General features: G+C 37.0%; 7 protein-coding genes across 10 annotated transcripts; 5 read left to right on the top strand and 2 right to left on the bottom strand.

The window, feature by feature from the left end:
• Positions 1 to 32,733: 32,733 nt before the first annotated feature.
• LOC121731207 (cyclin-K) lies at positions 32,734 to 39,734 on the bottom strand. Its single transcript, XM_042120564.1, has 4 exons — positions 38,882 to 39,734; positions 37,101 to 37,307; positions 35,295 to 35,486; positions 32,734 to 33,623 (listed from the first exon to the last, which is right to left on the bottom strand). The coding sequence occupies exons 1-4, from the start codon at positions 39,512 to 39,514 to the stop codon at positions 33,120 to 33,122; spliced, it is 1,536 nt and encodes a 511-aa protein (XP_041976498.1). The 5' UTR covers positions 39,515 to 39,734; the 3' UTR covers positions 32,734 to 33,119.
• A 9,494-nt stretch (positions 39,735 to 49,228) lies between these two features.
• Positions 49,229 to 50,897, top strand: LOC121731223 (probable 26S proteasome non-ATPase regulatory subunit 3). Its single transcript, XM_042120581.1, has one exon. The coding sequence runs from the start codon at positions 49,333 to 49,335 to the stop codon at positions 50,815 to 50,817; it is 1,485 nt and encodes a 494-aa protein (XP_041976515.1). The 5' UTR covers positions 49,229 to 49,332; the 3' UTR covers positions 50,818 to 50,897.
• A 1,333-nt stretch (positions 50,898 to 52,230) lies between these two features.
• Positions 52,231 to 54,824, top strand: LOC121731304 (dynein axonemal assembly factor 6). Its single transcript, XM_042120679.1, has 3 exons — positions 52,231 to 52,378; positions 53,166 to 53,368; positions 54,394 to 54,824. Exons 1-3 carry the CDS (start codon positions 52,285 to 52,287, stop codon positions 54,649 to 54,651), a joined length of 555 nt encoding a protein of 184 aa, XP_041976613.1. The 5' UTR covers positions 52,231 to 52,284; the 3' UTR covers positions 54,652 to 54,824.
• Positions 54,825 to 56,131: 1,307 nt separating this feature from the next.
• LOC121731262 (serotriflin-like) lies at positions 56,132 to 65,505 on the top strand. The gene is made up of 6 exons (XM_042120627.1): positions 56,132 to 56,331; positions 58,571 to 58,660; positions 59,330 to 59,463; positions 59,675 to 59,820; positions 62,049 to 62,243; positions 65,174 to 65,505. The coding sequence occupies exons 2-6, from the start codon at positions 58,573 to 58,575 to the stop codon at positions 65,403 to 65,405; spliced, it is 795 nt and encodes a 264-aa protein (XP_041976561.1). The 5' UTR covers positions 56,132 to 56,331; positions 58,571 to 58,572; the 3' UTR covers positions 65,406 to 65,505.
• A 988-nt stretch (positions 65,506 to 66,493) lies between these two features.
• LOC121731128 (protein phosphatase PHLPP-like protein) lies at positions 66,494 to 83,682 on the top strand. 2 transcript variants are annotated; one of them, XM_042120484.1, is made up of 7 exons: positions 66,494 to 67,010; positions 67,852 to 68,042; positions 71,107 to 71,342; positions 75,960 to 76,071; positions 76,880 to 76,993; positions 80,270 to 80,423; positions 81,022 to 83,682. In XM_042120484.1, the coding sequence occupies exons 1-7, from the start codon at positions 66,494 to 66,496 to the stop codon at positions 83,367 to 83,369; spliced, it is 3,672 nt and encodes a 1,223-aa protein (XP_041976418.1). In that variant the 3' UTR covers positions 83,370 to 83,682. The 2 variants fall into 2 exon arrangements, with proteins under 2 accessions (XP_041976418.1, XP_041976425.1); XM_042120491.1 differs by lacking the exons at positions 66,494 to 67,010; positions 67,852 to 68,042 and adding an exon at positions 70,849 to 70,900.
• Positions 83,683 to 84,481: 799 nt separating this feature from the next.
• LOC121731244 (LIM/homeobox protein Lhx3) lies at positions 84,482 to 129,363 on the bottom strand. Of its 3 annotated transcripts, none has more exons than XM_042120600.1 (7): positions 129,163 to 129,363; positions 91,649 to 91,823; positions 91,063 to 91,265; positions 90,471 to 90,654; positions 86,040 to 86,197; positions 85,429 to 85,602; positions 84,482 to 84,822 (listed from the first exon to the last, which is right to left on the bottom strand). In XM_042120600.1, exons 1-7 carry the CDS (start codon positions 129,293 to 129,295, stop codon positions 84,671 to 84,673), a joined length of 1,179 nt encoding a protein of 392 aa, XP_041976534.1. In that variant the 5' UTR covers positions 129,296 to 129,363; the 3' UTR covers positions 84,482 to 84,670. The 3 variants fall into 3 exon arrangements, with proteins under 3 accessions (XP_041976534.1, XP_041976543.1, XP_041976551.1); XM_042120609.1 differs by lacking the exon at positions 129,163 to 129,363 and adding an exon at positions 93,782 to 93,876; XM_042120617.1 differs by lacking the exon at positions 85,429 to 85,602.
• Positions 129,364 to 130,982: 1,619 nt separating this feature from the next.
• Positions 130,983 to 133,450, top strand: LOC121732177 (aromatic-L-amino-acid decarboxylase-like). The gene is made up of 5 exons (XM_042121974.1): positions 130,983 to 131,062; positions 131,160 to 131,280; positions 131,360 to 131,473; positions 132,173 to 132,292; positions 132,386 to 133,450. Exons 1-5 carry the CDS (start codon positions 130,983 to 130,985, stop codon positions 133,448 to 133,450), a joined length of 1,500 nt encoding a protein of 499 aa, XP_041977908.1.
• The last annotated feature ends 987 nt before the right edge of the window (positions 133,451 to 134,437 follow it).

Raw genomic sequence — 134,437 nt, 5'->3', positions numbered from 1 at the left:
AGTAAACATAATGAAGTACATACTTACATCAACTAAGTATTGTTTACAACCCGCTAGTGATATTTCCTGCATTCTCGTGACTAAAAAAATATTTTTGCATTTAAACATTGTCATCATATTAAATTAGTTAAACCTGACATTTTGCTTTTCCTAAAACAAAATAATAGATATAGCTACTCACGTACTTACCTGTTAAAGTATTTATATTATTATGTGCTCTGTAGTCTGTACTTTCAGATCGGACCGTTTTGCTGAAAAAAGACGAATCCTCGAGAGGTTTTTAATAAAGTATGAGGTAAAATTGTTAACGCATGGAACACGAAAATATATTACGTCAAATTTCCGAACTCATTAAAAGTAAATCTGATAATACGGTCTGACGGACGAAAAAATTGCTTGCGCCCCGTGAAATAAAAATATATAAGGCGGGGATAATTTATTTGCACATAATTTTTCTTCCGGTTGATAACACGATGTGGTATCTACTACTGTTATCATAGTTTGTACTAGCAAGTTTACTATACTGTACTCGGCGAAACATGGCGGTAGCGGTCATTGACTCCCTGTCAAAAACTTGTCATTTTCTATATAAGCCGCTATTGACAGTGAAGTGTCAGAGGTTGTCAATCGCCGCTTTGTATTCAAAATGACATTTTTTTTGCAGGGAGTCAATAACCACTACCGCCATGTTTCGCCGAGTACAGTATTGAAATGAGTATAGTACTCCTAATAGTTCTCAGTGCACAGTGTACGCCTAGGTGCTTCTTGTTTAGCATTTTTATAGTTCCCCAGATAAAACCTAATATTTTGTTAGTTAAATTATTTAGTATTTTTAAGGTCAAATCAATTTAAAACAAAAATAAACGAAATATATTTTGAAAATGTTCCTCTAAAAACTCAGCGAGCGATAGTTAGGAACTTCATGAAGTAGGTAAAGAAGCATTTAATATAATTAATTTTGTTTTAGGCAAAGTTTGAAACTATAATTTAAAACTTTCCGAAATAACACATAAATCTGAAATCTTCTACGACACTCGCCGCGCCGCCGCGCCGCGGTCGACGAAAAAACTTTCGATGCAAAACTGTCTAAATAATTTCGAAATAACTTTCCACAATTTAATTAAGAACTGAGTTATACAAAACAAAAATTAAGAATAAATTTTAATCTGAATTTAGGTCCTCATTTTAGTCCTGAAATTCGTCCCTCCACTGAAATTTCGTATAAAATATTGTAATCAAGTTAAACTTTCTATTTTATAGTTGGAAACAAAGTTAATTGTGGTCGTTGAAAGTTTTAGTATCGGTTGGCTGTTGCTAGGCGAGCCAGTCTATATTCAATAGTCAATATTTATCATAAAGTCGGCCGAACTAAATTCGAGTCGCGAACGAGGTAATCTAAGAACAACTTAGGAGCCCGCTATCGAAATACAACTTATTATCTAATGTTCCGTCGCTACAGAAAACAGCTGCTAGCTACTTACTTATAAGTGGTGATAATTTGAACATATTTTGTCAGTATATGAACCTGTGTTTGACGTATTAAATAATATTTGGATATCAAAAGTTAATGTTGACTTGTCAAAATCAAAAGTTGATGAGGAAGGTGTTTAAGTTATCAACGACTATGTAGTTGTTGATAATTATACACCTTTGTCTTCGACTATTTTATATACGTTTTCGACTTCGTGACCTGCAAAAATTACTAATAATATGACTTCATATAGAAATATAACTGAATATTAGACTAACAGCGATTACACCCGCTTCAACTAAGAGTGTAAAAAATAAAAACACAATTTTGTTAGTCTAATATTCAGTTATATTTCTATACAAACTGAATATATTTAAAACATTTAAAATATATTCAGACTCTATAGAAATATAACTGAATATTTTACTAGAAATGTTTAAGCAAAATTAAATTTAATATAACTTCTAGTGCAGGTAATAGGGTTTAATTAGAATGCAGATTCCGCGCAGATGAAGCTCCTAGCTGTTATAAATTATGAGATAATTTATCCGTAACTTTGCTCGATTATTATTTACACAATCATTAATAACTTAAGAATAAAGTGATACAGCGGATATGTCGGAAATATATGTATAAGATATTTCTAAGGTCAAAGGTTGGTGTATGTGTTACCGTTAGAATGCAGAATACGTTAACGTGCACATTACCTAGGTTTCCCTGATACCATCCGTTAAAGTGTGAAATTTAAATAAAAAAGCTAATAGATAGCACTTTACCTAGTTAGTTTGCATTCTCTTCCTTCGTAAAAATCCTAAAAACTTTCACTTAAGCTTGTCAACCTAAGACTGTTGTTGTTTTGATATTTTTTTCTAGTTGATACGATCGGTTATATTTTATTAGTGGAATAAACTTAAAATGTATTAATTTATTCCTTTGTTTAAGTATGTCCAAAGAATTATATTAAATGATTCTCTACAACTAAATAACTTGTTTTATTCAAACAAGAACCTGTTTAATGTATTTAAATGAGAATAGAATAAGCTTTTTGCACTTTAACTGACACACCCAGATAATCTGCAGAATACCTTGTTAATCTGCAGTCTACGCGTTCAAAGCACTCTGAACCGGTTCAAAACGTATAAACGCGATTATAACATCGAAATGCATTTCACCAGTATAAACTGAACGCGTTCACAGCAAATCCGAGTTTTATCTTCTGAACGCCCACAGTCCGAAGTTTAACGTCATAAAACCCGTTCAAGCCCCGTCATGGCGGAAAGAAAAACATAGACAAAAGAATTGTCAAGATGACAGTTTTGATACATGCGTTTGTTAGTCTATGTTTCTTGCTATTTTTTAGTTAAAATAACGTGAAAAGGCTTTAAAATTATGAAAACATGTAAAATTGTGGCGTGACGTCACGTAAACTAAGATTTAATAATCGCGATCAAAAGAAGTTTGTGAAATCCAATCGAAACAAAACGAGATTTACGTCGCAGCATGAACGCATTCAATGGGAACTAAGTTTTATAAAACTAAGTTTTATGTGTGTTTGGTGAAATCCCACCTGGTTTACGCACATTAACGGTAACATATTACTATGGATCGTTTTAAGAAATTTATTTTATTTGATATTTCAGAGAGTTTTTAAAATATCACACTCATTCTTTCACTGATATTTCTATTTTTGAGAGTTCATTTAAATACCAACAAGAAAAAACAGGAAACAAGCCTTAGATTGCATATTAACTAATGAAAATACTACTTCATCAAATACTTACAAAAGAGTTAAATTTATGAAAGATAGTTTAAATTGGATATCGTTTATTATTTATTGTTGGAATTTTTTTTCTTTCTCTTCTTTCACACTTTTTCCGCTCTTGGATCGAATCCGGATTTTTTTATTTATTTATGGACGATTCACACCAATCACGTCAGTCTGGCCCCGTGATAAGTTCCTGAAGTAACAATCAATTAAAATCTATCATTAGGCGATCCGTTTGTCTCCTGTTTTATAAAAAGAAACAAACAATATACTTTATGAAGCTGTACGCTGAAGTTAAAGGCGGAATAATTACAGACTTGAAGAAGGCTTCTTATTATCTACTGTACAGCTGTCACACTGTCTCACGTCGACGTCGACCACCAAACCACATTAGTAATTAAAGCTCGTCAGGGGCGTAGTTACGTGCCAATGACTGGGTGCCCCCTGTACTCAGGTGCGGATTTAAAAACGATATTACCTTCGTGCAGAAGATGCTGCTACCGAGAAACGATTAGGGCGCGTTCAGATGTGTCTTCCCAAACGCTACAGCAGTACACGAGCACGTCTGAACGCGCCCTTAAGGAGTGAGCATACTGAGACGGGCCGTGTTGGGGTTCAGCGTGCCGGGGCTCAAATCAAAAATCCGCCTCCATATAATTTGTATGGAAGCGGATGCGCGTATCGCACACTGTGTCGGGGCGCAGCGGATTACCGCTTCCATACAAATTGTATGGAGGCGGATTTTTGCGATGAGCCCCGGCACGCTGAGGCCCGGCACGGCCCGTCTCAGTGTTCTCACTCCTTTAAGCGTACGCTAGATTTGCTAATATTATTCGAAAGCCGGAGGAAGAATAATGAAAACAATTACTTTTATCTTACAAAAACAATTACGTTCGGAGCCCTTGAGACATAAAATAAATTAATTGCCTAATGCTAGCAGCGACAAACAAGCCATTATTGTAATATTAGATAAAGGTGCGGAGCAAACAATCCAGAGCCACTTATTCTTATTGAGAGGAATAAAATTTCCATGAAACTTATCCCATTGAAGTTTATTTACATACGTATGGAATTACGGAAACACACATGTAGACGATTCTTTTGATAACAGCAAAATGAAAAAATATACTTAAGTATACTTAATGAGTTTTTTTTTTTTTTGCGCAGGGGATACCTTTATGGGTGCTCCGGGTTGGGGGTATGCCTCAGTTAAGCTGAAGCACCCCGGTATATGCGGGACTCCCGACGAGAAGCGCCGGGCTCACCCGCTAAAACCACCTGCGGTTTGCCTTTAGCCGTATACGGATGCCCTGGATCTGTCTAACACAGGAATCCCTCCACGACTGGCTGGTCTACCTCATAAGGGACCGGACTTCAAGTTAGGGAACGCTTCGGCAAACTGAAGCGTTCTCCTCGACGCCGGGACAAGCTAATCTGGGCAGGTTCTCATCTTTGCCCGGAGCCCCGATTAGACAGAAGTTTGAAGGTTCGCAAGTGACGCCTCCGCACTCGAACTCCTGTCCTACGTTGGCGGAGCGGAACGGAGGATGGGTCAACCTCTCTATTCCGCTGCGGGGACTCTTTTTCTTTTTCTCTTTTTCTTTGCACAGAAAGAGACCGCCGCTTGCCAGGCCTCATCACTCTCGAGCATGCAGCAAACCATGCTCGAGAGTGAGTGTGTGCTGGGCTGTGTCCTCCGCAGCGCTACAATCATGGTATGTGGAAGTTTTAAAAATGTTATATATTAAAGCGTAAAGCGTTTTTACTATCTTTTCACCGTTTTTTCTACACTATCTTTCCTTTTATTTCAACTCTTCTATACATTTGTGTGTTTGCGTGTAAAATTCAGTGGTCCCCAACCCTAAGCTGGTGACGTCCGGTGATGGGGTGCATTGCGGGTGGGTGAGCACGCACTGAGGATGTGGGGCAGGCTCACCCCTAATTGATCAATTATGGAAGAGCGTATCTTGAAAAATACTCCCCGGGTGGGTTCTGGTTGTCTAGGTTCTGGTTGTCCGGTGGATGCCAGAGAATCCCACACCTGCCAGGGGTCTGTCGGACGTATACAGGGCCGGCACAAAATGCGCTGAAGGGTGAGGAGGCCGCTGCGGCGGCGAGTGGAAGTAGTGGCGCGATTTCGCGCGAACGTCCGACATCGGCGCACCTAACCGCGCCGGTGGCGGATGTAGTAAAGATTCCTGGGGGCACCCTTGCCCTTCAAAATGACGACTTCAGGTGCACTACACGGATACCGAATGTGCAAATCAAACGGATGGTTGGATTGGAAGGCAGATCGCGGGCGACGACGCCCGTGTCTTCCCGCAGTAGTAAGTTTTTCGGTTTGGAAGGTAGAACTTCTGCTGAGGAAGAGAGCGGCAATGAGACGACCGGCTCTCAGAGGCAAGAGAGGGAGATGGAGCACTCCAGACGTCGCTTCCTTAAGAGGCGCGGAAGTGCAGTCGAAGAAGACTCTGAAAAGGGAAAGGACGTGGTCCCCCAGAGGCATACCAAACGCGGTATGGGCAGGCCATCCACCACTGGCCAGTACGTAGGTCTCCATCAGAGAAGGGAAGAGCGTAAGGCTAAACAGGCTGAGGCCGAACGGCGCGCATCGGAGATGGCACAGGAGCTTCCGCAGCAACAGTCACACCAGCTATCGGATGCTTCCTTTTACACGGACGTGACGATGTCAGAAAAGGAAGAAGAGGAAGAGGTTACCTCGGCTATACTAGGCTCTACTATCACCAAGAGCCTAGAGGTGATTTCCACGGTAGCCACCAAGTCAAAGAACCTCAGCGGTCAATACGTGAAGCATCTGAAGGATGCTACGAAGGCAATTCGAGATGCGACCGAGGAACTCCTGCAGCGTTCTAAAACGGAGGAGACACGAGCGCTGGAACAGGTCCAGGGACGTTGAGGCCAACAAACTTGGTCCAGGGACGAGTACCGCGGCGTTGGAAAACGGGAAAACTGGTGCTCCTGCGGAAAGCCGGGAAGCCGGAAGACCAACCGTCGGCGTACCAACTTATCGTACTTCTTGACGAGATTTTTAAAGTGCTGGAAAGGATCCTGGCGGCGCGTCTCTCCAAACATCTAGAGAATGTCGGGCCCAATCTGAGCGAAAACCAGTATGGTTTTCGCTCAGGTCGATCCACGATGGGGGCGGTCGCACGGTTGCGTGACATTGTCGAGGAAGAGGTTTCCCGGGGTGGGATAGTATTGGCAGTATCACTGGATATCTCCAACGCCTTCAACTCCCTGCCCTGGGAAACCATCAAGGAAGGACTAAGGAGACAAGGTGTTGCGAGGTATATGCGCAAGGTTGTCGGCAATTACCTGTCGGATCGCTCCGTGCAGTTTCCAACCCAAGATGGATGGGAGGAAGAAGAGGTGGACTGCGGCGTTCCACAGGGGTCAGCTATTGGACCACCCCTGTGGAACTTAGGATACGACGAAGTGCTCTCTGGCGCCGATATACCAGGCGTCGAGAAAATTTGTTATGCGGATGACACTCTTGCCATCAGCCGCGGCAAGACATATCATGAGGCAGTGGTTCGCGCGACGGCTGGAGTCGCTCAGATCGTCCGTCAGATCCGCGGACTAGGACTGACAGTGGCCCTGGAAAAGTCCGAGGCTATGTGCTTCCATAGGCCCCGGAACCCTCCACCACACGGACTGGAGATAGTAGTTGGCGGGATCCAGATAAAAGTCACTCCATCTATGACTTACCTGGGTCTCGTCCTGGACGGAAGATGGACTTTTAGGGAGCATTTCAAACAGCTCCAAACGAAGGCGTCAAAATCGGCAGGTGCCCTGGCCTCGCTGCTCCCAAATCTCGGGGGTCCAAGCCTGAGTTGCAGGGGACTTTATTTGGGAGTCGTGCGCTCAATGGCAATGTACGGGGCGCCGATCTGGGCAGACCGATTGCGCAAGGAAAACTGTCTCGCGCTAGGAAGACTACAAAGGGTGATGGCCATCCGGGCAGTCCGCGGCTACCGCACAATCTCCAAAGATGCGGCTTGCCTGCTCTCGGGAGCCATCCCCTGGGATTTGAATGCACGTGCCCTCGCCGATGTATTCTGGCGTTGCGCTGCGGTCCGCGCGGGGGGCAGTCTAAGTACTGGCCATCCGCCCAGTACTCAGACAGTGGCTTGATCGCAAGGATGGGACTCTCTCATTTCGCCTCACACAGGTGCTGACCGGGCACGGGTGCTTCGGTCGGTACCTGTACGAGATCGTCGGAAGGGAAGAGACCCCAAGATGCCACCACTGTGACGAAGACAGGGACACGACCGAGCACACTGTATCGGTCTGTCCCTCTTGGAATGGACAACGTGCGGCCCTCACGGCCGCCATCGGATATGACACCTCGCTCCCAGCTTTGGTTCGCTCGATGTTGGGCAGCAATCAAGGATGGAGGGCGGTTGAAGACTTTGCTGAGCATGTAATGGCCGCCAAAAAGGAGGCCGAGCGCATACGCGAGCGGGAGGCGCTCGACCCTCGAAGACGTAGCCGGCCAAGGCAACGTAGGGTCAATAATGACGACCGAAACGTTCCGCCATAGCCGGGGAGCTCGGGGCATCGGTGTGGGGACGCCGATGTTCATTGTACAGAGCCCCCGAGCGGGTCGCGATGCGCTATGTGTTCCAGTGCATCGCGACGTAAACACAGAGAAATGACCTAAACAAGCCCTAGTAGGGTCTCTGTTAGGCCTGGGGGGTGTCTGAACACCCTCAATCAGACGTGTCTGCCGACGACCAGGCAGACGCCCGCTGATAGAACTGCGGTATCCCCACATTTCCCGTGGTTCTGCGAGTAGCGGTGCAGAAAGGAACACGGTCGGGTTTTAGTGGGTAGAGCTGCGGTCATTCACCATCTCATCGGCCGCAGCGAGTCCCACATACCCCGGTTGTCTTCCCCAGCACTGCCGGGAATGGCATTTCCCGACTAAAAAAAAAAAGGCATTTGAAATATTCAAAAAATACTTAATTGTATCCATACTTTAAAAATTTAATAAAATAAATAATAAAGGGGGAATCCCAATTCCCATTAAAAATATTTTTGCCTTTTTTTTTCTACAAATTACAATGGTAGGTAAACTGTACGGATTTCGATTTATTTAACCTTTTTAGAAATGAACTATTTCATTCAGAGATTCACACCTGCAATTTGAGATGTATAACTCTAAAGAACAAACTTTCAGGTTTTCAATTCCATTTTTTTTCAATTCCTCTTGGTTGTCTTAAAGTTGGTTTTGAATCAGAGGACCGAATTAGAATATTAGAATTAGAATTAAATAATTAATTTTAATTATGATTATATTGCAATTTAACAATTATTTTACTTCTAAATCAACGCAAACTTGCTTCATTGTACAAACTGCCAAATTGAAGCCGCGAGATTTATTTGGTCCTGACAAGACGACTTATGCCAGGATCGATATCCTAATTGATCGTTAGCGAGAATTACCGACAATTTGGGAAGGTACTGTCGACACACATACTCTATTCGTATTTGTTCCTCCATCCAACATGTTTGCGGTGACCTGATATAAAAAATTATTATTATTATTATTATTATCAGCCTACAGTGTCCCACTGCTGGGCAAAGGCCTCCCCTCTCGGCCTGATATAAAAAATAGAAAATAGAAATTATAGAATAAGTTTTCTGAAAAAAAAGTGTGGCACTCGACGGGGACTGCCGCGATAAAGCTATTGTGTAGCATATTTTATCAACTTATGCATTTATAATTGGCATAACTTGTAAGTCTAGTCGCACGCACACAAACGAAGGTGTTAGTTTTTTTCGGAATTTGATGATTCGGTCGCCGCGCCGATAAAAGCTATACGCGCGCCTAAAAAAGTTAAGAGAAGTTATCTAGAGCTGCAAGTACTACTATGAAGGAAACATCATCGAAATAATATATTAGGGTTAAAGAGTAACTGAAACTTAAAGTTGTTAAATAAATATCTTTGTGAAATACGTTTTCCATCAAGTCCACAATACCTACCATCGATTCGGGAACTAGCCCGGCGCGGCTTAAGGAACAGTTAATCTAAGCTTTCAAACTTCGCAACATAGATCTTATTCTACTACTGCTGAATAGGAGTAGCAGATATAACAGCATTCCCGAGCTGCACAGGCTCAGCCCGCTTTTCGGGGATAACTCGAACGTACGTAGAGCCACAGGTACATTAGTACAAGTAGTGCAGCGTGCTGAGAAAGAAAGGTCCGTAATGAATATAAAAGTGTAAAGATAGAGGATTGTCTATGGCTACTTTTACTATCTATTGTCATGTACAAGTAATTTAAAGTCAATAAAAAGATAAAAATTTGAAAGCTTTTGATTTCATACGTTTTTTACTATGTCCCACTTTTGACGGCAGGATCCCACTATTTTCACTCGAAAGGTTCCAAAGTCCCGACTTGGCACAAAAAAATCTGACAAAGCGGAGGTATAAGCACAACATTAAATTAACAAATTAGCAGATAGTACAAAGGGCATACAAAGAAGTAAGTTCAATAATCGCCTTTCGTACTTAAAGTCTGGAAAAATCAATATGCTTGTAACAAGAAAAATTATGTTTTATTTATGGCTCCTACAAATCCGCTTAGTGCCAATGATTGGGTGTTTTCTGAAGTCGGTACACTCACAAAGATTTTCTTGAAATTTAAATTATATTTTGTTATTTTTTCTTTGAAAAGGTAAATTACAAGGGCTATAAGGGTCATTTACACTGAAACGAGGCGAATGTCAATCGGTAAATCTATTTACCATTTAAATTTTTTAAACTTTTGAGTATCGTCTTCTCGCGCCTCCCGTCATATCTGTGACAGACAGACACACTTTCACATAAACTCAGTATTAGGATTTAGGATGTATAGCTAATGAGTAGATACACACTAATTTAATATCAGTTAATTATTGTACAGTCGTTTGTGCTCCACGACTTTAACCGAACGTTTAAGATCTCCAGCAACTAATCAGGCACGTAGTTTGAAACTTCCTAATTTATGAAGGTGTGTTTCGCTGTTCACCGTATACTGCTGAATCAATATAGTTCCTCTACTTAACTTCTGATACATCTTGCGACCTACCAAATTATAACCCGACAAAGAGTAGCTAAATAGTCCTTTTTGTGTTATAATCATAAAGTTATTATACCTCCCTAGCGGAATAGAAAAACAAAGGCCTGAGCAAGAGAGATGTCACTATCAGTAACACTGCGTGGTAAAGAGACGTGTGATACATGACAGCAGCACTCTTTTTTTTACGTCCAGTCGGCACGTGCTTCATGTTCAATCATGCCTGTGTAAGTGTATACGTACACATATTTTTCACACAGATGAAAACCAATTTTGGTTACGTTAGACAGCTCGAGATTGTTGCTCTATTCCGCTAGGTATATTAACTTTATGGTTATAATAATTATAATATTGTGTCTATCAAAATCAATTCAGTAGTTACGTAGCCAAGCAGCTTCTGGCGTAGACGCACAATAGCTGGTAGACGTGAGCGTAGACAGCTACGTAATTATAGGTCTACCAGAATCTGATGGCAAAAAATGAGAAAAGAAATTGACACAAGCAATACTGGGGTAAATGGAATAAAACATTTTGATCCTTTTTTTTCCTAGCGGCTGATTCTTAAGTGAAATGTAAAAATTTATCCAATGATCGAGGATATTTTTTTTTTAAATCTGCCATCAATATTAGCCATCAGATCCTGGTAGACCTACTTATATGTCTTTTTCGAATAAGGTAAATAACTAGTAGATTGGACAGTACCAGTCATAGGAAAAGCACAAAAACACAATATTTATTAATGTTGCTTTAAAAATTTCCTGTTTTTAAAGTAAAAGAATGCCTGTTTTTAAATAAAAACAGTCAGTTTTTAAAGCAACATTAATAAATATGGTGTTTTGTGCTTTTTCCAATGACTAGTACCACAATAGACATAACTACCGTCTACTCTGCTAGTACGGTACTGTCCAATCTACAAGTCATTTACCCTACCGAATTTCAAATATAGAGTGATGTCAAATAATTGGCCAAGTGCGAGTCGGACTCGCGCACGTAGGGTTCCGTACCATAGAGCATAATATTATATAGAGCAAAAAATGATAAAAAATCAAGTTACATGTTATAATATGGGGTAAATATATTTTGATTTTTAGTATTTGTTGTTATCGCGGAACAGAAATACATAATCCGAAAAAAATTCAAGTCTCTAGCTATCATCGTTCTTGAGATATAGCCTGGAGACAGACAGACGGACAGACAGACATCAAAGTCCCGTTTTTACTTTTACCCTTTGAGTACGGAACTCTAAAAAGCGTTTGATGGCTTCTATACATATTTTTATTAATTTGCCATTCAGTAATTTCATAAAATACGATAGCCAAGACAACAAGCGTATTGAACGCTGATGTCACTTTCATACATTTTGATCGGCAATTCTATGAAGAAACGTCTAAGAAGTTATCTTGGCTAAAAGGCCTGTCTACATAAACTTACGCTTGCCCCTCGTAATACGGCCACATTAGTAAATCGTTAGAGGCGACCGTAATGAAACTGCATTGTCGGCGCTAATGTACAAAACCAAACGAAACGTTTTTATTAAACACTTGTGACCGCGCCGGTTTAATTAAATTTTTAATTTATTAGACAGGGCGTATGGCGCTCTTGCATTTTGATATTATCTTTAGGACCTATCTTATTTTAATTTAAGCGTAAAAATGCGAATATTAAATCTGTTTAGCCTGCGAATATTTCATGGTTTTTGTTGCTATAAGAAATTACCTAAAATTAGAAACATATATTGAAGAAAACTAAAGAAGTCGGTACTTAGGTAGTTTGATGATGTGTCTCAAGAATCGCTATAGCTAAACTTCTGAAATTTTCACAGATTTGAGATTGTGTAGTATAAGTTTATCTGTTGCCGCTGTAACAACAAATACTAAAAATAAAATAAAGTTTATATTTAAGGGTATCTCCCATACAAGAAACGTGATTTTTTGGCCTTTTTTGCTCGTAATCAATAATGGTAACAGTTAGGCACTTGAAATTTTCACAAGATCCTTAATTATATATTTTGTACTTTAATAATTAATAATAAAATCAAAATAATATTTAAGAGGAGCTCCCATACAAAAAACACAATTTTTTGCTTTCCTTCACTTCCTCCCTTTCTGCGCGAGTCCGACTCGCACTTGGCCGATTTTTTCGTAGTTGATGCCCGTAACGTTTATCGCGTGGGAACCGTACATTTTTCCTTTGTACTTTTCCGGAACTTAAAAATGTACAAACGAATTTTCATTAAAACGAAATATTTCATTGAAATTTATTCAGTAGTTTAAGTGTGAAGTATCAGACAGACACTTAAATAAAGACTCTTATGCCCGGTTTCTGACGGAAAATAAACTTTAATCAGAAACCAGGCATTAATAGAGTCTAAAAAAGTTCATTTACGTCCCTGAATATTATGTTTGCGTACAAGTAATCACATGTTGATTAATCTCCTAAGCCGTTATCGGGCGTCCCCGAGTCGCGAAGTAAACATTTTATAAGCGTTTCAAAATAAACAGCGACATTATATATGCAGCAAACCCCTCCTCTAAGAATGACAAGATTGATGGCAGTTTGATAAAGCGGAAGGATAACGCGACGCTACAGCGAATGTGAGGAGAAATGGCCTACCTCCGGCACAACCTATACTACAAGCTGAGTGGCGTGTGAATATAAATTATTCGACTATTTTATAAACGATGACAAATAGACGTTTCCAGTGTTCCATTTTTCGATGTTATTACTTATGGTGTTGAGTAAAGAAGCGCTTACACGGGCAACAATTGCGGCAATAATTGCTTGGCGACACGAATAGACCGATGGAGCAATTAGTGGAGCAATATGGAGCAATTTCAATTAAAATTGCGGCAATTATTTCGGCGATATTGCTCCAGATATTTCATACGCTCAATGTCGTCGATACGAATTGACGAATATCCGATGGGCTCGTGTATGACAGTACTGCCTAGTAACTAGTTGATGAATTTGCACCATATCGCTCAACTGTTTTGCGATGTATTGCGCAATATTGCTGCTTGTTGTTGCTTGTTCCCAAAATTTGCTTGATGTAGTCGTGACGTCAAAGTTGACGAGAATTGACTGGAGTTGAGCAATTTTAGTTGCCCGTATAAGCGCACCATTATGGTAATGCACAGGAATATTGTGTTTCGGTTTTCTATTTTCATAGGAACTCTACACACTGTACTGTCTACACCCTGTATTATGTATTTAGCCAAATGTCTTTATACGATGTAAACTCTATATAACGACATTGAAGGAATTACAGCCTCTAATAAGGTTTAGTTAAGTAGACGTAATAATTTAATATAATTAGGGTTTTCTGTTTTACAAAACTGGGTGTGCCCTATTGAAAATACTATCTACTTATTTTATGGGTCACCAAATATCATCCGCCATTGCCCTATTCATAAATTCCGAGATTAAATTTCAGTGAGTTTACAGGGATTTAGTCGGGTAGCTTAGTGGATTTGCGAAATCACGGAACCTGACATCGGCCGTGATTGATCGCAGAACAAAGAGTACGAATGGGATAATCATAAATTTTAATTTTCGAGCCAATTTTTTGTCACTTCCTGTAACGCGACCCCGTGATAAATGATACTTTGCAAATTTTAATTGTCACTGGGCTGATCTATCTCGATGTATCTTTGGCCTAGTTTGAGAATAATGTTCTTGCTTCTGATAATATTATGATACAACTTGATACAACAGATTTCATTAGCTAAATATAGATATGGTAGATACTATTCCAGATTGAGGTTGGTACTTTACCCGTTGAACTAAATAAGTAAGTACATAGGTAGATAAGCACATTACAGGCATAGTAAAATGTTACAGGTAAGAAATACCTGTTGATCTTTACTCGCAAGTCATAACAAAACATGGACGCAATATAATATAATAATCGCATACTGATAAAGGAATCAAAAGTGTAGCTTTACTCAAGAAATATGCCAAGTGCGAGTTAGACTCGCGCACTGAAGGTTACGTACCACCAGAGACCAGCCATACAATATTTTCCTTTGTCTACAGTACCACTATATTTACATAGAGAAAAAAATAGGAAAATATATGTTTTTTTTTTATATTTCATTATTAATTTTATTTAAATTTTGTTATTAATTATTAAAGGATACTTAAATAAAACTAACTATCTTGCGAACATTTCAGGTGGCTACCTGACACCTGTTGTCATCATTGATACCGAGCAAAAAATGATAAAAAATCACATTTCTTGTATGGGAGCCCCCTTAAAATTTAAAGGTGGATGCCCAAAAATGTATGAACCAAAAACCCGTAATCGATTGAAACCTTTTATATGTGGCATAGTAGACTACATAATTATACTGTATCCCAAATACAATGTCCTTTTTGGATTTAACAATCACCGAGTGCTTTAAAAACGATCGTAACCAATTGACTTTTCACAAAGGAATCTATGAAAGTTAGGACGTCGCGATGCTACAAGTACAAACGATAGTGTGGCGATTAGTACGTAGTAAAAACATTTTTATATACATATTTAGATGTCTAGTATTATCATATTCATGGATTTTATATTTAATTATTATTTATCACTTTTATATCTGACAGTATAGAATGTTAGTTTGGTATAGAAAATAATCTGTAAGTAATTATGTACTGTTTTTAGGATTATTAGATAATAATATCGGTTATATGATCATTTTTTTAATAAAATAATGGGTCAAACGAGCAAACGGGTCACCTGATGGAAAGCAACTACTGTCGCCCTTGGATACTCGCAACATCGGAAGAGTTGCAAGTGCGTTGCCGGCCTTTGAAGGTTTGCAGGTCGTATTAAAAATACTGTTGGTGACAGTTTGTTTCAGAGTTTTACAGTGCGCAGCATCAAGGTGATGACTGATGAGGATGGTACATAATTATAATATGTTTCACGTGAAACGATAGCGAAAAGTTGCAGGAGGTATGATTCTGAACAATTTCTTAGAGCACTCCACGTGATACAAGCGATAGAGGATGTAGAGTGAAGCCATTTAGTTTATTCTTAAAGTATATAATATTTGACATAGTCTTTTTTTCTCTAAATTGTAAATTATTAGCTATCTACATCGCCTTCACGAGAAAGAACACAAAAACAAAGGAAGTAGGTAACTATATTGTAGTTGACTGTATCGCGTACTGGGTATCTCAAAATTATTTTTAAATTATTCAAATTCAAATTCAAATTTTTATTTGCAACCAAGTACATATATAAATCAACATACATTGACGAAATATACAACTTATGCCTTGTTCGGGCGTTTGCAAAACAATTACAAAATTATAATTTTAGTGCTTATTATTCAAGTAAATATATAATCTTATTTTTATGGTATTCTTTTAAATTATCTTGTTCATTAGTATTATCACAGCGGTATTATATTATCATAAAGTATTATTAATACCTACTTAATATATTTTATGAACTTAACTTAGATACTCAAATCAATACTAAAATATTCTTCTAATGAGTAGAAGCAGTGTTTTATTAGATATGTGTTTAGTTTTCTTTTAAACGAGGGTAATTTATTTTCTTTTTTTAGGAAATCTGGTAATTTATTGTAAATTTTGACGGACATATAATAGGGACTTTCGTTAAGCATTTTTATTCTAGAGTAGGGTAGGTGTAATTTGTTTTTGTGTCTAGTATTGATGTTGTGAGTCTCTTCTATTTTTGTGAAATGATCTTTATTTTTAAAAACAAATAAACAAATATCCTGGATGTATATTGAAGGGAGTGTTAAAAGGTTATATTTTATAAAATATGGTCTGCAACTGTCTCGATTTTTTATTTGGGCTATTATTCGGATGCATTTTTTTTTGTAATATAAATAGTTCGTTGCTATTGACACTATTGCCCCACAAAATAACTCCGTATCTCAACCAAGAATATGCGTATGCATAATATGCTGAAAGAGCTGTTTTTGTATCCGTATTGTGTTTTAGATGATATAGTGCGTAGGTAAATTTTGATAGTTTTATTTTAGTTTTTTCTATGTGGGATTTCCAGTTTATGTGTGTATCAATGTTTATTTCGAGTAAATTAAATGTTTCTACTGTTTCTAGGTTTGTATTTTGGAAGGTGGTATTTATATTGAGAGGGGGTTTTTTGTATGATCTAAATTGAATAGTTTTAGTTTTGCTATAGTTTATTTCTAAGTTGTGATCCTGAAGCCAATCATTAATTTTTTTTAGCGTATCTTGAAGTATAGTTCTCAATTTACTATTATTTTCGTATGTTATAAGTATGGATATGTCGTCTGCAAATAAAATTGGTAAAGCTATCTTTCTGTTCAAAATTTTAGGTAGGTCATTTATATATAGTAGAAATAATATGCATCCTAGCACACTGCCCTGTGGGATGGAACATTTTATTTTCTGTTTTCGCGATCTTATTATTGTGATTTCGTTAGTTTTATCGTTGTAATGCTCTATTTGTACTATTTGAACTCTATTTTCGAGGTATGATTTAAACCAGGAGTATGCCGGTCCCCTTATTCCAGAGCCTTGTAATTTTTTAAGGAGAATATCATATTGGACTTTATCGTAAGCTTTTGTCATGTCCAATAGGACACCTATGACATGTTTTTGGTCATTAACATGTTGGAGTGCCATTTGTACATATTTATATACAGCTAAAGTCGTGGACCTAGCTTTCCTGAAACCATTTTGACTGTCATCCAATATGTTATTTTTCTCTAAGAATTTATATAATCTATTGCACATAGCTTTTTCAAAGATTTTTGAGAAGGTCGGTAAAATTGCTATAGGTCTGTAGTTACTTGGAGTGTGGGTGTCGCCTTTTTTATGGATGGGTTTTATTAAAGATATTTTTAATGGATCGGGGAATTTAGCTTCTAGGAAGCTTTGGTTAATAAGGTAAGTTAATGGTATCGAGAGATTTTCAGCACAGTGTTTCAGCAGGATGGGAGGTATGTCATCCACACCGCAACTATTTTTGTTCTTAATAGAGCGAATTATGTTTGTAACTTCTTTGTAGTTTACAGGATTCAAGTACATTGAACACATCGGAGAGTCAACTACTGGTCGGCCTTCCGCAATATTTTTGTTGTTCTTGTTTAAACCGACTGTTGCGAAATAATCATTAAAAGTGTTTGCGATATTTAATGGGCAGTCTATAGTTACATCCTTGATTTTGAGTGCTATATTTTTATGTATGTTTGTTTTTGTTTTAGTTTTACCAGTTTTTTGGTTTATAATACGCCACATTGTTTTCGTTTTATTGTCGGATTTTTCCATTTGTTTTATATAGTTTAGTTTTTTTGATGTTTTTATACTTCGTTGGAGTACTTTAGTGTATTTCTTGTAATATTTCTGAATCACATCATTTTTTGACTCATTGACCATTTTCTTTAGTATTCTTTTTTGTGTGCAGGACTTTTTTAGACCTGTTTGTTAGCCAAGTTTTAGCTGTTACATTATTAACTTTTATTTTTTGTATTGGTATACATTTATCGAGGGTTACGTTTATGATAGAGCTGAAAGAATTGTAATTTTGATTTAAATCTAATGTTTCTTTAATCACTTCACTCCATTCTATTTTACTTAGTGCATTTTTAAATTCGTTCATTTTCTTTATCGTAAATATTCTTTTTTTTATATGTATTGGCTTTTTTTATTATCGATTTCGGTTATGGTTTTGAATAAAATGAATTGCATATTTACAATTTACTATTTATGATCTACTTTGCTGTACATAAATTATCTATTTTAATCGACTACGGGTTTTTTTTGGGCATACCGCATAGTCCTTTATTTTGCTTTTAGTATTTGTTGTTACAGCGGCAACCGAAATACATAATCTGTGAAAATTTCAACTCTCTATAGCTATCACCGTTCTTGAGATACAGCCTGGAGATAGACAGACGGACAGACAGACATCGAAGTCTTAGTAATAGGGTCCCGTTTTTACCCTTTGGGTACGGAACCCTAAAAAGTAAACACTTCGCTCGCGCTAGTTACTAGAGCTATTATAGTGTTTACCTTTTTAGTAAAGACTAAGAAAAGCGTAAAGACAACAACTACTAGAGTCAAGAGTCTAGTAGTTCTTGTATTTACGGTTTTCTTAGTCTTTACGGGATAAAACCGTGTAGGTAATGTTTTTTAGATTAAACTAAGCACTTATGGGTAGACACAGATACTTAAAAAGTCCCGACTCAAGTTAAACTAAGCACTTATGGGTATTGTCTTTACGGTTTTCTTAGTCTTTACGGGATAAAACCATGTAGGTAATGTTTTTTAGATTAAACTAAGCACTTATGGGTAGACACAGATACTTAAAAAGTCCCGACTCAAGTTATAACGAATACTTTTCGTACTAAGAACATGAAATACTCGCGAAATGAATATAAACGACACGACTTTTCATAACAAGCGACCATTTTCCGTTCCCCCGTACCAAATACTTAGAACAAATAAGGAACTCGATTCGAAGGTTTTCTACAACTCGGACGAAACTTCCCCGTGAAGTTAGTCACTATCTGTTGACGTTACAAGTCCCAGAAACATTTAGAATCGACCGTAATGGCGAGAGTGGAAATTTTACTCCAGTTAACTTCGTCGCAAGTTTTGTAATCTCTGATTCCGGGGCAAATGGATACTGTGGGGGACAATATTAATGACATCTAAAATAAACGGAATTTGCAGGTGTTTTTGTGATGGTAGATAATATGATCGTCGTCAGTGTTTTTCAAACTATGGGTCGTCACCTCCTGTGCGCCTAGCATGCGTCTAATGAGATATCTCACTCTCGAATGTAGTTAAAAACTACTCTTCTCATAATGTCAAAATCTCGACAAAACTCGCAAAAAATATTGTGTTTAGGGTTCGCTAATTTTGACGAAAGATCTACAAGAAAAAATGTATACAGTCATGTTAGGTCAATAGAGATGAAGAGACAAACCATCAAACATCGAGAAAACATGTACTTACTTAGACAAAATTTTCTAGTTGGCGCATGCTAGGCGCACAGGGGGTCACGACATAAAAATGTTGAAAAACACTGATCCAAGTACTTAGTTTCAATATAATTATAGGTAAGTTTTATAGAGTTACGTTATTATTAGATAGTTACTTAAGGGTACTTAAACGTGTTGACTGTTGGATAATTATGGTGTTCCACCATAGACGTAATATCTCTCTATTTTGGCCGAGTTCGTTTCTTATGGCCATATTATGCTTATGACTATTTTCACTTCATTTTCAGATGCAGCTCTTTTCTATTACCTGTTATACTCCTATGGGCTATGACAAACTCTTCCACGCGCCATTACAATGCTAAAAGTCATTTAATGACTCTACTATCTGGATATAATTAATAGTATTGGATCCGACCGTAAAATCCTGCAGGAATCATTTTTTTAGATCAAATTTGTTTTAAAATAATCTTTAGAACGTATAGAATGGATTAATGTTGGGTTGCCTTGTCAAAAGTAGCCGCAAGTACCTCTAATTAAGTTTAATGTTCATGAGATAAATGCATAATTTGTTTGTTTTTTTTTTCAGTAAATTTTACATCATTTGAAAGAAAATGACGAGACAAAATAAGGTATAAATGGCCAAATGCAAATGCCAGCCCGTAAACAGACATAGTTCATCATCAAAATTGAAGCATCGATTTTTTTAATAATTTTGATACAAAATTAAAGTTTTATGCATTTTGTGCATGAATATCCGTGGTTGCCAGTTGCACGATAGCCGCAAATTGGGGTTGCCATCACTTTTGTTTAAGACAAATATTCAGGCCTACAATGATTATGCCTGGGAGAATTTGAGGACGTCGAGAACCCGCAAGATTGCAAGTTTTATTTAACAGGCGTTTTTATTTTTATGCGTAGTGTCCTGTCATTCCTTCTTAGTTCTTATTTTTCCATTGAATACACGCAAATTTGTATTACGGGCTTTCATTTTACACAATTAGAGGTACTTGCGGCTACTTTGACCAAGGCAACCCAACATTCATTCATTCTATACGTTCTAAAGATTATTTTAAAATATATTTGATCGAAAAAAACGGTTCATGCAGGATTTTACGGTCGGATCTTAGGATATAAGGACGTCGCGTGGTAATGTGTAAAACAATGGAATATTTGTGTCACATCTTCAGTCCATTAATATAGATTGGTACCGTTATAGTTAACTACCCTATAAACGCTATTCTCAATAAACACCAAACCCGATTGTTGGCCCCGCGCCAGGAGTTAGAGGTCGTTTCTTTTAATTGGCTTTCATTTGAGGTGTATTTGCTCAAAACTGCTACGCATTGCACCAACGCTTCCGATCGTCAATCAGATCTAGTGCTCCACTGAGTCTAATAGGTTTCATTAACGGTTCTATTTTATTGGAAAACCATTAAAGTCATAGTGGTTTCTTAAAATAATGATAATATTTTCTTTTAATGCCCGGGCCGCACCTGCGTAGTACTTCGTGCTTAAAACGATACCATTGGACGATCTGCGTGTATCGTCCAATAGACGCATGTGCGGCCGAGGCATAAGTAATAAGTAAGTATACTTACCCAATGTACTAAGTATTTAATATAATAATAATTATTATTGGTTGTCTATGAACTTATAAATATGAAAAAAATATTAAGTAATTAAGTAAGTATCTTCGTAGGAAAAGTGACGACCTTAAACTCTACCATGGGGAAAAATGACACTAGGTATTAGCTTTAACCAAAAGTTTGTAAAGTAGGTACCGGCTACGGTATACCTAAAGTAAAACGTAATAAGTAAGTATAATATTTTTACCTAATACTTACGTGGTACCAGCTGGTATCAATAAACAAATTAATAACTATTGTGGTATCCTATTTATAAATCCGGGGCTGGGTGCTGGTACCTGATTGCTGGTTGTTACTTTCTCATGTGATTTGTGACTGAGGTGCCACGTATTTAGGAACAGCTAAGCATATTCACACATAATGTAACTTGCAAGCGCTTCAAAAGTTTGTTCAATATTTTTTTATATTTGATCCAACAAGCTGGCTATCTGCCAGTCGGGTGTAGTTCTCGCCACTCCGCCCGCCCCGCGACTGCTGTTTTCATAACATTATCTTTTTTGTCTAAATATCAAAATTGTTGTCTGTTTTTGATGCAGTCTCTACATTTGTACTATGTGTGAGTCACTGTGAGCGTTTGTGGCCTAACAGGTAGACCTTTGGTCGCACTCTTAGAGAGTGCAGGTTCGAACCCGGGTGGAGGCGTATAGCTATGAGATATTTTCTGATCTCAAGTGCATAATACGGACGCTCGTACGGTGAAGGAAAACATCGTGAGGAAACCCGCACATAGTTGGTCCCAGCCGTATTGACTAGTTCTTTTCTCTGGACTAGGCCGACTATGATGCGAGAATGCCGTATGCGCTTGGGCAACCATACGGACATTTAAAAATCTTGTCTCAGGTACTACAGTATTTGAGGAGTGGTTACTTCGCTCTGAAAAATACTGTATAAACATCCACAATGCAAAGGCCTAGTTTTGTCTGTAAATGCAAAGGATGCAAAGGATTTTGATAAATTCAAACCCCAAGGGGTTAAAATAGGGGATGAAAGTTTGTATATAATAATACTTCTTAACGCGAGCGACGCCGCGGGCGAAAGCTCGTTACTAATATAATAGTATAGAGGGCGAAATTCAGATGCCCAAGGTAGATTCTATAGGTAGGTACCTACTGACATAAGATCTTTTAATTAAAGAAAGACCTCTAACCTCTAAGTAACTAAAAAAATATGGAAGTTTTCGAAGTAGGTACACGCATTTTACGAATCATGGCTCTAGCCTCTACAGGTCTATTATATCAGACTATAGTCGTCCACTGCTAGACATAGGCCTACACTACAGGTCTATAGGCTAGCATAAAGTAATAGAGGTAATAAATGGAATAGGCATAATTATTTTCATATTTATCCAAGTTGATTTGGCCAAATGGAATGACGTTAATTAAGAAGAGACATTTAATTTAATGCCCGTCAGCGTAACAAGGAAAAGGAAAAGTTTTTGTCGTTCCGAATACTTTTTTCACCATACCGTGTTGGGGCCTGGAGGTCCACCGAGGGATTTCACGCTTCAGTTGCTTGCCCGTAGTCCTTCGCTTTTTAGGTCACGATGTTTCTAGCGCATCTTGTCTTTTATAATTAGAAAAAAGTTGATACATAGGTACCTAACTAAAGATAGATACTAAAGAGTAGATACTATAATTTATCGGAGGGCACTTAATACGCTTACCATGGCCACCATAGAAACGTTTCTTTTTAAGAATGGACAAAACAAGTAAATACTTAACTCAAAGTGAGTTAGGGTGAGGCCAAACAAGCGTAATTTTTGAGTTGTGAGTCGCAGAATTTCGGCTGGCAGAAATTCCGCTGCATTTAGTTTCATACAAAAGTCCTGTTTGATTCACACGAGCGTTATTCTGTGAGTCATGATTTGAATGAAATAATATTTACGCGACCGAAATTCTGTGACTCACAAGTCACAACTCACAAATTGCGCTCGTTTGGCTTCACCCTTAGGGTATGTACCTTTGTGCCCCTTGTATAGAGTTCACCGTTAAAGTAGGAGCGCTGAAAGAGTAAATATTTTCGAAATATAGTAGGTATGGGCCAATTTTTGGCGTTGGAGCATCACTGAGAAATTGTCTCTGGTGCTGGTGCTGATAAAATCTCTGGCTTGAATTTCATTTGGATTTACTATAATCGCGTTTTTGGATAATTCCGCGATGTACTACTATTGTCAGCCAGCTCTAGAGTCATATATTCGCGGCATTAGGTGTTACAATGGTCAATCTCCCAAACTTATGAAAACCGTCCGCATTTTCCAGATCGGGATGCTGGAAAACAAAATGTTTTGATATTTATATGGACCATCTTAAGAGGATTCCACACCGCCATTTTTTCCATACAAACGTTGTCCCCTGTTTCCTCCCTGGATAATGCTAGTAGAGTTATAATTTTTTTCCTGAATATCTACAGCCACTAATACAATGTCCCTATGTTTTCTTTTTTTTCATAATTTAATTATTAAATAAGATATGAACGTTCAAAAACCCAAAAAAATGGCCAGATTTTCCACTGTGTTCAAACGTCCAGAAAACAGATTTGAATAAATTATAAAAAAAAAGCAAAACATAGGAACACAGCTCAAGCCTTTTTTTAATCTTTAATGAAAAAAGTACTTAAATCGGTTAAGTTTTGGAGAAGGAATCAGGGGACAACGAATCGTTGATTTTCTGGATTTTCTGCAGTTGTCTCTATCGCGTTCTGCGGTATAGGCTTGAGGTAAGGGAGACAGCTATAGATATTACACGTACTTTTTTTTCATTTCTCTAGCCGCTGTGGTATCCTCTTAATAGAAACTCCTCTGCACGGTTTGGCCGGTTTCTAGAGACTGGTTGCTCTCCTAGAGCCTTTTTACTGATCGCATCAGCGTAATATTGGGTTGATTTGATCACGTTATTCTGGTTTTGGACTGGTCTACAGGGAGTTCTGACATAAATTCGATCTATTGTTACTAGAACAGGCAACGATAAAAACATTTAAGAGATTTTCTGGTAACTTAGACAACAGAAAAAAATACTTGAAATTACAAAGATCATTGAGCCTCATACCGGAGAAAGACTCAAAAATTGTGTTTTAGGTAAAAATAGTCTATACTAACGATCGATTAGGATACATTATTACCACACTGTAGTCCACACCGTGTAGTCCAGACCACACTGTAGTCTGAAATAAAGATATTTGAATTTGAATTATTAGGTATTAATTTGACTACCAATTGAAAATAAAAATGTAAAAGATTTTTTCTCATTACAATGAAATTTTCAGTTTTATAAAACGAAGTAAAGATTTGTAGCCATACATACAACTTTTCTAATGGCCATTGAAAAGTCAATGATTTTTTCTTAGAGACAAGAAAATCCGGAAAAGTTTCTTATGTTTCATAAGAGACCATAAAATAAGCTATCAATCATTCTATTTACTGTCTTCAAAAATTTTTGATATTTAAGAAAATACAAAATATCCTAAGTTCGTATTGATGTGTGTATTTGAAAATCGACCACTTTTAGAAGCTCATAGGTAGGTAACGATTGGAGATAGATACAAAGTGTAAAGGACAAAGTTGTAGAGAATTTTATTAACTTTTATTATGTAGTACAATAAAATTTCGTACGGAGCACCGTTTTCGAAAAGTCGTTCTTTCCCCTCTCTCCCCTCCGGCTCACCTCGTAGGGGTCAGGACTTTTAGTATGTTTATCTCCTAACTAGTCTTTAGAGTTTCTTCGGTCGTATTAGTCTTAGCGTGATAATATGTAGTCTATAGTCTTACTCGATAAATTAGCTATCTAACACTGAAATAAGTTTTTAAATCGGACCAGTAGTTCCTGAGATACTCTCAAGCAATATTAAGTATAGATTTTTTTCAATTATCGCTTGACAAACTCGAGTCTCGGTCTAAAAGACTATGAAAAGTTACAAGTCATAACCATGGGACGATGTATGGTATAAAATGGTAGTGATGATGATGATGATGATGATGAATGTAATTTGCATAGTAGCATATGCTTTCCGTGCTGAAAACAACGCCGAAACTCCCAAACTTGTATCTATAAAGAATCAGGAGTTCTCTCAGCACCTTCCGAACCACGGTATACCAGGTATACCTCGGTGCAAAATCTTACTTGTTGGTAGCATATGCTTAGAATACTTCTCATGAAACCGAAGTCACCAAATGTTTCCATATAAATTTTGAGGAGTTCCCTCGATTACTTATGCATCCTTCATCAGATCACCACTTTTGTGAATATAATACCAAATTGGGATGATACCCTATAATAAGTACCAAAAGAAAATTTTTGAAAATCGGTTAACAAACGGCGGAGTAATCGTTGAACATAAGAAAAAGAACATATCACCTCCCCCATTTTGAAAGTCGGTTAAAATTGTAGCCTATGTGTTATTCTGATGTATAAGCTATATTATTGTAAAGTTTCATTAAAATCCGTTCAGTAGTTTTTGCGTGAAAGAGTAACAAACATCCATACATCCACACATCCATACATCCAAACAAACTTTCGCCTTTATAATATTAGTAGGATAGTAGGATTAGGTCCGCCATCTGCCTAGAAATCAACTTCTCTGATAGTACAGTGTTTTGTTTACGTAATAGATTTAACTAAATAATGACAGGGCAAATTAAAAACACCAAAGAGATTTTGGTTATTTATTTCCAGGAAGCAAATGTTTCACAGCATTGGTGGGATACAAAGGTCGATTGATACTGGGCCGAAAAAACCGTTTTTATTAATTTTAGCAAATTACACAATTGTAAATTAGAAAAAAACACTAGGACTATTAGAGCGAACATGAGCGAACTATTTCGTTAACGAGTTACTGTATCACTTAAATGTTAACATTTGCTGATTATGTCATAAATTATCACATTATAATTTGTAATAACATCAAAATATACAAAAAGATACAAATAGGAGAAGCTACGTCACGGTATATAGGCAATAGGTCAAATACTAAATGTACCCACTAAAGTCGTAATTTAAAAATTTTAAAAATACAGTCAGATTTTCTCAAGAACAGAGAGGCCAATAAAGAAGCTACGTTGGTAGATGGAGTGTTTAGATATAAAGAAACCATATTCTGTAACCTGTCATTATATTTTATACATCATACATTTAATTCTTGCTAGAGCTAGAGCACCGACGCGCGTAGTCTCTTTGTTCTAGTGCAGCGGTCGGCAACGGCAAAACGCGGCCCGCGAACGTTTTACTTGCGGCCCGTGAAAGAATGTTTTGTGAATAAGTTATAAGTACTTATAAAATGTTTTCTAATATTGCTAGTAGTATTACAACTTAAAAACGTAGCTGTTTTTGTCATTTTGTAATAAAAACTTTCTAGAAAAGCCCTCATTATGCGTAGGTATATAATTGGGCTTCTAGAGTTAATAAGAGTATAAGGCCTGCGGCCCGCCATTAGCTTGTGTTGCCACCTTGTGGCCCTTGCCTGCCGAAAGGTTGCCGACCGCTGAATCTATTGATCTAGCCTCTTGCTCTTAGTTCTAGTCTGAATAACTGACCGTGTAAAGAAACACTAAACCGAAATTATTTATCATCGACATTCGACACAACTAAATTAGTACAAAATCGGTAATGGATTTGGATAGTAGCGCCTAATAGGTAAAGCTAAATTTTCCCTCAGGAAAATAAAAGGACATGTTATGGTTATAAGTATGTTGTAAATGTTTATTTTATTATACTTAATTAATTTTTGCTTTTCATTAAATAAACAATATTTGAGTCACGTTAAACAATTTACAAAAATGTTCTTGGATTAAAGTATTCAACGACTTATTGAATGCTACAATATCATTAAAAAAGGTTGAAATCTCATTTTTCCTTACTTAATTAGGACGAAAATTCAGCCTTACACTACTGCCGGGTATGTGGTAGACGAATCTCTCGTACAATTATTGTGGCTAAATTTAAGTACCTACCTTATACACATTTATGTGCAAAATCCATATAAAAATAAGAAAGGCCAACTCACCATACATATTTTAGACGGGAAAATGTAGATGTTACATACCAGTTCTTACAATTACCTACTTACATTTAGCCTTACTTAGAAACCTAGTATTGATTTTGAAATATCTTTGTATGAAAACATGACAAAATATTCCTATTTCTTACTAGTAAATAGGTTATATCCAATAAATCCTATTTGAGAAAATGAAGAACCGTTCTGAGACTTACAAAATATATTATATATATTGCAATTGTATTATTTTTATAGAAATACTAATTTCCATTGAACTCGTTAGCCGTCAATTGTTTTTATATAATTTTCCAAGTTTCTCGTTTTATTAGCTAAAAGCAATATTCAGAATCTTAAATCGTTACTTACTTAGGCCACATAAGCGGTAATTGTAGGAATGTATGAACTGCACGGCCAGGTGTAGGTAATTAGTACACAAATCGTTATCACTATGTTTAATGCTCAAATAATATGCGGCACCGCGACACTCGCCGTGCCGCGCGGCTTCGGCTCTACAATACTTATACAAATATAAATGTTATGTTTATTCTCTCTATGTTTTACTCCATACACATATTAAGTATTAACGTTAGGATATAAATAACGCAATATTTATATTAAGTGGACATACAACCTTCGTAAGGAGAGACAATTTTAGAATAACGAGCGATCCCTTGCAGGTTCGGTTTAGATTATATTAAAAGAAACGATTTATGATTTTTTAAACACTTCATATTAATAATTAGTCAATTTACAAAATTATATTATGTACACGGTTAAAACGATTTAAATATAAGTTCTAATCACTATCTACAGGCGAGACAATCGAAATACCATAACTAAGACCAAAGTTGCTTATGTGCGAACGAAACACTAAAAAAACTTCTTAAAATTAGATCACTTTTCTATTCTGACGACGGACCCACCCACCACTGCGTGACTGTTGACACGAAACTTGTAATTATGCAAAAGAGGATTACAAAAATTCTTTCAAAACTGATCTCGTTAGAAATGCTTTGTGATTTGTGACAGTGATCTCGATAAACACAAGTTACTATAACTATATGGGACACTCATATTAAAATATATTTTACATATATACTCGATCTACCGTATCCGCTAGTTACAACTGCACTATGTACAAGTCCCGGGGAGGGACGCATTTAACAAATCCTTAATATTTACAATGACTATTTAGACACTAGTATAATTTTAAGAGCATTGCATTATTATGAGCTTGATCAAAGTAATCCATTGTTCAAAACGCGCTAAACGTTCGTTTAGTCAATTTGAGTTACATTTTTGTATATTTATCAACCTTTACACTGTTTTTTTTCAAAATCGATTAGTACATAAGATTCAGTCTTGAGTCAAAGGAAACTATTATAACATTTTAAATTCAGTCGCAATAAAATGTAGGTACACCTTGCTTTAGAAAAATGGGAACAGAAATGTTTTACTTTTCTACTAGATAATGATCAAAGTTTGATGTTATACTTATATCGAACTGGCTTACAAAATTAATACACTTAATTTTATGATAATTAAAATCAGCCACTATTTGTACTTCAGTTTTTTGCTGTTACCACATGGTTTATGAAACTATTCATAACTTACTGAAAAAAGATTTCATTCAGGTTTTTTTTTATTTCGGTTTTTATAGTTTGACACAATATAACATAATGTGACAAAATATAAGGTGTAACAAAACCAGTTACAGTTAAAGTATGCTGGTGCAACCCACCCTAAGTTATAATACTTTAGGGCGTGTATGTGTTCCTTATATAGAGTTCACTGTAAAAAAAGCAGCGCTTCAGCGCGGGGAGGGGCAAAGAAATCTACAAAAAATATGCCTTTTGGGATTTGCATGGGCAAATTCATAACAATCATGACTCGGGCGCTTGCTGGATAAATCACATAAAAAACCGGTCAAGTGCGTATCGGGCCACGCGCAATATAGGGTTCCGTAGTACCGCTAATTTTTGTAAATTTTTGTTTGGTCAATGAATATATATAAGGTGTTTTACACTATTACTATTAACAACATCACCTCAGTTAGTTTCAAAGAAATTTGAACGAAAAGTTCCTTTATACTTCGCCGAATATATTTTTTTTTAGTTGATCGACTATTACTTAATAACTTATGAAGTCTTCTTAGCCGTGATAGATTTCCTTTTAAATTCAGCATATTTCCTACTCCTGCGATTTTTTTCACATTTCCAGAAACAACCGTTTAGCTGGTAGAAGGGGGGACACTGGACTCTAACGATGTTTTTCTCTCTAAAACTTAATACTTTACAATTATTTTTTTTATTTATGGACGCTTCATACCACGTCAGTCCAGCCCCGTGCTAAGTACCTGAAGGACTTGTGTTACAGGTACCAGACAACGGAAATATATTTAATACTTTTAAACTATACATATATTTAAGATTTGTATTATGTGATACACATATTTAATACACATTCATGACCCAGGAACTTTGAAAACTTTTTGTTCCGTCGCGTCGGCGGGATTCAAACCCGCGACTCCCGGCTTGAGCTACCAACAGCCCACCAACTGAGCCACACAGGTCGTCAAATGGATCCCTAAATCGGAAAATAATCTATGAATACTCATAATATTTTTTAAAAACCTATCCAATGACACCCCACAAGATGGGGTGGACGCGAAAAAAAACGTCCCCGCTTGATGTGTAGGATGTACCATAAAAAAATATATTTTTTAAGATTTTATGTAAGTACCATTTTGTCGGCATCCTTTATATGTGCTTGGTATTGTAGGTCCTATTGTTTCTGAGCAAAACCGCGGACAGACAGACAGACGGACGGACAGACAGAAATTATAAGGGTTCCTTGTTGACTACGGAACCCTAAAAAGGATATTTCGGCACTGCTACTTTTCACAGTGAACCCTATTTAAGGAACACATACAAACCCTAAAGTATTATCACTTAGGGTGGGTTGCACCAACATACTTTAACTATAACTGTAACTTTAACTATAACTTTAACTATAATTACAGTGTAAAATGTCAAATCTTTGGTTAAGGACGCCATATTTAACGATAACCATAACAGCTCAAACTTATATCGAAAATTTTTCGTGAAAATTTACAGTTTATCAGTGTTTATATAACAAATATTTTTCCTGTCGATTTGTACGGATAATTCATTTTTTATACTGTAAGGGTTGGTTGCACCAGAGTCGTAGTTATAGTTAAAGTTAAGGTTATCGTCAAATATGGCGTCCATTATGGACTTTCACTTGGGATTTGACAGTTCATTTGACATTTTGTTATGGTTAAAGTTAAAGTTATAGTTAAAGTAGGTTGGTGCAACCCACTCTTACTGTAGCTTTAACAAAAAAACAAACGTAACAGACATAAGCTGTTTTGACAGCTGATGTCTGTTGCGTTTATTTTGCGGAATTTGTTCCGTGGTCAAAGTTAAGCTTAGGCCAAACCTACGCGACCAGGCGACTGCGAAGCGGAGCGCCAAGTTGTCAAATGTGTGTTTTGTATACAAAAATCACATTTGACAACTTGACGCTCCGCTTCGCAGTCGCCTGGTCGCGTAGGTTTGGCCTAAGCTTTAAGATTAAAGTTAAGTTAGCCTTAACTATAACCATAACTTTGACCATAACTGTGACTATAACCACGCCTCTGGTGCAACCCACTCTAAGTTATGTTACACCTGTATATTATTGTGTCATACTGCAAGAGATACTTTTAAATATATTTAACATAAAAAATATCATCATTATTAAATTAATATCATAAAAAGATAAACTAGTAAAATATAATTGGTTCAAGTATACATTTTCCCTCTTTCGAAAAAAAAAACCATTATAATAACTATTATTTCTTACAATACTTTTCAAATACAAAAACATTCTATATTCGAGCCTCAGAACTTATTAATAATCTATGGACGCTTCACACCACGTCAGTCTGGCCCTGAGCTAAATACCTGAAGTACTTTTGTTACAGGTACCAGACAACGGAAATATATGTAATACTTTTATACTATACATATATTTAAGACTTTTATTATACCATACAGAATATATTTAATACACATCCAAGACCCAGGAACATTGAAAACTTTTTGTTCCGTCGGCGGGATTCGAACCCGCGATCCCCGGCTTGCGCTACCAACGCAACGCGCTCACCAACTGAACCACAGAGGTCGTCATTAGTAAGCTTAAGGCTGCGTTTCCACCAGAGACGTGTTGCGAGGAATGTGTTTTTAAGATCCAATAGCATCGCCGCGCTGAGCGATATCATGGCATGCTCACGTCAATGAAGCGATTCTATAGTTAATTATTGGCTCTCAAAAACACATTCCTCGCAATACATCTCTAGTGGAAACCATAAAGTTAATATACCTAGCGTAATAGAGCAACAATCTCGAGCTATCAAACAAACCCAAAATTGGTTTTCATGTGTGTGAAAAAATATGTGTACGTATACACTTACACAAGCATGATTGATCATGAATTTCATTGAGATACTATTTATAGGACAGAGCCTTATATCGGTGTATAAGCGACAAAAGCGTGTAATGTTATATCCTACTTACTAGGACATAACAAAGGAGTCGGTCTGCATATTTCATGTAATAAAAGTGTTAATAAAGGTTTTTAATAAACATTTTATGCTAGATATTGTTGAGTCTTGTGGTTCCGCTAAATAATAAGCCATAAGAATGGCCAAAGAATGCCTCAAAAACGTGGATTTAACATGAAATACGTAAGTTTTGAACAACGTTTTTTGGGCTTTCAATCGGTATTTTTGTAAGCTAAAAATTTAATTTATAAGTTTAATAATCCATAATTCGTGCTATGTAAGGCATTAGTGCTTAAATGTCACATCAATTAACAATTTGGCTACAAACATTGCATAGCTTTTTACGTGTGTTTACGGATTCTCATAACTTGAACTATAGTTTATCGATATCATAAACTAAATGACTTTCTTTTCTGGATTGTAAAGTGCTCCGAAATGATCGACGAATATAAATATTCAAGAAAATAAACGCACACTACTTATATGAAAATAAACACAAAAAGGCTACGCGATGACGGGCTAAGGTTACATCTATACTATAATACTTCATCTATGATGAATTCTATGAGATTAAATTGTCAACGTGCGGCACGTGCCGACTGGACGTCAAAAAAAGAGTGCTGCTGTCATGTATCACACGTCTCTTCTTACCACGCAGTGCTACTGATAGTGACATCTCTCTTGCTCAGGCCTTTGTTTCTCTATTCCGCTAGGTATATTAACTTTATGGTGGAAACGCAGCCTTACAATGTGGAGAAATATTCTCTAAATGATTTTTTCATGAGCACCTTATATGTAATTTTGTTACTTTATGTAAGTTTAAGATTTTGAATTTGTGGAAAAAACGAAGCTAAATTATGGCACTTAAATGTCCTACAAATATATCCGTGTTTAAATAGGAGGTGATGAATTTAATGGTGTACAGAAATATACATTGACATGCACAGAATATTTGCATTTTAAATGTATTATGATTCAGAGGTATCTGCCTCTATATAGGTTCTGCCTCTATATTATTTGAAGCACCACTTCATTTAGTTTTGCTCCAAATAAATATATAATTAGATGCACAGGTGGCACCTTGGGGATTGATGGGTTAATGTTGCTACAAAATTGACAAAGAGAGTAGGAAAAAAGCTGATTATTGTGTGAGAACTGGCAAGAACTTTTGGACTTATAAAATAACGTCATTATTGTGTGCATTTATTATAAGCGATTAAATATTTACTTAGTAAGTATAATAATATTTTTATCTTAATATTTCTATTCCCATTTTACTAATAATTTTGATGTCAGACAATTAATTGCTTCAATTTAAACTTGTTTTCAACTACTCATTGAGGGGGAACACTAGAGAGATCAAAACTAACAGGAAATCTGAAGTGCACATTTAAAATCAGTTAAACCTTTGTAACTTCGATTAGTTTCACAAGCGTACGTAAGCCTAAAAACAGACTAGTACGGCGGCGGACCGTCCGGACCGGCCGCCGAGCGACGCCGGACGCCCCGCGACGGTCGCGCGCCCCTCGGCTTCCGCCCCGAAACCCTTACCGGTGCACGGCGCGTCATCTCAATCCCGGGGCGAAGAAATCTACAAGCGGAGCCCGTCAGTCGACGGCGGCCGCCGCCCTGCCCCCTACTTGTCGGCGGCCTCGGACGGGGGGGCGCCACCGAAGTCGAGCTGGTAGCCGCCGGCCCGGGTCATCTCCTCCATGCTGGGCTCCTTGCACTCGTGGCCCGCGTGGCCGGCGGCGCCGCAGTTCCAGCACGAGAGCTTCGGCGGCGCGTACAGAACGGGCACGAAGCCGGCGTACGGCGCCGCGGCGGGGTACGGTGGGGGCTCGCCGTTGGCGAAGGGCGGCGGCGGGGGGCGGTAGGGCGCGGGCGCGGGGTAGGGGTAGCGCGGGTAGGGCATGTAGGGGACGGGCGGCGCGGGCGGTGCGGGGGGCGCGGGGGGTCGGCGCACGAGCGCGGGCGTGCCGGGCGGGGAGGAGGCGGCGCTGGATCCGCTGTCGGACGACGAGCGCGGCGCGTATGCCCCCGCCCGCCGCCGCACGCCGTTCAACTTCTCCAGCGAGCGGTACTGTTGGTGCACCAAGCTCATCTCGCGGAGCCGCTCCTCTCCTATGTTATGTCGCATCTGTAATATTTACGAGTAGCCGTAAGTTTGTAAGTATTAAAACACTTTCACGGTATTTTCATGTCAAGCTCAGCCAAAGCAATGTCGGCATTAAATATCATGTACTTACATACCTATATATTCACCCCCTTACTAATAAACGCTGTATAAGCTTTGAATAGTTAAAGTGTGGCCGACGCCATATTGCCAAGTACTAAACATGGCGGTCTATAGTGATGGGACACTCGGTTGATAATTGTCGAGGACATTGTTATAAGTGAGCGTCCTCTTATATTATATATTATATTGATATCAAAAATGATTTTTTTTATCGATACTAATATTATAAAGAAGTAAACTTTGTTTAATTGTAACGAATAGGCTCAAAAACTACTGGACCGATTTTAAAAATTCTTTCACTAATCGAAAGCTACATTATTTACGAGTAACATAGGCTACTTTTTATTTTGGAAAATATAGGGTTCCGTAAGATACGGAAACAACCAGAAAATTTACTTATTTTGCGTACGCTGCCTAAACTATAAAAGATAGAGCCATACAATGTTCTAAGTAAATGTGGATCTTATAAATATCTACAAAAATGTCCGCGACACACTATACCTATCTATGTTAAGTGAGGCACAACAACCATTTTTGTATTTAAAAATCTTGATTTTTTTGGACTACATTTAAATGCATTTATTTTACTCATGCTAATAATCCTTATCAAAATATTATTTCATTTATTTCAAATTTTTGAAGACACTAGATTTTAGGTCTGGCTTATGGTCTAATGACCATCTTGAGAGTGCAGCAAGACATAATATTCAACGATTAGACTTAAGGCGTAAATATCTAGATAGTGTGTTTCTTTTCAAAATTCTACATAGTTCCATTAATTCCTCAAATCTCTTAAGCAAAATTTATTTAAAAGTCCCGCGACCATCTTCACGTAGTATAGACACGTTTTATGTCCCGCCCTATCATACAAACTATGCGAGAAATACCTTCTTCAGGCGATCATGTTCCTACTACTATTCTGTTGATATTTTTTCAAATAATTATTAGTTGTATTTTTTTTTGGAATGTTAATTGTATTGATGTTATGGTACTTTAGGTCTAGTTGTAGTTAAAACGTTTATAAATATTTGTTAAAGACTGTTTGTTACCTAAATAAATAAATAAATAAATTTTAATTTTACCATTAATTATTATTATTATTAAAGTATGTATACAACTATACAACTGAGTATTTTGTGAACATTTCAAGTGCCTATTTTTTTCGCGATATATCGAGACCGATATTGATATTTTTTCAAATATCGATGTATCGATATTTTCTTTCAATTTCGACATCCCTATAATACGACACTTTGACAGTTTATGTACCTCGGAGAACCGGAACATAAAATGGCGGACCGGCCACAGCATTTTGATTTGGTAGAGACCATTGTGCCGAGTCCACTTATAAAAGTCAATGAGTTATACAGTGTTTTGTCTTCTACAATCCAATTAAAAATGTCACTTTTGTGACAGGAACAAAACACTGTATTATTCAAAGCTTATACAACGTTTATTGGTAAGGGTATATGTATAATTTAAAACATAAGTTCAGAATTATTCAGATACATCAAGCAACACAAGCTTGCAGTTAAGTCAAAGTATTAATCATGTTTTACATACGCGACATACCTCGGCCACACTCATATTGTCAAAGTTAGCGGTGAGATGTGACATAGGCTGCTCCGGTCCAACTGTAGCTAAAGGGGGTGACCGGTCCCGGGAGAGGCGGCGTCTCGTGCGAGGCGAGGCGGCTCGGCTCTCGCCGGGGGATGACACCAGCGGCGAGGGCGGAGCCCCGGGCGGCGCCGCGTAATTTAGAACCTGAAAATCATTTCAAAAATAATTATTATTATTATATTACTCATTTTGAAGCTAACATTCGCTTTATAAAATTAGGTTTATCCCAATAATTTAAACATTATGTTCAATATTATACAGAATGTAACGAAACATAGTGATAATACTTTAGGGCAGCATTTCCCAAAATGTAGGTCGCGACCCACTGGTGAGTCGCGGGTAGATTTTGGGTGGGCCCTGAAACTATAGGACGATTGTCGTACTTACGTACGGTACGTTTTTTAATTGAAATGGGTGTGGTGAGGAGCTTTAGAAAAGGCCCAAGTCCAGCAGTGAACGTCAGTATGATGATATGGTCAGCGGCAGCAACATACCGCTTTTTGTCTTCATGACACAAGGTAGGCCGCGAACTTTAAACTTTCTTGTTCGTCGTCGTCGTTGTTGTGGGTCGCGGTCCCAACAAGTTTGGGTGTACATATAGTTTACTGTAAAAGTAGCAGCTCCGAAAGAGACATTTTTTTTCACTTTTGTATGGGAATACTCGTGACGCTGGGGTGCTTGCCCATACAAATCACAAATAAATTTTTGGCTTTTCAGCGCTGCTACTTACACCGTAAACTCTCTACAAGAAACACATACTTACTCAGTACACACCCTAAATTATTAACACTTAGTTTTGTTACACCCTGTATAGTTAATGTAAAATACTAGCAATCTATTAAAATATCTGTACAATTTGGCAAGACGTTTTTTACTACTTAGCTATTATTGTTAGTATTACAGCCCTAGTAGACAAGTGGCAAGCGATTATCGTAAACGCTAACAAAATGTATCTAACAAAATGTATGCGATTTGACATAAGCCATCGTTTCGCTAGCGAATACTAATGTCAAAGCCCATACATTTTGTGGTGTTGGCGTTTACGATAATCGCTTGCCGCTTAGGTAGGATAGACAGACAGACAAATTTTTGTAAGCCTTTTTACCATAATATGGACAACCTAGAAAGAAAGAAAATAAAACACCTGTTCAATATAATTGTAAACTATAACTAATAATTGACATACTTTAATAGAAAGTTACATCATACAACTTAAATTTCACCAAGTGATTTATTTGTTTTAAAATACCTTTCAAGTTTTTGATATCAAACATAGTTAAGAACAAGTCAAAACCAAATGGAAGCACAAAGAAATATATTTTATAACAGGGGTTCCCAATCTTTTTCAGCCTGCGGCGCAGTTACACGTCGCAATATTTTGTTACAGTGCCCTACTCCACCTACTCCACCTAGCTATTAGAAAAAGATACATATAAACAAACCTTCAATGATTAAAGTTAGGTTAAGCAGGTAAATGATACTTGACCAATATTTAATCATCTAACTGCTTTACATAATTTATTAAGATTGTAATTTAATTTTGTAATATTTGTGGTTTCGGATAATGATGGAGTATCGACTCATGGCGCCACCATTTGCCTTTGGGAACCCCTAATTTGGCATACTTGCGGAGTTACTTAGTACAAGTAAGGAGAAAATATAATATGGACTTTATAGCAAAATCTACACTAAGTAATATCATAGGTATATTATATCAAATGTATCTAAGTGCAGTACATTCATAATGGCAATACAAACCTCTATAGGTTGATTGAGGGGAGATACAATGACTTGTTGCAGGTTAGCCGGCCAGGTGTGCTGGCCAATATATTCTCCCATGTTGTATTGTGGCATTGGCAGCCCTGGTGGTGGGTGTGGCACATCACCTAACATAGGAACCACATTACCCGCACTACTCAGCACCGGCGGAGAATTTAACTCCGCCACTGAATCTGAACTTGGAGGCTGAAATAAATGCAATTGAAATTAAAAACTAGATTTAATACATTTTCTTGTATAGTGTACTATGTTGATTCTGGTGTACAGGAGTTGCATTGGTGGAAATAAATGGTGGGCCAATGCCCATGAAAAAACATTGGTTAAAACTGCAGTATTTTAGTATTTTTATATTTTAATGGTACAATAACCATATTTAAAACTTTAATCCAGTCTGCATCCTATTAAACATTAAAACACTATCCTCATGTAAATATACATCTAGCAAATTAAGTAAATTTATAGATTTTTGGATTTTTGCCTAATCAAAAATTATTTTGATGTTAGTATTTTTTCAATAATTTGTAGTATCCAAGCTACACCAAAACCATATTAATTCATAAAGCCCCAAGCGGCCACATAACTAGATAACTAGACACGGCCACTATAACTAGACATCGGATTGGCACTTTTTAGGTGATATAGTGCATATTTTGGCAATTTTTCATTGATGATAGCTAGTTTGGAGACTAGTATAAAACTGCCGAAATATGCACTATATTTCGGCAGTTTTATACTAGTCTCCAAACTAGCTATCATGACACACACTAAGGCCACAAAACAGATGTACGATAGATAAAAACACTTAAAGTATGTGGCTCCAACCCCAATTAAAGAATGCAATACACCCGATAGGTACAATATCTTTCTAGAAACAATTTTTTTTTTTGTAGTTTTCAACATTAGTAAAAAATTTGAATAAAGTAGTTACCAATTTATTAAACTTCCATAGGCATTAAGATTGCAATCAGAAATTTTTGGTAGAAAAAAAAAAGCACCAGCTGTATAAAAACGAATAATCCTGGATTTGATGAAATCATAAAAAAAATTGACGCTATTATTAACGGCACCACCGGAAAGTTCTTTAGAAAAATAATAAATTTTAATAAAAAGTGACTTTTGATGGTGCATATTTTGTGCATTTTTTGGCCATTTATCATGCATACTTGCATGCATATTTCGGCACTTTGACCGTGCATATAATCCGATGTCTAGCGATAACAATAGATAAGCTATTGTGTCTCGTTTTTCTGCAATCGAAAGGTTAAAGACATTATTATTTATGTTATTATGGTACAGATAAAATTAGAAGAACCACCAAATAAACAAAAGGATCGAAGTGTGTGTTATTTTAATTCAATTTCAAGCCTCGCTCAGCTGAGATCACAGCTAAAATTGACTTGACATAGCCCAACCATCAGTATAACTAATAACTATAATATAATTATTATAAGTCTGCCTAAATTTGCAGATGCAAATGATAGGCAAATGCCTTAACTTTGAATTAAATGTTTGTAGATACAGTTTAGTAAACTAAGAATTAGAAATTATCAGATGTTTAATAAAGAGTTTGGTAGATTGTTTTTTAAAAATAATAATTAGAACCTAATATAAATAATTATAAGAAAGTATTACAAAAACAAACATAGTTGTTAATAAAGAAATAATTCAAATACAGAACAATTACAAAAATATAAGTGTTAACTTGTGATTTTGATTCATATAAGACACTCATGTAAACTATGCATGTACAAATTACAAACCTGTACGCCTGGTGTTTTGACAAACACTAGTCCTGGGGGAGGGCCCATACCCGGTAAGTTTGGAGGTGGCACTGACATGTTTGGTGTAATAGAAGGTTGTGTGTGACACGCACTGACTGCAACATTTATATGCTCCTGTTGTTCTTGATACTGTATCCTTTGGTCCTCCAGTTTCAATTTCTCTAGTATATCACCAAAATGAGATTTCTGATCGAAGGTAAAAGCCGGATGATGTAATGCCATTGTGTACAACAGCAATATTTCCTCCAACAAATCACCGTAAAGGCCTTTCAGAAGCCCACTCTGTTCCAAATTCACCATCGCATTGTACAATGTAGTGGCACACGCAAAATTACATGAACGCAGTAATGAAACATACAATGCCATTTTCCGTCGTGTTCTGGAGTCTGTGTCTGCTCCTCCGATGTCAGCAGCCAAGTCTGTTGGGTTGTTTGCTCTTAATTCTGCACCACGCAGCTCCTGAAAATCCCGCTTTCCGAGTTCTTCTAAATAGGTGCCTATAAACCGTAGCTCGAATGGCAGGCACATATTTAATAATGTACACATTGCGTCTATGCGTTTATAGCTTTCCAATTCTTTAAACCATGATACCACGTCCTCTTTGCAAACCATTTCCAGAACACATTGAAATTTTATGAAAAGAATCAACCGGTCCCCTGTGGCTGTGGTGCCTCCGTAGCCTATGAAACCTTGCACGCACTATTTTTGTGATGTAATAATTGTAATTCCAAATTTTTTAATTGTAACATTAGTAATTAAAACTTATAAATGCTTCTTTTATCGCACTATTTCACCTGTTCAGTATGGGTTAAGCAACTACGAGCATTGCTAGTAGTTTTGTCTAGTCTATAGTCTATGGATGGTGGAAAAATGGGGAAATACAGACTAAAAACCATGTTTGCAACAATGACATATCTTTGGTTTGCATTTTGCAACGGAAAAATGGTTTTTAGTCAGTAATTTCCATAGACTTATAATAAACTGTCGGTAAATGGTCGGTAATTTCCCCATACGTTACTGCTTCAAAGGCATACAGTCTGTCAAGAAAGTCATGACAGGCGGGAAAAATTTTAAATGAAATAAAAAATAGAGAGAACTTTATTAATTCGAGATAAAAATGTGCAAGATGACAATATTAAAAATGCAATAAGCGTTCACTGTGAAAATACAAAGAAAAAAATACACCATTTATGCGTGATTACGTTTAGAAAATTTTCCCGCCTGTCATGAGCATGACTTTCTTGTCAGGCTATAGATAACGGTATGAAAATTTACCCGATACCTACCAGAAATAACGGTAAAAATCGGAATTAATACCGGTAAATGTTATAACAGTAAATAAGACTTATAACGGTAAATATATATTCTTTGATAACGTTACCTTTTGTAAATTAAGTACTTATTTTAATCAGTCAGTTCAGTATGCACAAAATTAAACTAGACGTGTCTGGTGACCAGTAAGTATATATTATAGGAAAAATGACGTCTAATGAGAATGACATGGTCAGTAGTTCAGTGCTCACTGCTCAGTATCTTTGTTCAAATATTACTAATTTATGGTTTGTATAGTAAATTATTGCATTGCCAGCACGTGCGCCGTGCGCTGGCTGCTGGGCGGACTCTGTTGTTTTGCAGACGACGGGGCAGGGCGGGCTTTTTGTCCAGGAAGGAATAACGACCGCGCCTGCCCATCAATGTCTGCAGCTGCCCTCGCCGCGTAGGTACACAAAGCACATGACGGGTGGAGGCATTCAGTTCAGGACGTTCGTTCTAATGAAGATAGAGAGAATAGAGCTAGCTGCCGCCCCATGCCGCCGCGCCGTCTGCATTACTGCATGTAAACTGGTTTGTGTGATCCGCGGTGGGCAGCCGCGGACATGCCGCTCCGCCAGAACCCGCCGGGAACCTGCGACGCGGTCTTTTTGCCCTTGGTGTGCTTTGGTAATACATACTTATCCCCTTGGTGCTATCGTTAAAGTAGCGTTAAAATATTGCCGTGTGCACTGGCTCTAAACTAAGACATATGTTGAGAATAAACGCATATACTTAATAATTCTTATAAACAACCTAATAACTAAATAAGTTTTGTCTCCTAATTTAAAAAACGTAAAAAAATGCCCGGTGACTCTGCTGGTAAATTGTTGTAGTCACTCCCGCGTAACTGCAGAGATCTCTAGTGGGAACCTACCTAACCTAAACATATATTTAATCATTCTTATTTATTTCAGGTTCAAAACCAATATTGTATTCAGACACGTCGTTTCTCGCAAACTCATGTACTCATTCTGAAATCTCAATGTTTTCACGTACTTTTCTCTAATGGTTTTTCGCCTCACGGTCGCCACTGTAAGTTAGTCTCGTCTTCACTCTAATGCTGCTCTCGTATGTCCATCTTTCCCTGTGTATATCTCTTTCACTATACACATAGGCCAATGTAGTCTATTCGACGTTTCTGTTTGGAGAAGGACCACATCTCCCACCATGGGTTCGACTTTGGTTTCCTTTCCCTTGTTGATCAATAATGATCAAATATTCGTTTCTATATCTAATTCTAAAATCCTCTCTTAGTTTCTGTACATATTTGTATCTTATGTTAAGGTTGGTACTACTAATATATTCTGTGGTTAAGGGTTTTATGGTCAATTTGATCAATATCTTCGGTTGTATTCGAAGACAATCCATGTAGGAACATCATAGGTGTTAGTGGTCTAATATCTCCCATTTCAACACATGTTAGTGGTCTACTGTTTATGAGTGCCTCACAGTCACACAAAATCGTAGACAATTCAATCCAATCAACTGAAGCTCGACCTAATATTCTACGGAGCATATCCTTTACCACTCTTACTAATCTCTCCGTCGCCACTTTATGTTGAGAATAAACACATAATTATAATCAGTGATCGGAGTAGGTAGATTGATTTTTGCTACTTGCATCATAAATGTTCATAGAAAGGATAACGTGGATAAGCCATTATTCGGAAAGTCATTCCAGTATTTCCGGACTCAATCAAAGATGGTTTATGTTGGTAATCCATACTATACTAAGATTATAAATGCGAAAGTGTGTCTGTCTGTCTGTTACCTCTTCACGCCCAAACCGCTGAACCGATTTTGCTGAAATTTGGTATGGAGATACTTTGAGTCCCGAGAAAGGACATAGGATACTTTTTGTCCCAGGAAAATGTACAGTTCCCGCGCGATAAACGAGTTTTGGCGCAGCGGAGTTGCGGGCATCATCTAGTTTACCATAATTTTAATGATTTATGGATGAAATCGACGTAATTAAAAGTCTTATTTTTGAAAATTATACAGCTACTTACTAATTTAAATTTCGGTTTAAAATATTAACGAAGTCCGGGATTTCGAGGGAATGTCCATATTGTTATGTACGTTTCGGATCGTTGACCTCATTTCAATCTACCTACTCCGATCACTGATTATAATACTTAATAATTCTTACTTATTTCAGGTTCAAAACCAATATTGTATTCAGACACGTCGTGATTCTCACAAATTTTTCTTGTCCTTTAACTCATTCTCAGTAATCTTGCTACTAACCTTACTATTTTTCTGTATTTTCCAAAATATAATAGCTTACTACTGAATGTATCTGTGTTACTTTCTACATAAATGGTTATATATCTTTACTTGACTCGCTTGCTATAATTTCTTCTTCCTCAGTTTTCTTTATAAATACTTTAGATCTGGGCCAACACTCATCCTTAAGGTACAACCATTCCGGTCCCGTCCACCAGCAGGGCAATCGCGATAATTTTTTTCAACTGAAGCGCAAATGAAACTCGGACGTTGATAGACTTTTGGTACGATTCGGTATCGCGCTAACGTTTTGACAGCTAGTTGAGACGTTACTGAACCTCAGCTCAAGCGCAAGCGCTGTCAAAACAAAAAGTTGATACAATGCTACTTCTACTCGCACGTTTATGGAACGTTTCTTATTTTGGTGTGTAAAAATGACAAAAATGAATGTAAAAATATAACATAAGCTATAATCAAATTATAATATAAGCTTATATTTTACTTCAAAGCTGTAAAATAACACTACGGACTATTTTAGTTTGTTAGAAAGTGAATCGAATTTTGACATTACTTCTTTACGTAAATGTCACAACTCACAAGTCACTATTGAACACAACTAAGTATGGCGTTTGTAAAATATAGTAAAACAATATTATGAATTCACCTACGTAAATTAAAAACTCCAAGTAACATTCATATTAATTCATAATTAGGCACCAAAACAACTTCACTCGTGTCATGTTCATCCATATGTAAATAACCAATTTGTCAATTGACCAATTAACGCATCGGAAAAAATTTGTTCATATTTAAGCCAATTAAAATTAAATCAGAAGGGCGCTGATTGGTCCGCTGCAATGTCTGTCTAAAGGTCAAACGTTGTGCTTCGTTCGAGTTCCATCTAAGTTTGAGTTACGGTTGGAACGTTAGCACGATACTGAATTTTGTTCAGACACAGCGGAACCGAACCGTAACTGAACCACAACCAAAGCAAATGTGAACCTGAATTGAAACGTTTAAAAATAACGCGATTGCCCTGCAGGACTTCTCTTTCAGTGCCTTCGGATTGCAGCCTCGTGATGGTAAGTCTGATGGGTTATAAATACCCGGTAAGTGATTCCACCACTCTTTCTTAGTATTTTTGCATATCTCTTTTACTCTGGTGGTGACGAAGGCTCCCCATGCCTCTTCTCTTTGGAGCCATGCGTACACCACCGATGAATCAGTCCAGCAATATGTTTTACTAGCTGTTGCCCGCGACTTCGTCCGCGTGGACTTCAGTTTATAGCGCGCGGTGTCAATAAAATTGTGTCAAAAGCATTTTAAAACCCTGGTACCCCTTAAATCAAAATACCCAAAACAGCCGTGTAGTGTGCACATAATATGATTTTTTTTAATTAAACTTTTTTATACCTTTTAAAGCTTATTTAGCGTTACACAACTTAGCTGCATAATGCATTACACAACTTTAGCTTTGCCCAATACCCATAAACTATTTAGTATTTAATATTGGTAGACTGTTGTTTCTGATTTCTATGTTGGTACGATTCGGTATCGCGCTAACGTTTTGACAGCTAGTTGAGACGTTACTGAACCTCAGCTCAAGCGCAAGCGCTGTCAAAACAAAAAGTTGATACAATGCTACTTCTACTCGCACGTTTATGGAACGTTTCTTATTTTGGTGTGTAAAATTGACAAAAATGAATGTAAAAATATAACATAAGCTATAATCAAATTATAATATAAGCTTATATTTTACTTCAAAGCTGTAAAATAACACTACGGACTATTTTAGTTTGTTAGAAAGTGAATCGAATTTTGACATTACTTCTTTACGTAAATGTCACAACTCACAAGTCACTATTGAACACTTAAGTATGGCGTTTGTAAAATATAGTAAAACAATATTATGAATTCACCTACGTAAATTAAAAACTCCAAGTAACATTCATATTAATTCATAATTAGGCACCAAAACAACTTCACTCGTGTCATGTTCATCCATATGTAAATAACCAATTTGTCAATTGACCAATTAACGCATCGGAAAAAATTTGTTTATATTTAAGCCAATTAAAATTAAATCAGAAGGGCGCTGATTGGTCCGCTGCAATGTCTGTCTAAAGGTCAAACGTTGTGCTTCGTTCGAGTTCCATCTAAGTTTGAGTTACGGTTGGAACGTTAGCACGATACTGAATTTTGTTCAGACACAGCGGAACCGAACCGTAACTGAACCACAACCAAAGCAAATGTGAACCTGAATTGAAACGTTTAAAAATAACGCGATTGCCCTGCAGGACTTCTCTTTCAGTGCCTTCGGATTGCAGCCTCGTGATGGTAAGTCTGATGGGTTATAAATACCCGGTAAGTGATTCCACCACTCTTTCTTAGTATTTTTGCATATCTCTTTTACTCTGGTGGTGACGAAGGCTCCCCATGCCTCTTCTCTTTGGAGCCATGCGTACACCACCGATGAATCAGTCCAGCAATATGTTTTACTAGCTGTTGCCCGCGACTTCGTCCGCGTGGACTTCAGTTTATAGCGCGCGGTGTCAATAAAATTGTGTCAAAAGCATTTTAAAACCCTGGTACCCCTTAAATCAAAATACCCAAAACAGCCGTGTAGTCTGCACATAATATGATTTTTTTTAATTAAACTTTTTTATACCTTTTAAAGCTTATTTAGCGTTACACAACTTAGCTGCATAATGCATTACACAACTTTAGCTTTGCCCAATACCCATAAACTATTTAGTATTTAATATTGGTAGACTGTTGTTTCTGATTTCTATGTTGGTACGTGAGTTATTTAATTTAATAACATGTATAACAATCGAAAGAATCGAAATATTAACTCAACATGGTACCACCTCTTATAGAAATACATATAGCAAGCGATAGCGCGATCTAGGCGACTCTTGGCGCCATCTGTTCCAGTTTTTGGAACTAACTTAATTTGAACAAATTTACGCATATACACCCCCTTACAACCCCTTTTTCCAGTAAGAAGTAGCCTATATCCTTTCTCAGGCTTTAGACTATCTGTGTACAAAATTTCATTACAATGGGTTCAGTAGTTTTGGCGCTGTTGTTTTTGAATTTGATATCTAAGTTGGTAGGTGAGTTATTAGTTAATAACGTGTACAACAATCGAAAGAATCGAAAAACCTACCTCAACATGGTACCACCTCTTATAGAAATACGCATGAGCAAGCAATAGCGCGATCTAGGGAACTCTTGGCGCCATCTGTTTTGAGTTTTTGGAACTAACTTAATTTGACCAAATTTACGCATTTTCACCCCCTTGCAACCCCTTTTTCCAGTTAAAAAGTAGCCTATGTCCTTTCTCAGGCTTTAGAATATCTGTGTACAAAATTTTATTACATTCGGTTCAGTAGTTTCGGCCTGAAAGCGAGACAGACAGACAGACGTTGTACACAGATAGTCTAAAGCCTGAGAAAGGACATAGGCTACTTTTTAACTGGAAAAAGGGGTTGTAAGGGGGTGAAAATGCGTAAATTTGGTCAAATTAAGTTAGTTCCAAAAACTCAAAACAGATGGCGCCAAGAGTCCCCTAGATCGCGCTATTGCTTGCTCATGCGTATTTCTATAAGAGGTGGTACCATATTGAGTTAGATTCAAAAACAACAGCGCCAAAACTACTGAACCCATTGTAATGAAATTTTGTACACAGATAGTCTAAAGCCTGAGAAAGGACATAGGCTACTTTTTATTGGAAAAAGGGGTTGTAAGGGGGTGTTTATGCGTAAATTTGTTCAAATTAAGTTAGTTCCAAAAACTGGAACAGATGGCGCCAAGAGTCGCCTAGATCGCGCTATCGCTTGCTCATATGTATTTCTATAAGAGGTGGTACCATGTTGAGTTATTGTTTCGATTCTTTCGATTGTTATACATGTTATGAAATAACTCACGTACCAACATAGATATCAGAAACAACAGTCTACCAATAATAAATACTAAATAGTTTATGGGTATTGGGCAAAGCTAAAGTTGTGTAATACATTATGCAGCTAAGTTGTTTATCGCTAAATAAGCTTGGTATAAAAAAGTTTAATTAAAAAAAAATCATATTATGTGCACACTACACGGCTGTTTTGGGTATTTTGATTTAAGGGGTACCAGGGTTTCGAAAAAGCTTTTGACACCAATTTTATTGACACCGCGTGCTATATTAAACCGAAGTCCACGCGGACGAAGTCGCGGGCAACAGCTAGTGGTGATATATAGTGACTGCTAACATGAACGGGCTACAAGTCACTCCAAATGGAACCCTTGCATGCTGGTAAGTAACTAATTCTCCCTTTTTTTATGAATATCTTTCCACCAAAGTAATTTCAGATACTTTCTGTCTTGTGGAGCGATTGATATCTGTAGGAAAGCTTTCTTTATATCGAAAATCACCCCAAAAACACCTGCTCTAAAGTTTAGCAACAATTTACGTATTTCTTCTATGAGACAAGGCCCCTTTTCAATACAACTATTTAACGACCTTTTATTTTTGTCTTTACAAGACGCATCAAAAACTGGCCTAATTTTTTCTCTTCAGTATTCTTATACTCTTCATAGCAAATATTTGTCGACTTGGTATTATATTTTTGCCTTATTTTTTGACTCATTCTTAGTATTGTAGCTACTAACCTTACTATCTTCATATAGTTGATAAAATATAATACCAAGTCGACAAATATTTGCTATGAAGAGTATAAGAATACTGAAGAGACTATAATAAAGATAGTACAGAAAGAGACTTATACAGAAAAAATAAGAAATAAGGAGTTACTAACAATAGAAATAGACCAGATTATTACAGTAAATACAAGATTAACATATAGTGGAGAAGATAGATATTTTATATATCCAATTTTGATGCCAGGAAGGAGTGAGTTGTTTTTTATGAAGCATATTTTTTGAAATAGGTTTTGATGACGTGATGATGATAGTTAGTTATTATGTTATATTATTATGTTATATTATAGTGTCAATGCACCTGTTGCCTCCCCCGGGAGTGTCTTACGACTTACGTATTGGCACAAAAGATTTTAGTTTTTAAGGTTTATATTATAGTGTCAATTGCCAAAGTTTGAAAAATAGAATGACAAGAAAAAAATGTGAGAAACGACGTGTCTGAATGTAATATTGGTTTTGAACCTGAAATAAATAAGAATAATATTGTTATATGTTGTGTTTATTCTCAACAACATACAAATGATTATCCATATTTTGCCCATCTCCCGCATTCGCCACAATTAAAACAAGTAAATAAATACGGACATAGGTACCTTGCATAATTTTCTGCATTCATTGACTAAACAAATTGCAGCACCATCTTGACTTGTTAAGTCAAATTAGTATCTATATACAGTGTTTTGCTTTTTCCGGCCCATTTTTACTCCAAAACAATAACTATTATTTTTATTATTTCTCTATGTCTTAAACTCCTAAAAGTAAGTAAGCACAATCTCGCAAAAAAAAACTGGTGCTCGAAAGTCGGAAGTTGGGCTGCGAGTGAGATTTGGTGCACGACGTTGCCAGCGTCGAGCTGGCAACGTCGCATACCTGATACCAGAAAATATCGTTATATTTACCCATAGCTGGGCATTAACTCGTTAATCCGTTAATCGTTAATTAACGAAGTTAACATTTTGGTTAACGGATTAACTTTTAAGTTAACTTTTAAAAATATTAACGGAGTCGTTAACTTCCGTTAATATGCAGAAGTCCGTTAATCGTTAATCCAATGCCTACTATTTACCGCATGGCACCGCGGCGCGGTGCGAAAACAGGTTCAGACAGATAGTATGAAACGACAAATTCTAGGCGGGCGGGCAGCGCGGTGACGCGGCACGGCAGCAGCGAGTGAAACAAAAGCAATACCTACTAGATACATTTTCAGGCGCGCGCGAGTGAGAAGAGATATTTTTCATTTTATGATTTCATTACTCAGCGCCGGTGCTTATAGAGAGAGTGATTTGTTTATTGTTATTATAAATCATTTGCATGTTGATAAAGAAGAGTGCAGTATAATTTAGTTAGGTAGAAATTAGAATACAATAATTATAGAAGTAAGTATTTTGTTTTGTTCCTAACATTTTAACTTCCAAAACCTTAAACCAACAGGTTTTGTATGTACACTAACGCAATGATATAAGTTACAACAAGGTCATATTACATATTAACGGATTAACGATTAACGTTAACTTGCGTTAATTCGTCCGAAATGTAACGCTTTAACGTTTGACGAAGCTAACATTTTTATTTTAACGGATTAACGATTAACGAAGTTAACTTTTTGATTAACGGTGTCCAGCTATGTATTTACCGATATTTTTATAACTATATTTTTTCGTTATAATACTAGATATCGTTTACCGTTAATACCGCTATCTGGCTACCAATATGAAAATAATGGTACGTAACGATATTTTTTCTGGTACCTATTCGATAACGTTATGAAGCCCTGCGCATGTGTGGCCACGGCATAATGCCTATTCATAAATTTCTAAAGCTGGGGAACTCAGTCCCCTTTCATGACCGTTAGCCCCGCGGCCCCGTCAAAAAAAAAAAACTTACTGTCAGCGCAGAATAGTCGACACTTTCTTTGACAGCCAGCGATATTTGTTGCATGCGATTGGTCTTTTAAACAGTAACGAGTTCAAGTAGCCAATGATAGTCGTTGATTTTTGCTGAAAACTACTAGCGCGCTACCATTTTAGTAATTTTTGTCTATGGTGTTTTTGTATTGTCATTTGTCACTGTTGGATTGACTCGGCATAATTTTGACATTATTGTTTGAAGAAAATTGGTTTTGAATGATTCAACATAATAGTTGCAGTTAAAGTTTTGGAAATAATCAATTAAAATATCTGAAAATGGCACCTCTAGAAGACGTAGAAATGAAAAGTGTAGAGAGTCCAGCAGCCACTAGCGACGTAGAGATGGCCGATGCAAAAAAGGATGGAGATGTTGTAGCTGTTCAAGACTTACGGGAACATGTAAGACAAATAGACAAGGCAGTAGCATCTAAGGAACCTAGATTTACTATGCGCGTTTTGAGATCTCTTCCAAGCACTCGTAGGAAGCTGAATGGAAATGTACTTCGCGCTATTATAAACCAGTTGTATCCAGCAAGTCCTGAGAAAGAAGCTTTGTTGGTGTTTGTTGAAATTCCATCTCCAGGGTCAATAGAAATCGACGCACCACGCTCTCGAAGTGCTCCTAAGGTACCAGTCACTGAAGTGGACGTCTACTTACATTTGCTTGTGTTATTGCGCCTGTTGGATACAAACAAGCTAGAACAGGCCGCCGAATGTTCTCAACAGCTGATGAACAAGATCGTAGCCCAGAACAGAAGAACTTTAGACCTCATTGCGGCGAAAAGCTACTTTTACCATTCGAGAGTATTTGAACTCAACAACAAGCTTGACCTAATCAGAGGCTTACTTCACGCTCGTCTTCGTACCTCGACACTCCGCAACGACTACGAGGGTCAGGCAGTATTAATCAACTGTCTGCTGCGTAACTATCTTCACTATTCCTTATATGATCAAGCGGATAAATTGGTAAGCAAATCTGTTTTTCCAGAAAATGCCAGTAACAATGAGTGGGCCAGATTCCTATACTATCTCGGTAGAATAAAAGCGGCTCGTCTGGAGTACAGTGATGCTCATAAACATTTGGTCCAAGCTTTGAGGAAAGCTCCACAAACAGCAGCTGTTGGTTTCCGCCAGACTGCTCAAAAACTTGCAATCGTAGTTGAACTGCTGCTGGGAGACATACCAGAGCGAGCAATATTCAGGCAGGCACCTTTGAGAAAAGCCTTGGCTCCATATTTCCAGCTGACCCAAGCTGTCAGACTTGGTAACTTGCAGAGGTTTGGTGAAGTGTTAGAGAACTTTGGCACCCAATTCCGTAATGACCATACTTTCACATTGATATTACGTTTGAGGCAGAATGTCATTAAGACTGCAATCAGGTCCATCGGGTTGTCCTATTCAAGAATTTCTCCGAAAGATATTGCCAGGAAGTTGGGCTTAGACTCTGCTGAAGATGCAGAATTTATTGTGGCTAAGGCGATTCGTGATGGAGTCATAGAAGCCAGCCTGGACCCAGAAAAGGGTTATATGAGCAACAAGGAGAGTTCAGATATTTATTGCACCAGGGAACCACAGTTGGCATTCCATCAGCGTATTTCTTTTTGCCTCGAGTTGCATAATCAAAGTGTGAAAGCGATGAGATATCCGCCCAAGTCTTATGGAAAGGAGCTTGAAAGCGCTGAGGAGAGGAGGGAAAGGGAGCAGCAGGACTTGGAACTCGCTAAGGAAATGGCAGAGGAAGATGATGATGGTTTCCCCTAAACTTTCTATTATACATATTGAAAATCATAAATTCATACTAACATTTTATGTAGAATTTATAATAAACCTTTGAATTAATTTAAATGTTGTTTCAATGTTTCTATAAGAAAATAAATCCTTGGTCATAGATTACAATTCATTCTTGTTTATTTTTTTGAGTAAGTTATAATAATTATCATTCAGATTAATTATTTATTATTATTTAATTATTTATTGGAAATTAATTAATTGAGCAAAATATTTTTTAGTTTTCTTGTAACTTTGAACCAATTAAAATGTACCTATTATGTTAAATATTTTGTATGGTTTCCTGCATCGAAACTGTTTCAATCATCATCAGCTTATTGCCATCCACTGCTAAACGTGGCCTACGTTTAGCAGTGGATGCTAAACGTGCTAAACGTAGGCCTCCCCTAATGAGCACCAACCATGAGCAGCCCTGAATTAATTTGCTCTACGGGCAGCCCTCATCTATCCGCTGTTTCAATAGCAACATGTAAATAAATAAGCAATTGCCTAGCAACTGACAGTTTAATATAGCATGGTGTATTGACATAGGCCGTGTTCGTTGGCGTATTTTTGGACAAAACTTTTATTGCGCATGTCCAAAAGATGTCATGGCAACGCCATAACAAGTTGCTGGTCAAGTCGTAAGCAACGTCTTAATTGTTTATACATGATTAAATTAATAAAACCTAAACATAAATACATAAGCCTAAATTGTCTAACAGCCGCACAAATAATTTATTTAACACTATGATAGTGTTTGATTAGTTTATTTTGGAAAATATGGATATGGATCACTTGGAAAAATTTAAAAATTTAATTGTTTTTTTATGAAATAAAAGGGCAAACGAGCAAACGGGTCACCTGATGGAAAGCAACTTCTGTCACCCATGGACACTCGTAGCATCAGAAGAGATGTAGGTGCGTTGCCGGCCTTTTAAGAGGGAATAGGGTAACAGGGGAGGGTAGGGATGGGAAGGGAAGGGAATAGGGGAAGGTAGGGAAGGGAATAGGGTAGGGGATTGGGCCTCCGGTAAACTCACTCATTCGGTGAAACACAGCGCAAGCGCTGTTTCACGCAGGTTTTCTGTGAGAGCGTGGTATTTCTCCGGTCGAGCCGGCCCATTCGTGCCGAAGCATGGCTCTCCCACTAGGTTTGTTCATTGCAACGCCACCAACAAATTGCAATTGGGTTAAATGTCAAGTCGTAAACAGTTGTCGTTGCCATGGCATGACATGATTTGGACATGCGCAATAACTAGGTTTTGCAGCGAATGCGCTAAAAATTATGCCGACGAACACGGCCATAGTGAATATATTCTCTTTGGTGTATTGAGACTTGAGGACATAAAGCAAAATAACAAAGAGAATATAATCACTACCAAAATAATACATACTTACCTTGAGGAGCTGTCTGTGTATTTATTAATACAAAAATATAATATTTTAATTTAATTAACAATGGAACTTTCGCCAGGCTACTTACATAAATTAGCCGAGCTCCTCACACAACCAGAGCAAGATGTTTTGCAAGGAGAAGATTTTACTCCAACAAGTATGTATAAAATTAAACATAATTATTAATTAATAATTAAAATATTAAAATTATTGCATGAGTAATAATTTATATATCAAAATTATTGCATGAGTAATTTCAATTTACTGCCTGATAGATTAGCACGTAAGGGCCTATTATTAGTTGTTACACTACATCTACCGAGTACAGTGGCAACTGGCGAGACCTTGTATAATGGAGGTCAGTGGGCGAGACAGTGTTCTCACTTCTCAGCCAATCAAATGCCCAAGAGCACTGTCTCGCCACTCTACTCGGTAGGTGTAATCAAGCTCTAAGGCTTCCTTAGACAGCAATCAGGATAATAATATTGTGTACGCGACAGTATTTTGATATCGTTGTACGCGACAGCATGCGATAGAATTCCAATGTAGGGCTGCCATCACCCAAATTGCAGGCAGGACAAAATTCCCGGACATTTGACCGAAATGTGGTAATTTCCCCGGACGCCTCTTTTAAACAGTATAACTACGATAACGTCTTGCCAATTTTTGATTTTCCAACAAGAATTTGTAAAAATCTGACTAACTCAAGTCCGTGCAAGAAATCGTGTGTATGCTTAGCGAGTTTTTATCTTTCGTTTATTGCTGCCTGGCTGAAAAGTGTCCGGATTTCACCCGGACAATTTTCAAAAACCCGGCCGGACCCACCCCGGATGCTCTTCAAGCTAGGACAGATCCGGGGACGGATGGCAGCCCTATTCCAATGTCACTTCGAAATACATATAAGAATCATGGCACAAACTCAAGTGATCATTTGAATTTCGCAGGATACGAAATAACATCAACCAAGGACAATGCCGGTGCTCGAAATACAAAGAAAGTTCCTACCAGTATCGAAGAATATGAACAGCAGGAAGCGGAAGAAATGGACTTACTGAGCAAAAGTGGAGGAGGGGTGGGTGACCGCAAAACTCCGTCTTATACCATGAACTATCAGCAGTCAGTTGGTGCGGAGGATATTTTCTTACAGGTAGGTATTATGTGAAACTGCAACATTAAAAAGTCTACTGAGTAGACCAACTTTAAACTAGGCCGCCCAAATCATGGTTATATACAGCGTGGTTTCTAATAACTGAGAGTAAAATATTGCAGTCGTCGCATGCGCGTAAAAGTCTCTTTTGTTTGGATTCAAGTATAATATGGCAGAGTTAAGTTACTATCTATATTTTAATTTTGCCTGAAGAACGAATAGTTTTCCATGGTTTAATAACCTTAATGAAATTCATGCTTACCTACGTCCTTATTCGTTTTTAGTGGAATAAATAATTATTTCGAGGTAGCAAAACAAAACAAGGTTCAGATTTTTCTCTGATAAATAAAGTTCTCATGCTGATTGCGAGGTCGTGATGCAACTGATAGCAAATTAGTAGGTACCTGCACACGTACCGTGTAATAATAATTGTAATTGTCAAGATATTTTTATTTGTACTTATAATATTAGGTTTTTAAGAAATTAAAGAACGGGCAAACATATCACCAGATGGTAGCCACCGCTGGTAGCCGCCGCTAGGTCTATCGTCACCATACGTTTTCACCACTATCTCCTTAAATAGGTATATACTTAATAGCCGCCGCTAGAGAGATCCCCGGCAGCTCTGATGTGCTGCGGGGTATGTGGGACTCCGGGCAAAATTGGAGCCGCCCGAAGACCTCACGATGTTCCTTCTGCTGCTCTAAACGGAGTTGCGAGGGTTGTTCCATAGACCATGACTTCCGAGTTCCGTGACTCCGCAGGCCAGAGCTTACTTCTACTTCCTAGCTAGGTTGCAAGTGGCGTTCTTGGGTCACGTCGCTTATGGAACAATTCTCTTGCGTTCTTAGATTCTATATAATACTATCTGACCTGGCAAACGTTGTTTTGCCATATAAATATTTTTTAATAATGTGAACAACCCTTATTACTTAGGGGTATGAAAAATAGATGTTGGCCGATTCTCAGACCTTCTCAATATCTACAACTTCTTATCTTGATTCTTAATTATATTTTGCTTTCAGATCGGTCACAAAACCCCATCATCGGCCAGCTGTGAAAACTTAATAGTGAGAATCAAAATGCCGGGAGATAAGATGGAGAACATTGATTTGTCGGTGGAGACGACCAGAGTTACCGTGGATTCCTCTCAGTACCACCTTAAATTTTCACCGCCGCACCCGGTAGACCCTGACAGATCGAAGGCCAACTGGGACGCCGCTGAAGAAACCCTCATTTTGACCTTGAAGCTTGATAGAGAGTTTGATTTTGTTAATTTTTAATAAGTCAGGAGTTCTGGTAAAGTTGGGAGGTCTGGTCTACGATTTTTTTCTTAAACCACAGGAAATACCAACCTATGTCCTATAGTCCGATCGCAGGACAGAGAGACATTCGTTCATTGAAAGAACTATTGCGCCGTCTCCTTCACTTGTGCACGATAACAATTAAAAGCTGTTATAAAATATTTTATTATATTATTGGTTTTCTTTTCGATAATTGTTGTTATTAGATAAGACTGTAGCTTAGTTGCTGCCTATATTATGTGTGTTTGCGTAAAATGAAAATACAGGCCTAAGCACACAATATTTGCTTCGTTTAAATATTTTGAAGATATTGACAGTTTTCCCTAATTATTCAAAACTAAACACGCGTCAGACATAATGATAGTATACAATAATAATTCACTGTTCATATAACACTAACCAATTGAATATAGCATACATTTCGCTACAAATTGATACCTTGGCGCCACTTGGGATGTGATTACTCTCAATTACTACGATGTGTTTCAAATTAATGAGTCGTCACTCGTCACGCTTGTGGCAATTTGATACCTTATGTTTGGTAGTTTATAAAAATCGACCAACCAAGTATTTCGCCTAAGGGTACGCGTAGGGGTGTACGTAGAGTAGGGCTCTACTTGGACTAACATTAGACTTGTCTCGTCTTACTTAATATCCCCAGTACCTAAGTCTTGACAAGTTATAGATGGTGTTAAATAAAGATTTTTGCCAAGACGGGGCTTTAGAAGGCAATATATTCTGAGTATTATAAATAAACAGTGTATACCTTCTGCAGTACAAGTAGATAGCTATTATGTACCTTAAAAGCATATGCTACCAAAGCCACGTCCTTCCGTCTTTAGAGTCTAGACCTAGTGTGATAAGTCCAGTGCCGTAAATAGGGCGGTGCCACCAGTGCCCAGGCACAGGGCGTAGTCTCTGGGTGGCGCAAGAATGGCCGGACCAGAGAGGACTCTTATTTTTTCGGTTTGCTCCCAATAAGTTCCCGCTGCGCCCCAGAGATGTTTCCCAATGTAGTAAAAAATATCCACAGCCGAACATACCTAATATAACGTCCTCCTTTTTTGAAGTCGGTTAAAAGACAAGGGTGCAGTTATAGAAGCTCGCACATGGCGCAAGAAAGACTATTTACGGCACTGGCTAAGTCCCATCAAAATTCTTTCAGTACTCAGTAGTCAGTAACTCAGTACGCTACCATAGCTATCTTATACCTAATTGAATTCAACCGTACAATTACTATAATATTATCCCGGAACTCGAAGTATCTCCATACAAAATTTCAGTAAATTCGGTTCAGTGGTTTGGACGTGAAGAGGACGAGGCAACAGACAGACAGAGCGGCACACTTTCGCATTTATAATATTAGTATGGATTATCTATTATGTTATTAATAGATTGAGGAAGCTCTAAGCTAACGTGTGTAAAACTTTAGTCATTAAATAATTTAGCTGCGGTATATTTCGTGGCGCCCGGCGTCAACTCATTTACTTCCAAACGCACAGCCGCCAGACATAGAGGCGACCCGACGCGAATATCAATTGAATTATTGTTGAAATAATGCAAATTCATTAAATACTTAGCCATATATGCAGTAAAACTGCTTAGTTGAAGTGTTTTCTGGTGATAAAGTTCATTTGATACGCGGTGACTAAAATATTGGTAATGTTAAATTTATTTTTTCTTAAAGTACGTGTAGAATGTTATGAATTATGATATATTTTTCTAACTACTATCGCATTAGGTAAACCCTGTAATGATAGTTTAAGTGTGTGATGATGAAATAAATAAATAAATAAACTAGGTTTTCAGTTAAAATCTTGTTGTAAATACTTCAATACTTATCTGAAACAGTTTGTGGAGATTTGCAAACGTTAGTCATCTTGCAGAATCGCTTAATTTGTGCAAGTTTAATGTTTCACAAGTGGGCATAATGCTAGAGATTGAACAGCAATAAATAATGTTAAACAGCGTGTCGTTGATAATTGATATGCCATAGAAGAGTAGGGTCTAGGTCACACTTGTAGCCTTATAGAATGTAGAGTTTAATGCTCAGCCGCTATCGACTCTAAGGTAGATAGGTACTCCTTTATATATTTACTAGATGGCTTCCGAAATTTATTAGAGACTCGTATTGCGCACAATAGCCGTACATTTTGCCTCAGTAAAAGTAATCTCCCAACTCAATTTTGATATGAATATGCTCTTTATATCTATCAAAATTGATCTAAATTGGGTCATCTATTTAAGCGTAAAGAGGCAATAGTGAATAGACGGATTTACTTATATATATAGTACTGGTATGGATACTATTGATTTTCATTAGATTCACGCAAATAATAAAAAATTAAGGTGGTACTTGCATGAGGCGTTAGAGCTTTTTTAGCATAGTTAGTCCTTTGGAAAGTTTGCAATCTCTACTGAATCTACCTAAAATCGCACCCCTAACGCGCTTAATATAATACAAAACTTTAATTAGTCAGAGAATAATATCTAAGTAAACACTTTAGATACTTACTTTGAGAAAATAATGCCGTTGTTTATACACATGGCGTTCTAATTAGTTTTGGATAGAAAAAACACAAAAGAAAATGGAATTGGTAAATTCAGTTTTAGCTAAATCATTGTCATGCTAATTACGAGTATTTTTATGAAGAAAAGTATAATCTTTTGTTTTGATAACAATTGAACAAACAAGGAAACTAACTTAGGCTGAGTAGTCACTGCCCTAGCCTAAACCAACACCACCTACCACTGCACGCTTAGCATGACCATAATATTAGAAATGCGAATGAATAAAAACAACGACAGATTTCCTTTCTGAATAAAATCTGTCACTTTGTCTTTTCTACCATATAAGGAAATCATAATGTTTGTCTTGCTACACAGCGTAATGGTAGCACTTCACATGGCTATTGGTATTTGCTATTGGCTATTTGTTGCATTTGGAAAAATTATTGACGTATACACAAACAAGCAAATATTGGGCAAATACGGCCTTCCACACATGGACGTCAAATACCAAACTTTTACTTGTTTTTGTTTATTTGCCTATTTGACTCTTTTGTGTGACTCTTTACGGTACGGATTCGTGTATTTTGTTTTGGTCATATTTGTCAAATAGGCAAATAAGGTCAATACTTTGTCAAATATACCGTATACACATGGTGATTGTTTGGCGAATAGGTACATCAAATTCGTAAATACAAATAGCCATGTGAAGTGCCACCATAACAAAAAGATATCAAATAATTAAGAGTAGTACCATCAGAGTAGTTGATTTATATGCAAATTGCGGACCTGCGTAATTTGGTCACTTTATGCCAAAACCAGCCGACAGTTCATGAATAGTATTGAATTGACATTATCCGACCAAATGACGTAGGTCCATCAACTGCCTATGCATCAATTTCTTCGATGGTACATTGTGTTGCTATGGTGTTATTTAAAGTTCTTTGGACTTGGGGTGTATAAAAACTTTACGTTGCGTTTGCCTATACCTAAGTACCACAGTAAGTATACTCAGTAGGAGACTACTATATTTCTTAACTGCTTCAATAGTATTTATTATGGTTGATCGACCCGTCATACAGTTTATTGTTTTTACTACAAAACTTTGTAGAGAGGTAGATTCGTTTAAGATTGTCTAATATGGTCGACGCTAATTGTTCAAGCCATAGACAGCTTCAGCAATCAGCAGTGCAGCTGGTTTAGCACGGCCATAGTAGAAATTCAAAAGAATATAAACGCTGACAGTTTTTGCAAACAAACTGACAGAGTTTCTTTACCGTAAGAATAAACCTTTCAATGGTGGCTATACCATGGTTATCCATCATAGCTCAGGCTTTTACCTATAATATGAAAAATTCATAAAATATGACACAAGTATTTTTGATTTTAGAAATGTTCTATCACCTCACCCTTTGGATGTTTATTATCTACATAAGCAATGTGGGAGTACACTTGCAGACCAGGCATTGGACTGATAGACGTAAGTGATGTTTATAATGCCGCACTCAGAGTCCAGAGATCCTCATTAGTCATTAAATGGCTCTTAGTGCGGCCGTTAAAAGTTATACTTATGTTTAATTTTCACAGTATTCAGATATTATATAATAATAGTTCAAAGATTAAATAATTTAAGGTGACGCCTTGATAATTTGGCTGCAGCGATATCGACTTTTCTCAGCAATGACTAAAGCTAAGAAATTAAAGTTCATTGTCAGTATTCATCATGTCTTTATCTTTGAATTACCTTTTCCTTACATCTTATATTAACACGATTGGTCAGCTTTTATAACACAGAATAATTAATCAAAAAGACCTCTATAAGAACAGGGATTCTAATTTTGCCAACAGAGTAGAGTGATTTAAGCTTCCAAAATTTGTACATAGATTAGTTCAAGCATGCACTATAATTTGCCCATAGCTTATATGAAATATATTAATTATGGTTTTTAAATTACGCGACAAAACCATTTTATCGCTCACGCCCTATCCATTTCTTGTTTTGAAAACAAGCGATCTAAAACATATCCAAAATGATTTTTTACTTTAACGCGGCGTCACCTTAAGTATAAAAGTATTATATAACCTATAACCCTATAAACTTATATACTTTGTATGATAATATGATGCATTAATTATATATTTTTTTCAGAATTATTTCCATCAAGCAAGATACCAGCAGACGGCTTGAGCCCCAAAAGATTAGTCGTGCGAAGGAAAATTGTTACATACCACAACTTTTTTCGATCGAAAGTTCGACCGACAGCCTCTAACATGCTTTTGATGGTAAATTGAACTTAATATTAAATATTCAAAAGAGATCGATCCTCAAAATTGGAATGTTTCCTGATTTGCCATCTGACAAACGCCTACAACACTATATTATATCTGTCCCTTGTCCGAATCTGGCCTGCTTTTGGTATTCTTAATGATTACTCTAAATGACTTACAAGCTTTTCAAAGCGGAAGAAAGTATAATTAACATAATTTTCCTTAGACTTGGCATCCAATGGCAGCCCAGCAAGCCCAAAGCTACGCGGAGAAATGCATTTTCCTTCAGCACAACGACCCTTCGGAAAACTCGGTGCCGCTCCTGGGAAATTGCGGCCAGAATTTGTTTGTGGCTAATCAAAAGACTCCTTGGTAAGTATCTAGCCATTTTAGCCAAGGTATTTTTAACCACTAAAGAAAATACATGGGATATTATAAGTTTGACGTGTCTCTAGTTTATATATTTTTATGTGCATATTTTTTACATTTGTAACTCGTAAACTGATAGATTCATAATAAAAACTCATCTTCTTCTCAGCAACTCAGAGGTGTTCAAAATCTTTTAACTTTCGTCCAAAGTCTGGTCTACGAATATATTTTCTGTAATTATAGTAATTATAATCATTTCTAAGACCATTACACGAACTTAAATCAATTAGTGATTATTTTACACACAAGTAAAATGTAAATTTTAATTAATTGTTTGAAATGTAATTAAAATATTTAGCATCGTAGCATTACTCGTTAAATTAATTAGCAGCAGCTAATGATGCATTCACTTCACGGTTCTTGTTCAGCTGAAGAACTTTTCTTTCTTTTCCTTACATCTTATATTTGGCGTTATTCTGAAATTCGTATATCGCGTAGGAACTGCACATTTTTTCGTATTGTACAAAAAATCTTAAATGTCTTTTTCTGAGACTTGTGTATCAACTATCATCATCATCATATCAAACTTCTTCAAAGTCGGTTCAGCGGCTACGTAAACTTTCGCATTTTTAATAAAAGTACCTACAACGGAATTTTTAGTAGGTAAGTCACAATCAAGTTTACTGTTTAGATAGCCCAGATTTTGTTAGTTTCTTGTTTGGATTTCGATTGTAATATCGACAGTGTTCGACATTTTTTGCTCGTATTAGTGTTTCCTCGTCTGTTAAGTTGTCAGTCCGTCACGATTTTTACATAGATAATGGGATACTCGTGAATAAATAATTATAGTTTTAACAAGCTTATTTGCTGCCCTTTATTCAGATGTACTTGAAATGTATACTGTTTGTTTTGATTGGAAAATAATCACGCTTTGTCAGGAACAAGGAAGTATACGTTTGCAGACGATTACGATAACTTTACAGTGATTTAAGTTAATTAAAGTAATTAAGTTTAATCTCGAGAACATATTATTTATATAAGTATTTATTTTTTTAGTGTGTGATGTTTCATGTTGTCGCCTGCTTTTATTAATTGAAATAAAATATTGTCACTGTTTTCAATGCATAATAATTGAACGAGCTTTCAGTTTTTATTATGTTACTAGCTGTCCCGGTGAACTTCGTGTCACTTTAAAACCTTCCCAGGACTTCTACGAATAATTTAAGACTAAAATTAGCCCAATCCGTTCAGCCGTTTTCGAGTTTTAGCGTTACTAACACAATTGAAAATCCATTTCTATATATTATACTAGCTGTCCCGGTGAACTTCGTGTCACTTTAAAACCTTGCCTGGACTTCTATGAATATTTTAAGACTAAAATCAACCCAGTCCGTTCAGAGAGAGTTAATTTTTATACGATAGTAGAAGACTGACTATATTAGCAATAAAAAGTATTTGTTTGTGTGTGTGAAATGTGCATTTTTTTATGTTTTAAGGTGCTCCCTCACCGCGAGCATTCACTTGTGCATGTAACATTATAGATTCGTTTTTGAGCATTACATTACACGTGTAATGTAACATTAAAGATTCGACTTTGAGCATTACATTACAATACTACCTCCCTGACTGATGTGCATTCGCGTGTAATGTAACATTCGACTTTGAACATTCCATAACTAGTTGAGCGAATGCTCCCGGTGAGGGAGCACATTAATGTTTTTTTTTATTGTTAAAAAATCTGTCTCCAGACTGTTGGTCTCAACTCTCAACTCTCAAGTGAGTACGCGGGCCCTTACTCTAGAATCTACTTTATAATTATTCTCTACCTATGTTTATTACGTTTATAAGCACATCTCTATTCTCTAGAAATGTGTGCTCCATGAACATGACGTGGTAGATTTTACTAAAATCCTTGACTTTATATGAAACCACTTTACCTAATGTATATTTAATGTTTTGTTTTGGTTATGGCAAGTTTTTGTTAGAGTTTTTGCGAGTTTCATTTGGGCTTAGTTGGCTTGATTAAAGAATTACAATGCGTTAAGATATTTGATACATAATCTCACAATCTTTGTCTATAAATATAAGTCTACGGAGGAAGTCCATATTATTATTAAGTATGTAATTCCTAGGTATCAAATGACAAATTGTGTACCTTATACATTAGCTACCTAATATCTTCTAGTCTGACATTTTTAATCACTGCTGCTTTAATCTAAAACCCTTTTCAGGTTCTTCGCTATAAAGTCGTGGTTTCTGGAGTACAAGAACTTCACTTATGGGGCACCCATCAGGGACCTGAAGGCAGTGGGCCACTACACCCAGCTCGCGTGGGCCAGCAGCCACAAGCTCGGCTGCGGCGTCGCCCACTGTAAAGGCGGACCCTGGGGTCACTTCTATAACTATGTCTGCCACTACTGTCCCATGTAAGTAAACAACCGTGGTACTTATCGATTCGGTAACCATAGGCTCATAGGGCCGAGGTCGCTTAGGGATTCTAAGCACACCCTGCTGCTGAGCTGAGCGAGAGGCTCACTTGCAGAACTTGTGGCGAGTCTGAACTCTGACGTTATTTTATACGTGGGAGAGCCATGTTTCGGCACGAATGGGCCGGCTCGACCGGAGAAATACCACGTTCGCACAGAAAACCGGCGTGAAACAGCGCTTGCGCTGTGTTTCGCCGAGTTAGTGAGTTTACCGGAGGCCCAATCCCCTACCCTATTCCCTTCCCTACCCTCCCATATTCCATTCCCTTCCCATCCCTACCCTCCCCTATTACCCCATTCCCTCTTAAAAGGCCGGCAACGCACCTGCAGCTCTTCTGTTGCTGCGAGTGTCCATAGGCGACGGAAGTCGCTTTCCATCAGGTGACCCGTTTGCTCGTTTGCCCCCTTATTTCATAAAAAAAATTGATACAGGAACGGCCTTAAAAACACAAGTGGCAGTGTGTACCTATAAGGCCTGTATTCACTTTGATTAGTGATAAGTGCAGGTAATTAGTCCAGGTGATTATAATATTAGTCTGGTGAAAGTGTGTGCACTAATCACTTGCACTCGCACTAATCAAAGTGAATACAGGCCCATATTAGTAGACGTCAAAATTTTGAACCGACTTCCAAAAAGGGAGGAGGTTGTATGGGATGGTATAGACATATTTTTTCCGTTTGTCATAGGACTCTTAACATTTTTAATCAGGTGCCTTACTCCCGAAACTGATATCGATTTCGATTTTCGATTTCAACGGTTTTTTGACACTTTAGACATCTAAAATATGTCTAAAAAATGTCAAAAAACCGTTGAAATCGAAAATCGAAATCGACATCAGTTTCGGGAGTAAGGCACCAGGTCTGTTTTATATGTGATTCAAGTAGTGAAATACAAAAAAAAATCAATTGATATTATGTACATTGTATCAATAAACTTAAGTACGAGACAATCTCTACATCGAATACAAATTGCTGAATTAAGTTGGTACTTTGCTTGTTAATGCTTAGTAAAAAATTTGTTACCATATAGTATTAATTTCTTAAGCTTACTTACTCGTATCTAAGTATAGGTACCATATGACAAGGTACGAAGCTTAGTGACAATAATGCTTATTTTAAGAAGTTTATCCACGTACTGTGACTACACGCTAATTACCATAAAAATGTGGTAGTCGTCTCAGGTACGGTTCCTATAAGTGTAGAAATAGTAGGTAAACATATTGTTAATTTAACTATTCACTAGCTATTTGACCGAGCTTTGCTCGGTATTCGATAAAACACTGAGGTAGTAAGTACTACGTACTAGAGCAGCTATTGCGAACAAAAAACATGTCGCACTTTGAGGCATGAGCGGGGTGGGAGGCGTGGCGGTGATTGGTATAGATCACTACCGCAGAAGTGACACAGTTTAGTGCCTACACTCGAATGAATGCAGAATCTATTTGAGTAAGTGGATAAAATAAAAATAAAAATTCACTTTTTTATAAAATTTATAATTAATACGGATCCATAGTCCACTATAGCTAATTACCTTATTTAAATTACTTAAATATTTTCAAATATTTACCATAATAAAATTATTATAATGTACGCATGTATAATGTACGTAATATTTTAAATACATATTACCAAAATACAAACTCGTCTTCGTGAGTAAGTACTTCATTCATCGTCGTCTTATGATAGATCTGTATTCTGCCTACATTACACTTGAATCTACTACTCTATGACAATGCAAAATGGCGCGCGTCTTCGCCTAGTAATTGAATGTTCGTATTTTAATTAAAAATAATTAAATAAGAATGCTAATACCGATGAAATGTTATTCCGTTGCATTTGGAAGTGTTACTGGAATCATTTTTGCAGTATCTTAACCCACAACTAGGCATTTTTGCGACTTTTTTTGGTTTCGTTTTTGATTGTGGTACGCCTGGCGCGCAGAAGAGCTCGCGGGCGACTAAGTGCACTGCTGCTATACAGGGTGTAACAAAAATAAATGATAATACTTTAGGGTGTGTACGTGTTCCTTTTAGAGAGTTCACTGTGAAAGTAGCAGCGCTGAAAGACCAAACATTTTTTTCACTTTTGTATGGGCAAGGGCCCGAGCGTCACGAGTTTTCCCATACAAAAGTGAAAAAAAATTTTGGTCTTTCAGCGCTGCTACTTTCACAGTGAACTCTGTACAAGGAACACGTACACACCCTAAAGTATTATCACTTATTTTTGTTACACTCTGTATAGATTATGTTGAATGTGACCAAGCATTGCGTTGCGTTGTCGAGTCTAGTACGTAGTACATACTATGTCAGTGGAATAAAATGTCATTTTCTAAAAATGAGTCCTAGCTAGATCGATTTATCGCCCCCGAAACCCCTTATATACGAAATTCTATGTTGTTAGTTTTTAAATTAACTTAATTTAAGTTTAGTTGAGATATTAAGTTGATGTTGATTGTTAAAGGCAAACAGGTAGCACTTACTATCTTTATGCAGAAAATAATGCATTTAAATTTCTCAATGGATCATTGCACATTCAGTCGATTTCAAATTTAAATTCAATTCAAATGATATAATATTTTTTAATAGGAGCAGCATCTAGGTGTGGCATGATTAGAGTAACGTTATTGTTGGGTTTCTATTCATAGCATGATTTTTATGCTAGGCTGTCTATCTTTTATAATAGAATCGATTACCTACACAGTTCAAATGGAAATATAGTTATGCCTGATGACAAGTTACGACTCAACTACTCAAGTCAGCAAAGCTTTGCTATTTTTAAATAGCAGGAAGAATAAAAGTTATAACTGTTAAGTAACGGTTACTTAACGACTTATTTAACAAAATATGAAGTTAAAACTTAACCTCTTCCAGAGGCAACATAAACGGCATCATCCAGTATCCGTACAAGGTGGGGCCGAAGTGCGCCGACTGCCCCAACAGCTGCGTACACGACTCGCTCTGCGCCAACTCCTGTCCAGTCACTGACCACTTCTCCAACTGCGCTGAACTGGTGTCCGCTGTACCCAGCTACTGCGCGGAAAGAACGTGTAACGCCACCTGCTACTGTGGCAATAAACGGTTGTATAAAAATCATCCCTGGTAAAGTGAGTGAGGAAATGATGAAAATCAGAATCTAATAAGTTTTTTTATACAATACTTTAGTGTTAAATTATTATTGTCTTTTATGTTTAAGAATTAAGTGTCTAATTTATTTTGTAAGATATTTTATATTTGCGTATAACAATTTTATAATATTTATTTGCTGACTCAGACTATCAATTTTATTTTTAAATAAACAAATATTAAGTAATAAAAATGTTTAAGTTAATATTCTACCACTGTCTATTAACCAAGCAAAAGTACTCTTCAATATCTAAAACTTTTTAAATATTAAAAGAAATAAGAACATTTGCATGTTGTTATTTGGCAATACTCTACACTCTACAGAATAAAGACAGTCTATAGCTGTTGTCTAGAAACGTCTTTATTCTGAGGAGTTTTGCCGCAAAGCCTGTAAGATAAATAAGTTGGTAGGTATTTATTACTTGAAGTACAGTAAGTTACAGATAATACAGGTATGTTATAAATAAGTTATTTAATAGGAACTGAATTTTATTATAAAATCATGATTATATTTTATGTATAATTTATGTAGCAATAAACAGTTATACTTTGCATGGTAATTTTTAACGTTAATTTTGATTTTCGAACGTAAGCACAACTAGTTGGTGATTTACATAGTGTGTATTGTTTACTTACAGCACATTCCTAATATATAATATAACTTGGCAAAGGTCGGATGAAAATAAAAGTGTGTGAACATTTAACGTATATTCTCGAAAGGGTCTGTGACTTTCGAACAACAGGTGAGTCAGCAAGTGGGGTGGCTGGCGGTGCGGAACCAAGAATCACATTATACGGTCTAACGTTTTATTTTATACGTATTAAAATATAGAAAACAGTAGCTACACGTAAGGTAGGTATTGTATAAAATGTTTACAGTGTTTAATTTTATTAGGATCGGTGCTCCTATAAATATGTTACGTTTACGTGTGTGCCGAATACGCGATGAGGGAATACATTGGCGTTCCCGCTGGAGCATGGTTCCCACCCCCACCGCCGTCGCGCCGAGCCGGGCCCGGGCTCGCCTCAGTCCGGTGCCCGCGCTGGCTACCGTCGACCACGCGCGCCATGGTGTGTGACGGCCTGCTCGCCCCCTCGCCGGCCGCGCAGCGCAAGTCGCTCCGCCGCCTCGCCTCCACCAGGGGATTCAAGCCGCGCCCGAACTCCTCCTGGATCCGCGTCTTTGAGGGCCTCGAGCCTTACGCTGTAGACTCCCCGAGCAAGCTCGTCAAGATCACCCAAAACACGACCGTCGAGGATGTGAACAGGCAGCTCGGGCTCGGCGAGGAGCTGACCCTGTGGGTGCAGATCGGCGGGGAAAACGCTCGGAGATTAGATGTGAACGAGTTCCCTCTCCGGATTCAGGAGCAATTTCTGTCGACGAGCGGCTGGAGGTCGGAGGCGCGAAGGTCGCGGCTGGCGGTGGATCCGGAGTTGCGCCACTTCCTGCGCTGGTGCTCGGGGCCCGCCAGCCGCTCGGGCGGCCTGCGCCACTCGGGGACCGTTCACGTGCTCAAGGGCCATGTGTTCCCGCAGTGGAAGCCGCGCATCGCGCACATAGTGGGCTCGCAGCTGCATACTTATGGTGAGTTATATTATTAACAGCGTAATATAAACGCTTCTTTGAATTTTCTTTGTTGTGTAATGTATTTCATATCTTCTAAGTTCTAACACTTACACTACGTACTTAAATAAGTATTCTGATATTTATGCAAGTTAGAAATTAAGCTTTCACGGCGATCTTTAACGGGATTTATCTGCTGTTTAGAATTTTAAGTCACTATAAGTAGTGTGAGATATTTAAAAATATTTTTAAACAGAATTGTTTAATTGTTTAATAAGAATTAATTTATGATCTTATTATTCAATGAGCATCGACCTTATTAATTTAACTTTAAGAGGATACACCAGGGACGAGAGAAATTGAAAATAGGTATTTGAAAATGTATTGCTGTCTCACCAATCTCAAGTCTCCCACCGCAGAGCGCGATAGAGACAACACGACAAAAGTTCTAATAAAAGAACAGAAAATCTTCGATTCGTTGTCCGCTGATTCCTTCTCCAAAACTTATCCGATTTAAGTACTTTTTCCATTAAGAATTAAAGGAAGGCTTGAGCTGTGTTCCTATGTTTTATTTTTTTTGTATATTTCAGCCAGTTTTGTTTTCTGGGTGTTTGAACACAGAGGAAAATCTGGCCATTTTTTTGGGTTTTTGGACGTTCTTATCTTTTTTAATAATAAAATTATGAAAAAAAGGAAAACATAGGGACATGCTAATAGTGGCCATAAATATTCAGGAAAAAAAAATCATAACTCTACCGGCATTATCCAGGCAGGAAACAGGGGACAGCGTTTGTATGGAAAAACGGCGGTGTGGAATCCTCTTAATCACATACACCTACAAAATAAAACTAAAAACTTCCAGGCGTCTCGTGGGAGGTGCTAGAGCTGAGCGGCGGCAGTATAGAGATGTGCCAGCCGAAATCCCAGAAGCTGGTGTTATGTGTGAAGCCGCGAAGCTATGGTAACACCGCCATCGACTCTGGGGTGAACCATCTGTTTCTGGGGTTCAGCACGGTCTGGGAGCGAAACATGTGGTTGAAGTGGTTACAACAGGTTAGATTTTTTATATTATTTTAAGCCTAATCGATTCTCAAAAAATTCAAAAATTCAAGGACTGACCTAAGAGTCCTTTCCAGCAAAATTTTTACATTGATCTGATATTGTAAAAATATAAACATTGAAGAACTGAACTGTTGTATCGGTGAAGCACAGAGTCGTATTCATCGAACTCTACAAATTATATTGATTCTTATTTTTTGGAAACAATAATTGTTTCCAAAAAACTAAGTTATTGAATTAGCTAGACTTTCAAACTGTTTGTTATGTTACCTGCATAATTTAGGTAGGTGAGTAGGTGCAGACTGCAGACTACAGAGTTATATTTTTCGGAATTTAATAGAACTTTACACTGTATACAGTAGGTAAATATATTGTAACTATTATAGGACGAAATCTTTAAAACTGAGCACAGTATGTGAAACATGAAATAGTTACTTAGTGCAAAAAATTGTGTCATTTTCGTGACGCAAAAAAGAATTGGAGCAAGTCATTGATGGCTCTGTATTTTCCCGCTTCGATGAGATCTGCTGTTTAGAGTTTATGAAATTTCAATATTCGATTCCGGTACACTTCCCTAACTAACGACGCGAGCGCAATAGTGGCAAATTACTAGAAATTTGCTCACTTTAAGACGCTTTTTGACATTTCAATAGATAATTCTACTGTCAGGGTTGTCGCAGTGAGAAAATTTAAAAACTTATTATATAATAGCTATATTTTCTTAGATTCGCGTTTATTCTCTACGTAAGAGACGACGTTAAAACTTCAATAGATTAAAAGACGAGAATCTACAGCTAATATTTGAAAGTTTTCTTAATTCTTATATTATCTTGAAAATGAGTAGTCAATGAAAGTAGGTATACAAGAATAATTCATTGATTTGTCTTGGAGCACTCACTTGTAAGCAACAAGCATCTTTAAGTGAAGCAAAGGAAACGAAGGATCGCGAGACGCATAACTAATATTGCAAACAGTAGTCGGCAATATAAGTTGCCTTGTGTTTCATTTCCGAGAAAATGTTTTATCATGAGACGATCGCAGACGACCAAGAGTCTTTGATATGCATTTTAAAAGACACTCAACATTACAAACATTACACCTTAGCACTCCATTGTTTTATGTTATAAAGCAAACAAAAGAGCTATTATATAATATCGAAGCAATGCCCTGAAAGAAATGTCACGCTTGAGACCACCATGGCTCGACAGCGAACCACCGCAGTCAGTCAAATCTCAACCTTTACTCTGTCGCGATCTTTGACAAACAGTGCTTCGATATCACTAAAGTATTCTTCAGCCTTAGCCTCGAATTTGAAACTGAATTAAACAAGAATACGCAAATGTTGAGAATGTACAGTCGTGAGGAGAATAAAAAGTGGCGAAGATTCGTTGCGTTTGGGAATAACAATGCCTAGAGGTTAACGGCCGGCTAAGGATTGTACATTTTGCGGTTTTTATCCTCACTTTGGAAAATGTGATAAATTGTGGCTTATGGACAAGTGTTAGCAAAAGTTTTGTAGTAAATGTTTACGCGTCCTACCAAAACAAGTGATTAAGATGAAAAACTTTTGATGGATGTGCTAGTGAGATAAATATTTGAAATGGTAGAGAGTGCAATCATGAGATCAGACGACGAAGATGTTGATAGTCTGGACATATTTATTCAACAGGACAACGATGATATTTATCTAGATAGCTTAGAACCAACCATCTATAAAGAGAAATGTGAAGTCACAATCGTGGTATATTTATTTTTGTTGTGTAATGTATTAGAGAAAATACTATAATGCTAAGTACTCACATACGGTTTTGCTCGATAGTTTTACTCCAAATCGAATTAATGTGTGGACCGCAAAACTCACAGCTCGAATGCACGCATCGAGCCGGCTCGATGGAATTAAATATTATATTATCGATTTAGAATAAAACTATCGAGCAATGCTGAATGCGTGGACGACATCCCGAGCCGCGGGTTTTGCTCGACACTATTGCTTGATCGAGCAAAACCGTATGTGAGTACTTAGCATTAGGGATATTAATCTATACATATAATATTCATAATATGCAGACGATTGACCAGCTACGACTTACGTATTTAATGGGTTTATTTCAAGCTCAGCCGATAAAACAGTATTACTGCCCTTACAGAACCCATCCAAATAGCCTATGCGAATCAATTTCTCTGATGATATATTTAACTAATATATTTTAAATACGATTTCATGACCAAAACAGTTTGATTCGAGCAATCTCTATGCCGTGCTTTTCACCAATTGGCAATTACCACGCGAAGTGATCCCTTGTAAAAGATACTCACGTTCTACATATCGTGATCTAGTCACGCTCGTTGTGAACTAATCGTTCCGTTTGACTTCATTTGCTTATAGGTATCTTAGAATGCATTGCATTGAATACGTTACAAGTTTTTTTTTTAATGAAAGAAGGGGGCAAACGAGCAAACGGGTCACCTGATGGAAAGCAACTTCCGTCGCCCATGGACACTCGCAGCATCAGAAGAGCTGCAGGTGCGTTGCCGGCCTTTTAAGAGGGAATAGGGTAATAGGGGAGGGTAGGGATGGGAAGGGAAGGGAATAGGGGAGGATAGGGATGGGAATTGCGCCTCCGGTAAACTCACTCACTCGGCGAAACACAGCGCAAGCGCTGTTTCACGCCGGTTTTCTGTGAGAACGTGGTATTTCTCCGGTCGAGCCGGCCCATTCGTGCCAAAGCATGGCTCTCCCACGTATCGTAAGTTGCTCTGCAGTCTAACTTAGGGTTATCAGATTTTGCACAATCAGGTTCTAAGATTGGCGTGGTAATTTGACTGCCATAGACACCTGAGACATCCTGATGGTATTTTTACTATGTTCTCCTTAAACATCTAGGAGCTAGTGTATAGTTATTTTAGTGTAGTTATTTTTAAAACGCCGGCTACAAAGTGCACCGGCTTGACTAAACACATCCCTCTTATACACGGTTTCAGGAGTCACTATATCTACCTTATTTGTAGTTATACTTCGGTCATTATGTTTTTAAATTAATTCATACCCACTTTCCAGGGTGCGCAAAGCACGCAGCCACCAAACATTTTGGACCTCAGCGGCGGAGATCGAACGTGTTTATCGACAGCCCTAGCACATCACAACAACGGCTTCTCAGTACGGGTGCTAAGGATGTGTGGGAACACCCTGTACGCGGTGCCTCCCCAGACCTACACCTTGCAAGCTCTGACGCATCTGGACCTCAGTGATAACAAGATCAGTGAACTACCGAAGGAGATTTGCAAGCTGACGCAGTAAGTGTTGAAATTATTTCATTGGTTTCTGTAGTTTTATATTCTAAGGTACTGTGTATTGTGTAATAGTAAAGTAATTGTAGAGTTTGGCCAATGCGACTCAGCTGCATGCTTAGTATGGCCACTATAGAAAGAGTTTCTTTCTTCAGAAGAATAAGTGACAGACTAGCAAAAGAAATTTGTTATTTTGTTCCATAAATCAATCAGTTTTTCTATTCCGCATTTCTACTGTCGATGCCATGGCTAGTAGGGGGTTTGTTTACATTTAATTATTCACTTTACGCAATGGACTTAATAAAAACCGCTATATTTCGGCGCGTTATGCTTCTTTTGTTGTAGATGTAAAGATACGTGTAGTATGAAACAAAAACCTAGTTAAAAAGCATCTGATGTACAGTTGTAGGAGCGCGTGCCATTACGGAGTATTCTTTAACGCTTCGCCGACGATGCGTGGAGCTCTACCCATTCTACACCTCAGTATCGAGTACCAACCTTCGCTTCTTCCACCATTTTTAATTACACTATATTATAGACATCGGGGTGTGATGAAACAGTGTTTACACTATTGCGTAAATCTTGATCTTTGCTTATCTCTGATTTCTACAAAGTATGGTAAACTAATGTTTAGGTTTGTATGCTTTGTTCAGATTTTTCATGTTTTTGACACTCGTCCGATTCTGATGCACTTGCAATATAATATTTGTAATTGCTGTATAATATCAGTTTTGGATTAACAGTTTTTGATCCATTATTATGATCGGTATCGTCAGTAAACAAAAAAATAACGCGCATTCTCTGTTTTTTTAAACAAAAATGTGCGTTATCTTTACCATGGTGTCAAACACTCTTTCGTAAATTTTCTCTTAAGTAGGGCGCCGTTCAATAAAATTAACACACTCCACGGGTTAGCTGTAGGTACCAATTGAAAGGTACTGTTCTAGTCTTGCTTCCAAAGTACCAGGTACCAGGTACCAAGTGCAATATGAGGTGCGATATCTACATCTGTGCGTCGAGGCGTGCCGCTTACGTTCACTTTGCCTACTATTCTCGTAGATCATATCAGATGTCCTTGATGATTTAATAACTTGTGTGTTTAAAGTTTTTATAGAAACATTAACACCGTTTCATATTCTACTTTTAACTGACTTCATAAAAGGAGGTTATAATATGAAAATAGTTATGTTTCTAGTCGCGCTGTCATCAAATATATATCTATTGTAGAGTTTTAGTAGTAGCTGTAGGGCGTGTATATAGTTTAATATTTAACTGACATAATAATATTATGCTATGTAATTAAAACCAGTCTTTATACTTATTTGCTAAATAGACTGCAGAAGTACCTACCTATAATATTATAACTAGATAAGTACTTTTAAAAGCCTTTTAATAAGCTTTACATAGAGTGAAGCTGTGCTGTAAGCCATAAAAGTTTTTCTCACAACTAGCTATTCTCTTACAAGTCACGAGTGTTGAATAATAACCTTTTCGACACCTTAAAACAATTATTTTTATTAATAAGTAAATAACCATTGAAGATTAAGCACCTTCCGTTGATCGCTATCAAATCATTAACATTGTTAAAATGTTTGCTAAGCTAACGTTACTGACAGATGGTGTTGAGATAACAATTTATTTTATACATTTTAAGGACGCCTCCTTCAGTCTTGAGTGGTATTTCCTAACGAATACAAAAAGAGTTTTAATTAATTTTAATATTTTGTTGCTAAAGTTTAAAGTAGATTTTCGGCTTAAACTAAAGACTTGAGTATCAACAGGTAGGTAGTTGTTATTATTTAGTTAATTTATTTTAAACTCTATAAGTTAACGAAACGTTGAAAGTGTTCTGACTTTGTATATTAATCAGGGTGAGCGAAGCGAGCCCTAGTATATCCCAAAAACTCTACATTTTGTGGTACACTTTACGGGAAAACTATCAAGCCTTTTGATTTGTGCTCATAGTAATTTTTATTTCTATGTAGATGTATTATCATCAGTCAGTCAAGATGTGACGACGCGAGCCCTCACAAAGCTCGGCTTTTAGCTAGTTATGAACATTAATAACACAATAAGTATCATACAGTAGAGTAACTCAGCCGTGCTTTTCAAATGAATCTAATTATTAATGTAGAACAAGTCTCATGCGTGTGTGTCAAGTTACTGCTTTGCTTTGCTACAATAGTAGTCGTATGGAATCCAAGAAGTCTTTGATGGAATCACGCTAATTAAACTTTTTAATCGGGACTTAACGCGACTTATTTAAGTAGTAATGCTACTACGAGTACTCTACCCAGTGTCCCCTCGTGACCACGGCCGTTGCAACACGGCCGAAACGTCGAGAAAAAGTATGTACTCGTAGTAGCATTACTACTTAAATAAGTCGCGTTAAGTCCCGATTAAAAAGTTTAATTATAATGCAACGCGAAAGTTTAAAATGGAATCACGTTAATCATAATGTGTGTGTGAGCTCGATTCACAACCTTGTGAGTATAGTATTTGTTGATTCACACCGTCTTCTAGTATGAAGTTGATCTACTCTATAACGTGACATTTTAGTGGTTGTTTTCCCGCAGCAGAAGTAGTAGTATCGAATCATGCAAGTTATTTTTTTTAATTAAAAATATTTTGTATGACGTACTATAGCAACTTTAAGCCGATAGGCGCGAGCGGCTATGATCTGGCCGAATTTTATTTATGATTTAAATTAAAAAAAAAAACTTCACAAATCTATCGTACTACTAAGATTATCATTTTACTTCGGGAAAACAACCATTAAAATTTCACGCAGTATATTATATTGTATCTGTGGCCGTAGCAGTAATCTAACAAGGTAGATTATAGGGAAGTGAAGAGAAATTGAAAGTGAAAAGAATAGTTGATCGGTTGATGGTTCATATACACAATACAATGATCTCGTAACATATTGTGCATCCCGGCGTTGCGTCTTATTGCCACAGAGCTGCAGTGGGGCGCGGCGGAGCGGTCAGTTACAGCAGCTTCAGTGCTGGTCATAGTGTTACTCGCTGTTGGTCATATAGTGTTGCTCGCAGTTGCTTTGTTGTCGCAATCGAATATAGTGTTGTGAAGTGAATTATCGATTCGTATCGAGAATCGATCTTCAGCTTACGGAAAGAGATTTGTGTTTGTGATTTTTGAGGAGTGCTTTATTAAATTTATTGGTAAGCATAGTTTTTAATGAAGGAAATATATAAAATAATTACTTTTAAAGATATAATTTTGCATTGGATGCTATAAGTAAAGTCTTTGAATTTTTGAATCCCGATATTATGTAAAATTATCAAAACTATACTAATTAATCATTCTTATTTATTAAACTATGAAATTCAGTGAAATTAAAAGCAAATAATTATTATTGCTAATTACATGAATGACAATACGTTATAATTTTTATTTATGTAAATTACTTAATTTCTTATTTAAATAACGATTGAATATTTTAGCAGACGACTATATAAACGACTTTAAATGATTTATTTTCGGCCCGCGTTTAAGGTTATATTCCTTCTAAGTTCATGGCACAATTACTTTTTCTTTAAGTTACGGTAAATGAATTTTGGGGGCAAACATTAACATATTGTGAATAGTTCACTACTTTAATTTCATAAACGTTTTGTAACATTATTATAAAACTTAATAATGTGATTCTAACATAAATATGTGTTTCCAATCGCTATAACTTAGAATAAGTACCTATTCTACGTTACGTGCGTGTTTTTATAACATTCTTAACAGATGATCTGAATGAATATTTTTATTAAAATAAAGAAAAAAAGCCTTTAAATAAATAAAAAAAAAGAATATTTTTATTTCTATCTACCTAAAGCGAGATGCGCTCTATAATCTAAACCTTAAAATGATTCCTATGATTAACATTTTATAAAGTTTTTAAAGGGTAATGTTAGTCTTACATAGGTAGGTACCATAATATTATGTTTGTTCCGTAGAGCCTAAACTGCTGAAGAGAGGTTTTATAATTAGGTGTACAATATTTTGTCCTTGTACATTAACTGCCGCACTCAGGACATAACACGAATATTAATTACTTGACTGTGATTAAATGTGGAGTTTAACATGATACTTAATGTATATAGGGATTATGTCAAAATCTTAATTTAATTATAGAATATAAGTAATTAAGAGCCTACTGACAAAACGCTAGCCCCGCCTACACACACCGCTATCCTCCAATCGTGATACAATGATTCCAAGAATCGTGCTCCCGGCTACGTGTAAGATTCATAAATTCGAAAAATAAAACTATCGAGTCAAAATAAGTAAATCGTGTTTTCGGTTAGCTAAATTTTAGATAAATATACAATGATTAAATAAATCTCAATTTCATTTATGTCAATCGTCTTCCGGGATCGTAATACTTATTAGAAAACACAGCAACAACAAAAACAAATTTGACAGCCCGCTCTTATATTCGTATATCTTCGTCTCTGAGTGTGGCAGTAAGTAGATCGTTTTACCACTAAGAGGGTACTATGTCGAGTTTTGGAGTCATCTCATAACCTTATAAAAGCTCCCTAAAATGTGTTCTTCTACCTTTGTAACTCAATACGTTAGATAATCGTATACGAATCGCCTTCATTCCAGGCTGGAAGAGCTGTACATCAGCAACAATGAAATCCAATCCGTAGAATGGGCTCTGCGGCTGCCAAGGCTACGGACGCTCGTAGCTAACCAGAACCTTATCAAGCAGTTTGTGGTTTGTATTATTCATTACACTGTAAACATGTTGTATAGAGGTGGCCTATGCATGTAGCGTTAGCTTCATGGCATCCTCTACCAACAAACTAGGGTAATGTAGAGACATAGACCACAGTAGAATCAGCGCATTTCTTTTAAATGTATTATTATAGTGTGTTTTATTTTTAATTAAAACACATCGGTTACGTATGGCGTGTGAATATGTTCTGGAGCATCTTCCATAAAGTCGAACTCATTAATAAACCGAAATGAATTTACTAATTGCTTGGCAATAATGTGCCCATGGACTTCCGCAGTTCCTCAGACTCCCGCAGTTCCTCAGACTGTCAGAGGAACTGCAGGAGCTACCATATCTGAGTCAGACATCAGACATGGTGGCCCCCGCAAGCTCAACGAAATTACCATCCCTACTCTCCCTCTATGTTATCCGGTCTATCAATGAAGTTACTCTGCCAAACATAGCGTTATTTCTTAGCAGTATTCTATAAGATCTATTCGTCCAACGAGCCCATTTTCATATCCCAAACGTCTAATTATAGTATATTGTACAACTAGTGCGATAAGTTGTTGATTGCCCACGAGAGCGAATTTTCTCTCGAGTTTTCGAGAATTCGCTCGAGTTGGCAATCGACAACATCGCACTAGTGGCACATATTTTTTTTAATTACGAATGCGGGATAAGTGATATCTTTGAGCTCGCTGTTTAGGTCGAAAAGACGCTGTTTGCCCATCATATCAATTCAAAAAAAATGTTTATCAATTATACCTCATCAATGAAATGTAATTTGTGACTTACACCGTTTCAGCCAGCCGCGACCATGGTGCTGGGAGAGGAGTACAAGGACTCGTCGGCGCCGCTGACCAACGTTGACCTCCGACATAACAAGCTCAAGGGAAGCATCATCCTGGGCAACTATGAAGTAAGTTATTTCAAGGTTTATTTAGATCACTTAGATAATGATGACCTTTTTTAATTTAATTAAGTACTAGATTTCAGTTTACTTATTTTGTTATAGTGAGTGTGGCAAAGGGCGCCTACCCGGCAAGTGCGCCATATAGCTATTTTTCCATGCTGCCGATTCAAGATTTCTAATCAGCAGTATGGAAAAAATTTAGGTACTATCAGGGACGTTGATTCGGCAAATGGCTGACCTACGTTGTTTGGTCGCGTTATGTCAAATGATGTCTTACCTTTTTTAGGGTTCCGTACCCAAAGGGTAAAAACGGGACCCTATTACTAAGACTTCGTTGTCTGTCCGTCTGTCCGTCCGTCCGTCCGTCCGTCCGTCCGTCTGTCTGCCTGTCTCCAGGCTGTATCTCAAGTACCGCTTTAGCTAGACTTCTGAAATGTTCACAGATTGTGTATATCTGTTGCCGCTATAGCAACAAATACTAAAAACAAAATAAAGTTAATATTTAAGGGGGGCTCCCATACAACAAACGTGATTTTTTTGGCCTTTTTTGCTCGATATCAATAATGGCAACAGGTAGGCACTTGATATTTCATAAAGGCCTTAATTATACGTCTACTTCAATAATTTATAATAATATTGAAATAAAATAAAAATTTAAGGGTCCCATACAAAAAACACAATTTTTGGCCTATTTTTGCTCTATAATGGCACGGAACCATTCGTACGCGAGTCCGACTCGCACTTGGCCGATTTTTTTTGATCCGCAGGGAAACCCCTTATGGTTGCCCCGGGTTGGGGGTGATATAATGACTTATCATCTAAGTTGATAGAATCCGACCAGTTGACGTAGGTCCGTCAACTGTCTATGAATCAATTTCTCCGATGGTACGTCACATTCTCGCAAATAAATAAATTGAAATTGCAGGACCTGACGCCGGCAAACCGTTGTGCGGAAAGCATTCGTTTTTCTATAATAAAAACTATCCTATTTCCCGCCTCTCATCCATACTAATTTCATCTAAATCGCTTCAGCCGTATATAAGCGTGAAGAGGTAACAGACATACACACCTACGCATTTATAATATAAGTCAGAATAGGGATAACTTCCTACAGAACTAGTCAGATTTAGGTCAAGAGATCTTACGATGTTTTGTGGTCCATATTTGTATGAAGCGTACACTCTCTTCCTTATTATTAACTAGCGACCCGCCCCGGCTTCGCATCGGATATAAAATATACAGCCACTGAAATATTATTAAAATCGATTCAGCAGTTTTGACTTGTATTCATTATATTACTACCCGTGGCCCGCATTGGTCGGTACCGCCGCAAAAGCTACTTCCTGCAATTTTTAAATCTGTAATATCTTCGAAAATATTCATTTAAATCATTGCTGTAAAAGGCCATAATATAGATCTACATCAAATCAACAATGTATTTTAGTTATTTAATTGGATAAGGATTAATGCTGTATTTAGTAAAATTGCTTCGAAAATTAGCCATTATTTATCGTAAAAAGAACAACAAATGTTATTGTGGGATATCCATAAGAGATAGACATATATACCATCGCAGAGTTTTCTGTAAGTAGACCTTTTCAGTGTGTAACTGTGTACAAAATACAAATACATTATTTTGATAAATCTCGTAGGGTTCAGCCTGCGTTTGCAATGTAAGCGAATTTTTTAAAATTATTTATGACACCACATTAGAAACCCCAACAATAACATTTCTTCTCCACTATTTAACGAATGTTGATGTATTAGTGGCTTTGCAAGCTAGTAGTAATAGTAGTTGCTAATTAGGTATAATACTTTTCCAATTAGGCACAGTTTCTTCGCATGATTGAACACAATGAGTATTTTAACTACATTACCTGACGTCTTGAATAACAATTGTAATTATGCATACATACTTTAATAAAGTAGGTATAGTAATTTAGTACTTAAGTATAATTAAGTAATTAAAATTTCGAGATATATCCTTTGGATGATAAATTGTATGCAACACGAACTGTTAACAGTTGTGTAACTATAGTATATTTTTTATTAATTGCATATCCTGTAGGGTGTAGTTGGGGCGTAGAACATAAAATGTGTTTTATATTAATCAACACTTTGCTTAGACAATTTAGGTACAAATTACCATCGAGGAAATTGATTCCTAGGCAGTTGACACACATTGACATACACAGTATGTATGTAATATATCTAGGAGCAAAGTCTTTTCAAAAAACTCTGACCCTGGCAACTCACCGAGTCAGCCATTAAAAAGAAGAAGAAAAACTGCCTATAGTTTTCGTATAATGCTAAGTACTCATGCGGTTTGCTCGATAGTTTTAGGGTCCCTGCAGACTTACAATTTAAAGTTGGCCGACTATCGCACAAACCACAGAAATAGATCAAGATAGAAGCGCCATACGCTCGTGTTCATACAAATTGGAGCGACATGGCGCTTCTATCTTGATCTCTTTCTGTGGTTTGTACGATAGTCGGCCAACTTTAAATTGTAAGTCTGCGGTGACACTCACTCCAAATCGAGTAATAATTACTGTGTGGACCGCAAAACTCACAGCTCGAAGGCTCGCATCAAGCCGGCTCGATGAATTTAAATATATCGATTTAGAATAAAACTATCGAGCAATGTCACAGAATATATATTGGCAATGTTGAATGTGTGGACGAAAGCCCGAGCCGCGGGTATTGATCGACGTTATTGCTCGATCGAGCAAAACCGTATGTGAGTACTTAGCATAAGACTATAGGCAGTTCTAGAAATATAATTGCCAAATTTCAAAAGTGTATGTAGGCATGTATGTTTTTAAGGTTTGTGTTCGCATAGTTCCGAAACTACAAGTACGATTTAAGCTTTTTCTTTTGTTGTACTAGGTAATAATCAACTTGCAAACTGCAAGTTTTATCAAAGTCGGTTCAGTAGTTTTCGAGATAACGAATTTTAATTCTTAATTCTCAATTACGTACAATTTTGAAGTCGGTTTTATCTTTTAAAAATACTATATCGATACATTTAGACTGGAATCTAATTTGTGTAAATTTAAAAAAATGTTGAGGGAGTTTTTGTTGGGGACGCTATAGTTTTGTATAAGTACTTAATTCATATTATATTATGTAGCAGAAACACATTATAATATATATTTAGATGTTTAAACATTTAAAGGGACTGTAACTTGCAGTCAAACTGCGTAAGCAGTTTTGCAGAAAGTGTATAACTGTTATGTATATTATAAGATTAAAATAAATAAATAAATAAATAATTTCCAGCACTTGGTGTCACTGGACGTGTCGTACAACGCGGTGGAGGTTCTGGTGCTGTCGGCGCTGCGCAGCCTGCGCGAGCTGCACGCGGCGCACAACGCCATACAGCACCTGGCCGTGCACGGCGCGGCGCTGAGAGTGCTGAGGGCGCCGCATAATCGTAAGAATATACTTTAGATACCTTCTATAATAACTAGTCGGTATTCATCAACGCCTCCGTGGTCCAGTGGTTAAGAGCGTGGCTCTTGACTCGATGGTCGTGGGTTCGATTATCGCGTTGGAAACATGTTATTTCCAAGTTTGGTTAGGACAATGCAGGCTGATCACCTGATTGTCTGACAAGTAAGATGATCTATGCGTCGGATGGGCGTGTAAAAAGTTGGTCCTGCGCCTGATCTCTCGTCAGTCGTGTCGGTCTTCCGTCCCACTGAGTTATGAGAGTAAAGGAATAGAGAGTGCTCTTGTGTACTGAAAGTGGCCGCTTGTGTACTGAATGAAACCGGCCACCGTCACCGAAACCGGTGTGGGGGGTATTATTATAGTTGGTCATTGGTGAAGACTGCGTAAAATTCCGTATAGTTTTGATCGTGAATAAACAAATGGTTCATAAAACTAGGATACTTTTCGTTGTCGCGAGTTTCCAGTACCTTAATTAATGTTTTGGAACACTTGTCTCAAGATTTTTGCTTTTAACAAGCTTAGCCTAAAATATATCCCATGATTGGTTATTTTCAAACATTACACTTCTTTGTCCACAGGAATTGAAAGTCTCACGACGTCGGTGCCTCCGATCAACTTAGTAGAAATTGACCTGTCTCACAACAGGCTCACCGCTCTCCCCCAGTGGCTGAGCGGTTGCTCCGACCTCACCAAGCTGTACGCCTGCAACAACCAGCTGGCGTCCCTCCCGGACCACCTCTTCTGCAGTGAGTTGTCCAGCTTGAGTCACTTACATCTGGCGCACAATAAGATCTCCAACTTTCCATCGATGCCGCGGCTCAGATCACCCCTAAAGGAACTCCTACTCCACGACAATTGTATACAGCAGCTGCCCGAAAACTTCTTCTCGGTGTGCGATAGGTTGCATATCCTAAACTTGGCTAATAACAGGCTAAGCAGGCTCCCGCGCGTGCGTGGTGCCTCGCCCCATAACTTGGAACGATTGTACTTGACGGCAAATTGTTTGATGGACGACGCGATAGACGTCATAATTACTTTTAGAGGACTCAAAATACTACACATGGCCTACAACTGCCTGACGAACCTACCAGATAACTGCTTCAATTTCTGGCCTGAAATTGAGGAGATTGTCTTATCGGGAAACTCGCTGTCGAAACTTCCAGAAGATTTGCCCCAACTGAATAACATTAAAATAGTACGAGCACATTCGAATAGACTACGATCGATACCTATGTTTGCATGTAGCGCTTCAGTGAAAATATTGGATTTTGCACACAACGAACTGGATACCATAGATTTACGATTACTAGCACCGAAGCAACTAAAGTTCCTAGATATATCTTGCAATAAAAAGTTACAGATGGATCCGAAACAGTTTAAAGTGTATAAATGCCAGAGGCCGTTGAGTCTGGTCGATGTAACGGGACAAAATACCTTGCAGTTGCCTCAGAAAAGTGGATTTCACGAGGAATTGCATGGAATGACTACGTGGGTAACAGGATTTTCTGAGTGTCCAAACAAAGCTCTACAGTTGCCATGTGCGCAGATACGTCTTCCATCTTTTTGTAACAAAGAAGGACTATTTGCTATAATTGACGGCGAAAATGATACTGAAGTTCCTAGAATACTGCAAACGAGTCTACCCGGATTACTGCTAGAAGAAAAGTCCATTAAAGAAACAGTCAATGAATACATGAAATACGTTGTATTGTCAGCTCACCGAGAGCTTAAAGAGAAGGGTCAAAAGAAGGGTGCCTCCTTAATTATGTGTCATTTATCTCCTGTAAATGGTCCCGAAAATGGTTTCGGCCTCGAGTATAAACGGTACAATTTGCGATTAGCTAATGTTGGAAATACGAGAGCAGTTTTGAGCAGACGAAATGGACCGATGTGTTTAGGCATCGAAAATAATAAACGTCTCGGATACTCGAATAGGTATCCGAATACTATTCCAGATCCTGACGTCATACATACCATTATCAAGGAAGATGATGAATTTTTAATACTAGCGAATGGAAAGTTTTGGAACGTCGTCTCTGTGGATGCCGCAGTAGCTGAAGTGAGAGCTGAAACAAATCCCGTTTTAGCGGCTAAGAGACTACAGGATTTGGCACAAAGCTACGGAGCCGAAGATTGCGTATCTGTTATAATCGTAAGATTCGATACCGGAAGACCAGACGTGGACTTATTGATGAGAGAGTTACGGCACACGATTAACACGACCAAATCGGTCTGCCGATCTGATTGTTGTTGCTCACGATCGGAACCGTGCTGTCACTCGATAACCTTGGCTAAACCGGGGAGCGAGCGTTCCTCGCCGAGTGGGCAAAGTGACAGGCCGCCCAGCGAAACTGTAAGCCAGCAACATTACGCGAGTGTCAGATCGCACACCAAAATATCGGAACGAAAGTCTATAGGTGGGGTTGCTCGGGCCATACGCGTACGTGTGGAGGACAAGGACGATGAAACAAAACACGACGAAAACGCGCAACCCGAGGAACAGTTTAAGTGTTGGGAATACATGCTGGAACAGAACACGCAAATGCTCTTCGATAAGGAGCTCGATAATCTCTCTAAAGGTATTAAATCGAATGGAGGTAGCTTGAGGAATTTCAAGGGACTGTCTGGCAGCAGCCCGCAACTCCATTTGCTGAGTAAGTCCACGAAAGTTCCCTTTCTCTCCAAACACTTTGGAAGTGCCAGATCTTTTGGGAATACCCTCAAAGTAGATCCTCGGTTTGGATCGGGAAGGATTCCAAACGGTGGTCCGAACGCTGCGTATTTCGGATCGTTGCAGAGGCTGATGCCATATCATTTAGAATACGATTTTGCTGTGATACAAGAGAAGAGTGCACCATCTCAAGATTCCTTGGATCTTGAAGGTAGAATGCAACAATACTGGGGCGTCGCCACTACAGAACTTTAAAGGTGTATCTGAAAATGTAAATATAGGCTCCGAAATAAGTGTAATATATGTAATTAATATAATCATATAGGTACTATTTATTTTTCGACTAGATCCTTTTGCACAAGTAACATACGGTACAACTATGACTTAACATATTACGAGAACTTAACAGATACTGGACTTATTTACAATAGTGGTCATAAGATATACGGATACAAATTATTTATTGTTTGTAAATTCTATTTTCATTGTGATAAAATTATATAAATTTATTTTTTTACACTGATGAAGATTGATAAAAGTATTCAATTGATATCCAAGATTAAAAATCTTCTAACTAGTTTCTACTTATAAGTTTTTTACCCGACTATTTACAATACAGTAATTCTAAGTACGACTATTGACTGACTTGATTAAAACTAGCGCATATTTACAATATACCTTATTAGTAAGGCCATGAATTTATACACTACATTATCAACACTATACTTAACATTTCAAATATATTAACGTATGATACAAATAAACCTTTTTAAAATTACAGTGTCGGAAGAACAAAAACGTGAAAATAGTTTAGATCTAAATTAAAATAAGTGATTGTAAATAAAATTAGGTATGTTTCGTTAATAAAATAAATATTGCAACAAAATTATTTTAAAGGATATTGTAATTATTATCTTCTATTTACTTTATATACATTCAAACACATTTTCAGATATAATGAGAATATTTAAGTACACAATACATAACCCCATCTTCCCCGATTTCTATGACTTAATATTTTAAATGCGACACTCGGATAATTTTTTGCTTGAGACATCAACACAACAATCAGAACACCCACGAAAATGTTTGAATAGTGCAAGCAAACCCAAGCAAAACTGATAATTTCTGAAATTCTTGTAGCACATCTAAAAGAGCAAGTGCCATTTAAGTACAAACAGTAAGTACAAACCGCAGAAATTAACTTGGCACGTGCTTCCTGAGGTTTTCCTTAGAACGATGTGACTAGTCAATTTCTGCGTGTCATAATGTTAATTTAAAAGTAGTTCTCATAATCCTTCATCTCATAATATTTCAATTGAGTACCTACCTCCAAATCTCTCATGAATCATTTACGTCGAAGTCGTTGTCAAGTCGGGTATTATACTTTTAACTCTTTAAACCGCATCAATACGACTTGATCCGTTTATCACTGACTTCATATTCGATCACAGCTCCCGTTTGACCACAAGTTCTAGCGGCTGGACTCCCATAGGCGGGCACGGCGCGGGGGGCGGCGGGGGCGCGGGCTGCGTGTGCGCCGGCGGCGGCCGACGCTAGGGGTAGCCGCGGGGGGAGTAGTGGTGCGGCTCCCCCAGCCACGAGTCCGGGGAGGGGGGGAAGTCCGGGTAGCCCCCTGCGGCCGGGGAGGATGAACTGCTCATGTCTGACGCCCCACCAGTGCCTAGACCACCGCCCATTGCTTGACCTATAAAAAATATCGGTTAAGCATAAATTAAATAAAAGCTTTTAAAAACATTCATGTTGAATTTGAGTTAAGTCAAAAACAAAGATCACATGAATCCTACTCAAAATAGTTAGTTGTTTTGGTCAAAAGTCAAGACGCCATGCATTTGCCTCTATTTAGAGTTTGTTTTATTTGTTTTATGTGGTGTGCACATAAACCATAAAGTATATATTAAGTCTATGGGTGTGCAGCTATTCCAAAAGACGGTGACTATAATATGGCCTTACGATTGTAAAAAAATATTTATTTTGAAAAGAGTGACGTTTCAAATAAAACAATCGCATTTGTTGCTCATTGTAAAATTTGGTGATTTTGACACACCTCCATAGTTCAAATACTTAACATAAGTTAATATGTAGAGTAAGTAGTGTGGTAATAACACTACTTACTGTACATAATATACCTCTATGTAACCTGCACCCTGTAGCATGTTACATTATATTAAGTAGAGTAAGACGTAAGACGTTTTTCCTGAATATGATTCAATCAATAAAAACGACTTCCAATAACAATTCCAAGATCCGAAAGCAATAAAATTGCCGCATCAAATTATGAAATGATAATCACCGATATTAGTGTAGACGAGGTGGTCGGGGGGGTAGTGGTAGTGCGCGTGTGGGGGGGAGTGCGCGCGCAGGTAGGGCGGGGTGGCGCCGAACCGCGCGCCCGTCCCCCCGCCCCCCGCTGGTGACCCCTCCTCCCCCCCGAGCACCGCCGTGCTGTAGCTGTCGTTGCTCAGCTCTGGAATTAACATGCTATGTAAGCCGATGTGAACTAATAAGCCGATAATGGAATGCGTCAAATGGAATAATGATCTTTGATTTGATGATCTATATGCAATTAGGTGGAATTAACATTATGGATTTGTAAATTGTAATGTAGTGTTAAGGGAGATCGTTCAGTAAATATCAATTATCAGAGGTATGACCATAGAAAACTAGAGCACTATTATGAACAGCATTTTTACACAGCAGTTCCATTTACTTTTAAATTTAAGGAAGGGCATTGACAGAACGGCTGTTTAGAATACTTTCCAACGTAATAAAATTCAAACATGGAAGCCGAGTACCTACATTTTTGGGTGTTGACCGGCCATTAGGCTAGAACGTATCGTCAATGCACATTGCACACCCTTTCAACCAACAAAAGGTTTTTAAGCATAACGCAAACAATCTTACCGTGATGACTGAAAGAGTCCAAGTCGATTTTCAGTTCGTCCTTGTCCAACAGTCTGTCGTGTCTCGGGGAGCCCCCGCCGGAGCCCTTCATGGACCGGAAGTACTGCGACCAGCGGGACCTCCCCGCGTCCTTCTTCAGCCTCTTCTCTTTCGCTCTTCTGAAAATAAGGAAAACTTAAATTGGTACGAGGTACCTTATTTGGACAAGACTTCGGGAGACGTTTCAGGTTTCTTTTGTTTTTTTTTCAATATGGGAATTGGGAAACAATATTAGAATACCGGTTTTCTAATACCCAAATTCAAATTAGACCAAGGTATTTTGCTGTTTAATGTAACAAAATTAATTGTGATAATTTCGAACTGTAGGAAAAGTTATGTCGCTATGTTTATTATGCAACGTACTTTATAGGAACGATGTGACGATTAGCAAAACAGATGGCTAAAAAGACAAAATCCCCAATCGACAACGATGGCATAAAGAAGTACCATAACGGCAGCGAGAATTGGCAAAACATATTGCTAAATGCCGTATAAAAAACAGTCCCTACAGCGCAAAGTCGCGGGGAAATTGTGTACCACTTTTAACCTTATTTCTATAGATATAGAGTTCAAAAGAGGAACGATGTATACGCAGCGGGGAGTCGGTACTTGTTTAATTAATCCGCCCCCCGCCCGGTCCGCCGGGACGTGCCGCCGTACGGCCGCGCCGGATTATTGGAACGCCCTTAATTGCCTTCGCAGTGAAAATAAATTATATTATGTGCATGTTGTTAAGAAAATACACATTTCAATAAGTCTGTTGGAATAGTGGTTAGGAATTCCATGATACTTATAAGTAGACTAGTATCTACCATACAGTTCTGATAGAGCTCGAGTCTATAAATAATAGACTGTTTGAGGTGTAGAGTAGTCTACACCTCAAACAGTCTATTGTTTATAGACACTAGGTATTCATCTAAACTAAATAAAAAACTAATCCAAAAGTATTTATTATTACAATATTAATTAAAACATGTCTACTTTATAATACTGTAGAGGTCTCGTAGAGGTGCTACGAAAGTGCTACGTAGACGGATAGTATGGGCTTTGTCATTCGTGTGTCTTAAAATTACACTCATGATACAGTCATTAAAGTTACAAAATGCATTTGGTACTAAAAGCCTTCTGTGGACATTCATTTTAGTAGCTTTTTACTATGGAGAAAAAAATACCTTTCTCATAATTTAATGAGCGTTGGAAGCTCAAATTCAACAATGTGTAATAAAAAATCCGCTACATGTATCCGATCGTATAAATTTTTATTAGCAATGTTAACATGCACAATAGGCACGTTTAGCGCAGCTCTCGTGGCTAAGGTAAGTTCACACTGAACAACAAAAGCAGCGTAACACGTACAAGTATACAATCTTCCTGCATTGCCACAATTTTCTATTAGAGCTGCAGTAGTCTGTCGCTGTCGCGATTGTTGCCACGTGTAGTCGCGGCTTTAGGTAGCTGCGATAACGTTGCATTTACGAGGCGAGTCTGAGCGCGCGGCGTGACGGCCGCCGTGACGGGAACCACTCGCGCGGCAACTCCGAATAGCTTTTATTTTCCACTAAAATAGGTATTGTTGGTGTCGGAGCTGCTTACTCGACTACACCCTTTTTGTGATATGATAGTTGATTGTTAAATTAAAAGTCCTTGATACAAAAAATTATAATACACTAGATGTCCCGCGCGGCTTCGCCCGCGTAAATTAGAAATTTTACAGAATCCGTAGGTACATTTTCCCATAAAAAATATTTCCCCCGTTTTTCCCACATTTTCCTGAGTTTCTTCTGTCGTATTAGTCTTAGAGTAATAATATAATATAACCTTCTCGATAAATGATGAGTCTTACTCGATAAATGATCTATCTAACACTGAGATAAGTTTTTAAATCGGACCTGTAGTTTCTGAGATTGACGCGTTCAAGCAAACATACTCTTCAGGTTTATAATATTAGGTAGATATAGATTTTTTTAATTATCGCTTGACAAACTCGAGTCTCGATCTAAAAGACTATGAAATGGTATAATATGGTAGTGATGATGATGATGATGAAGAATGTAATTTGCATAGTAGCATATGCTTTCTGTTCTTAAAACAACGCCGAAACTCCCAAACTTGTATCTATAAAGAATCAGGAATTCTCTCAGCACCTTCCGAACCACGGTATACCAGGTATATCTCGGTGCAAAATCTTACTTGTTGGTAGCATATGCTTAGAATACTTCTCACGAAACCGAAGTCACCATATGTTTCCCTATAAGTTTTGAGGAGTTCCCTCGATTACTTATGGATCCTTCATCAGATCACCACTTTTCTGAATATAATACCAAATTGGGATGATACCCTATATACCAAAAGAAAAATTTTGAAAATCGGTTAACAAACGGCGGAGTAATCGTTGAATATAAGAAAACGAACATAACACCTCCCCCATTTTGAAAGTCGGTTAAAATTGTAGCCTATGTGTTATTTATTTAATATTTTAATCAGCACATGAATTGAATAACAAATTTTTTTTCAAATTAATCGTAGCACCATCTGTCAGGACAAACTAAAATTGAAATAGAATAATATTGAATGCGATGATAGCGCCGTCCGCCGGATCTAATGTAAAACATTCCAAAATCAACAACTCCTTATAAATAAGAAATTAATTGAAAAAACATTTTCCAGTAGACCAAACTGTAAATCTAAACCATTCTCGAATCTCCACGAACACACACAAAAAATTTCATCAAAATTGGTCCAGTCGTTTAGGAGGAGTTCAGTCACATACACACGCACACAAGAAATATATATATTAAGATTGACTGTATGTTAATGCTAATAATGAGTGCGCGATTGATGACGGTTTGTAGCGAACTACCCGAGAGTATGCACTTACCGAGACTATGGGAAAATTATGTAGGATCAGCAATGTACGTGCTAGCTCGTACAGTTGGAGAAAATTAAACATTGAACCAGAGTATTGATTCAGCCTTATACATGAGCAAAAGCTTTTCACATCCCAGCGGATTGGGGAAATGGGTCGGGATAAAACTTTGAGAAGACGGGGCGTCTAGATACTAAAAAAGTTCTAAATATTGATTGCAATTTAGCAGAACGGTGCATGCATGCATAATATGCCCTATCATAATATTAACATATTTTATATTGTTATCACCCTGAAAACAATAGTAAAATATCAGCTTATATTATGTAAATGCTTCTACATAACAATGAACGATGGTCAACCATGTGATTGTCGTTAGGATCTAAAAAGATCTATTGAGAGAGGATGATTCACATATAGACTAATGTTAAGGTCAAATAATTCTGTTCAGTGTTCAAGGTTACTAACAATGATGTCCATTGTGTCTTTTGTCAGAAGTCACAACAAACTAACTGGATATAAAAGTTTCTATTGACGACCGAACACATAATACTGCTCGCGTGAAGACGATCGTCTGACAAAAAGTTTCTTAGCATTAATTAATCCCATTGACCTCACTATCGGCTGATTTAAATAGTATTACCTACAAAAAATATACGTTTACAATACTGAGGGCCACTGCTGCTGCTGGGAGAAGATTTTTTTCTATTTTTTGCCTTGCATAATGTATTGTTGTAGTCATAATAATTCTGAAATATTTTCTACATGGATCGATCCTTTTGCCAATGGTCATTAAGGGTATTTTGATTTCGCAAACCTCAAAAATCACGCCTTATAAAGTAACCTCGCTGTCTCATGTTTACGTATAATGTACGGTGTGTAATCTACTACCGTGCAGCATTATTTGGCGTGAAGGCCGTAAGAAATAAAATATATCAAAATGTAACATTCAACTGACCATTTCTAAAACATGTTAATTCGCTTGCATGATTCCAAACTGTGCATGAAAAATTAACTATCGATATTCAAATTGATTTTCACGGTTAGGCACAGTTACACCTTAGTTCTTCACGCTTGTTATGTGATAAACTTCTGCGTAATATTCTTAAAAGACTTTTATACTTAATTCACTTTTTAGGCTACTTTGGATAGCATACATCAGCAATACATTTCACAGCTTTGTAGCACCTCCATCGGGGTATTGCAGACACAATAGATTTTCAATTGTTATGCACTTGCACTACGTTGTTTCTAAACTTTTCTACTACACTTCCATGACATAATTGATCGTACCTATGTCTACATAACATAAAGTAGTTACATAATGCGCTTTATCTCGTGTCAGTTGTTCTCCGGGTTTTGGGTCTCGCCTAAACTGTTTAACTACACACTAAATGATAAAACTGTAAAGTATAGTTACAGAAAAGATAAAAAAATATATTTTTAAAACGCGCTCTTGTGACCGTATGAAAAATGGAAACCGAATTTTGCAGTCACATTGTCACCAACTGTCAGTCATCACGTACCTGTTCTGGAACCACACTTGCACGACCCGCATGTCCAACCCAGTGTCCTGCGCCAGCTGTTCCCGCACGTGCCTCGCTGGCTTCGGGCTGCTGCTGTACGCGCTCTTCAGCGTCTCCAACTGTTTTGCCGTAATTGTCGTCCGCGGCCTCTTACTCGCCGCGTCGCCGTCTAGCGAGCCGTCACCTTTATGTGTGTAAAAGTAAGGTGATTTTAGTAAAAACCCTGTTAATTAAAAGAGAATATACACCATGCCAGTTAACATTATGTTCCTTAAGCGCACCTTTATAAAAATAAGGTGATTTTAGTAAAAACCGTGTAAGTAAAAGAGAATATACACCATGCCAGTTAACATTATGTTGGACAAAAAAAAATTCCAACTTCTCGTCAATCATGGCACTGGTTGCCATTGCTGTTGTCGTATGGAAAAGCAGAAGTAAGCTAATTGATCGTTCGAATTCTTTATTCTTACAAGGATAAAGAGCACAAGACTTAACTATTTTAGGGTAGGTGTGTCTGAGAGATAGATCTCTCGTCTTTATGTAGATTTAAATTTTGTCGAGTGTAACATTCACTTCATCTCTACAAACTTACCTTTCGCTCTTGCCGCCTCGTAGTCCGGCTTACAGACGAGCTTCCCGTCCTCCATGAGATAGAACTCGTCCCCTGTATTGAGGGTCCTTGCGCAGGCGGCACAGGCGAAGCAGCGGAGGTGGTAGACGTGCGCCTGTGCCCGCCGCACAACCTGCGTGGGGGGAATCCCCTGCCCGCAGCCCGCGCACTTGGTGCCGAACCGCCTGGGACAACAGCCAGATACACCAAACATTATCAACGTGAATGAAACTTGGGATAGATTAGAGGGGGATTTTTGATAGAGCTTCCACTTATGTTGATCTGTGAATAATTATTAAAACTGAATGTGTGCAAAATTTAAGCCTACTTTGTTTAAGATGGCATCAAAACTGTGCTTTAATGGCCTTCATATGTGGCTATAGAAAGCGGAATATTATACTACAAATTACAATGTTACTTGCCGTGAAGAACCTAACATAGAACTTAACTTAGTTGCCCAATTGAACTGATTCATCAGCATATCTTATGTTAGTACATATACATGCAAGTAACATAACAACATGACTCATACATATCTCGCTAACCAGCAAAATGTAAAGAGGCTTACTTGAAAAAGTCTTCAGTGCAGTAGAGCTGGTTGTTCCTCGCGAAGCACTTCCCTGACAGCATGGCGCGGCACTCCACGCAGCGGAGACAGCCCGCATGCCAGGTCCGGTCCGACACCTTCAGCACGTACCGGTCCACGATCATCTCGTGACAGCCCCCGCATTTCGGTATACTGGCTGGAGAGAAAGAGTTGTTGATAGTGGTTGTATTGAGCAGGCTTGGTTCAATATTTTGTTTGTACTGTAGGTTCTTAGTAAAAAATCACGTTTAACAGCGTGAGAAGCCTAAATGCTATGTTTTAATTAACACATAATTCATGTACTCTTTCCTCTTTATGTATAATACAGTTGAAGTGTATTAATAGCTAGAATAATAATAATTGGCTTACTGTTTAGGCTAGTGCTCACTTGAGACTCGACAGTCTTAAGACAGACTATAACGTTGAGTCTAACTCTGACTGTGTTTTTTGTTGAATCTAACAAAAAACACGAAGAAACATTAAAATAGTTTATATTACAATAGTTTTAAGACTATCTGTCTGTGTGTTTGGTTATAAAGTTAATCCTTGGTTAACTTAAAGCCCACTTGTGTCAGTCAAGATTAAAGTTATTTATTGGTTAAATGACGCGTTATCTTTGTCGTTTTTGTACTTACAAACAGCAGGCATGATAATATTTTAACCCAGATTGATAGTAAGTGGGTCTAAGTTTGGTATACTTAATCTTGGAGGATATACAGATTATTATATCAATTAATTCAATTATATATCCCCGAATGAATCACACAACAAAACGAATAAAAGAGGTTACTTATTGTTTGTTTGCATACAGTTTGGCTGTAAGAAAATTGTATTGACTGATTTTGATTTTCTTGTGTGTCTGTGTCATTTCTTCGAATTAAATCCAAAAGAGTTTGTTTGTTGGTATAATATTATTTGGCATAACGCCTCCGTGGTCTAGTGGTACAGAGCGCGGCTGATTGACTCGGAGGTCGTGGGTTCGATTCCCGCGTTGGAAACATGTTATTTCCAAGTTTGGTTAGGACAATGCTGGCTGATCACCTGATTGTCTGACAAGTAAGATGATCCATGCGTCGGATGGGCATGTAAAAAGTCGGTCCTGCACCTGATCTCTCGCCAGTCGTGTCCGTCTTCCGTCCCACTGGGTTATGAGAGTAAAGGAATAGAGAGTGCTCTTGTGTACTGCGCACACACTTGGGCACTATAAAATTACTCCTGCGTAGCTGGCCTGGTTTCAATGAAACCGGCCACCGTCACCGAAATCGAAGTGGGAGCTAATATTATTAATATTTGGCATACCTAATGCCTCCGTGGTCCGGTGGTTTAGAGCGTAGCTCTTGACTCGGAGGTCGCGGGTTCGATTCCCGCGTTGGAAACATGTTATTTCAAAGTTTGGTTAGGACAATCCTGCGCCTGATCTCACACCGGTCGTGTCGGTCTTCAGACCTACTTGGTTATATTATTATATAGTATAGGAATAGACAGTGCTTTTGTGTACTGCGCACACACTTGAGCACTATAAAATTACTACTGCGTAACTGGTATGGTTTCAATGAAACAGGCCACCGTCACTGAAACCGGTGAGGGAGTTTTTATTGTAAAGATTTGTCAACAGAAAATAAACGGTTAAAAAAATAATCATTTTTTTGAACCGAAATTTTACTTAACTTTTTTTTACCATTTCCAGCATATCGTTTATTACTTAAAATTATCTAATATTTCTACCAGGACGTATGCTATTTATTCAGTAGCAGCATAATTTAGGCAAATAATAACACCATCACCACTTTACTGCTTTTAAATAGTTAGTACCTCTACAAAACCTGTTTAAAAAATCAACATTTTTGACCAACACCAGCCCTTGAATATTCATTCCCTTACCCAAGTTTTAACCTAGATAGTAATATCACTTTTTCACTCGCACAACACTGCACTCACTAAAGACTACGTATCACAAAATCCTAAGCGGGTTTTAATTAATTTGGACACAAGACTAAACATACATAAATGTACAAAGATCACTGTATACAGATATGACAATTCATATACAGAAACTGCACTTCGAGATGAAACTACGCATATACAAAGATCACACTATACAGAGGGGCTACGTACACAGGAACACTTCAGGCAGGTGCTCCAGCTGTATCGGCGGTACGCGCATGTCAATCTCCTCCTCCGGATACATCATGGAGCCCAGCATGTCTGCCCCGGGCCGCTGCGGCCAGCGCACTGCCGCACTCACCCCAACCCCTGTGGACGCTCGCCCGCGATTGGCCGCGCACTGATAACGCCACCACGCCTATCGATAAGAACCACCCATCGATCGATTCTACACGCGCCATAAGAAAGCTTTGTTGCGTTGTGTAATGAAATCTTTCAGCGTTCAAAGCTTCAGTTGTTGTTTCAGTATATTTGAAACAATTTTTTATGAACAAAGTACTTTAATCCTTCGATCGGGGATTCTTGGAAATGCTATTGTATTCTATTGTTGTCGCGATCACCGGTGCTCATATGGGACTTGAAGGATAAATACAAAATATCATATTTAAATCTGAGATTTTTCAGCTACATAACAAACAGTCAGTAAATATTCAGCTACATAGCAATATATCTATAAGATATAGCCTAAATCCTTGGAGAACTAAGGTCCTTAGGTGGAGTCTAAGATCTTCCGGGTTAGTCGAGACATACAAATAATGTTGTAGGATATATTATTATCGAAGAGAAATATTCTCATTTCTCATGTAATTAATTAGGTAAAATATTATAAAATACTGGGGCACCATGGCCGCGACTTCGCCAGCTCAGGATTTCGAGTATATGTATCCATATCCATGGGCGTACCCAGGTTCTAGGCCAGGGAGGGGCAAATTACCCAGGTTCTGGGCCAGGGGGGGGGGGGGGCAAATTACGCAGATTCTGGGCCAGGGGCAAATCAGATTTTTTATAAGCTATGTGTTTATAAAGAATAAAAAAATAATAATTTTAAGTTGTATTGCAAACAAATGGCAAAAAATCGTTATTTTTATAGATGAAAGTACTAGATAATATACTTAGTAGGGACGTCAACATGATCGAGGGGGGACAGCTGCTCCCCCCTTGCCCGCCCCCTCGGTACGCCCATGTCCATATCCAATATAATAAATGCAAAAGTGTGTCTGTTTGTCTGTCAGTCTGTCTGTCTGACAAAGTGCTGAACCGATTTTGCTGAAATATAGTTCAGTTTGGACATAGGATACTTTTTATCCCGGAAAAATGTACGGTTCCCGCGCGATATACTGATTTTGGCGCAACAAGTAATTGCGGTTTTCATCTAGTTACTTCCATGATGGATACATAATAATTATTACCTACATAACTTGAACTCTAGCGATTTTGGTACCGACTGCAGAATAGCTTTTGAATGGTAGATTTTTATATCTTGATATTTTGGAAAATTCACACAATATCTTTATATCGGGATATTATTATTACGAATTTATTGGCCACCCATTTATCATCTACCTAGTTCAGACAGTTCATCTACCTAGTTTAGACGCTAAGGCTGAACAATCAAACTTAGAATGAATAAAGCTACATACCAATAATTACCATTCCTTTTAGTTTTCCTATAATTACATAATAATAATTAAACAAGTTTTACAAAATATAACTGCAGTACCAAAACATGAAAGACTAATATTACTTTGACTTTCTTCTGTGAAATCTTCATCGAACACGGAGGTAAATAAATTCACAAGTCCATTGTTGATATTCTAAATTAGGATCCTGATGACAAAAATGGTCCTGAAAAGCTTTAAGCTTTTGTATTCGTCAGTTCATTTTTAATCTTCCGCTTAAGTTTGCTTTTGAGATACAACCAAGATAATGTCTTTGTCAATTAATATCCGTATACAAGGTGTAACAAAACTAACTCACCACTTTCTGATAAAGTACCTAATGGGCTGTTCACAATTTTTTTGACAGATTCTCCATACTTGATCTGTCAAGTTAATTTGTGGATAGTCTTATCAGGAAGTGGAGAAACAGGCCTTTAGTGATAATACTTTTGGGGTGCGTATATGTCCCTTATAATATAGAGGTTACAGTCAAAGTAGCAGTGCTGAAAAGTAACTTTTTTTCAACTTTTGTATGGGCAAATTATAGACGCTGCACGCTGGAGCGCTTGCCCAATGCCCATTTATATATAAAAAATGCTCTTTCGGCGCTGTTACTTTCACGGTGAACTCTTTATAAGAATCCCATACACACCCTAAAGTATTATCACTTAGTTTTGTTACATCCTGTTTATGCCAAAGACTTATTACTACAGTTAAGTGTGTTAGTGTAAACACCGTTATCCTTGAAACCATCAAAATATGAGCCCGTCAAAATGAACATACAGATGCCTGGATCGGCAATTTGTATGGGAATGAAGACGGATTTTTTTGAGTGCAAAGCATTGTTCTCATAGAAAAAGTTGTTCATTTTGACGGGCTCATATTTTGATGGTTTCAAGAATAACGGTGTTTACACTAACATCTTGTATATTATGCGTTAACAGCCTCTGAACTTGGTTATAACCGTTTATAACCGATTTCAGAGGCTGACCTACCGAGAAAAAAGCTGAAAATAAAAATGGGAAACGAATATAACATTAAAATACTATTTACTGCCCAGATGAAATATAATTATATGTAGACTTGATTGTAATGAAGTCAACGAGGCACGGCCATTTTTTACCGGCCGGCGCGCGGCGTGGCGGCGGACGCGGCATAACATTATCTTGTTATGGCATTAATTAATTACAATTTACGTACTAATCTCGTCATATAGATTCTGAGTCTTTCCTAGAACGGAAGGCACTTTCGTGGTTTTTGGTAACAAATCTTATATATAAAATTCTCGTGTCACAATGTTAGGCCGCGTACTCCTCCGAAACGGCTTTACTGATTTTTCTGATTTACCAAATTTTGCATATTCAGTGGGTCTACAAATCGGCTACTGGCTACTGTTTATATTGATAGTGATAGTGCATTTGTTGAATAAATAATAGTGAATTATTACAACTCGAGTCTGACGGCGACTATTGTTTGTGCGACGGGATAGCGATGGACGTTGCCATGGTGACATACTTATTTAGTCACTACAATAAAATAATATGGGCGAAATCCTACTAATATTATAAAGGCGAAAGTTTGTTTGGATGTATAGAATATAGATGTATGGATGTGTGGATGTATGGATGTTTGTTACTCTTGCACGCAAAAACTACTGAACGGATTTTAATGAAACTTTACAATAATATAGCAACATCAGAATAACACATAGGCTACAATTTTAACCGACTTTGAAAATGGGGGAGGTGTTATGTTTGTTCAACGATTACTCTACCGTTTGTTAACCGATTTTCAAAATTTTTCTTTTGGTATATAGGGTATTATCCAAATTTGGTATTATATCCACAAAAGTGGTGATCTAATGAAGGATCCCCAAGTAATCGAGGGAACTCCTCAAAATTTATAGGGAAACATGTGGTGACTTCGGTTTTGTGAAAAGTATTCTAAGCATATGCTACAAACAAGTAAGATTTTGCACCGAGGTATACCTGGTATACCGTGGTTCGGAAGGTGCTGAGAGAACTCCTGATTCTATAAAGATACAAGTTTGGGAGTTTCGGCGTTGTTTTAAGAACAGAAAGCATATGCTACTATGCAAATTACATTCATCATCATCATCATCACTATCATATTATTCCATGCATCGTCCCATGGTTATGTCCCTGTTATTGGTACTTTTCATGGTCTTTTTGATCGAGACTCGAGTTTGAAAAGCGATAATTTAAAAAAACTATACTTACCTAATATTATAAACCTGAAGAGTATGTTTGCATGAACGCGTTAATCTCAGGAACTACAGGTCCGATTTAAAAACTTATTTCAGTGTTAGATAGCTAATTTATCGAGTAAGACTGTAGGATAATTATTATCACTCTATAATAATAGCTCCCACACCGGTTTCGGTGACGGTGGCCGGTTTCATTGAAATCAGGTCAGCTACGCAGGAGTTATTTTATAGTGCCCAAGTGTGTGCACTGTGCACACACTTGGGCACTCTCTATTCCTTTACTCTCATAACCCAGTGGGACGGAAGACCGACACGACCGGCGAGAGATCAGGCGCAGGACCGACTTTTTACATGCCCTTCCGACGCATGGATCATCTTACTTGTCAGACAATCAGGTGATCAGCCTGCATTGTCCTAACCAAACTTGGAAATAATATGTTTCCAACGCGGGAATCGAACCCACGACCTCCGAGTCAAGAGCCGCGCTCTATACCACTAGACCACGGAGGCGTTTATTATCCCTCTAAGACTAATACGACCGAAGAAACTCAGGAAAATGTGGGAAAAACGGAGGAAATATAAGAAATTACCAACTACTGGAGCAATTTTATGGCAATATTAAGCACAGATATACAGTAGACCAAGTGAAGGGAGTAGGGACATAAGCTATTTTTATGGGAAAATGTACGGTTTCTGTAAAATTCCTAATTTACGCTGGCGAAGCCGCGCGAGACATCTAGTACTTTATATGGCAAAGAAACGTTTGCCGGGACAGCTAGTAATAATATAATTATCACCTGTACGTGTAGCTACACGATCAACTAGCTACAAGAATGTAAAAATGTCACTATAAAGCGACACATAAATCCCATACCAAATCCGGTCTAGACCTTGGTCAAGCGTGACCCGGTATGAATTATACAAGTGAGCGCGAGGGCAGCAGCGTTCAGGTTTTACGAGCGAATAAATCACTGGCTTTAACGTCACTCCACCCTCCCGGTAGGGTCGTAATGTTCAGTTCAAGGAACGCCAGCGAGACTGGAAACTTCAAGTATTATGGTATTTACTATTCAGAGCTTATGATACATATAGACATCGAATAAAGGTATAAGGTATCTAGATATTAAACACACAAGTTTATTCTTATTTGAAATTGAGTTAACCCTAAAATATTAGCTGGGTATAACAAGCGGATTGATAAACATAAACGAAATTGTAACTTCAGAGATTTAACCTTAAAATAATATGAGCTGCGTTACAGAATTTAATAAGTAAATAAATTAATAAGTAACTATAAAAGTACCTAACAAAGCAAAACTTGTGTTTGTAAGTACATAATTAGGTACCAAACAAATGTCTAAGTTGGATTAACTTTAACAAACCATAATGAAATAAGTTTTGATTGCTTATCATCTGAATCCTTGGAAGTTTCTCGTACCAATTATAACGGCATGGACAATAATATTGAAATTCTATTCCACTTCATTAACAAACTTTTGTAGCTTCAATCACTGAAGCCTTTAAACTTTAGATAGAGATGCTGTGTTAATAATAGCTTTAAGTAAAGGGTTAAAGTTTAGGTTGTTATTTAGAAGTGTTTTTAATATAAGCCGATGCATTGATTGATCATGTAAACTTTTTGACCCACCTGACCTCTTGTTTGTTGCGGTGTTGGTTAGCCGTTATACTTGTCTATACTTATTACTTAAAAATTAATATTATAAAGCGAAAGAGTTTGTTTGTTTGTTTGAACGCACTAATCTCAGGAACTACAGGTCTGATTTGAAAAATTTTTTCAGCGTAAGAATGGCTATAGGCTGTATTTTATCACGCTCAGACTAATTGGAGCGAAATAGAACAAAATATGGAAAAATCGAGGGGAAATTATTTGAAAGGGCTTATTTGAACGCGCTAATCTCAGGAACTACTGGTCCGATTTGAAAAATTCTTTCAGAAAGGAAATAGGCTATAATATTTTATCGCGCTAAACTAATAGGAGCGAAGAAATAGAGGAAAATGGAAAAAACGGGAGAAATTATATGAAAGGGCTTATCTCACGCACTACTGGAGCAATTTTTCTGTTATTTGGATATATAAGAATATAAGAAGTAAACCACGTGGAAGATCATAGGCTATTTTTTGTGGACTAATTTGTCTGTGAAATATCTGGGGGCACGGCAGTGCCCCCGCCAAGTCGAACAAAAAAGCGGCACGGCCCTACCATCCTTTTCTCGAACAAATTCAGGCTCTTTTTGACCCCCTATAACTTCATTGTGGATAAACCAACAAGCCTGAATGTTCAGTTGTTAAGCAACAATTGTATAAACACGGTATATTTACAATTTCATTCAATTTAAACCAGTAGTTTAAGAACTGTAACTTGCTAAAGTTTCTTAATTTTGTCACTGACTGACTGACTGACTGACCGATCACCAAAAGTCTAAGGCACTTCTAGCAGACATAGAACCTTAAAATTTAGAATATAATTTGTATTTAGTGTTCTAAATCAAATATATCAAAATTTCTGTCCAGTTTTCTAGATACACTAACTTCGTAAATAACTTTGTAATCACATATAAATGTATAGGATTACAAAGTTACATTTGCGGTTTATGAATGATTGTACCCGTACCATCAATATCTCCGGTTTATCGTCGGTAGAGAGATATCTAGCTAGTGTTTAGTGTCTTAATTAAGGGAAAACATAATAAACATTTCATAAATACTGTCCAGTTTTCTTCTTCTTTCTCTAACTTCGTGAATACCTTTGTAATCCCATATTGCATGCATAAGATTACAAAGTTATATTACTTAATTGCAATTTATGAATCATTGTTCCGGTGTCCGGTACCATCGATATTTCCGTACGTATATTCGAAGGAGTAATAGTTGTAGATAGGTATCTAATATCTATATATATTATATATGAAGCACTAGCTTTTGCCCGCGGCTTCGCTCGCGAGGAATTCAAAAATCGCGTAAAATACGAATATTCTTGTAAACTTCCTTTGAAAACCTGACGTTTTTCCAAGACCAAAAGTAGCCTATGTTACTCTTCATCCTTTCAACTAAGTCTACGTCAAAAATCAAGTCGATTGGTTGCTTCGCTAGGCCGTGAAGGAAAGACAATCAAACAAACAAACACACTTTCGCATTTATAATAACTAGAGATCGCCCAATGGTCAAAATTCGACCTTAGTTTCAACGACAATTTAGGATTACTACCTATATTTTATAAAAAAATATTGACTATATTATCATATTTTTTTTAACTCTTGTCTCTGGGACTCAGCTGATCTCAGACTGGCCGTGTAAGCATTTTCTAATAGTACCTATCTAAGATTCAATAAAAAAAATAGAATCCATTTTTAATTTGTTACCTTGTTGTCAACAGATGTTTTATTTGTTAAAAATATGTATGATAAAAGCATAATTTCAAAATAATATTAGCTCGATGCACTCCTTCACCATATAAACTATAACTGTGAAAAATTTCATTCCCCTACATTTCCCCATTTTTCGTCAAAAGGGATACAAAGTTTTAGGCTCACGTATTAAGATCTCACGACTCTAAAAATCAAACATCGTCCTTCTCTCTTCACACTCACGCCCGTCTTTCATATGCCAGGTGAAATAGGACGGCAGAGAATTATCGCCGAGTTAGTTTTACTTGAATAAAAGACGAACTATAATGATTATGAAAAAAGTGTTTTGAGCAAATTTAGGTTTTATCAATACCTTTTGAGATATTAAAAAATATTAAAGAAAAGACAGCAAACTTCGAAGATCCAAGCAAAAATGTGTCTAAAACAAGGTTTTTTGTAAAAAAGAAACTATCGAGCATTTTTGAGTAATCGTGTTTTCGTCTTGAGCATTTAATCTTTATGAACTGAAGTTACTTGTGTCAAAAAATCAGTTTTCTAGACCTTACAGATTTTGAGATCTAGGTTAAAGTATGTAGTCAAGTTAGGGTCATATTATGGGCTCTTAATATAATTATATTATATAGATATTAGTATGGATATTGGATAGTCATAAAAGGCAAGTAGTATAGTAATACAGAGTAATACTGTATACAGGGTGTAACAAAAACAAGTGATAATACTTTAGGGTGTGTAAGTGTTCCTTGTAGAGAGTTCACTGTGAAAGTAGCAGCGCTAAAAGATCTAATTTTTTTTCACTTTTGTATGGGGAAAATCGTGACGCTCTTGCCCATACAAAAGCGAAAAAAATTTTTCGTCTTTCAGAGCTGCTACTTTCACAGTGAACTCTCTACAAGAAACGTACACACCCTAAAGTATGATCACTTATTTTTGTTACACACTGTATATAATGATTATATTATTATTAATTGTTTGTTTTATTTGTTTCTTATAAAAATCGTTATTGATATATTTTATAGTAGTAAAAAGTACCAAAAATGAGAAAAGTAGGACTCTACAAAAAGAAGTGAGATCCCATCAAAAACATCCTGTAAAAAAACCAAGACTCGCAACTCAGTTTTTATACCGTAAAAATTTATGAGATCCACGTAGTCCCTACCTAATTACGTAACTTATTATGATATCAATATTAAAAATCTTTTACGTTTTAAATAAATAGATCGACTTGGACATCGCATGAAATCACTGTGTATCTTACAATTTATACATAATTATTATATTAATATATTGTTTAGTTTATTGCGCTCCATGCGATTGATGCAGGCCCGTAGTGCTGTGTCATGTGTTATACTGTATAGTGTTATACTAAACAATCTAATCATGCGATGTCCAAACTGATCTATTTATTTAAAACGTAAAAGATTTTTAATATTGATATGATAATAACTTACCTACCAACTTGAGACAGGAGGTCCCCTAGGTAGGGACTAGGGACTGAATAAATTAACCGACTTGGTATTGCATGGATCTCATTTTTTACGGTATAAAAACTGAGTTGCGAGACTTGGTTTTTTTACAGGATGTTTTTGATGGGATCTAATTTACGCGGGCGTATGCGGGCGGGCGGGGGTATTACTCGTATAAAATATGTAAAGTGAGTGCGCTCATGTGTGCCTAGATGGACAGGTTTTATTTCCACCATCAGCAAAGCTGGTGTTGGGAGCTTTTAACAATTTTACACAGTATTCACTTTAAGCTACAAAAATGTTCTTTAAAGTGAATGCAAATAAAATTTTCAATATAATTATTATTATTGAGGTACGTGTAAAATTTATATTAATACAAGATTGCCAAAATCATTACTTTCTTTAATTTTGCCGTACACGCTGTAGTCGGAATAAAATATTCTCTACTACACTATACAATATCAAAGAAAATATTCCATGTCAATATTTTGTTTCATAATTGTGGGGGGCGGTCGCGTGCGTGGTCCCACGGGCTGCGGCGCGTGCGCTGCCGAGCCCCGGTAATTGAGGGTTGCCTCACTGCTGGAGCTTCCACTAATCTGCTGATTCAATGCGAATTCAATCGGAACCCATCGAGAAGCTTATACTCGGAATGTAATTTACCTTGTGAATAGAGGTATTATGTAATTAGGATCCATTTAGGACAGGTTGCTTGTGTGTTGTGCCCGGCATTATATTTTGTTATGGATGTATGTAGACATACCTATAAAGTTATATTATTGAATTTAGAATTCATGACTTTGTTCCTAATAGCAAAATTTAACCCGTCGCTGGACTATGTACCATATCATCCAAAAAAATCTATAACATCAAAACTTTCCCACGATCTCGTGACGGTGATGCTAGCCAAATTTGTCCCATAATTTCTGGTGGTCTCTGCGGAGCGCGCCCCGCCTCGGTGTTCGGTTACAGTGGGAAACTTGTTATCCATGCGACAATCGTTAGGGACACACTTCCATTTTGTATTTGAAGGTGAAACAATTGTAATAATTGGACAACACTCGCTGCATGAATTTTCCATTGACATATTTATGTATGTATGTAAATTTTGTTCAGTTAGATGGACTTTTTGATCCGTGGAAATATAACATTTACAATGTTCATATTATTATGTGAGGATTAAAAAAGTGAAGTAAAGAATGAGCGTCTGATGACAAAGCTATAAATTAAATTATAAGTAGTTATTAAATATTAACGTATGACACGACTGGGCGCTCCCGCCCTGCAAACGGGGTTTTAATTCGATAATGTCTCCGTTATCTGATTATGAGCGAACCGAAAAATTATATCGTCACATAATTAGATTAAATTGCAATTTAGAGATGCGCTCCGGGAGACACGCGACGGCCTTTATGGCGGGCGCGCTGGCGGGGGGTTATCTTCGGCGTTATTGAGTTTAAAAATGGAATTTCTGTGTATAGTATAATAGTTTATTGTTGTGTTTTAATAATCAAGGCCTGGGTTAAGGCATTTAGCCCTGGTTTAAATATTCTGTTATTGGTCTCGTTCTTCGTACCTATTTTTGAAAGTAATTAAAGTCTTGTCTTATTAACACAGGGTCAATTTTAACATTAATGGGAGGGAACTCCTCAAAATGAAAATTAAATTTTGAGGAGTTCCCTCGATTACTCATGGATGTATGGTGGAATGGTGGTGATGATGATGATGATTAATGAAACTTGTGTAGTAGTATATGCTTTCAATTCGACAACAAGACAACGCCGAAACCCCCAAACATGTATAAGGAGTAAGGAGTTCTGTTCACCACCGTCAAACTACCATGGTCCTGGTGCAAAATCTTACTTTTTGGTATATATGCCTGGAATACTTCGTATGAAACCAAAAAAATCATATGTTTCCATTTTAATTTTGAGGAGTTCCCTCGATTACTCATGGATCCCATCATCAGGTCACCACTTTTCTGAACATGGTACCAAATTGGAGTAATACCCTATACAACAAAAAAATTTTTGAAAATCGGTTCACAAACGGCGGAGTAATCGTTGAACATACATAAAAAAACATATCCACAGCCGAACGTATAACCTCCTCGTTTTTGGAAGTCGGTTAAAAAAGTAAAAACCCTTTTGAATTTTTATATAAAATGCTAAGATACTTCCCCAACCTAATATTTAATACTTTTATACTATACATATATTTAAGATTTTTATTATATGATACACATATTTAATACACATCCATGACCCAGGAACTTTGAAAACTTTTTGTTCCGTCGGCGGGATTCGACCCGCGACCCCCGGCTTGGGCTACCAACGCGCTCACCCACTGAGCCACAGAGGTCGTCATTAGCTTTCCACCAGAGTTAGTTAAGATTTAATTAAAAATTTAACTACTAGCTTGCCATGTTTTATAACTTGCTTTAATAAAATCTATTACTTAAGTAGGTATATTAAAACAGTCAGATCTAAAGTAAATGTCTAGTTCAAATTGATTACGATTACGATGACTGCCTAACTCCTGAGTAAAGAAATAACATGGAAGTGCGTGCTTTTATACAGACTAGAGATCGCCCAATGGTCGAAATTCGACCTTAGTTTCAACGACATTAGGACTACTACGTTTAATTTGTAAAAAAAAATATACTTATTGACTTTATCATAATTTTTTTTCAATTCTCATCTCTGGGACTCAGCTGATCTCAGATTAGCCGTGTAAGCATTGTCTAATAGTATCTAAGATTCAATAAAAAAAACTATAATCCATTTTCAATTTGTCACCTTGTTGTCAACAGACTTCAACCATAAATAAAAGAGTATAATTCGTATGTATAGGCTTGTCACTTAAAAATCTGTCATTTCTCATGTGTGTGTGTTGTAGTGTATGTAATGTTTTATTTGTTAAAAAAATGTATGATAAAAGCATAATTTCAAAATAATATTAGCTCGATGCACTCCTTCGCCATATAAACTATAACTGTGCAAAATTTCATTCACCTACGTTTCCGCATTTTTCGTCAAAAGGGATACAAAGTTTTTCGCTTGCGTATTAATATATAGATAACAACATAATATTCAGTCTCTACGTTAAAGGTCATCTTGCTCTAAAGTAAATTACAGGCGTCTCTACATTTTTCTTTGCTATTATATTCTACAAGTGATTTTATGGGTATGGTGTCGAAACACCTGTACAGATAATTTGGGTACATAATATGGTGTGACTGTGATTTAGTAGACTTATCAGTTTTCTTACATTTGCATGTGCCGGACGTAAGTAATCAGTAGGTAGTAGACAAGTACCGGATAGGCTATTGACAACTTATTTGACAGATTTTATATACTCTATCAAGTTAAGTGGCGGATAGCCCATCCAGCACTTTTCAGAAAGTGGTGAAACACGCCCTAAAGACTATTTCCTATTCTCCTTGGTTTGTACTGACCGCCCTAACCGAATGCATGGTCCTAAAATTAAGTTTTCGTTTACGATGGAAACGTTTGATTAAGTAATCTGCGGTTAACAAGGACTTTCGGCGAGCTATAATTTTGTTTGGCAAACATATTATACCGCTATTGACATAGTGTGATCATTAATATAGACGGAGGGCCCACTTATTAATTTTAATAAGTGGGGTTACTCGGCTTTTGAAGGGGAACGACAGTTTGCCTTGTTGCCTTTGTTTATTTTACCAGTCCTGATTTTATGGTTTCATACAGATATTGACTGGTAAATATGATCTATAATTTAGAAAATCTATAAAGCCAGCAAGATACAGAGCTTGCTCGACAATATATAGAATATATTGTCAAACTCAATTATTATTGCGTAATTAAAATTAAAAAAAATTACAGTGGGTAAGAGATCCGAGTAGCAGAAGATCGGTCATCTTGGCGTTCATTGAGAGAGGCCTATGTCCAGCAGTGGACGACTATAGGCTGATGAAGAGATCCAGCTGCAGCTTTACTATATATTGATCTACTACGCTATATTGTCACGTTTTTTTAATAAACGAGCAAACGTATCACTTAATGGCAATTAATAGCGGCCGGCCATGGAATCCGCATGACCAGATAAGTGACAGGTACACCCATGATAACTTCTCAGTTCGTTCTCACTTTTCCCTGCAAGTAATTTCCCTAATTTCTTAGATTACCAGTTACGTCACACTCGACTCTCGAGGGAACAGGCGTTGCCTCGCAACTCGCACCGATTTTCTGTGAGGCTGTCAATCTTGTCGAGGCCACCAATAATGGCCAATTTGTGTCAAAGTTTGACTCTCCCACGAAGGCTTTCTTATTTTAACTCAAACATGTTAGGTATCCTCAGGTCCCTCGGTAGAGTAAAAACTTCAAAATAATGAAACTTTGGAATAAAAGGCCTCAATTTCATATATGTTTTGGTCTCTACTTACTCCTCTCATTCCTATAGTAAATTCAATATTTATGTCACTCTAGAAAGCTTTGATCTAGCCATATTTGCGCACCACTACAAGTTGCGAGCAAGGGAGTGGTGTTGACTCAACAAATAATTTTAATAAGCGCACTCACAATATTTGTCATAAAAGGCGAAAGAGAGAGAGTTTCTTCGTGATTTTTTGTTGGAATAATTAAAATGGCGAGTTTTATGCGCTGGGAATCAGGTTGCGGTGGAAACGGACATTGTTTTTGTGTGAACAGGTCGACTAATGACGAACGATGAAAGCAGAAGGCGTGAACTGTAGCGAACTTTAAGTTGATATTTAGTAACTTGATATTTAAACTCCTTCATTTAAATACTCCGTTTGTGGTACACATAATACTGGATGTTTTTCGAGACTCAGGGCCTGTTTCACTTCCTGATAGGTAATATAGGATAATTTGACAGATAGAGTATAGAGCATCTGTCAAAAAAGTTGTGGATAGCCTATCCGGCACCTTATGAGGAAGTAGTGAAAAAGACCCTTATATTTATTTATACATATAACTGATTTATCTGTACTCATATAACCTTAAATATAACCGTGTTCAGTTTCAATTTTCAATGAGAACATATTATTATAATTTGCAATTTGTATCACTTTAATAATATTACGTATTATGTATGTGCATCAGTTACAATTACGTCGTAATATTATGTTAGGTACTATGACAGCAAAATAGAGATATTATGTTACATAAACCTGTGTGAATACAACACAATGAGAAAGAAAGTGTGTAATTTGTATGTGTACTACAGTGTAAGACTAAGAAATTGTAGAGACAGTTGAAGAATGCGATTACATAAAATATTATAATAATTATTAATTTATTTTGGATCATTTTTAAAACGAAATAATTTTAAAACCTGTCATATCTACTAAACTTTAGCCACTAGTCTCTACTAAAACATAAACCATGAATAATTAGTTAGATACGGACATAAACAAGTGTAATTCCAAATCATAAATTGGTAGTTAGCAGCTTAATTATACACAGCCTCACTTATTAGGCTTATTGAGTTAGGTCACAACTCACAGGTATAATAATTAAGACCTAAAATCGCTATTTTGCCCTTGTAACGTTTTGCCATCGCGTGAGGTCACCACCGTCTGAAGATTATTTGTTAATTTAATTATATTTAAGGTTGTCTGGCAGAAACTGCTGTTAGCAGTAAGACCGCCTATTTGTACATAGGTATTTTTCTTTTATTGTGTTTTTTAAGTTTAAGTTTAGTTTTAAGTTGTATAAATAAAGTATTTTCTATTCTATATCTAAACTCTGCATAATCTAGCACTTTTTGTGAAATAAATAAATGATTTATAATATATTTTTTGTAGAAGTAAAGTGTTAAGCTAGAGACAGAATAAATGAACGCAGAACAAGTTAAGGACCACCTTAAAAATTTATACCAGGCAACAGACTACTTATTATCTGTAGTATATAAACAGGCTTAGTACCTATTTAAGAACCTCTCATCTATTAGAATGTTAATCTTCTCTTTCTTTATCCTAATATTAGACTCCAAAGATTTTATACTTCTCTCAATAGGACTGGAAATGGAGATGATGGATTTAATGAGTATATTATACAGTTTCTAAAACTTTATCATAAATTCATAATTCGTAAAATAGATTTCCGAAAAAACATCTACCTTGCAAAGTTTGCAATATCCTTAACAGCCTATAGTCGTCCACTGCTGGACATAGGCCTCTCTCAATGAACGCCAAGATGACCGATCTCCTACTACTCGCATCCACCATGGGCCTGCAACTCGTCGTCGTCCCACCTAGTTGGAGGTCGAAAGTTTGCAAACATCTACCTAATGATGTAATAGGCAATAGCCAAGATTTAACAGGGAGATCTTCCGACATTCATGAACTTACCTAAGCGATTTTTGACAGCTATAATTTTTAAAGGCACAAGGCGCATTTTCTATGTAATTATGTCGTTTCATTAGAAGAATTTGTCGAAGGCAAAATAACTATGGACGGTCCTAATGTAAATCGTAAGGGGGTGCTGCGTGGTAGCCGCAAATCAGGATGGGTCAGCTGGGCGCGTGGCGAAGCCCGACGGCCGCGGGGCTTCGTGACGTCACAGCCATCTGCTCGACAGTTGGCGCCGCGCCCCACAGATAACGCACACGCGAGCCACACTCACCGGAATACTCCAGGTACTAATGGCCAATCATATTATAATACGCTATTACTTACGGACGATGTTTTGACATACATTTGCTTAATAAAGGTTGTTAGTGTTAGGGTAAATCATCGATGACTTCTGCTTCTGTGGTAATATTGGTAATATTTGGTTTTTAAATATAAATACTTTGAAGTTATATTATACTAGACGCTCCGCGAACTATCCGGGAACGACCTACATTTTTCCGCAAAGAAGTTGCCTATATGCTTCCTATGGCCTACTTTATATAATTTGTGCCAAATAACAAAAAAATAAAGCAACAAGCCTTCATCAAATAAAGGACCATCTTATATACTTACAAAAAAAAATTCAATTCGAACCAGTAGTTCCCAAAATAAGCGCGTTTTTAAACAAACTCTTCAGCTTTAAATTATAATATCCGTAGACTATTATGAATATGAACAGGTACTTTTGATTAAAGCTATAAAAAACACAATAAAGTTAGTTAGCAATTATATTTATCTTTTATAGGATTTTAATTAGATTTGAAAGCCCTTTTTCTAATCCTTCAGACAATTCTCTGTAGGTATACCTTGTTATAACTTCCGGGTTTGTTTCTAGTCTTATTACAATTTACAACCTTTACAAGGCTATATTTTCAAGATCTATGACTAATTCAGCCTATGACTGCCAATATTGTAATTTAATAACACTGATTAACGATAAAATAAAAATAAATAATCAGCCAAGTGCGAGTCGAACTCGCGCACGAAGGGTTCCGTACCGTTATAGAGAAAAATATGCCAAAAATTGTGTTTTTTGTATGGGAACCCCTCTTAATTTTTGATTTTATTTTAATTTTATTATTAATTATTAAAGTACATACATAATTGAGGAATCTGTAAAAAATTCAACTGTCCAGCTTTTGTCAGTATTGATATAGAGCAAAAAAAATCACGTTTGTTGTATGGGAGCACCTCTTAAATATATTAATTTTATTTTGTTTCCAGTATTTGTTGTAGCGGCAACAGATATATACACAATCTGTGAAAATTTCAGAAGTCTAGCTACAGCGGTTCTTGAGATACAGCCTGGGGACAGACAGACGGACAGACAACGAAGTCTTAGTAATAGGGTCCCGTTTTTACCCTTTGAGTGCGGAACCTTAAAAAATGATGCTACGTTACGATGCCAAAATTGTTTTATACTGACACACACACAGACACATCTAATTTATAACTTGACTAGCTGTGCCCGGCGGTGTTACCCGCGGTTTAAGTGATGTAATATAATAAAATACTATGAAAAGTACGAATAATAGAGTCAAAGTGGGACGATACATGGTTATATTATGTATAATGGTTTATGGTAGCGATGATGATGATGATAAATGTAATTTGCATAGTAGCATAATGCTTTCCGTTCTTATAACGTCGAAACTCCCAAACTTGTACTTATCTACTTATAAAGAGTCAGAAGTTCTCTTAGCACCTTCCGAACCATGGTATACCTTGGTGCAAAATCTTATTTGTTGGTAGCTTAATATGCTTATAATACTTCCTACGAAACCGAAGTCACCACATGGTTCCATATACATTTTAAGGAGTTCTCTCGATTACATATGGATCCCTTCAGAAGAAAAATTTTGAAAGTCGGTTCACAAAATGTGGAGTAATCGTTGAACATAAGAAAACAAACATAACACCTCTTCCATTTTGAAAGTCGGTTAAAGTTGTAGCCTATATGTTATTCTGATGTTTATCCGTTCAGCAGTTTTTGTGTGAAAGAGTTACAAACATCCATACATCCAAACTTTGGGCTTTATAATATTAGTAGGATTAACGTCGAAGGTTGAACATAGCGTATTGCATAAAATGTAGTTCACACCTCGAAGCTAGTCACAAAATTTCATACAAAACTAGCTGTCCTGGCAAACGTTGTTTTGTCATAAAATGATTTTCCCTGTTTTCCTGCTTTTCTTTTGAAGTTTTTTTTTTCTATAAACCTCACGGAGCCCGAGACCTTTCCAACGAATGCAAAACCGTGGAAATCGGTTCGTGCGTTCTGGAGTTATAGCGTGAGAAAGGAAAACCCGACTTATTTTTATATATTAGATAAAGAACATCCTATGAAACGGAAGAAAAGGTAAGCTTGAAAGGAACAGGCTTGGTATATTGACACTAACAAGCTAACTAAACATTTTTAGGGAAGAGCGCGTGCATAAGTTGATTTGATTGGCACTTAGCATAATATCAACAAATAGGGCTTCGCCCCCGAGAGGGTTGCTATTTGATTTGGCTTAGTTTTTGTTGAACACCGCAACGAGTGTTTATTTAAAAATTCAAAATATCAATTTTAAGTTCGTAGAGGCTCATCAATATCCATGGCATTTCTGGCTTATCTTAATTTGTTAATAAACCTTTTTTTAGTTTTAGGGTTCCGTACCCAAAGGGTGAAAACGGGGCCCTATTCATGAGAATGTCTGTCTGTCCGTCTGTCTGTCCGTCTGTCTGTCCGTCTGTCTGTCCGTCTGTCTGTCCGTCTGTCTGTCTGGCTGTATCTCAGGAACCGCTATAGCTATAGTTCTGAAATTTTCACAGATTATGTATATCTGTTGCCGCTATAACAACAAATACTAAAAACAAAATAAAATTAACATTTAAAGGGGGCTCCCATACAAAAAACGGATTTTTTTTGGCCTTTTTTGCTCGATATCAATAATGGTAACAGGTAGGCATTTGGTATTTTCACAAAGGCCTAATTATATGTCTACTTTAATATTTAAGAATAATATTAAAATAAAATAAAAAATCAAGGGTGGCTCCCATACAAAACCACAATTTTTGGACTATGTTTGCTCTATAACAGTACGGAACCCTTCGTGCGCGAGTCCGACTCGCACTTGGCCGATTTTTAATATTATTTAAAAAATATATAATTTGCGATCTCTTTTTGATCAAAGTCAGTCTTGAATTAATTTCTTAATTAATATCATAAAAAGTGACATACGAAAACATTGTAAAAAAACCGGCCAAGTGCGAGTTGGACTCGCCCATGAAGGGTGCCGGAACAGCAATAAGGTTTATTTCTATGAAATAAAAAAGTTTTTGATTTATTTTTATGTTTCAGTTGATTTAATGAAAGTTAAATTAAGGTTTACCATTTATGACGTACAAAAAAAACTAGTTGCTAGATCTCGTTCAAACCAATTTTCGTTGGTAGTTTTTATAATAATATACATCACATATTTTTAATTATCATGCCCTTACTTTAGAAGTTAGAGGGGGGGACACACATTTTACCACTTTGGAAGAGTCTCTCTCGCAAACTATTCAGGTTAGAAAAAAATTATATTAGAAACCTCAATGTGATTTTTAAAGAACTATCCATAAATACCCCACACGCATAGGTTATATGAATTTTTTTTTTTGTTTCAGTTATACCTAAAATTATTAATAATTTTTCCATTTTTGTATCAAAATATTAATACGGTTCACAGACTACATCTATTTACCAAGTTTCAATAGCATAGCTCTTATAGTTTCGAGGAAAAGTGGCTGTGACATACGGACGGACAGACATGACGAATCTATAGGGTTTCCATTTGGCTACGGAACCCTAAAAAGTAAATTTGGATGTACTCTCAAGGTAACGAAATTACGTTTAAATTTAATTAAGGGTATGAAAATACATCTTCATTCAACAAAAAAATTACTTATTCACTCACACAAATCAATTACAGTCGAACATAGAACCTTCCATAGAAAATTCATTAATTTGATATTTGAAATCCAGATAACTGTATATTATACCTATTCATTGAGATTTCTGGCCCAACAAAACAACCGTGCCCTTCCGTGATTTTTTCGTAAAAAGGGGGCGAAAAAGAAATATGTTGTGATACAAACAATGAAGTTCGTGCAGGTTGATTTAGCGCGGTCTACGTGAGTCAAGTCGGAGTTATAATTGAATTTGGAGAACAATACGTTACCCGCAGAGTCAGTTCATACATCTAACCCACACCTGTTGGGTACCAAATAAAAACAAACAGGGATTTGATGAACAGATGCTACAACTACTAGATTTTGGAATAACATAATACATCTACAACTACTCTACAACTACTAGATTTTGGAATAACATAATACTCACGATACGAAAGTCACTCTTATAGTGTGTTTGAGTAAATTAGACCATTTTTTGTAATTGTATGATGACTCACTTACGCATTAAAAGTATTAGCGTGATAAAATATAGCTTAAAGCCTTCCGCGATAAATGGGCTATCTAACACTGAAATAATTTTTTAAATCGGACCAGTAGTTCCTGAGATTAGCGCGTTCAAACAAACAAACAAACTCTTCTACTTTATAATATTTCAAGCATAGTATAAATGGATATGTATGTGTGTGTGTGAGATAGATGGATATGGCTATCCAGAATCAAAATCTATGCAATATTTTTTTTTACTTAGGAGTCTTTAAGAGTGTCACCTTAAGGTCCTTAAGGATAGATTATAGTGTAGGTATACTATCTTAAATAGAAAAGAAGCTAGTGAATTACAGGTATTCACTATCTTAATATTATGAAGTATGCAAAGCAACCTGTTTATATCTCTATTCTAATTTTATATTTCTTGACGTTTTAATAAGCAAAATCCGTCACCAAAAGGCAGTAAAAAGTATATATTACTAGCTGTTGCCCGCGACTTCGTCCGCGTGGACTTCAGTTTATAGCGCGTGATGTCAACAAAATTGGTGTCAAAAGCTTTTATAAAAAAAACCCTGGTACCCCTTAAATCAATACAGCTGTGCAGTGTGCACACAATAAGTACTTCATTTTTTATATTAAACTTTATATTTTATGCCAAATTTTAAACCTTATTTAGCCCCCCAATTACACAACTTTACCCATAAACTATTTATCATTGATAGGGTTAGCCCCAATTTCACCAATGTCTGTTAGTGTTAACAGCTTGTTAAAAGTAGCCTTTGTCCTTTCTCAGGCTTTAGACTATCTGTATACAAAATTTCATTACAATCGGTTCGGTAGTTTTGGCGTTTGGCGTGAAAGCGAGACTGACAGACAGACAGAGATACTTTCGCATTTATAATATTAGTATAGATTATGTGCACACTGCACAGCTGTTTTTGGGTATTTTGATTAATTAAGGGCCGCGCTACACCGGAATGGCAGCGGCGAGGCGAGCACTTTCAGCGCTGCCATTCCAGTGTAGCGCGGCCCTAAGAGGGGTACCACTTACCAGGGTTTTAAAAAGTTTTTAAATTTGACACAAATTTTGTTGACACCGCGCGCTATAAACTAAAGTCCACGCGGACGAAGTTGCGGGCAACAGCTAGTTATGAATAAAAACAATATTATATAGTAAAGTAGGTATGATTAGTTCTGTTACAATAATAAAGTAAAAAATAAAACGCCATTTGTTTTCATATATTAGAATTAAAATATTGATTGCATTAATATATTTTCTGGATGGAATATAGGCCAACACGGTACACTCGAACTCCTTTATTTTAGAGCGCCTTCTGTTGTCAACTTGATTAGAAATGCAGTAGGAGTTCTATAAGATAAGATAGATTGATTATTATTATTATACCAAGTGATTATATTATTAAACATAATATTCTAACGTATTAAAAACTATAAACAAAAACATACTAACTAATAAGTATGATTAGTTCTATGTTACAATAAAGTAAAAAATAAAACGCCATCTGTTGAATCGTATTAGAACTAAAATGTTCATTGCATCGACATATTTCTGGATTTTTTATAATATTATACATAAATTAATACATTTAAGATTTTTGAAATATTATTTTAATACACATCCAAGACCCAGGAACATTGAAAACTTTTTGTTCCGCCTGCGGGACTCGAACCCAGGACCCCCGGGATGAGCGCTGCCCACGCGCAATGCGAATTAATTTTCATCGATATTTTCATGGAAATAAGATATTTTCCCACACCAAAATGTAGCCTATGTCCTTTCTTAGACTCTAGAATAACTGTGTACAAAATTTCATTGCAATCGGTTCAGTAGTTTTGGCGTGAAAGCGAGACAGACAGACAGACAGATAGACAGACAGAGATACTTTCGCATTTATAATATTAGTATGGATTATTTATAATATATAATAAAGTAGGTATGATTAGTTCTGTTACAATAATGAAGTAAAAAATAAAACGCCATCTGTTTTCATATATTAGAATTAAAATGTTGATTGCATTGGTATATTTTTTGGATGGAATATAGGCCAACACGGTACACTCGAACTCCTTAGAAATGCAGTAGGAGTTCTATAAGATAAGATAGATTGATTATTATTATACCAAGTGATAATATTATTAAACATAATATTCTAACGTATTAAAAACTATAAACAAAAACATACTAACTAATAAGTATGATTAGTTCTATGTTACAATAAAGTAAAAAATAAAACGCCATCTGTTGAATCGTATTAGAACTAAAATGTTCATTGCATCGACATATTTCTGGATTTTTTATAATATTATACATAAATTAATACATTTAAGATTTTTGAAATATTATTTTAATACACATCCAAGACCCAGGAACATTGAAAACTTTTTGTTCCGCCTGCGGGACTCGAACCCAGGACCCCCGGGATGAGCGCTGCCCACGCGCAATGCGAATTAATTTTCATCGATATTTTCATGGAAATAAGATATTTTCCCACACCAAAATGTAGCCTATGTCCTTTCTTAGACTCTAGAATAACTGTGTACAAAATTTCATTGCAATCGGTTCAGTAGTTTTGGCGTGAAAGCGAGACAGACAGACAGACAGATAGACAGACAGAGATACTTTCGCATTTATAATATTAGTATGGATTATTTATAATATATAATAAAGTAGGTATGATTAGTTCTGTTACAATAATGAAGTAAAAAATAAAACGCCATCTGTTTTCATATATTAGAATTAAAATGTTGATTGCATTGGTATATTTTTTGGATGGAATATAGGCCAACACGGTACACTCGAACTCCTTAGAAATGCAGTAGGAGTTCTATAAGATAAGATAGATTGATTATTATTATACCAAGTGATAATATTATTAAACATAATATTCTAACGTATTAAAAACTATAAACAAAAACATACTAACTAATAAGTATGATTAGTTCTATGTTACAATAAAGTAAAAAATAAAACGCCATCTGTTGAATCGTATTAGAACTAAAATGTTCATTGCATCGACATATTTCTGGATTTTTTATAATATTATACATAAATTAATACATTTAAGATTTTTGAAATATTATTTTAATACACATCCAAGACCCAGGAACATTGAAAACTTTTTGTTCCGCCTGCGGGACTCGAACCCAGGACCCCCGGGATGAGCGCTGCCCACGCGCAATGCGAATTAATTTTCATCGATATTTTCATGGAAATAAGATATTTTCCCACACCAAAATGTAGCCTATGTCCTTTCTTAGACTCTAGAATAACTGTGTACAAAATTTCATTGCAATCGGTTCAGTAGTTTTGGCGTGAAAGCGAGACAGACAGACAGACAGACAGACAGACAGACAGACAGACAGAGATACTTTCGCATTTATAATATTAGTATAGATGTCTATGGTAAAAACTAACAATCAATTAATTATTATGGTATCATTATGTAATAAAATTAAGACTAATGACAAATGAGCCTAATTAGTTTGACTTTTATGTTTTTTTTTAATATTAAATAAGATATTGTACATTATAATTAAAATTATATATTTAGACGTTATTCGCGACCAAACATTTATTAATTAATAATAATTTATTATGTAAAACGCAAATGGAAAATGTAATTTACTTTATTCAAATAGATAAATGAACTATCAGAGCAACTTGACGTTTCCCATGCTTCTACAAAAAATCCGGCGTCATAATATTAAAAAAACATTACGCTTGTGGCAAAGTTGTTGATATTGTATCGTGTAATAGCCATAAGTTCACCCTTATAAAAATGTCGACGCGTGCTCGTAGCTTTTTAGCCGCGAGAAAAAACAATAAAGCCAATCTCTCACAAGTATCGCTTTCACCCGTCGGGGCCGGCGGCGATCACTGGTGGCAGAGCGAGCGCGTGATAATTGAATCGCGAGGGTCCGAGGGACCCGCGCCCATTATTTGTGATACATTTGTTTCCAATGAACTTTTCTCAAATGTCTGTAAGCGGATCTATTTACCCTATATACCTAATAGTTCTGCTAGCACAGTCTTTACTAGAAAAGTATTTTTTGCGCCAACTCAATACCATAATGTCAGCATGAGTACTAGATTAAGAGCCAGCGACAGCCAGACTTACATTATTTTATAAAAGCTGAACGTTAGAATCGAGGAAAGAATGACTAGCAACACTTTAGTTTTAGTCACGGTTACTTTAGGAGGTATCCAGTTCTGATAGTCTACCTTTCCTTTGATAAAGTATAAAGCTCTTTTTTTTTTTTCTTAACTGTGGAAATCTCGTCTCCTGCCACTGGACTCTTATGATAGTTACTACTCACTGCCAGACCACCTCAAAGTCTACTTGGGACATAATAGTAAAAATTATTTCTCTTTTAGCATAGAGGATATTAAGCAGTAATTACAGATAGTCATTGTCCCATTTCTTCGCATGATTAATGCATCATAAAAGCAATTTGTTAAGTAAAAGTAAAACTCATTTGCCTAAGCGATCACATAACATTTACATGCCCTAATACTCCTAAATGTATGGAGTCATCAATCTTGGAGGGTAGTTGCGATAATGCGCGCGACATATGGCGCCCCGCGACTCCGCGTCACGGTCGGCTGCGGCTCAAGTGACCCGCACGACCTTACAGCGAGATTTACATCGAATGTAACTGATTGTTTTGATACCATCGATGATCAGGAGTGGTCAAATGGGTAAGTGTACTCGACGTTATGTCACTTTTCGACGCGATAATAGAGCAGCAGACTGCAGAAACAAAAGGCATGTTCTTTGTAAGATTTTAATTTGCTTTCAAGCTGAATGATGAAACAGGATCAATTTTATTATAATATTGTACTTTTACACATATTCCAAAAGTATTTTCTTTATTCAAAGTATTCCATGCTCTACATACGTCTACTGGGAGATGTAGAGCCACTAGCCACTTTTATTAGATTGATTATAGTCTTTTTATTTATTTCTTTTGATTGTTACGTGCATACAAGATATTTCAATTCTATAGATATTGTAATCATGATTATGTATTTATTCAACCAGCATTTAGTGCCAATCGATATACAAGTCCGCTGACAGATTTCGCAGCATTAGCGACGTATCTTTTACTGTAGGGATGCCATCAGAGGGTTGCCGGCTAAGTGCTAGCCGGCCACATGTCGCTCTCTTCGCGCTAATCTCCAGGATTTGCCATTCGATGTCCCCCGCCGTTGCAGGGTTATTACCCGTCTCGCTCTCTATTATGTGCGACAATACGTCCATCCCGCTCGCCTCATTGAATATTATTGCTCTATGGGGATTTTGAAAATATGGAGCCGTTTAGCTTTAGCCGTACATTGTATCCATCCAGCGGAATTATTCATACGGAGCCGCTACATTTATCACTTAATGGTATTAGCTATTAGAGCGTTTTATCGCATGATTTGCTTTAATGTTATGACAAAATTGTGTATTTCTGTCGCGTAATTTCTTAAATTTATTTTAGCATCAATATAACATAATATGTATTTGATAAATAATTTTTATTTGACATACTTAATACATAATATTATTATTATTCGAGAATTCGCAATAAAGATAAAAATGTTTGGATACGTATTTTTTAACTATTTTTGAATTTGATATACATCATGTCATTATCATCTAATGATGATATATTGTAAATTGTAATAACAAATTACAATTACTTTAGTATATTTTCGTCATTACTTGAATGATAATCGTAATTCAAATCTATCTAACATTTTACATTACATTTCTTAATTTAATGTATTTAAGTATAATATTTTAAATATTTGTTTTGGACAAAAGCAATATTTATGTTATATTGAAACTATTTCCTGGATTTTTTAAGATAAACGATATTTTTCAGTCACATAAACAAGTACAACAACATAATACAAGACGTATCGAAATACTTTTGTGTGCGGCGGCGAAGTAGATTTTAGAAGTCCAGACCACGTCCAGACTGATTTTCATCTACAATTTTCATACAAAATATCTTGTACACAGAATTTTGTAAAAAAAACAATCGCATTAACCTTTAAAATAAAAGTCCATTACGTAGATTGGAGTCAAAAGTGCATATATAATAGTGATCATAGTCGCTGTCAACGCGCCATGCGGTACATAACACATGGCGACTTCTGTTCCATACAAACATGTTCAATTGCATTAGAAACTTAACTATAGTCTCTATTACAGAGTACTAATGGCCATTATGCGATATCAGAGAAATTCTATAAATTCATCAGCGCATTATAGGGAGTCGCTTGTCATTGCTTCCCTCGCAACCCTAAAATCATTCCATTCTATCTAACCGGACGCACCGACAGGTTAACTTTTGTTGTTCTATAAAGCCGAGCATTACACTCCAATTGTTGGCGCAAATGTTGGATATTACAATGCACTTTATGTTGACTCACCCATAATTATTGCAGGAAGTATCCGCCAAATCACAGACGGTGTTTGTTCTACGTTAGGTATCGATTTGTACTAATGGTTTCTATGCCGTAAGAACCGCGAAGCTAACAAGCGCTTGATATACTTACACAAACTCATAATAAACACAAAGTAATAATTATTACTCTATACTTGTAAAATACTTCTGACTGATAAATCAAAGCACAAGCCAAACCTGGACCTAAACTTCAAATTTCGTACACGTATTCAAAATATGGTTTAGGCTAAGGTAGACAAGGGTTTTTCAAAATTCTAATCTATCTAAATATTATTATCTAATGGATCAATTAGGGAATAGGGGGTGATGTTTTTATCTCGAGCATATGCACAGGCGAAGCCGCGTGCTACAGCTTGTTTGACATAATGTCGATTTATAGTTTACGTAAAGTAAATTATATTATACATATTATTTTTTATCTGATAGACAATTTTAGACGAACTTATCATTTTCCAAGCCCAAATGCTCTTCATTAAATGCACAAACTCTAAATACAAACATACCAAACAAAATAAAGCGAAAAACATTTCTTTACAAAATGAAAAGTCAACAGGAGTTTTGAGGCATTGCCCTCGAGGTGGTTTTTACGTGGGTTTCGGGGGAGGTTCGGGAGGAGCGCGCCTGGGGACGGTCGTAGGTACTCTTCTTGATTACAGGCGGGGGCCCCTCCTCTCCTCCTGCCCGATAAACCTCCGCCTATATGACTTCATAATACCTACTATTGCGTTTCGTCGATAATTGTTATTTTATCTTTTTACGACCATGTAACGATTCTCATGATTCACTTAACAAGTTAAAATTTTGGTGTGTAATAAGTTAGTAGGATTTTATGTCCTTTTAACACCTCCATCGTGGGTATCGCAGACACAATAGATTTTCACTTGCCATGCGGCAGTCTTGAATTACCTACTGACCGCTGTTCTTTTTACCCGACTGTCGCTCCAAAAGGAGGGTTCAAACGGTATTTCAGTGACTATAAAAAAATATATATCTAATATATAAAATTCTCGTGTCACAGTTTTCGTTGCCATACTCCTCCGAAACGGCTTGACCGTTTCTCATGAAATTTTGTGAGCATGTTGAGTAGGTCTGAGAATCGGCCAACATCTATTTTTCATACCAAAAAATATATATATGGTAAAACAACGTTTGCCGGGACAGCTAGTATAATATATAAGTATTAACAAAGTAGCTAGTTTGTCGGAAAAGTTAACTACAGCCGTACTCAGAAACATTTAATTATGATTAACCTTCAATTTAATAAAGATTTTGACAGATAATGTATGGGGCTATGTCAAAATTTTGAATTAATTACATTAATCAAATTAATGTCATTGTGAGTATGGCAGTTTGTAGCGGAAAGTTATTTTTGAATCATCTAGAAACAACAACTCAGGTAGGTAAGATATTACTAAGCAATTATATTTTAATAATTACAAAAATAAATATTGGGATATTTTATATAAAAATAATTAATTACATACTAAAAATAAGTAGTACCTAATTAACTCATGCTATTTTTATCACGAAGGGAAATTGAAAAGTATAATAACGCAGAATCCACAACAGCGTACCATATGATTATGATTTTCAAACTGAACAAAAGGGAAAAATAATATTTAGAATAATGATTGTGGGGAGGATTCTTTGATTACTCCGATATAAAGGGCTTCACGGCTCGCTGTGATCTGCTTTATCCTTTTGTTAGAGTTTTAATCAATCAGGGAGACGCTTAGACTTTGAGTATGGGTTTTATATATGTACAAATGCATGGGTTGTTTTTTATTATGTATCATTATTGTATTTCTTTTCAAAATTTATTTTAAGTCAGAGGATAGAATGTTTTGTGTATATTTAACTTAGATATAAAAATAACTTTAATACTGGATATAGCCAACATTATACATTGTTAAAGTGGCTCTATTAATAAAGCAGTATACCTAATCTTTTTCATGGCCATCGTTTTTATAGTGAACAAAAATACTTTCCTATTCTATCACTTAAGTATATCAATAGACAAGAAGAAAGGTCTCGGGTCGAGGACTTTACCTTTGTCTTTGTTTATTTACAAAATTAATTTGTAAACGTCTTAATATAGTGAATACACTAACGTCATACTTGTTACTACAGAGAAGAAAGCATTTAAGTACTAACTACAAGATATAAGAAGAATTTATGAATGTATAGATTTTTCAGCTATGTTTATAAGCTTTGTTCTTTCGTAAACTCATACCTTCTGAGGGTTTCAAAGGAGTAAACTGGTCTATTTTTATAGACTCCTCTCTTGTTTCACTCTACTCTCCTTTCTCTCCTGTTTCAGACTAGTCTCTAGCTTAATATTTGATTGGATAAACTGAAATAGTTAACCAATCAACAGCGTTATTTAAAATAAACTCCAGACAAATAAAAACCTTTGTAATAATTAGACAAATCGGTTTGTCTCCAAGACATAATTTTGAGCTGCAAGGGACATGTTTTCAAGTTAAACGACAAATAACTGGATTAAACTGTCAAGTGGTGATTTCACCTTCGCCTTATTAAACTGTTTAAGGATAATGGCAAGTTAAGAGTAAATTAAGGGACGCCTCCTCTCATTACAGGGAGTATTAAAAGCGTGGCTGTTCTAATAGAATATGTATTTTTATGAGCTCCGGGAGCGAGCTGATGCAAGTTTGATGATCGCAATCTCGACCCTCGCACCTGAGACTTCACTTACAAATGTAAGAGAATATTTCGACAAAGTTTGCGATGTAAGGATGCAGAGATGACCTAAGCTATGAATTCGGTTGTTTACCGTACTAGTCATAATCAGACAAGTCAAACATGAGACAAGTCATTAACCGTTAATTAAATTGTCAATTTCCTAAAGAATTAATCAGACAAGTCAGATGAGACAATTCATTAACTGATTAAATTGTCAATTTCCTATGAAATTCTGAAATTGAAGACCACATTATTCGGTATTAATAGCACTTATCTAAAAAATGATAATATGTGGCTCCACAGGACATAGTCTGAGAAAAATGTGTATAAGACTAAGTTCATTACCTCGATCGTTGGAATCGCAGACACTATAGATTTTCAATTGTTATGCGGCACCCGGATGCCGCTTGGGAATTGATGGGTTATGGGTTATTTTTATAATTTATAATACTATCAGCTAATAATAAAATTATTGCATGGAAAACAGATACGGAAATAGCTAAACTTGCTTTTTCCAATGCTCTATGCTGTAATCAACTGTAAAGCATTGTGAAGATGTACTCAGTAATATTTCTTTATAATAATTAGATATTGGTGATGAAAGAAATAAATATACAACAGTGATGTCACAATGCAATGACGTCCACGTAATGACGCGAATCGTGTGTTATGAAAATATCGTTAATTAAGTTTTGTATCACCTGTAGTTGCATTGCACAAGTAGAACGTCTATATGGTTCTAGAAAACATGTTTTGTTTAAAAGATTTTTCATATACTACTGGGCCATTTACCGATGGGAGTCGTTTTCAACCGTTATAAAATATGCTCATTTAATTCCGCATTAATCTAATATAATTACTATCCCACCAAAACATAAAATGTAAAAGGAGCCAAGCAAAATATTGCATAGCTCACATTCAAGCCAAGCCTTCAACTTCAACAAATCAACATTCAGTAAATGTATCAATAGATATTTTCTTTATTTTATAATTATTATGGTGGCTTGGCAATGAGCACTAGAGAAATAATCAGCGACTAATTGGATTTATTGGGTACCTACCTGCATCGGCCACATGCGTCGTTACATACTAAAACACTTTACGCTTGCCGTTCGTGCCATGCTTTGGCACGAATGGGCCGGATTGACCGAAGAAATACCACGTTCTCACAGAAAACCGGCGTGAAACAGCGGTTGCGCTGTGTTTCGCCGAGTGAGTGAGTTTACCGGAGGCCCAATTCCTTTTCCTATCCTCCCCTATTCACTTCCCTTCCCATTCCTTGCCGCCCTTATTACCCTATTCCCTCTTAAAAGGCCACCGCACCTGCAGCTCTTCTGATGCTGCGAGTGTCCATGGGCGACGGAAGTTGCTTTCCATCAGGTGACCCGTTTGCTCGGTTGCCCCCTTATTTCATAAAAAAAAACAAAATGGTAACAGTAAGGTTTTTGAAAATTTCAGAAAGTTCTTAACTGTGCTTTAACTTCAATAAAAAATAATAAAAATTGAATAAACTTATTATTTAAGGGGGGCTCCCATACAAATTTACGGTACGGAACCCTATATACACCAGTCCGACTCGCACTTGGCCAGTTTCATAATTTTTACCTTTATTGTGAATAAAGACCTATCAGGGTACTAAATTTCAAAGTTCTAAGTCTGCTAGAAGTACCTTAGAATTTTGATGATCTGTCAGTCAGTGAGTGACAAAATGTAGTAACTTTGACCATCCGTAACTATTAAACTATTTATCGAAATTTCATGTTAGTTGGAGGTTAAGCTAGTTTTAATACTTGCTCCTAGTGGCCGAAATTCTAAATCCCTATATTTGTTAACATCGAAGATAAAGGGGGTGTGAAATAGCCGCGAACCTTGGCTGGCTTGGCTTTAAAGCTTGGCTGGGGCACTGCCGTGCCCCCAGATTTATTATTCTTAGCAGCCTCTAGTGTCCACTGCTGGGACACTAGAGGCTGCTGCTGCTTTCCATAGTACACGATTTTGTGATATATGTACTTGGCCACTCTTTGTTGAACGCATCCAGTTCGTCGCGCCACCTTTTCTTGGGTCAGCCTCTAGCATTCAGCACGAACAAAACATGGAAAATCCAAATATATTAATTTTTAATCTACGTATTACTGTTAAGTGTAACAGTTTTAATTCATACAAATTAAAATGAAGCAAAGAAGTAATAAAGTAAACTTCGCCGGGATTGCAGCCCGATTTGAGCGTGTCGCGCTATTCTAACCTATTAGCATAACCATTAACCACTGTTGGTGGAGCTTACAGGAACACAAACTTAACTTTTTAATAATCTGTGCCTCAGCTCAATCCGCAACCAGCCAATTGCGTTACTACGAAAGAAGCCGCACCCGAAATAATTGTTATCAAAATGATCGTGCCATTAATCTGGGGGTCTATCAGGTGAGCTAACCGGAGTCAGGAATGAGGGTAGCCGACAGATGTTGCCCCCCACTGGGCAGATGATAGCGAGCCCTATTACTATCGGTCATTAAGCCGAGCCCCTATACCATTGTTTTTGGAAATTACTTTGTATCATGTGATTCGTGGTAAGGTCAAAATTAAAAAAAATGGCTTAAAGAATGTAAAGTCTAAAATTTCTTAGTTTTATATTTAATTATCAAAGTTATAAAAAATTTGTTCGAGTTTTCAGTATGTTACATAAAGTCAGCGAGATGCCGTGTTCTCTAGCTTAGGGCCGGGATAATAAACACGATAACACGATATGATATCGTGTCGTACCACGATGCGGCGTCGTTTCACGATGCGACGTCGCGTCGTGGGAATCTATCGTATCGCATCGTAAAAAACTACGTCGTGACATCGTTACTCACGTTGCGTCATCTTTGAATTTTGAATAACAATTGTGGCACTGACACAGGAACTCATCATGAGTTTCTGCGACGCGACGTCGTGCCGTGTATCGTGGCACGTTACAATGTCGCGACGTAGTTTTTTATGATGCTCGTCGTAGCTCCTCACGACGCGACGTCGCATCGTGAAACGACGCCGCATCGTGGAACGACACGACGTTGTATCGTGTTTATGTGTCCCGGCCCGTTAATTATTACGAGTATAACTTATAATATGTAAGTATATTGTTTTAGTCGTTTTGGTACTATCAGACTAAGTTGATTCATATGCAGATTGCGAATCTACGTAATTTGGTTGCGTAATGTCAAATCCAGCCAATCTATTGGCTAGATAGACATAAAACATGTTTAGTAATGATTAATTAGTTCTCATAAAGTTGCGTAGCAATCGCGTCATAAGCTTTTAAACATTAAATATCAAATTTTTTATGGAATTTTGGACTCGTGTCACGTAACCACTATTTAGTGGTTTTTCTTTAATGTTAGCTCAATATTTATTGAGCTAACATTAAAGAAAAACATTGGAATTTGAATTAAAACGCAACAACAAAACTCCCTTCAACCCTATTTTCGCAAATTACACATTAATAGACAACTCCATTGATAAACCGGAAATATTTTAATTTAATCACGCTGAAAGTGTTTGTCGCCGACCGGAAGTGGGCGATTCGCTGCGTACGCGTCGCCACGTGCCGACTTCCGGCGCTAATGCGATGACATAATAGGCGACATCTCCACCTTTACACCTTACCATGCACTTTCATAATAAACGGTTCCCACGACGATTTAAAAGTAGAGTCATCGTGCAGAATTTTTAAGGCGCTAGTTTACAATTTTGTGCACCGGAAGTACTACTAAAATGGTAAAGTCAAGTTACAATCAATATAATAAATTATATAACATAATTATATGTCGCGAAATAATTTTAAATTCTCATATTATGTACTTCAGTAATTCAAGGTTTATATTTCTCCAGTGACATGCAGAAATGGACCTACAAATTTGTTGTTGGCTCTATAGTCTATACCATATAGCGGAATATTAACTTTATGCTCTGTACCCATTGCCACGATCGATCGTGGCAATGGGTACAGAGCATAAATGGTTTTGGTATTAGACGATCGCTATCGTCTAATAACAAACCTATTTCTTGACAAAATAAAAGTAAATCGATTATTTTAGTGACGAAACAAAAATGGACTTTAGATAAGTAAAACAAAATAATTTTAGTAAGTGCGACGATATCGGAATAATAGATATTGTTAGCGTTGAAATCAAAAAGAGCTCATCGACGTCTAAGAGCACTTAACTTGATTACGAGCGTTTGAAGTCCTGCTGGTAAAAAGTATAAACAGAGGCTATGGGGGGTTGTTCGGGTGTCGTCGGGGGCGGTCGGGTGCCGTCGGGGGCGGTCGGTCGGCGTCGGGGGCGCGTGCCGCTACGCCGCATCCGCACGCGCCCGCGCTCTACGTAATTGTAGAGTTTAGGGTGGTTTAGCTCCGACTCTATCATTATTTTTTGGTTAGAAACTATTTAATTTTCATTGTATGGTAAAACACATTTTAATCTCTGTTGTTATTTTGCAGACTATTATTTTGTTTATGGAAAATATCTCATCTCAGTACAACAAGGAACAAATAGTGGTACGAATAAACTATTTCTTACCTTTTAACAAAAGTACAACCCGGACAATTTTTTCCGTTGATATGCGATAACACGGTCCGCCGCGCGGCGCGGTTAAGGATTTCACTGGGTTGGTACTTAGTAGGCATCTAAAGATTCCATAGTAATAAAAATTATTTAAAGTAAATCCAATAATTATTAACATTTTTTACATATTTTTACATAATAAAGAAATTAAAGAAGAAAATACTGGCCGTAGGCGGTGCTACGCAAGTGCTACGATATAATATTTGTGGGCATAATAAAAAAAAACAGTTTCTAAATATTATAATAAGGGATAAATATTTGCTTTATTAAGCAACGAAGGTATAAATATAATATATTCAACGCTTAAAGATAAATTATTGATTGATTAAAATAGCCTTAACATTCAAATAAATGTTCTTGTTTAATATGATTTTTGAGCCTTTTTTTTTTTTTTTTTTTTTTAGTCGGGAAATGCCATTGTGCATCCCTGGCAGTGCTGCTGCTGAGGAGGACAACCGGGGTATGTGGGACTCGCTGCGGCCGATGAGATGGTAAGTGACCGCAGCTCTACCCACTAAAACCCGACCGTGTTCCTTTCTGCACCGCTACTCGCAGAACCACGGGAAATGTGGGGCCACCGCAGTTCTATCAGCGGGCGTCTGCCTGGTCGTCGGCAGACACGTCTGATCGAGGGTGTTCAGACACCCTCCAGGCCTAACAGAGACCCTACTGAGTTCTGTGCATTTTTGTGCACAGAACTCAGCAGTTTTGTGTACGAATTGGATGTACGAATATTACACCCAATTAATTATATATCAGTGATTTTAACTCAAACAGTTTGCTTTTATGAGGCCTTTTTGAACTTTAAAATTTTGAAGAAAAGCTGAATGTTCTTCTTTCAATTACTTAAGAAAATAATATACAAAAATAGCACAAATATATAATTTAGATTTAAAAATTAATATTTTTTGTATAGGGTGAGCAGCATACCCTAAATACAGCTTGCTGTGCATGCTCGGGTATAGCTATATTATATGGCGCTCCTATTTATTTTCTAGTATTGAATAGGATATTTTTTTACTACTTTAAACTTTAATTTGCTGACCCAACTATCTTTTTAACCCCGACAAAAAAGAGGGTTGTTATAAGTTTGAGTTATAACTTAGAGCAGAGGTTTCGTGTTTGGGTTCATTTTATTAACTCTTATTTAATGAACCTCTAAGAATTTATCAAAAATCTTATATTTTTACTAGGTGACGCCCGCAACTCCGTTGCGCCAAAACTCGTTTATCGCGCGGGAACCGTACATTTTTCCGGGACAAAAAGTATCCTATGTCCTTTTCCGGGACTCAAAGTATCTCCATACAAAATTTCAGCCAAATCGGTTTAGCGGTTTGGGCGTGAAGAGGTAACAGACAGACAGACAGACAGACGGACAGACAGACACACTTTCGCATTTATAATATTAGTATGGATTCGTCTTCGCCTAGACTAAAGCAAATTTTTATTTTGAAATGTGTGTTTCTGGTTAGTTTTCAATGCAAACAATCGGATAATAGTTATTAAGTAACAGGAACAAGAAAAAATTTTTTTTGTCGACCTATGTTATCTTAATTTCTGTTACTTTATACAGGGCGTAACAAAACAAAGTGATAAATGATAATACTTTATGGTTTGTACTTTGTATATTGTGTTTAATATTAAGAGTTCATTGTGAAAGTAGCAATGCTGAAAGAGCAATTTTATTTTTATTTTTGTATGGGAAACCTCATCCCGCTGGGGCGTCTACCGATTATTACAGGTACATACACATAACACAGTATATATACTAAACCCTAAAGTATAATATCACTTTCTTTTGTAACACCCTGTATAGTTGTATACGGTGCTCTATTATTTTTAATTAGCTAATTTATAAACTACAAAGGCATCGAATAACAATGTGTTGTGCGTAGAATACGTCCATACCGTCGGATACTGTAGAGTGTAGACTGTAGAGGCCAGGTATCCGACGGTATTGCTGAAATCCGTACTAGTTCTTTATAATAAAACGTGAGGTTATAATTTATTATATTAGTATTGTAAATATTAACGTATTTATTTACTTAATTAATATCGCTTGGAATTTATTTACATAACAAAAGGCAATTACCTATAGTTCAAACCGTACAGAAAGAATTCAAAACTGACTGACACTATGACGTTCCGTGCTATGGTACTACGCTGTCGACTAAAATTGAAAACTAGTTAACATACATTTCATTGTAATAATTACCTTCCAAGGCCTTGTTTCTGGCCAGCAGCGCCAGCAGCACGTCCGGCGGCGGCGGATCGAGCGGGTGCATCGCGTCCAGGGCGGGGTCCATCGGCAGCCGCTTCAGACCATCAGTCTCACAGTACGCCTCCATGGGTTCACTTCGATTACATTCGACCCGGTTCACTTCGCCCGATCACATCCGACCCGGTTCACTTAGTCCTCCGATCCGGTTCACTTCGACCGATCCGGTGCATCACGCAGCACTCGGCCCGCGCTCATCGTACCGGGCGTCGCACTGAAGCCTGCCCACGTGGCGCGCCGCCCACGCCCGCCCTGCGCTCCGCCGCGCCGCCCTCCCATTGAGAAGTCATTTTTTACCCCCTGAATCTGATAAACCCCTCGGGTGGCGGGGCCCCCCCGCCCCGAACTAATTTTCCCGAGCCGTACGACACACCCCCGGTGCTTACATCCATCTACGATATTACTCCGACACGTTATTCCGTTCGCGGGGGCACTACGTTACTATTCTTCATCTGGCTCGCTGCTGAGAAAGTAAATTTTGAAATTAGAATATAAAAACTCTTATTCCCTCATAATCTTGCATTCTACCCTTTACCTCTTCTTTAGATTTTTGAACAAACAGATTTATGGAAAGAAAATTGACTTAGGCATACTTTATTACACTTAAGGAAAACATGATTGTCTCAATCTATCAGCCACCGAAAATAATAATTAATAATTATCCTTAATATAAATTAAATTAAAAGGAAATCAAAAGAGTTAGAGCCTGAAAAAAGTATTTAATAAGTAGATTACGCAAATGTGTTTAGTAAGGGATATTTTATTGTGCAGAATTAATTAAATGCTAAAAATATATTTTGATATAAAATAATAATTATGAGACATTGATGATATTTTAATTAATGTTAATGATATGTATGTTACGCTCAAAGACCGAAATCGCTCAATGAGCGAAAAAATGGCTCACAACGCGTTGTGGTCACAGTGAAACAGCCACTACGCAAATTTCGCGTCGTGGCTCTAATGAAAACGGCCATGACGCGTTCTGGCAATCACAAAAAGACCATAACGCGAAATTCGTGTCGTGGCTGATATGCTATTCGTTTTTCTTCTTGATTTGTTCTTGATTGATTAATCGTCCATAGGTATGGAAGATTATATTTAAATTACCACGCGTACTACAAAATATTTTTTCTTTTACTAAATCACTGCATAACATGTTTTTCATTATTATTTGAAAATATCCATAGTTCCCTAATAATACTATTAGTTGATGCCCGTAACTACGTTGCGCCAGACATACAGTAATAATATTAGTACTAATATTATTACTGTATGTACTGTACGTACGTACAGTATGGAATTATGGATATTTTTAAATAATAATAATAAACACGATAAGCAGTGATTTAGTAAAAGAAAAAATATTTTGTAGTACGCGTGGTAATTCAAATATAATCTTCCATACCTATGGACGATTAATCAATCAAGAACAAATCAAGAAAAACGAATAGCATATCAGCCACTACACGAATTTCGCGTTATGGTCTTTTTGTGATTGCCAGAACGCGTCGTGGCCGTTTTCATTAGAGCCACGACGTGAAATTCGCGTCGTGGCTGTTTCACTGTGACCACAACGCGTTGTGAGCCATTTTTTCGCTCATTGGGCGATTTCGGTCTTTGAGCGTAACATGTATAAAACATTATGGAAAAGCTCGTAACGCATTCGTAAAATACACAGTAGAGATTCATTACTTGCCACTGATACTGTTTTCACAATAAAGACAAAAACATATAGCAAAAAATAAATAAAAACAATGGAAACTGAGCAATTCCGTCAATTTGGAAAAACTGCAATTGATATTATAGCTGATTATTACATAAATATCAGAGAAAGGTAACATAATAATATAAGGAAAACCAGTTGCAATAAAATTATTTCATTTCTTATACTTAATAACTATAACATCATGTTCAAATTATTATTTAAATAGGGATGTGCTACCATCCGTTCTACCGGAAGACTTCATACGTCTAATGCCAGAAAATGCTCCTGAAAGTCCTGAAAAATGGCAAGAACTACTGGAAGATTTCCAGAAAAAAGTTATACCAGCTGTAAGTATTAATAATAGAAATATTTCAGTGTAAGTGACAATAAAACTTTGACAATGGACTCGCCATTATTTTTTTTTAGATCACACATTGGCATTCCCCGCAGTTCCACTCATATTTTCCCGTTGGTGTATCACTAGCCAGTATTGTGGGAAGTTTGCTGTGCAGCGGATTGGGCATCAAAGGTTCCACATGGGTAAATAAAGCGATCCAAGCCTTAGAAATTACCAGTTTCTAAGTTTATTGACAGAAGCCTATAGATCTATTCTAAAGCGTCGGTGATTAAATAACATATTTGAGGTTTTTTGACAGAACCTAAACTTCTGTCAAAAAACCTCAAATAATCGGCCAAGTGCGAGTCGGACTCGCGCACGAAGTGTTCCGTACCATTATAGAGCAAAATTAGACCAAAAGTTGTGTTTTTTGTATAGGAGCCTCCTGTATAGTATTTATTTTATTTTAATATTATTAATAAATATTAAAGTACACATAAAACTAAGAACTTTGAGAAAATTCAAGTACCTACCTGTTGCCATTATTGATAAAGAGCATAAAAAGGAAAAAAACACGTTTGTTGTATGGGAGCCCCCTTAATTATTTTATTTTGTTTTTAGTATTTTTTTGTTATAGCGGCAACAAATATTCATAATCTGTGAAAAAACCAGAAGTCTAGCTATAGCGGTTCTTGAGTGACAGCCTGGAGACAGACGGACAGACGGACAGACATCGAAGTCTCAGTAATTATAGGGTCCCGTTTTTACCCTTTGGGTACGAAACCCTGAAAACTGACCATTACTTATGATTTTTTTAGTATGAAATTAACAGATAACTTCAATTACTGTAAATAGCAAATGACTCGAGATCCATTAATCATAATAGATTATTTATTTAACAGATTTCAAGTCCAGCCTGCACAGAGCTAGAGGTGGTTGTTGTAAGCTGGTTGGCTAAAATGCTTGGCTTGCCTGAATATTTCCAGAACACAGCTGCCGGACCCGGAGGAGGTGTTATTCAGGTATATAATTCTAATGCTTTAATAAAATTAAAGAGGTAAATTAGAAATATATTGTATGTATTAATTCATTTATTTCTATCTTTATTGTTTCAGGGTTCAGCTAGTGAATCAACATTGGTTTGTCTGTTAGCTGCAAAACACAGAATGCTGCGAGAAATGAAAGCCAGCAATAAGGAAATCGACGAAGACCGTATCAAGACTAAATTTGTCATTTACACGTCCGATCAATCCAATTCATCTGTTGAAAAATCTGGAGTTTTGGGATCTATGATCACTAGACTGTTGAAGACCGACAATAACGGTCAACTACGAGGGGAAACACTAAAAAAGGCATTCGAAAACGATAAGTCTAAGGGCCTTATACCGTGCTACGTCGTCGCTAGCTACGGCACAACGGGCACTTGTGCCTTCGACCCCATAGACGAAATAGGACCGATTTGCCGAGAGGAGGGCGTGTGGCTGCACATAGACGCTGCATATGCTGGAACAGCGTTCGTTTGTCCGGAATACAGACATCTGATGAAAGGCATCGAATACGTCGACTCTTTTGTGTTCAACCCGCACAAGTGGATGCTAGTCAATTACGACTGCTCCGTATTGTACGTGAAGGATTGCTTTGATTTGATCAAAACATTCGACGTTAAAGGAGATATTGATGTAAACGATGAGAAAGAGACAGTTTTTCCCCAATATCGCTACTGGCAGATCCCATGTAGTAGACGTTTTAGAGCCCTAAAACTTTGGATCGTCTTAAAAATCTATGGTGCTTCCGGTGTCAGAGATTTGGTCAGAACGCAAGTCAATTTGGCCAATCATTTCGCATCGTTGGTACGAGGTGACAGCAGATTAGTGATCGAACCTGAACCGTCTATGACGGTCGTCTGTTTCAGGCTACGAAAAGGTGATTTCCTGACTGAAAAACTCCTGGAATATTTGGTGAATCAGAAAAAAATTTTCATGGTGGCGGCCATCTTCAGAAATCATTACGTCATCCGCATGGTGATTTGTTCGCAATTTACAACTAAAGACGACGTCGATAGAAGTTGGAATACTATACAGGATGGGGTGAATTATGTACTGAGTCACAGTCACAGATTCAACCACAGAAAAAGTTTATTGACTAACAGGCGACTATCGCTAGACATTGAAAGAGTTTAGAGGGTTTTGTTAGATTTTTTTTTTCATAATATTAAGGATTGGGAATCCTACATAATATATTTAATTAGTTCCAAACATGCTGTAAAATATTACATATAAATACAATGATAGAAAATCTATTACACAATGAAATCCATGTAACAATAATTTTGTCATATAATAAATATATGAAATGAAACCAAATATTTTTTTTTTAACCTAAATTATAAGTTTCCTCTTTATTCAAGCCCTTACCAACAGCTATTAATCATTATGGTTTCCAGTAAATATTTATATTAAAGCTTAAAATTAAATACAAACTGTAGCAAAACTTAGTGATAATACTCTTTAGGGTATATATGTGTCCCTCGTATATAGTTCACTGTGAAAGTAGCAGCGCAGAAAGATCTTTTTTGTGATTTGTATGAGAAAACACCCCAGCTTTATGAATTTTCCCGTACAAAAGTAAAAAAAAGTTACTCATTTACTCGTGATAAGTTGAAAATGGCGATACATATTATGACGTAGGCATCCGCTAACAAAGGATTTTGATAAATTCTACCCCCAAGGGTTCAAAATAGGGAATGAAAGTTTGTATATAATAACACTTGCTAACGTGAGCGAAGCCGCGGGCAAAAGCTCGTATATATGTATATAGAGGAATGACGTCTAAAAAAATGTGTCGGAAGCGTGTATTAGCACACAAAAAATTTCAAGTTATAAACAAATTAAATTGCCAAAAAAAGGGAATTACGTTTTTTGTTAATAACTCCGAAACTATTAACATTTAAGAATTAAAAAAAAATAAAAAGAGGAGGCAATTTCCTAAAAAAAATTCTGGCTCCCGGAATTCTATCTCTATTATTTATAATTTTAATTTAACTCTGAAAATTTGCCTCCGCGCGGCATTTTTAGGTAGCGCGCGCGGTTTCAAAACCGAGCACGTCACACTAATTATTTTTTTAAGGTACTTATTTAAAATTAATTTAAAAATTTAAAAAACTTATG

Source organism: Aricia agestis, chromosome 1, assembly GCF_905147365.1.
Source record: "Aricia agestis chromosome 1, ilAriAges1.1, whole genome shotgun sequence".
NCBI classification, from domain to species: domain Eukaryota; kingdom Metazoa; phylum Arthropoda; class Insecta; order Lepidoptera; family Lycaenidae; genus Aricia; species Aricia agestis.
Note: the sequence above shows the minus strand (reverse complement) of the source record. Positions and strands in the feature narration are given on the sequence as shown.

Excerpts from the sequence above, each read along its gene's own strand:
- LOC121731304 (XM_042120679.1), top strand. The coding sequence starts at position 52,285 with ATGGAACTTTCGCCAGGCTACTTACATAAATTAGCCGAGCTCCTCACA. Across the intron at positions 52,379-53,165 it reads AGAAGATTTTACTCCAACAA|GATACGAAATAACATCAACC; the intron begins GTATGTATAAAA and ends TGAATTTCGCAG. Across the intron at positions 53,369-54,393 it reads CGGAGGATATTTTCTTACAG|ATCGGTCACAAAACCCCATC; the intron begins GTAGGTATTATG and ends TTTTGCTTTCAG.
- LOC121731262 (XM_042120627.1), top strand. The coding sequence starts at position 58,573 with ATGTTCTATCACCTCACCCTTTGGATGTTTATTATCTACATAAGCAAT. Across the intron at positions 59,821-62,048 it reads GCTAATCAAAAGACTCCTTG|GTTCTTCGCTATAAAGTCGT; the intron begins GTAAGTATCTAG and ends AACCCTTTTCAG. Across the intron at positions 62,244-65,173 it reads GTCTGCCACTACTGTCCCAT|AGGCAACATAAACGGCATCA; the intron begins GTAAGTAAACAA and ends AACCTCTTCCAG.
- LOC121731207 (XM_042120564.1), bottom strand. The coding sequence starts at position 39,514 with ATGGTTTGCAAAGAGGACGTGGTATCATGGTTTAAAGAATTGGAAAGC. Across the intron at positions 35,487-37,100 it reads CCCTCAATCAACCTATAGAG|GTTCTAAATTACGCGGCGCC; the intron begins GTTTGTATTGCC and ends AATGATTTTCAG. Across the intron at positions 33,624-35,294 it reads ACAATATGAGTGTGGCCGAG|ATGCGACATAACATAGGAGA; the intron begins GTATGTCGCGTA and ends TAAATATTACAG.
- LOC121731223 (XM_042120581.1), top strand. The coding sequence starts at position 49,333 with ATGGCACCTCTAGAAGACGTAGAAATGAAAAGTGTAGAGAGTCCAGCA.
- LOC121732177 (XM_042121974.1), top strand. The coding sequence starts at position 130,983 with ATGGAAACTGAGCAATTCCGTCAATTTGGAAAAACTGCAATTGATATT. Across the intron at positions 131,281-131,359 it reads AGAAAAAAGTTATACCAGCT|ATCACACATTGGCATTCCCC; the intron begins GTAAGTATTAAT and ends ATTTTTTTTTAG. Across the intron at positions 132,293-132,385 it reads CCGGAGGAGGTGTTATTCAG|GGTTCAGCTAGTGAATCAAC; the intron begins GTATATAATTCT and ends TTATTGTTTCAG.
- LOC121731244 (XM_042120600.1), bottom strand. The coding sequence starts at position 129,295 with ATGGAGGCGTACTGTGAGACTGATGGTCTGAAGCGGCTGCCGATGGAC. Across the intron at positions 91,824-129,162 it reads CAGAAACAAGGCCTTGGAAG|CCAGTATACCGAAATGCGGG; the intron begins GTAATTATTACA and ends CTTTCTCTCCAG. Across the intron at positions 84,823-85,428 it reads CCTCGTCTACACTAATATCG|GTCAAGCAATGGGCGGTGGT; the intron begins GTGATTATCATT and ends TATTTTTTATAG.
- LOC121731128 (XM_042120484.1), top strand. The coding sequence starts at position 66,494 with ATGGTGTGTGACGGCCTGCTCGCCCCCTCGCCGGCCGCGCAGCGCAAG. Across the intron at positions 67,011-67,851 it reads CTCGCAGCTGCATACTTATG|GCGTCTCGTGGGAGGTGCTA; the intron begins GTGAGTTATATT and ends AAAAACTTCCAG. Across the intron at positions 68,043-71,106 it reads GGTTGAAGTGGTTACAACAG|GGTGCGCAAAGCACGCAGCC; the intron begins GTTAGATTTTTT and ends CCCACTTTCCAG.